We start from the raw sequence: 121,960 nt of genomic DNA, 5'->3' as shown, positions 1-121,960 counted from the left end.
CTAAGGCCAGATGCTGCTTGTTTGAGAGATTTTAGGAAAGTCTGAAGTGTGAGCCAGGAAAAGACACTAGAAACAGCTTGGGTAGGTTAGCAAGTTTGGTGGGGGTGGGGTCTCAGGGGATAATCAAGATAGGGCAAACTGTGTGAACTGAGTTGATAAAGATTATATGTGACACTCGCCTGCCAGCTCTGTTGGGGGAGGGCTCATCAAATGAATGGTGGCCTGTGCCAGCACTTTTGTCTGGGAGAAAGCTGCCCCTGCCCCCAGTTCTCACCCTGATGCCAGACAATTCAGTTCCACCCCATATGTCCCTGGTGCCTTTCTAGCTGCTATCCCAGTGCTAGAGCTCAGGTGAAGTGAGTCAGAGTAAGTCTGTGTGGAAGCCCTTTAAGAGGACCTACCTGGGACTCAACAGCCCTGTCTCCCCCTCAGCCACAATCCCCACTGATTTTTACAGCCAGAAGTTGTTGGGATTCCTCTTCCCAGACTGGAACCCTGGGCTTGGGGGCCTGGTATGGAGACTGGGTCCCTTTGCTCCTCAGAGAGAACCTCTACAGCAGAGATACCCTCCTCAAAATCCACCACATGGGTGTGTAACCAACTTATTCTGCATCTCTGCCCCTCCTACCAATCTCAGTGTAGCTTCTTCTTTAAATCCATGAATGTAGGACTTCTGTTCAGCTACATTTCAGGTGGTTCTGAATGATGGTGGCTCTGTAGTTTAGTTGTAATTTTGATATATTTATGGGAGGATGTGAGTATCATGTTTACCTACACCTCCATCTTTACTAGAAGTCTCTATTTCATGGATTTTAAAGAAGTTTCACAGCTATCATATCTCTTTAATAGCTAATTTAATTATCTTTGTCTGCCATTTATTCTAATACCAAATCTTACTGTTAAGAATTTTATCTTAAATTCATACTGGAAAAGCCATTTCCATATATAATACCTTTAAATTTTAATAGTGGCTTGGTCAAATATATTTTTTACATCTGACCTTAGAATATTTTTAAGCAGTTCTGAACCAAACTAGATCAATTTTATGAGTATTAAGCAACCAACATCCCTCATTTTTAATTCAAATATCAATGTGACAAAATAACAAGAGTCAGAAATTAAAATGCGTGTTAAAGATTAGACACCTTCAATTCTTTGCTGCTTTCTGATTACATACCTGTATTGGTGCATCTCCTTGTTTTTTAATTTCCTAAATTTCTTGCTTCCAAGAACTTAAGTTAAAATAAAATGATCCTGAAATCATATGAACCCACCCAGAGTGTACATGTTAAAAATGTAATTAGAGATGGAAATCTAGGTAATGGAAGCTTTAAAGTGTTGTGATTTTTTCCCCCCTGAAACAAGCGTTTATGGCTTAGTCTTAGAAGGACACTCACATTAAAAGCGATTACCTTTTATATTTGGTAGGATGAAGCCATTTTTATTTAATACCAGTTTATAGAAGCAATATTTAGTGAAGTTACCAAATTGTTTAGTATTAACAATATGGCATACAAGTCATTTTTCTTTTCTCCAACCATTATTAATTTATGTACACAGTGACTCTAACTCTAGTCATTAATGTAAAATAACTTCAGGCAATTTAGTTGCTATTAGCTTATAATAACTTTTTTTTAAAGAAAACTACCACAGCCCTAACCGGTTTGGCTCAGTGGATAGAGCGTTGGCCTGCAGAGTGAAAGGTCCCAGGTTTGATTCCGGTCAAGGGCATGTACCTTGGTTGTGGGCACATCCCCAGTAGGAGGTGTGCAGGAGGCAGCTGATCGATGTTTCTCTTTCATCGATGTTTCTAACTCTCTATCACTCTCCCTTCCTCTGTAAAAAATCAATAAAATATATTTTTTAAAAATAACTAAAGAAAACTACCACATTTGATTTCTCAATTTCTCTTTTTTTTTTTTAATACAAAGAGTGACCAGTGCAATGCAGAAAATCATAATCAAGTGTGATATGTCTATAAAAATTAACTGAGTTGTGCATGTAACAGACACTAGCTTTAATGAATGGACATGAGAATGGTTTGTGATTTTATGTTGGTAACATTCTAGGAATATATACTTGGCATACAATCTTGATTCACAAACATCTATAAAAATGCTTACTACGGCAGTATCAAAGTATATCAACATTTTCTATGTATGCAATGGGCATCTTCATACTAGTGATCAAACAAATGACAATTGATAATAAATGCAATTCATTTTGGATGTCAGTGCACATTGTCAAGAAGATATGTAATTAAAATAAACATATACCTACTTATTCCTTTAACCATGAGTTTTGCACATCTGATGTTTAATTTTCACATACTGGATTTCACTGACCCACTGGCGGTTTGTAGACAGGTCATCAGAGTCACAGAAACTTGCTTGGCAATAATGGTTTTTGAGTAAATTGGCCAATTTTTCAAAATCAAATGTTACTAAAAAAAAAAAAATCAAATGTTACTGATTCTGAAAACTAAAATATGGTAAACTCATAATGCAGGACTCTAGGGCACCAACCCCCTGGTGTATCTGAAAATCCACATATAACTTTTGACTCCCCTCTCTATCACAGATGGGTTCCAGGACCCCCTATGAATGCCAAAATCCACAGATGCTCAATTGGGGTAGAACAATGCATACTGTTGGCTCTCCGTATTTGAGGATTCCCAACCACAATGGACAGTACTGGTTTTGATCCCCAGTTGGTCGAATATGAGGATGCAAAACCCAGGGACAGAGGGCATGGTTTATATATACTGGGGGGAGGGGGGGAATACATGTTTTTCAAGGGTCAACTGTAGTAGCTCATTTTGGAATTCTCAGAGTTTTATATTAGTTTTATATTAGAATAGAACTAGGAATAAATGAATTTGAAGTCTAGAAATTTTCAATAGGCAAAGAGAGGAGCTCCCTTCCCCAGAGTCTCATAACAGCTCCTCTGTTTAAGAATTGCTATTCCTGAAAAAAAATGTATCAAATAACTTAGCATGTTGAGATAAGAAAATGATTGAGGACCCATGGTCTAGATTAGAGCATTTTGTCCTTAATCTTATAGGGGTTGAATAATGCATGAAAACTTGAAGGATAATGGACCCTCAATCCAGAAAAAATGTTTAAATCCCCATGCACATTAAACTTTCCAATGAGATGCAATTAAACATTTCTAAAGTAAAGAAGGCTGACCCTGGCCAAGCAGCTCAGATGGTTAGGGTATCGACCTGATAGGCCAAGGTTGTGGGTTTGATCCCTGGTCATGTCACATACAAGAATCAACCAATGACTACATAAATAAGTAGAACAAAAAAATCAATGTTTCTCTCTAAAAAAAAAAAAAATTTTTTTTTTAAGCTGAACAATTGGTAATTCATTCCTAGTCATCGTATCCTGAGTTTGGGATTTTGCATTTTTTTTAAACCTCAGTTCCTAATAATTAAATAGGAAAGAAATTATAATCTTCCAGAGGTGAAGAAAGAATGTCTATTGATTGTAAGGTGAAAAAAATAGGGGGATATTGGGATAAACAGTGAGCTTTAATATGATAATAGAGCAATTTACCAGGAAGATAATAACTCTGAAACAACAGCCTCTAAATATATAAAGCTATTAACAGTTACAAGAGAAGTTTAGGTCCACAATGACAGTGATAACTGATAGTAGGCAATCCTATATAAAATCCTAATATGCAAATCGACCGAACAGTGGAACAACCGTTCGCTATGACACGCACTGGGGGGCAGACACTCAACACAGGAGCTGCCCCTGGTGGTCACTGCACTCCCACAGGGGAAGCACCACTCAGCCAGAAGCTGGGCTCATGGCTGCTGGGCTCACGGCTGTCAGGCTCACAGCTGGTGAGCGCAGCAGCGGTGCTGGAGCCTCTCCCGCCTCTGCTGCAGGCTAAGGACCCCTTGGGGATGTCCAACTGCTGGCTTAGGCCCACTGAGAGTGGGCCTAAACTGGCAGTCGGACATCCCCGAGGGATCTCAGACTGTGAGAGGGCACAGGCCGGGCTGAGGGACGACCCCCACCCCACCCCCCCATGCACGAATGTCATGCACCGGGCCTCTAGTAAATATATAAAAGAACTGAATATAATTTTTAAAGCTAGCTCTAATACAAAAACTATTTAGTTAGGTTAAACTTTTTAAAGTACACACAGAATATTTATAAAAACTGATATATCATAGACCACAAAGCAAAGCTCAATAAATACCAAATATTCATACAGATTTTTAGACAACAGTGCAATAAGATTAGATGTCACCTATCAAAGTAGCCCCAATGAAATTTCCTTATGCCCATATGCTTGAATTGACCAAATTAACTTGCAGAAATGTCAAATCATGCTAAAAATTAGAAAATTTGACTACCAGTGGAGTAATGTAAACTTAAATTGCAAATGCACACCCTTAAATCTCAATCCCTTTTAGATCTGCTTTTTTTCTCATTGCAATTCACAAGAATGCGCATAAGTGCTTAATAATCTACACTAATAAAAGAGAAAAATGGTAATTGGCGTACGAGCTACCCTTTTCATTGGCTAATCAGGGCTATATGCAAATTAACTGCCAACTAAGATTGGCAGTTAACTGCCAACAAGATGGCGGCTAATTTGCATATGTAGGCACAATGCAGGGAGGCGAAAGGGAAAGCAGGAAGAAGCCCCCTGCCACTGACAGTGATCGGAAACCCAGAGGGGTTTCCGTCTTTGCCCTGCCCCCCAGCCATGATCAGAGAATCAGGTGCCTTTTCCGCCCTGACCAGTGATAGCAGGAAGTAGGGGTGGAGCCAGCGATGGGAGCTGGGCATGGTCGAAGCTGGCAGTCCCAGGAGCTAGGGGTCCCTTGCCTGGGCCTAAAGCGAAGCCCACGATCGCGGGGCCGCTGCAGCTGCGGGTCCCCGCTGCCCGGGCCGGACGCCTCAGCCAGAGGCGTCAGGCCTGGGCAAGGGGCCGATCCTGCGATTGGAGGGTGATGGGGGTCAATGCCTGAGGGCTCCCAGTATGTGAGAGGGGGCAGGCTGGGATGAGGGGACACTCCCCCCCACACACACACACACACCCAGTGCACGAATTTCGTGCACCGGGCCCCTAGTCTTTAAATAAAAAGCTGATTATAAAACTTGGTAATGTGCAACTGAAGAACTATTTTAGAAGTTTATATACTTTAATACATACACTTAAAATGAAGGTTACAGATTAAATGACCTAATCACCCCAGTAAACAGAAAGACAACAGCAAAATAAACACAAAGAAATTGGAAGGACCCAGCCAGTGTGGCTCAGTGGTTGAGCACTGACCTATGAACCAGAAGGTTACTGTTCGATTCTTGGTCAGGGCATGTACCCAGGTTGTGGGCTCGATCCCGGGTAGGGGCATGCGGGAAGCAGCCGATCAGTGATTCTTATCATTGATGTTTTTACCTCTCTCCCTCTTCCCTCCTCTCTGAAATCAATAAAAATACATTTTAAAAAATGGAAGGAAGAAGAAAAAGCATAAATTAATAGCCAATGAAATAAAGAATAAACAAAATCAAACCCCTATCTGAAAATATTTTTCAAAATCAGATGCTTCTAGCCCTAGCCAGTTTGCCTCAGTGGATAGAGCATTGGCCTGGGGACTGAAGGGTCCAGGGTTGATTTCGATCAAGGGCATATGCGTGGATTGTGGGCTCGATCCCCAGTAGGGGGTGTGCAGGAGGTAGCTGATCAATGATTCTCATCACTGATGTTTCCATCTTTCCCTCTCCCTTCCTCTCTGAAATCAATAAAAATATTTTTTAAAAATCACCATATCCTCTAATATTAAAAACACACACATACAAAGATGCCTTTAAGTAGTTGATCAAGGAAAATAAATACATAAGCATTAAAGAAACTGATTTTGAGTTTTCAAATATCCATTAAAAATACAATTCCAGATAGTTTTTCATATATTCTAGGAATAAACTAAGTCCTTCCTAACTTTAATGTTTCGGATATTAGGGAAAAAAAGACATTTCCTAATGCCTTTTATAAAGCCCATTTCACAGTACACTTTTTTTGTTAATCCTCACCTGAGGATATGTTTTTATTGATTTTAGAGGAGAGAGAAACCTCGATTGGTTGTCTCCTGTGCATGCCCTGATGGGACTGAATCCTGAACCTATGTATGTGCCCTGACAGGGAATCAAATCAGCAACCTTTTGGTGTACGGGACAACTCTCCAACCACCTGAGCCACCAAGCCAGGGCCACAGCATATTCTTGATGCCATACCAGGGAAGAATATTATGAGGAATACAATTACTTTTTCAAACTCACTCATGAACATAAATGCAACAGATGACAAATTTTATAAAGTCCTAGCAAAATGAATTCTTAAATATATTAAAAATATACTACCAAATTAATTTTATCCAAAGGATGCAAGAGTGATTTAGTGTTAGAAAATGTCATTCCCCACATTAACAGATTAAGGGAGGAAAAAATACATGATTATCTTAACAGATGCTGAAAAACCATTTTCTCATGATTTTAAAAAAGTAATCTTGCCAGGCCGGTGTTGCTCAGTGGTTGAGCATTGTCTCATGAACCAAGAGGTCACCAGTTCGATTCCTGGGCAGGGTACATGCCCAGCTTGCAGGCTCGATCCCCAGTAGGGGCATGCAGGAGGCAGCCGATCAATGTTTCTCATCGATGTTTCTATCTCTCTATCCTTTCCCTTCTCTCTCTCTAAAATCAATAAAACATTTTAAGAAATAATAATCTTACACGACTCCTTAGTCCAAGCCACCATCATCTCTCACCTATTTTATTGCATTAGTGTATATATTAACTGGTCTTCCTAACATTTATACCCAACACAGGACTCAAATTGATCCTTTTAACAGTTGCATCAGACCTAGCCAGTTTGGCTCAGTGGATAGAGCATCGGCCCGTGGACCAAAGAGTCCCGGGTTTGATTCTAATCAAGGGCACATACTTCGGCTGCAGGCCCCAGTAAAGGAGGTAACCAATTGATGTGCTTTTCTCACATAGATGTTTCTCTGTCTGTGCCTCCCCCTTTCCTTCCCCACTCTCTAAAAATCAATAAAAACATATCCTTGGGTAAGATTAAAAAAGAGTTGCATTCCAAAACAGAAAGCACTAGGAGGACCAGATGGGTTCTCTGATGAACTCCACCAAATATTTAAGAAATTATACCAAATCTCTACAACTTTCTTCAGAAAACAGAAGCGGCCAGATGCAAGAGATGCATAAGGCAAGATATGAGGAAGGGTGTGCATCTTCCATGCCTCCTTCAGGCATTCCACTCTCCCCAAAGGTCACGTGTTCACCAACCCAGAAGCTCTCTGGACCCCATTCTTCTGGGGTTTTATGGAGACTTCATTACATAGGTATGATTCATTAAATCATTAGCCATTGTTAATGGATTCAACCTCCAACCCCTCTCCCCTCCCAGGAGCTCTGGGGGTAGGAGTAAAAGTTCCAACTTCTAATCACATGGCAATCAACCCCCATTCTTAGGTGTGTTCCAAAAGTATCCTTATAGACAGACACCTTCAAGCTAAGTGATGAGAACTTAGGATATTTAAATGATTTTGGGAGCTATAAGCCAGGAACTATGGATAAAGACCAAATATATATGAGAAATTTGTATATATTTTGGTCATCTAAATGATCAAATATATATTTCTTTTTCTTTTTTTATATATTTTTATTGATTTCAAAGAGGAAGGGAGAGGGAGAGATAGAAACATCAATGATGAGAGAGAATCATTGATCAGCTGCCTCCTGCACACCCCGAACTGGGGGTCAAGCCCACAACTGAGGCATGTGCCCTTGATCGGAATCGAACCCGGGACCTTTCAGTCCACAGACTGATGCTCTATTCACTGAGTCAAACCGGCTAGGGCCAAATATATATTTCTTATAAATTACAATAGCAAAGTTCAGCCCCTGGTCTTCAAACACAGATCCCCTACAGCAAAACAATCACATAAGTCAAAAGATACTGGCACATTAGTAGAATCTCGTTCATCTTTAATAACTATCCAGTTCATCTGATGGAAATTTCTCCCAGGACGACGCCTCTCAGTTTTGAAGGCCTTCTTTTGATCTTGTCGGGTTTCCAAAGTAGAAGTGACCTCAGCAATATGTGGCTTTCAGGCATTTAGTATAATTGAGCTAAGAAGCCTCTTTCGACGTGTTAATACTGGCTTTTCCTTATTACGTAACCCATGTTTTCATTTTCTTACCCTCAGCTACTATTCCCCTTCTCTCCAAACGTTTCCACCTTTGGAAGGGACGTTAGGTTTGGCCCCTGTGGTCGAGACTGCAGTCCATTCTTCATAGGGTAAGGTTACATAGATGCAGAACTAGTGGGCTATATGACTGACAATCTGCACACCTAATGTGAATGGAATAAAGGATAAATACTCCCCCCTCCACGATGACAGTGAATTATACGTATTTCTGGGAAGTCAATAGCAAAAGCGAATCTAATTGAAAGATTGGATTCTGGAACCAACTGCTCAAATATCATATAACCTTTCAGGAATGATTTCAGAAATGAAGGGGGAAAGTTGACTTTTCACTGAACAGATATTTTGGGGTTTTTGTTTGTTTACAGCTTGTAGGCAATGTTAGGTAAACACTGTTTAAAAACAGAGTATCTGCCCTGGATGGTGTGGCTCAGTTGGAGCCTTGTCCCACACATTGAAAGGAGGCGGGTTCGGTTCCCTGTCAAGGCACATACCCAAGTTGCGGATTTGATGCCCTGGCATGTACCTTGTTTTTCTCATACGGATTTATCGATCTCTCTCACCCTTCCTCTCGCTAAAATCAATTTTTTTTAAAAAAGTGGATCAGCCCACCTTTTGATCAATACATCATTACATGTGTAACAGCTCAAGTTCTTATACAAATGAATTATTACACTTAAGAGGAATTTACCAAAAGAATAGGGTTCATTTTCTTAAAGCACAGAACACATTCGTTACAGTTATGGAAAGTATGGAGTAAACACAGATATATAAAGGGCGTTTAAGCCAGGTAAGGTTCTTCCTCCCCAAGTGCTGTCCTGTCAAGTTTAGCCTCCTGCACACCACATACTGGGGATCGCACCATGACCTCCTGGTTCATAGGTCTATGCTCAACCACTGAGCCACGCCCACAGGGCAACATTTGTAACTTTTAAATAGTCTTAAAACCCTTACAGACTTGTAGTTTTCAGACCCTCAGGTGAGTAACGGACAGGTGGAAATGTCTCACAGGTCAGGCTAGCTTTCCCACGGGTCGTGGACGGTCTCCCCAGGGCAGGAGTGCCAACACCTCCCGCACCTGCGGCCTCCAGCCCAGCACTTCCGGCCCGAGGCCAGGAAACCCGGGCAGGCGGCCAGGGAAAGCCAATTACGCATGCGCGCCCGGGCGCAGCCTATCCGGAGCCTCCGCCTCGTGACGTCACCGCTAGCCTTGCCCGGACGTCAACCGGCGGGAGTTTTTCAAAATGGGAGCGCGGAGGCGCCGCCCAGGCCTCGGAAGGCGCCCTGGAGACCTTTCGGTGGCTGTGCTGTCGTCGCCAGGAGCGGCGGCCTAGAGAGCCGAGCCTGATGGGCGCCAAGAACTGCTGGTTGCTTGGAGCGTTGCCTCGAAGCGACCGCAAGAAGGGCGCTGATCCCGGGAGCCCAGGCCGTGGCCTGGAAATATGGCGACTTGCATCGGGGAGAAGATCGAGGTGAAAAGACTAGCGGTCCTCGGCGGGCGGGACCCGAGACCTCTGCAGGCAGGGGACCCGGCGAAGCTAACGGCTGCGGGGTGGGCGTCCAGATGCCTTGGGAGGGTCCCAACCGCCCCGGCCCTGCTGTTTGGGGGCGGAGCGGCCCGCCCCTCCGAGCCGGGGGTGGCGGCCCAGGTGCGTCGCTCGCGGCCCCGCCCTTCTCTCCCGGGACTCCGCGGCTTCGGGTCTGCGGTCCCGCCGGGGCTGCCGCGCTGGAACGGGCATCTCCAGGGGGATGGCGGTTACCTCTGGCGGGAGCCGCGGCGGGAGCCCTGGTCCCCCCGGCTTGGCTGGGGGTGGGAGAAGGGTGCGGAGGCCGCACTGAGGCTGAGGAACCAGAGCATCAGGCTACTCGACCCGGAGCCCAGCCCGAGAGCGCAGGGAGCCCCGCGAGGCGTCGACATGCTTTCCAGCCCAGACACCCGCTGCATCGAGGTGTAATACCTGCTCGAATTTTGAGTGCAAATTCCCCTCTGGACCCATTTTATCTCCTTTATCTAGCCCCTTCCTATATACTGCTGTGAGTCATCACACATATTCTTTCACTTTTAAGGATTTTAAAGTTGGAAATCTGCTTGGTAAAGGATCATTTGCTGGTGTCTACAGAGCTGAGTCCATTCACACTGGTTTGGAAGTTGCAATCAAAATGGTAAGATTATATTGATCAGCTTCTCACCTCTCCTAGAGAAGTGTAGTACTTGAGATGTCAGAAACTCCTTACCTGACAGTCTTTTCTTTGAGTGTGATGTAAAGAACGCACTTCTTAGGTAGAAGAAAATAGCCCACATCCAGCAGTTGAATTTAAGGATAACTTAGAAGGTCCTTGATCATGATTAAATAGTTGTTTTATCTTCATTAATGTCAGTAGACCTAGTATCTGTTCCAATTATACACACATGGAGTCATTGGTAGAATTCAAAGAACAAATAATGGTTTATTTTAATAAGAGTACACTTGTGCATAGTTCTGTATTACACTGACAACCTAAAATGCTCTTCTTGACTGTTAGAATGAGTAATACAAGCAATTAAGAATCCCTTATCTAAACCACTAGGGGAGTTTTGCTTTAAAGCTTGGCTAAATTGTTATTATAGATACGATAGTCGTGCTATTAAATTCTTTAAGTTGTGAGAAGGTATTAGACTGCACTGGGCAAACTTTTCTGAATGTTCACTCTGCTATGCAATCTGCTAAATGCAAGGGGAAGATAGACAACAGTAAATTGATCTCATAAAGAAGTGGGTAAAAGGAATTCAGAATATTTTAAAAGTGTTCGTTCTCTTTTCAAAGTTAACTTTAGACCACTTCATGTTTGAAAGTTTATCATCAATATCTATACCTCTCATGTTATTTTTAGATAGATAAGAAAGCCATGTACAAAGCTGGAATGGTACAGAGAGTCCAAAATGAGGTGAAAATACATTGCCAATTGAAACATCCTTCTATCTTGGAGGTAAAATACAATTTTATAAAATTCGCCATGGACATTGAATTTTTGTATATTATAATTTATTGTGCTCTTTTAAATTTCAGCTGTATAACTATTTTGAAGATAGCAATTATGTGTACCTGGTATTAGAAATGTGCCATAATGGAGAAATGAACAGGTATCTAAAGAACAGAAGGAAACCATTCTCAGAAAATGAAGGTAGGCTGCTGCTTTTTTTTTCTTTTTTAGTAGATATAAATTTTACTTTTTGTGGTTTTGAAGAATGTTGTATTACAAAATAGAACTGTTTTAATTGTTACTTTGGGCTACAAAAGGAGATTCCCCACCCCCAATTGTAAGAGCCATTAATTCCTATAAAATATCCAAGCATTACAGAAGGAAAGTAAATGGAGAAATTTGTTATTTTCCAAAACTTACACTTTAAATTAAATCTGTAGCAATTTAGTATATATCCTTTTAAATCTGTAAAAAGCTCTTTAGAGCCCTAGCCGGTTTGGCTCAGAGGATAGAGTGTCGGCCTGTAGACTGAAGGGTCCTAGGTTCAATTCTGGTTGAGGGCACATGCCTGGGTTGCAGACTCCATCCCCAGTAGGGGGCCTGCAGGAAGCAGCTGATCAATGATTCTCATCATTGATGTTTCTATCTATCTCTGCCTCTCCCTTTCTCTCTGAAATCAATAAAAATATATTTTAAAAAATAAACAAAAAGCTCTTTAGAATGCTGTTGATGACTATAAAATAACTTCTAAGTCAAGCACAAAATAACTACTGAAGCGACTTACATAGAAAATATCAAACATAAATAGAGAGAGTAGTATAATGAGCCCCCATGAAGTTAAACCATTCAACCTTTAAAACTATCAACTCGTGGTCAAATTGTTTCATTTGTATCCTTATTCCCCCAGGTTCCTAGAGTATTTGAAGCAAATTATAGACTTTAATACATATATATACATATACTAGAAGCCCGTTGCACGAAGATTTGCGCAATAGGCTTCCTTCCCCTGGCTGCCGGCACCTGTTTTCCTCCGGCACCGGTTTTCCTCCGGCACCCGGGACCCAGGCCTTTGGTCCGGCCACAGTGGAGAACCCAAGCCTCTTCAGTCTTCAGTCTTCGCTCCGCACCTGTGTATGCAAATTAAGCGCCATCTTTGTTGGGTTGTTTGCATACTCATCTGATTGGCTGGTGGGCATAGCGGAGTGACACCAATTTGCATGTTTCTCTTTTATTAGTGTGTGTATGTATGTGTAGGTATATACATATATATCTCTTTAAAAGATACAGACCTAAGAAAAATAACCACAAACTCATTATCATATCTAATAATTTCTTACTAACAAATACATAATCAGTTTCAACTTTCCCAGTTTCTTATAAATAACTTTTTACAGTTCAGTCCAGGCTCACATGTAAGGTCCATACATCATCTCACAAAACATGGTTTTCATATTATCTTGCCCTGCTAACACATTGCAGGTAAACTAAGAAAGGTGGTTGCTGATAGACTTTTTATGCGTTCAAATCTATATAACCTATTTGAAAAACAATTTGACCATATGTACTAGAAGTTAGAGAAATGTTCATATCCTTTGACTTAACCCTTTGTGGTCCAATGTTATTTTTGGAATTCAAACAGTCTGGTCCAAATTAATTGACGGGATTGAATGTTGAACTTTCTAATGTTCTTATTGCTTGATATTGGACCTGCTCCTAGTGCCTGGTCTGTCAAGTCAGCCTCAAGGTTGAACCGAAAAGGGTTAAAATAAGGACATAATTCAAATTGTAAATAAACCCATATAAATATTCATGGTGATTAATGTATTTTTCATAATACTATGTAATAAAAGGCCTTTTTATTTACTTATTTTTAAGATTGTTGTTGTTAATCCTCACCCAAGGATTTTTTTTCCATTGATTTTTAGATAGAGTAGAAGGGAGGGAGGAGGCAGTTAGAGAGAGAGAGAGAAAAACAGAAACATCAGTATGATAGAAACATACATCATATATCCTGATTGGGGCCAGGGATGAAATCTATTACCCAGGTATATACCCTTGACTGGGAATTGAACCTGAGAACCTTTGGTCCATGGGCCAATGCTCTAAACTGCTAAGCAACTGGCCAGGGCTAAAGATTTTTTTATTTCCAGAGGAAGAGAGAGAGAAACATCAATGTGAGAGCAAGATATCAATTGGCTGCCTCCTACACCAATTTCCTATAGGGAATCGAGCCGGCAACCCAGCCATGTGCCCGTCCTGTAAACAAACCAGCAACCTTTCAGTGCACGGGATGATGCCTAACCAACTGAGCCACAAGGGCCAGGGCAAGGCCTTTTTTAAATAAGACAAACCTGTAAAAACAATGAAGGAAAATAATTATTAATTTACTTAAAATTAAGAATGTGTATGGCAGAAGAGTCTGCTAACAAATTTAAATGACAAAGATTGGAAGAAAATATTTGTAAACTATATGCCTGTCAAATTAATACTAAAAATATAAGGCATGCCTAAAAAAAGGTAAATGGAGGATATAAGCAGACTGTCTACAGAAGAGAAAATACAAATGGCCATTAAATATGAAAAGATGCTCAGACTCAATGGCAATCATAATGTCAACTAAAAGAGTACCATTTTTTTTTTTACTCATTGGATTGAGACTACCTAATATTAACAGGGATATGCATAAAAATACAGCCCTTTAGAGCAGTTTGGCAAGGTATTATGATATGAAATTTAACCCTTCAGTACGGTGATTTTACTTTTTGATTTTACCATGGAGAAACACCCCATGATATGCACACAAAAAAAACAAGTATGTACAAGAATGTCTATTGGCCTATGTTTTGTAATCTTGCAATTATAGAAGTGACCCAAATTTTCATCAGTAGTTATTAAATAAAAATAAGATCTATGTGTACTGACAGAAATATCGCCAAGAAATATTGTGAAGTGGACGAGAAAGTAATGAAACTACATTTTTATACCATTTTTATATTTAAAAATCAATTATTACAGCATATTTCTGTGGATGTAAGCACAAGCATGAAAATATATACAAACTGTTCATGATGATTGCATTTTGGTAGGGTTTGGGGGACATCAGTGGACCTTTCTCTTTTTTTTTAAACAAGGATGTATTTATTGTTTGTTCATTATAAAATTTTTCTCTTAATTGCTAGAGACTTCTGGTTAACTTCCAAATGCTAATAGAATTAAGCTTCCCTTAACAGCATACAGAAAACTCATCAGTTAGAAAGGACAAAGATTAAATAAAAGGCGTACCTAATAGTCTTAAAGGGAATTAAAGAATATTATGAAATTATCAGAGTGTTATTTGTTTGGTAAAAATAAAACTAAGCTGCAAGCCAGTGTCCTAATTTTAATACTCTGGCATGTGTACTTGGATTTCATAATGTATTTTAAATACTTAAATGTTACAGTTTTTCTAAATCATAGGTTTTATGTTTTGCATAAACAGCCCGACACTTCATGCACCAGATCATCACAGGAATGTTGTATCTCCATTCTCATGGAATACTACACCGGGACCTCACACTTTCTAATCTCTTACTTACGCGTAATATGAACATCAAGATTGCCGATTTTGGGCTGGCAACTCAATTGAAAATGCCACATGAAAAGCACTATACGTTATGTGGAACTCCTAATTACATTTCACCAGAAATTGCAACTCGAAGTGCACATGGACTTGAATCTGACATTTGGTCATTGGGCTGTATGTTTTATACATTACTTATTGGGAGACCGCCTTTTGACACTGACACAGTCAAGAACACATTGAATAAAGTAGTATTGGCAGATTATGAAATGCCAACTTTTTTGTCAGGAGAGGCCAAGGACCTTATTCACCAGTTACTTCGTAGAAACCCAGCAGATCGTTTAAGTCTGTCTTCAGTATTAGACCATCCTTTTATGTCCCGAAATTCTTCAACAAAAAGTAAGGATTTAGGAACTTCAGAAGATTCAATTGATAGTGGACATGCCACAATTTCTACTGCAATGACAGCTTCCTCTAGTACCAGTATAAGTGGTAGTTTGTTTGACAGAAGAAGACTTTTGAGTAGCCAGCCTCTCCCAAATAAAATGACTGTATTTCCAAAGAATAAAAATTCAAGTGATTTTTCTTCAGAAGATGGAAGCAGTTTTTATACTCATTGGGGAAATCAAGAACAAGAAACCATTAATAGTGGAAGGGGAAGAGTAATCCATGATGCAGAAGAAAGGCCACATTCTCGATACCTTCGTAGAGCCCATTCCTCTGATAGATCTGGCACTTCTAATAGTCAATCTCGAGCAAACACATGTACAATGGAACGATGTCACTCTGTAGAAATGCTTTCAAAACCCAAAAGATCAGGAGGAGATGAAAATGAAGAAAGATACTCACCCACAAATAGCAATGTCAATATTTTTCACTTTAAGGAAAAGATATCCAATAGTTCTGGATCTTTGGAAAGACCTGCTAACAACCAAGCACTGTAAGAATAATTTAATCAAAAGCTTTTACTTTTTGAATAAACATTGTGTTAGTATTAATTTGCCATTAATGAAGCTGCCTCTAACTAAAGGGATTTACTTTTTCTAACATTGTCAGATATTCTTTGGGATCTTCTTAACTATGATTTCTATTTCTTATTAGGAAGAGAATCAGAATGATGATTTTGAATTGTAGTTAAGAATCTCTTTTAATATGAATATATGTGCTCATGAATGTGTTTGTAGAGTATATTTAATACTTGGGAATTTTTAGTTTTGTTTATATGAAGCTGGTCTAGTGCAAAAGTATATATTAAACATGTTTAGTCTCTAAAGTACTTTATTAGTAACTGTAAATACACACACAGAGAAGCTGAGTCTAAGTGATGAGTAATCATATTGTTGACTGCTTCTCACATGAAGACTAGATTTTTAGTCACTCCAGTGTTTACTTTTTTATTTTTATGATCTTTGATTTTTATGCTTATATTACAATAAGGCAATAGCCATATAGAAACATAGTTACAGTGCCATGGGGATTTTGGCATGGGAGTTTAGCTTAGAGACAATTTAGTTATGCAGATATTAGTTTCTACAGTTATTCTAAAATCTTCAGTTATTCAAATAAGAGATCTCCCTTATCAAGTTGAAAACCTATTGCCTGATAATTTTGTATTAATTAATGGGAATATTTTTTTCTTTGTTTAGCTCAAATCATCTTTGTCCAGGAAAAACTCCTTTTCCATTTCCAGACCAGACATCTCAGCTTGAAGTGGTGCAACAGTGGTTTGGAAATCTGCAAAAAATTGGTGAGTTTTTAGTGGACTATTTAATAAAAAATTGACAAGTGGACACTTAGCAAGCATTGCCATTTCTTTTTGGGTTTTCTTTATAAAATCATTTTCAATAAACTATAATAATAAAAGCATAATATGCTAATTAGACTGGACAGCTGAACAGCCTTCCAGACATCATTCCGGATGTCCTTCCTGACGAAGTCATCCCGGGACTTTGGCAGAGGCAATTAGGGGCAATCAGGTAGGCAGGCAGGCAAGCAATTAGGGGCAATCAAGCAGGCAGGCAAATGGTTAGGGGTGATCAGGCAGGCAGGCTAGTGGTTAGGGGCAGTGAGGCAGGCAGGCAGAAGTGGTTAGGGGAGATCAGGCAGGCAGTTAGGGGCGATCAGGCAGACAGGCAAAGGCAGTTAGGGGTGATTAGGCAGGCGGGTGGTTAGGGGTGAGAAGGCAGGCAGGCAGGTGAGTGGTTAGGAGCCATCTATCCTGGGTTGTGAGAGGGATGTCTGACTGCCAGTTTTGGGCCTAAACCAGCAGTTGGGCATCCCCTGAGGGGTCCCAGATTGCAAGGGGGTGCAGGCCAGGCTAAGGGACACCGCCCCCCCCCCCATGCACGAATTTCATGCACCGGGCCTCATAGTAATAACTGTTAACTATTGATTTTGAGTTTTTATGTCAGCCACTATTCTTAATGTTTATTATATATTATTAACTTCTCATAAAAAAACACAAGGATGGTACTATAGCCTTGTCTTAGGAAGAATGAGGAATTTGTGGTGCACAGGGCATAATGTGCCAATCTACCCTGCCCAAAGAAGAGATTCCCACCCAAGCACTCTGGCTCAGAGAGTTGACAACCTCTCTGTTCTTACAGCCTCTCTATAATTAGCACCACTATCAGTGCCTATAAAATATTCAAGAGGATTTACCTTATTTTTAAGTAGAAGCTGATGTGGACATCATGGTGTACTAGTGGGACCTCACATACACTAAATTACACAGCTACTAAAAACATAAACTTTTTTTTAAAGCTTATTTATTGATTTTAGAGGGAGAGGAAGAGAGAGAGAAACATGAATTTGTTGTTCCACTTATGTATGCATTAATTGGTTGCTTCTTTTTTTTTTTTTTTTTTTTTTTTGACTGAAAAGGTGCCCAATTTATTTTATGTTTTAAAGATGCAAAGGAAAACAGAACACTATTTTACAGGCCACAACTGCCAAAAACCACACAAGTTGAAAATTGGTTGCTTCTTGTATGTGTCCTGACCGGGAATCAAACCTGCAACCTTGGAGTATTGGGACAACATTCTAACTAACTGAACTACCCGGCCAGGGCCAAACCTAAACATTTTTAAAACAGCTGGGTTTGAAAGTTAAACATTTCTCTTTAATGAAATTGACAGAGTCACAGATGGTAGATTGGAAAATAATGATGTAAATAAGACAGAATAAAAAAGAAACATACGGAGAGGAGGGGATTATTTTTTCCTAAGTATTATGTTACCTCACACAAAGAGTGCATAATATGGCTGTAATTTTAAGCAGAGAATTGTTGTGTCACCTCAAGACTATTTTTTTTTCTTTTTCTTTTTTTATTTTTTCTTTTTAAAATATGTTATTTTCAAGAGCCCAAGAGAGTTAACTTTCTCATGTGTATTTGTTGAAGATGATAATTGAAATTTATATTTTTTAAACTATAAAAGTGCTGTGTACTTAATCTTGTAGTTAACCTTCTATTGCACTTATAAATACTTTTATTTAGTAGCATGGACATATCTGAGATGATATATCTGAGATTATTATTACATTTATAATCTAGTAGGCCTGCTACAATTTTAAAGTACAATATTGGATATAAAATATTTCTGTCATAATAGGAGTAGAGGGGGAAAGCACTAAAACATAATTAGGGGAAAAGTTGCGATACAGATTTTTAGAGTTTAGCATTTAAAAAATTGTCTTACTGCATTTTATATTATCTAATTTTCAGGGCTTTAAAAAGTAATGTTCTTATTTGAATACTAAAACCATGCGAAATATAAATGTGTAAAGCTCAATAACTTTTTTTAAAATGTGGATGCAAATACATTTGTAATAAAAATATTAAAGCTATGTCATATATTGCAGTTTTTTACTTCTAGTTTCATATTTTGTAGGTAAAAATGGACTAGAGACGATGGCTTCAAGAGAATAAATTTGCATATTAGATGGAATGATAACCTGGGAAATTCTCTCATTTCTGTATTTGTTGCAGTATTGGCAGTTGCTTGTTTTAGAATTAGTAGGTGACTCTAGGTGCTTAGTTTTTGCTTTGATTGAAAACTTAATTTCACATTAATCATATTAATCTTTTTAGTATTAAGAATACTAAAGGTATTCCTTTGCAATATGGCTTTAAATGTTCTTTAAAGTCACTATTTTATTATGTCACATCTTATTTGTTAGAAAAATAATGAACATTTTTGTTGCAGGATTTCTTTTGTTCCTCAAAAAAATAACATCTAGCCTGGCTGGTATGGCCCAGTGGTTGAGGGTCAACCTATGAACCAGTCAGGACACATGCCCAAGTTGCAGGCTCAATCCCCAGTAAGGGGGCGTGCAGGAGACAGCCGATCAATGATTCTTTCTCATTATTGATGTTTCTATCTCTCTCTGAAAAGCAGTACAAACATAAAAAAACAATAACAACAAACATCTGTTATAAGCAGCATGACTTGTTATGTAAGCTTGGTGTGTTTGGTTTTTTTAAATTATTTCACTCAATTGCTTTAATCTGTGTATATTACAGCTCATTTAAGAGAAACTACTGAGCACAAAAGCCTTAGCTCAAACAGAGATTTCCAGGACCATTCAGATTTGCAAGACATGTCAAGAAATGCCTGGACCGATTTAAGAGGCAAAAAGAGCCCTGGGGTTTCTGATAATGCGCATTCTGCAAAACAGCTGAACACCATGAAACATATAACTGCATTTCCTAATAAACCTGAGATAATTCCACAAGAATCTATTTTTGGCTTAGAACCTGTTTCTGAACAAAGCAAGACGAAGGATATGGAGCCACCATTGGGTTATCAGAAACGTACATTACGAAGCATTACATCTCCTTTGACAGCTTACAGATTAAAACCAATCAGACAGAAAACCAAAAAGGCTGTGGTATGTCTATAATTTTTTAAATTTATCATGTAATATTTCCTTATGTAAATTGGTTTTTGGTATCAAATATGATGGGGTTTTTTAGTTTTCTATAAAGTTCCTGTACTTCTGATAAGTGAATAATAAGCTGATTTAAAAGAAAAGAGTTGAGGTGTTTATGGAAAAAATGGCTTTTGTTTCTTCTGGCTACTTTAAAAATGGTGAATTGATACTGATACATTTTGAATTTTAAATTATTGATAATGAGAAACATTTCAAAATAATACTGGCTAGTTATTATGTTACATATTCATTCACAATTCCAACCACTAAATATTTAATAGATTACCTTTTGCTTTTGTTTTTGCATATAATCCAGACTCAAAAAGGTAAACTAAAAAATATAACTTTTTTTTAACATCTCAAACTATTTAAAAGAAAAGGAAAATGCACAAATTAAGTTTAAGAGTTTTAAAAAATATCAAGTGTGATTTGGAAATGATTTTTATTTTTTAATTACATCTTCATCCTGTTTTCCCGTTTTCTGTTGCCTTTGTTTGCCATACTATTGTCTTTTCAAAGTCCTCAGTCTCCACCCTACCTTCTGCTTTCTTTCTTTCTGCTCACTGGCTGTCGTTTCACACTTCATCATACCGTCTTACCCTTGCTCCTTATGTTTCAGCTGTGCTCAGATACACTTCCAGTCCAGACTGTTGCAGTGAAGCAGTTATTTTATCTTCACTTTGATTTGTTTTTCTGCCATGGTTAAGTACTTCTCTCTTAAGTATTATATATGTCAGTGCTGTTCTAGTAAACAAGGTAGTTCTTACTGATTTTGGTTTTGTTTTTAGGTGAGCATACTTGATTCGGAGGAGGTATGTGTGGAGCTTCTAAAGGAGCATTCATGTCAGGAATATGTGAAAGAAGTTCTTCATGTATCTAGTGATGGAAATATGGTAATGTGGATCTACTTTATTATCTTGCAGCTTTCTCACTTAAGTATTTAGCCTTCTAATCCATTGTATAATGATGTCTTTAAAAAATGTTTTTAAATTAGTTTTCCTGATAGGGATAGTGTCTCTGGAATTTAAGAACTAGAATAGCATACTACATATGTTTAAATAAATTAGTGTGGATTTAAAAATAATTATAACTAATGTCCTGGCCACTGTGGTTCAGTTGGTTGAGCGTTGTCCGGTACACAAAAGTTCTTGGGCTTGATTCCCAGTGAGGGGTGTGCATGGGGCAGCCAATCTGTGTTTTTTCCTCTCTTTCTCTCTCTCTCTCTCTCTCCCACCATCTTCCTCTCTCTCTCTCAAATCAATGAAAACATTTAAAAATAATAGTTATTATAACTAGTAACAAAATCTAAACTTTAGGCCTAAGGTTAAAAAGCAAAAAAAAACTTACTTTAGAGCATATTTAGCATCCTCTCTAATAAAGAGTTAATATGCTAATTGGCTGGCCTGCCCTCAAAGATGGCGGTACCCAGTCCCCTCAGCCCCGCCAGGGTGGCAGGCGGGCCCAGCCGCTCCACATACCTGCCTCCAGAGACCCCCAGTCCCCTCAGCCCCAGGGCTGGCCCGAGGCACAGGCAAGCCTCAGGTGTAGGCTGCCCAGCTGCCCAGGGCTGCCCAAAGGCTCAGGTAACCAAGGCTGGCCAAGGCTTGCACTGCTGGCAGTGGCAGCAGCAGAGGTGTGATGGGGGTGTCGCCTTCCCCTGATCACCAGGTCATCTCCTGCCCCTGAGGGCTCCCGGACTGTGAGAGGGGGCAAGCTGGGCTGAGGGACCCCACCCTCTAGTACATGAATTTTCATGCACCAGGCCTCTAGTTTTCAATAAAATATTTAACTAGAGGCCTGATGCACGAAGATCATGCATGGGTAGGGTCCCAAGGCCTGGCCAGCGATCAGGGCCAATTTGTGGGGCCACCCACTGGCACCCGCCTTGGCCGGCCTGGCACTGCTTGCTCGCTGGCCCCATCCACCACCACCACCGCTGCTGGTCACCTCCCTCTGCAGGGCAACCAGCGGCCTATTGGATGGAGGGAGGGCCCTCTTCACCTGCCTTGGCTTGCCTGGGGCCTGCGGGCTGGAGGCAGTTCCTGGTCAGTGCGCATCATAGGGACTGGTCGTTCCACCATTCGGTTGATTTGCATATTAAGCTGTTATTATATAGGATATTACATGTGAGCTCTTTTCATAATTTTTAAATATAGTGCTCTAACTTAATGGCAAACAATTAGAATTCTTAAAAAATATTTTGGCAGATCACTATTTATTATCCAAATGATGGAAGAGGTTTCCCTCTTGCTGATAAACCGCCTTCACCTACTGGTAATATCAGTAGGTACAGCTTTGACAATTTACCAGGTATGTAAATTTATCAGGGAACAAATCTAGATAATGGAGTTTTATATGTATAGACTCTATACATGATTATCATAGAGTTTAATATTTGGTTGTAATATTTGGTGAGATAGGATGTACCTTATTACTCCAATGTTTATTCCTGTTCTGTGTAATAATGGTAACTAACTCTGGGATATTTGTGTTGAATCATGTTAAAAGTTCAACATGAAGTATATAGTTTTTTGCTTTTGAAATAATGACTGCACTACATAAATGTTCATTTATAATTGTGGTTGAAAAAGTTTTACTCCCAGTTCAGCTCCTACACATGGATTGGGGAATAACGTACTGAGTAGTAAGACTTCACTGAGATGACAATTAGAAACAAACAAGAAAATCTGTGAAACTTAACTCTTATTAGAAATCAAAGTAGGTATACTAATATACCAATAAATACTATAAATAACCATAGCTACAGGAAGCTGTAAAAATGTACTTGTGTAAGGTAAGGACCATAAAACTGCTCTAAGAACACAAAAAGAGCTATATTTCTTTCTGAAAAACATTTGATTCTGATATCTCAGAAGTCTTTTCATTTCACTTACAAAAATTTTCTAGAATTATTGCCTTATTTATAAAAAGGAGGTGATTCAAAGAAAGCATTTTAAGATCATCATAATACCAGTCATCAGATTTTATGTATTTCTTGGGCGTTTTACTGAACTATCTTTAGTTTTTATTGAAATAATAGATGTATATCTCTAAAAATATTTTTATTTTGGTACTGGGATTACTAACCTATCAACTTGAATTTTTGAGGTAGAGTAGAAATAAATATTAAATGTTTATGTAATTTACATGTCAAGTCAAAATTTTATTCTCTTATGATAGATCATTTTTTTCTCTTTTGCTCCCTAGAGAAGTACTGGCGAAAATATCAATATGCTTCCAGATTTGTACAGCTTGTAAGATCTAAATCTCCAAAAATCACTTATTTTACAAAATATGCTAAATGCATCTTAATGGAGAATTCTCCTTGTGCTGATTTTGAGGTTTGGTTTTATGATGGTGAGTACCATTTAAAAATGGTAACTTTGGCCGAAACCGGTTTGGCTCAGTGGATTGAGCGTCGGCCTGCGGACTGAAGGGTCCCAGGTTCGATTCCGGTCAAGGGCATGTACCTGGGTTACAGGCACATCCCCAGTGGGAGATGTGCAGGAGGCAGCTGATGGATGTTTCTCCCTCATCGATGTTTCTAACTCTCTATCTCTCTCCCTTCCTCTCTGTCAAAGATCAATAAAATATATTTTTTAAAAAAAATGGTAACTTTGGCCCTCACTGGTTTGGCTCAGTGGATAGAGTGCTGGCCTGCAGACTGAAGGGTCCCAGGTTCGATTCCAATCAAGGTCATGTACCCCGATTGCAAGCTCATCCCCAGTAGGGTGTTTGCAGGAAACAGCTGGTTGATGTCTTTCTCTCATTGATGTTTCTAACTCTCTATCCCTCTCCCTTCCTCTCTGTAAAAAAATCAATACAATATATTTTTTAAAAATAAAAATAAAAATGGTAACTTTGGGGGCCATTTTCTCAATCCATTGAGATTTTGTTTCCCAGCAGTTGTCAATAGTTTGGCTTAAGTAAACTCACAAAAATTCTCAAATAAATAAATTAATTAAAATGATAATTTTTCCCCTTTTAGTTGTGGTTGGTTTTTTTTTTTTTAAATATATTTTATTGATTCTTTACAGAGAGGAAGGGAGAGAGATAGAGAGTTAGAAACATCGATGAGAGAGAAACATCGATCAGCTGCCTCCTGCACATCTCCTACTGGGGATGTGCCCGCAACCCAGGTACATGCCCCTGACCGGAATCGAACCCGGGACCTTTCAGTCCGCAGGCCAACGCTCTATCCACTGAGCCAAACCGTTTTCGGCTGTGGTTGTTTTTAATTCAACACAGTAATCTTTTAAGATTATATGTATGGCACATACATATATACATATGTGTATATATATGAATTAAGACACTCAGGTGAACACATACAAAATTATCCTATATAATAAAAAGGTAATATGCAAATTAACCCTCATGCCCTTACAATATGGCTGCCTTTGACCAGGCCGGTAGGGGAGTTAGTGAGTGACTACCAAATGACTGAACAAGCAGGCTGCGTAGGGCGACCAGGCCAGCAGGGGGGTTAGTAAGGGATGACCAAACGACTGAACAGCAGGCTGCATGGGGCAACCAGGCTGCCAGGAGGGGGTAGTTGGGGATGACCAGGCTGGCGAGGCGGGGGGGGGATTAGAGGCGACCAGGCCAGCAGGGCGGGGGTGCAGTTGGGGGCAACCAGGCTGGCCGGGGGGGCAGTTGGAGACAATTAGGCTGGCAGGGGGGGCAGTGAGGGGTGACTAGGCCAGTGGGGGGTGCAGTTAGGGGCGACCAGGCCGGCAGAGGGGGGCAGTGAGGGGTGACCAGGCTGGCAGAGGGGGTAGTAAGGGGTGACCGGGCCAGCGGGGGGGCAGTTAGGAGCGACCAGGCTGGCAGGGAGGGGACAGTTAAGGGCAATCAGGCTGGCAGGGGGTGATCAGATCAGCACGCAGAGACAGTGAGGGGCAATCAGGCCAGCTGGGGCGGGGTGGGGCAGTTAGGGGTGACCAGGCAGGCAGGCAGGTGAGCAATTAGGAGCCAGCGATCCAGGATTGTGAGAGGGATATCTCACTGCTGGTTTAGGCCTGATCTCAGACCGTCAGTCGGACATCCCCCAAGGGGTCCCGTATTAGAGAGGGTGCAGGCTGGGCTGAGGGGAACCCCCCCCCCCCAATGAACGAATTTTATGCACCAGGCCTCTAGTCTATAATAATAAAAGCATACCATGCTAATTAGAACATATGACCTTCCAGACGAAGCCAGGGCTGCGAGGGAAGCCCAGGTCCTGGGTGCCAGAGGGAAGCCAATGCCAGCAGCTGGGGGAAGGAAGGTGTACTCTTGCACGAATTTCGTGCATTGGGCCTCTAATGAGAATTATAAATGTGCAAAAGAATAAAACAGAATTAGAGAATCTTATGTTCCAAATCTATTCTATAATGATGATTTACTGTTTAATCTGTAAAGATCCCTACTTTAAGGGACACTAAGCACATACACTTACACAGTACACATATAATGATAGCTGCCTTTCAATTGTGTTTTTATATGAAAGTAGTGATTTTTTTTTTACAATATCCTGTGTTTCATACTTAAGCCAGGTATGTGTAGAAAAGAAAAATGGATAACCTATATTTACTTTGAGAGCCTCATTTATTAATGATCAGTGAATGAATATAAATGATACTGTGATCTAGGAGCCATTATGTATTGGTATAATATAAATCTAGGAATATTTAAAGATATGGTAAAAGGTAGTTTTCTTATTTTTTAAGGAACAAAGATACATAAAACAGAAGATTTAATTCATGTGATTGAAAAGACTGGAAAATCTTACACCTTAAAAGGTGAAAGTGAAGTTAATAGCTTGAAAGAGAAAATAAAAGTATATATGGACCATGCTAATGAGGTATGTACCTACTTACAGGTTTTTCATACCTATTAACTGATCACAAATGACGAAGTAATGACGAAAGCACTCTTCTTTTGAAATAGGGCCATCGTATTTGTTTAGCACTGGAATCCATAATTTCAGAAGAGGAAAAGAAAAGTGGAAGTGCTCCCTTTTTCCCAATAATTGTAGGAAGGTAAATGTTTGAAAATTTAAAAAGTATGGCTAAAATGTATAGGAAATGTTATTTTAAAAGTTTGGTGATTACATTATGAACATTCTTTACCTTTCTATAAATTGTAAACTTTAAGGGACTATGCTTGGTCATTTCTTTCTCCTTCAGAAAACCTAGTAGTACTAGCTCACCTCAGGGCTTGTCACCTCCTCCTCCTATGGATCCAAACTACCTGATGAGTAAAATGATCGTAAATAGTGCTGCTTCTCCGGTACAGGCACCAGCACTTAATCCTTCTGTGAGTATGTATATGTCACTTTTGTATCTAAAGTCCTTCAATGATTGCCTGATGCCCTTGATGTAAAATTAAAGCTGCTTATTATCACCTTCTGTACACACTTTACGTATATTAATACCTACCTACTTTTCTAGCCTCACACCGAGCTACTTTACCCGAGACTTGCTCGGCCTGAGCCTCAGAAGCCTTCTTTTAGTTCTGAATAAGTCAAACTCTCAGGGCTTTTTCACATGCTGTTCACGTGACCGGGAAATCTTTTCCCCGACCCCTCAAAGGGTAGTTCTTTCTCACCCATCAGTTCTCAGCTTAAATCTTACCTCAAATAGGCCTAACCTTCTGAGAAAATATATTAAATTAGAGATTGTTGTTTTATTTGTACCTGTAAAGTCCCATTAACTACTTTTATATCCACGATAGGCTTATCGTTAAATAAGCTTACTGTATTTTTACTCAATGAACTATTATGCCAATGAAGACTAGACAACAATGTAGTATAAAATACAACAGTGGAGAAATACATGTTTATATACATACATGTATGTACGCACACACATATATATATACATACTATGATTGCAATTGTGAAAAATATCTTAGGATAAAAGAAAAGATATCTACTAAAATGAAAACAGCAATCGTGTGATTTTTTTTCTGAGTTTTCTAATTTTTCATAATGTGGTTATTCTTTAATTTTTAGTTTTTGTTCTTAAGAAAACTTACTCTAAGCTGATGAAAAAAACAATCATTTTCTACTTTTACTGAAGTTGGCTTATAAAAATGGGAAGGCATAATATCCTTCTGTCTTGTACTGTTTATAGATGGTTACAGATGAAGGACTTGGCGGTACTGTCGCAGCTTCTGGAACAAACATCCCTTCTAGTAGTCTAAAAGATTGTTTTCCTAAATCAGCACAGCCTTTGAAAACTGTTTTTGTGAAAAATGTTGGTTGGGCTACACAGGTGAGAAATTTTAGAAAAATGAATTTTCTTAGTATGTTTGGTTTCCATAGTGATTAGATAATTATCCCCAAATATAAATTATTTTAAAGGTTTCTCTTTGCAAGAAAGTTTTTACACCTTATTTTGCATTGGTTGAATCATTTTTTTAAAAAAAATTTTTTTTACTTGTGTACAGTTGGAAAATTAGACATTGTTAGTAACAAATTGCTTACTAGGACATGGGTGGCCTATTTTTGCCCTTGTTTTTTAAAGTACAGGTCATGATAATGGCTAATTGTTAGGAGTTTAGAATGATGTCCAGGGCATTTTAAATTTTAGAAACTTTGTAATCTGTATTACTACAGTAACATTTATTTGGCCACAATGGACTTTTTAAAAAAATATATTTTATTGATTTTTACAGAGAGGAAGGGAGAGGGATAAAGAGTTAGAAACATTGATGAGAGAGAAACATTGATCAGCTGCCTCCTGCACACCTGCTACTGGGAATGTGCCCACAACCAAGGTACATGCCCTTGACCAGAATCAAACCTGGGACCTTTCAGTCCGCAGGCTGACACTCTATCCACTGAGCCAAACTAGTCAGGGCCACAAGGGATTTTTGCATTTGAAAGTTAAATCCACATAGTGTTTCAAGTTTATAGAATTTTATGTAGGTGTGAAAGTATATGTGTGTATCATCTGAAAGCTTGAAGCTTGGAGACTTTTGAGGATAGCACATGTAATTTTCACTTAACCGTAAAGTAAAATGCAGCCTAGGCCTTTATGGGGGTAGGAAATTAAAGAAAGGGGATTCAATATTTGTTGAGTACCTGAGATGTGGTACCATGTTTTTCACATATATTGTCTCATTTCTCCCAATAAAACCTAACATTGTTGTTATCTCCTTAAGTGTGGCTTATAATTGTTGATTGGCTTGCACTGTCCTACTTAGTTGGCAGTCTGTATTTACACCCAGTTCTCTGATTCCAGAGTCCATGCCACTCTATTAGGAGTGGTACATCATAAATATCAGTGGCTAAAGGGAAAGGTTTCAAACTTAAGATATTAGGTTCTCGGGCTGAAGAGAAATTCATGTGGCCTACAGACAAAGAATAGAAAGAAATCCTCATTTTAAAAAGTGCTGCTTTTGTTATTTCCTAAATCTATACTTGGTTAAAAATACTACTTAAAAAATACTATTGGAAAACAACAATAAAAACTACTCTGATGTACTACTGGAAACAGGATTCATTTACAATAATTTTAATATTTTAATACCCTAACTATTAAAGGAATAGTCTGAAAAAGACATGCATTTTCTCAATGCTATTATTATCACAGCTCCTAAGAGGTTTGTTGTTTTTTTAACTATGTAAAACCTGATAAACATGAGTACCTTTTAAGAACCTCAGACCCTCTACTCTTATAGTAATTTACAACACTTCATTATTTTTTCTAGTTAACTAGTGGAGCTGTGTGGGTTCAGTTTAATGATGGGTCCCAGCTGGTCGTGCAGGCAGGAGTATCTTCTATCAGTTACACATCACCGAACGGTCAGACAACTAGGTAAGTTCTTAAAACACTGGTTGAGATTCAGTTCTTTGCTATAAATTTTCCCTATACATTGAAATAAGTGATTTAGTAAAGTTACTGTTTTTATTTTGACAATGTTTCTATTATTTAAACTATTAATTATTAGGAGTTCATATAGTCTTTTGTTTGTTTGTTTTTATTTCAGAGAGGAAGGGAGAGAGAGGGAAACATCAATGATGAGAATCATTGATTGGCTGCCTCCTCCTGCACACCCCGCAACCTAAGCATGTGCCCTGACCATGACTTCCTGGTTCAAGGTCTATGTTCAACCACTGAGCACACCAGCCAGGTCCTATAGTCTTTTTAATGCATATTTTATGATTCTCTGCATGATTGTAGGGTAAATGGTATGGATAATCCACTGCAAGTGATTAGATTTTTTGTAGTCTTAATCCATAGCCTAACTAGGTTGGCCCTTTTCAGAAATAATAGACTTCTAAGTGTAAGTAATATACCTAAACAGTTTACGTCACAAAACATAGAAACTAGGCTCTAGCTGGTTTGGCTCAGTGGTTAGAGTGTCGGTCTGTAGACTGAAGGGTCCAGGGTTCAATTCCAGTCAAGGGCACATGCCCTAGTTGCCAGCTCGCTCCCCAGTATGGGGCATGCAGGAGGCAGCTGATCAATGATTCTCTCTCATCATTGATGTTTCTATTTCCCCCTCTCTTTCTCTCTAAAATCATTAAAAATATTTTTTAAAAAAACAAAACATAGAAGCTAAAAATATTTTTTAAGAGTTCACCAGATTTTTTTCTCAAATGAAAGGCTATATTGTCTTATCTAATGTAAAGTAATTAATGATTGGAACACGTTTTGAATTTATATGTTCATTCTGTATGAAAATGTATGGCAGACACCATGCTAAAAATAGGGATCTTGCAATAGCAAGAGTAAGCAATATTTTGGTTTCCATATTTCAAACCATAAGTTACTAAAAAGAGGTAGGGTTGATGATGATGCCAATACCAACATGATACTTTATGAGAAGTGTTTATTGTAAAGGAATTACTTGAGACAAATATAGTTTGTAGATATCTATCAATTGCTTTTTTAAAAAATGTGTACATGTGCAGTGCCGTCATTTAAAAAACTACACATGGCCCTAACCGGTTTGGCTCAGTGGATAGAGTGTCGGCCTGTGGACTGAAGTGTCCCAGGTTCAATTCCGGTCAAGGGCATGTACCTTGGTTGCGGACATATCCCCAGTAAGGTGTGTGCAGGAGGCAGCTGATTGATGTTTCTCTCCCATCGATGTTTCTAACTCTCTATCCCTCTCCCCTCCTCTCTGTAAAAAATCAATAAAATATATTAAAAAAAAAAAAAAAAAAAAAGAACTACACACGAAGTTAGAGGCTTAGTTTAACAAGTTCTTTCAGTTGCTCCAGAAAGTGGATGGATGCAGATATAAAATGGGTAGAATCCATGTTTCAGATGATAAAATTTCAGATTATTTGATATAGTCATTTGGAAATTGTTAACATTTAAATAGAAATGTAGTCATACGTGTTTAGCTTAGTATTTTCCTTTGATTAGGACCTGCAATCTAATAAGGAATCCAGATCTTCAGGTTGCTTTAGAAATTATAAAGCCAATTGAAGTGTTTTGGTCTAATTTTATTTTTATTTAAATACATTTTGAGATCGGCCTATTTAGAAAGGAAGTAAATTTGGTATGCTTAACTTGATTAGGTATCTACTTTAATAAATAATTTTGTATAATTTTTCTGAGATACCTCTGTCAATTGAAGAATCACTGAAAAATATAAATTTTGGTACTCTCATATGAACCAAGTAATTAAGTAATATTTTTGTCTTTTTTTTTTTTTCACTTAGATATGGAGAAAATGAAAAATTACCAGAATACATCAAACAGAAATTACAGTGTCTTTCTTCCATCCTTTTGATGTTCTCTAATCCAACTCATAGTTTTCACTGATTAAAGCTCCTTTTAGATATATAAGCTTAATAAATAATGTTTTTGTTGGCTTTCAAGGAAAGTGACTTTCTCTTATTTAAAATAACCTTCAGAAAGCCTTTCTATAGAGGAGAATTTTAATCTATACCATAATGGATGTATCCTAATGAGAGAACAAAACAGAATGCAACTTAAATCATTTATAAAATATAGTGGTCATAGATTAAAATAGGACACCTAACAATCTCTTAAAAGCAAAAATATAAATGGTGTGTGGTATGTTTGTGCTCTTGTTGTTTTCCCTACTTCTCAGACATAATGAATCATGGAAAAAACATGCTGGAGTTTTTAAATTTTTGAACATGTAAATATGTATTTATGTTATAAGGAACATATGTAAACATGTATATTTGTTTTATATTTATTTTTGTAGCACCAGTTTCTGATGAAGCATTTCAACCAATGCATTTTATATTAAAAACAAAACGAATAAATACAGTGATAAGTTACTTTATTCTTTGATTTATTTAACTGAATACTTATTATAAAATGAAGCTACTAGTAAACTTGTTTTTAAGTTTTGGTGCCTGTTTGTTTAGGAGGAGCCAATTAAATTTTTAAAACTACTTTTGCAAATGGTAAACACATTGTTTCCCTACACTTATTTGAAAATATGTGTATATTGTAATGATAAACAGTTTGACACTGAAGAACTTAATGCAGTTAACATGATGGAATGGAATGCCTAATAGTGGGACAATCATCCCTAATGAAATACTTAAAAAAGAATAGAATGAAACTACTTAAATATGATATAGACTGTTTAACCTAATGTTTTCTGCTGAATTTTATACTCAGAGATATACTGGAGCCAATTCCTTTAAGTAGACAGGAATGCCCAATGAAACAATTATTCAACAATGTTTTTAAGGGTTTTGTCTCAAAAGATACGAACAAATGATTCACAATGGAAAAGGATATATGCTCAGCCACATTTAGAGTTAGAGAAATGCAAATATGTCCTTTTATCAGAGATTGGTGAAAAATAGTAAATGAGCAGTGCATTCTCAGATGTTGATTAGAGTATAAATGATAATCTAATATATATTTGGCAGTATCTATTAAAATTAACACATTTTAATACATTGGTAATCCAACTTTGAGGAAGAAAATAATGTAAGGAAAACATACCAGAAATAGAAGAATTTCCCTCTTAAAAATGGAAATAATTAAAAGAATTCCTAGCTAAGTTTTGCTTTGACAAAATTTAATTAGGTATACTTTTTATAATCTCTTTTGGTCTTAATGTGTCTTTATGTTTCAGGTATTTCTCTTTTACTAGTATATAACACTAGAGGCCCAGTGCACGAATTAGTACACCAGTGGATCCCTTGGCCTGGCCTGCGGAGATCAGGCTGCAACCAGCTCTCTGACATCCCCCAAGAGGTCCCGGATTGCAAGAGGGCAGTCCTCGAGTTACGCACCCCGGAAGCAGGCTCCCTCCTCTCTGGTTCCAGGTGCATCACCTGAGAACCACAGCTGCCAAGTCACCTCAGCTTGGCAGCTCCTGCGTTGAGTGTCTGCCCCCGGTTGGTCAGTGTGCATCATAGCTACCAGACAGTCACTTGGGCTTTTTTATATATATATAGACTAGAGGCCCGGTGCATGAAATTTGTGTACTGGGGGATGGTGTCCCTCAGCCCAGCCTGACCCTTTTCAATCTGGGACCCCTTAGGGGATGTCCAACTGCAGGTCCCACTGTGGGATTGGGCCTAAACCGGCAGTCTGACATCCCTCTCACAATCTGGCACTGCTGGTTCCCAAACGCTCACCTGCCTGCCTGCCTGATTGCCCCTAACTTCGTCTGCCTGCCTGCATGATCACCCCCTAGCCACTCCCCTGCCAGCTTGATTGATGCCTAACTGCTCCCTTACTGGCCCGATCACCCCCAACTGCCCTACCCTGCCGGCTCAGTTGCCCCCAACTGCCTCCCCTGCTGGCCCGGTTGCCCCCAACGCCCTCCCCTGCAGGCCTGGTCACCCCCAGCTGGCCTCCCCTGCTGGCTTGATCTCCCACAACTGCCCTCCCCTGCCAGCCATCTTGTGGTCGCCATCTTGCGATCACATGGAAGCGGCCATCTTTGATCACATGTGTGGCCATCTTGTGTGAGGGCATGATGGTCAATTTGCATATTACCTTTTTATTATATAGGATATACTTGAATTTTGTTTCAAATATTGAATTAGAATTCAATCTAATAACCTCTAGTTTGTTTACCTTTTTTTTTGTCATTTCTGATTTATTTTACTGTCATTACAGTTCTATTACATTGATGTCTGTTGTTATTTCGCCTCTTTCACTTTGATTTTGTTTATTTGGGTCCTCTCTCTTTGCTTCTTTGTGAGCCTGGCTAGAGGTACATCAATCTTGTTTATCCTTTCAAAGAACCAGCTCTTGGCTTCATTGATCTTTTATATTTTTGTTGTTGTTGTTGTTGTCTCTATGTCATTTATTTCTGTTCTGATCTTTATTATCTCCTTCCTTCTCCTCACTCTGGGCATTTCTTACTGCTCTCTTTCTGATTCTTTAAGTTGTAGAGTTAGATAATTTATTACCATTTTTTCTTATTTTTTGAGGTAGGCCTGTAGAGCTATAAACTTCCCTCTCGGGACTGCTTTCACTTTGGATTGTTGTGTTTTCATTGTTGTTCACTTCCAGGATGTTTTTAATTTCTTTGGTCACTTTGGTAACCCAATCATTGTTTAATAGCATGCTATTCAGCTTCCAAGTGTTTGAATTTTTTTGTTTTTATGGTAGTTTATTTCTAATATTATGCCATTGTGGTCTGAGAAGATGCTTGATATGATTTCAATCTTCTTTAATTTGGAGAGACTTTGCCTGTGACCCAGTATGTGGTCTATCTTTGAAAATGTTCCATGTGCACTTGAGAATAATGTATATTCTGTGGCTTTGGGGTGAAATGTTTTGAAGATGTCAATTAAGTCCATCTGATCTAGTGAGTCATTTAGGATTGCTGTTTCTTTGCTGATTTTTTGTCTAGAGGATTTATCCAGTGATCTCAGTGGGATATTAAAGTCCCCTACTATGATTGTATTGTTGTTGATCTCTCCCTTGATATCTTCCAGGAGTTTATGTATCTGGGTGCTCCTGCATTGGGTGCATATGTTTACCAGGGTTATATCCTCTTGTACCAATCCCTTTAGTATTATGAAGTGGCCTTATCTCTTGTTATGGTCTTCACTTTGAGGTCTATTTTGTCATATATAAGTATTGCTACCCCAGCTTTTTTTTTTTTTCATTTGCCTGAAAGATATTTTTCCATTCCATCATTTTCTGTCTGTGTGAGACCCTTGTTCCAAGGTGGGTTTCTTATAGACAGCATATATATGGGTCATGTTTTCTTATCCATTCAGCCACTTGATGTCTTTTGACTGGAGCATTTAGTCCATTTACATTTATAGTTACCATTGATAGGTACTTGTTTGTAGCCATTTTTATTTTTTGTGCCTGTGTTCCTACTTCCCTTTTTATTTATTCTTTTTACGCCAGTCCCTCTAGCATTTCTTGCATTGCTGGCTTGGTAGTAATAAACTCCCTTAGCCTTTTTTATCTGTGAAGCTCCTTATTTACCCTTGAATTTTGAATGATAGTCTTGCTGGATAGAGTATTCTTGGATTCAGTCCCTTACTTTGCATGACTTTGTAAACTTCCTTCTATCCCTTTCTGGCCTGATGTGTTTCTGTTTAGAAAATCATTTGATAATCTAATGGGAGATCCCTTGTACTATCTTTCTGCCTGTCTCTTGCAGCCTGTAAGATTCTCTGTTTGTCCGGTACATTTGCCATTGTAATTACGATGTGTTTTGGTATGGGTATTTTTGGGTTATCTTGTTTGGGACTCTCTGTGCTTCCTCATTCATTTTCACCTTGAAGTTGTAGCATTCATTGATGATTGTTGCCCAAAGCTATTATTTCACTAGAGGTTGCTTAATGAAAATTTGTCTAATTCTGTTATTCCATTTGTATTTATTAGCTTGGATTATTCTACAGAAAAAAACTTTACCTCATCATTATTTGATTACCTGATGAAGTTTGGAAATAGGAAAGGCAGAATAGATTCTTACTGATTTCAAAGAGGAAGGGAGGAGAGATAGAAACATTAATGGTGAGAGTGAATCATTGGTCAGCTACCTCCTGCACCCCTCCTACTGGGGATTGAGCCTGCAACCTGGGCATGTGCCCTTACCAGGAAACAAACGGCAACCTCCTGGTTCATGGGTTGACATTCAACCACTGAGCACCACTGACCAGGCTACTTTAGTTTTCAGATTAAAAACAAAAGCCATAGTAACCTCCAAAGGTGACCTATGAATTTATTTTGGGGGTCATTAAGAACTCAGGTTTTCACTTATTTAATATGTTTAAATCCATGGCAGATATTATTTTCAATATATCAATTTTTGGCAAGCAGGAGTCCCTTTATCTGATCCTTGTATCCTTTTGGTGAGCTCTAGGCTTTGATAGCTCCCTTGCTTTCTGGCACTTGCTATCTCAGGCTCATCTTGTTTCACACCTGGGATCAGCCATTTCTACAAGGAGCCCAGATTTCTTAGAGACCATGTTACCTTAAGTGCCTTCCCATTTCTCTTAAACTCCAAAATACTTAACATAATATTGATATATTACAAATGGATTATCTTCCTAAGTGAGAAACTGATCCCTTCAGTGCTCCAAGTTATTAGTAGGGCCTGTATTGCCTGAAGAAGCTGGATACAAACAGCTTTGTCTGTTTTCTTTGATAGTGCATATGATACTTTCTAGGATTACAGTGATATGAAAACAATTGAGAGGTATAGGTATAGTGCAGGAGTCCTCAAACTTTTTAAACGGGGGGCCAGTTCACTGTCCCTCAGACCGTTGGAGGGCTGGACTATAGTTTAAAAAAAAAACTATGAACAAATTCCTATGCACACTGCACATATCTTATTTGAAGTGAAAAAACAAAACGGGAACAAATACAATACTTGTATTTGCATGTGGCCCGCGGGCCGTAGTTTGAGAACCCCTGGTATAGTGAATAAATACGTTTATTTCAGCTCAGCAAACCTTTCTTTGGTGGAACTCTTCTCCATCCAGTTATCTCTTTTAAAAAATATATTTTTATTGCCGTAACCCAGTGGTTGGCAAACTGCGGCTCGCGAGCCACATGCGGCTCTTTGTCCCCTTGAGTGTGGCTCTTCCACAAAATACCAGCTTCTGCGCATGGGCCATGAAGTTTCAATTGCACTGTACATGCGCACCCGCATGTGGTATTTTGTGGAAGAGCCACACTCAAGGGGACAAAGAGCCACATGTGGCTCGCGAGCTGCAGTTTGCCGACCACTGCCCTAATCGGTTTGGCTCAGTGGATAGAGCATCGGCCTGTGGACTGAAGGGTCCCAGGTTCGATTCCAGTCAAGGGCATGTACCTTGGTTGCGGGCACATTCCCAGTAGGGAGCGTGCAGGAGTCAGCTAATCGATGTTTCTCTCTTGCCAATGTTTCTAACTCTCTATCCCTCTCCCTTCCTCTCTGTAAAAAATCAATAAAATATATTTTAAAAAATAAATATATTTTTATTGGCTTCAGAGAGGAAGGGAAGAGACAGAAACACTAACAATGACAGAGAATCATTGATCTGATGTCTCCTGCATGCTCCCTACTGGGGATTGAACCCATAATCTGGGTATGTGCCCTTGACTGGAATCAAACCGGGATCCTTCAGTCTGCGGGCCAAGCTCTAACCAATGAGCAAAACCAGCTAGGGCCCCAGTAATAAATCTTTAGTCCATGTAATTGAGATGGTCCTCACAGGGTTCTTCCCCCCTCCCTTCTCCACACAATTACATTCCCCAGAATGAATGCATAACCAAGACCTGGGTTAGTAGAGGATTCCACCTCTGCCCATTTGGTCATTTCAGCGATGGGTATATAAGCTAAACTTGGCTACTTGGAGCCTTTTCTGATCCTTCTATCTGAGCCATTTTCCTCTGAAATCGTGAGCTACAGAGATACATTCACTGACTTTCCTGTTCAGGTCAGATACCCTATTCTTCACCCCTATAGTTCCATATACTTCTCTTTCATTGTCCTTCCCTCAAGCATAATTATCTGTGTAATCATTTTACCTATGTCAGGCTCTCCTTACTAGGGGCTTATATTTTGTTTACTGCTCTATTTCCGACAATGCAATGGTGATTAAGTAGGTATTTAAAGTATGAATAAGTAATGTTTTAAGGCTTAAGGAGCATAATATTTTTATTAGAAAATGTACATTCACAATGTAAAATGCATTAAATTACAAATAAGTCTATAATAGTAAAAAATGGTACCCAAAATATCCTTTCAAAATAACAATCTATTAAATAGGTGCAGATAAGTAGTCTATCCTCTTCAAAACAACAAGGTACATACAGATTTATTTCACTTATGCAAAAGAAAAGTTTCATATGAACTGGAGTTTATTTTAAATGTAGACAAGCTTAGGAAGGTAGCATGAAGCTTTGTGAAGTTATAAATCCCTACAAAATATGACAATCACTCTTTCTTAACAAGTTTAGGTTTTTCAAAACATCTTTTCTTAAATACTGGGTGTGTCCCCAAAAATACATATACACACTTTATCAGCTGATAACTCAATTTTAAAAATGAAATGTATTGTAATGAACACTGCTTTTATAATTATTCAAAATGTGGTATACATTTTTTGGGACACCTAAATATACTACTTTTAGGAACTTTTCATTTTTTAGTGTCTCATGATCTTTTTCAATTTATACTCAACTTGTCCCACTCAAAACCTCAACTATGTGATTTTTTTCCTCAAACTTTACCTACCTGCTCTCTCCTCAACCCCATGTCACTTCCTCATCTTCTTTTATGCCAAAGTGTGCACTGGTATAATACCCCAGAGAAGAAAGTGCTCTCAATAAAAAGGTAGTAGTCATTTTTGCAAGGTTATAGTTTATCTGAATTTTATTCAATGTTATAAGTCTTTAGAAGTTGGAAAACTTTTGGGTTATATTCTTGCATAGAACCAAACAGGTTAACCATTAATATAAAAGCTGTTAATGGGTGTCAAATTATATTTGTCAAATATTTCTGCTAATAAGAGACACTTATAGGTAACTTAATTTACCCTACAATTAGCAATTAATTGCCTGCTACTGCAAACTGGGCTATGTTCCTTGCTATAAAAAGTACTAGCCCTACCCGGTTTGGCTCAGTGGATAGAACGTTGGCCTGCAGACTGAAAGGTCCCAGGTTTGATTCCGGTCAAGGGCATGTACCTTGGATGCAGGCACATCCCCAGTAGGGGGTGTGCAGGAGGCAGCTGATCGATGTTTCTCTCTCATCCCTCTCCCTTCCTCTCTGTAAAATATCAAAATATATAAAAAAAAGTACTAGAAGCCTGGTGCACAAAATTCGTGCACTTGGGGGGGGGGTTGTCCCTCAGCCTGGCCTCCACCCTCTCCAATCTGGGACCCCTCAGGGAAGTCCGATCCCTATGGGATCGGGCCTAAACCAGCAGTCGGACATCCCTCTCACAATCTGAGACTGCTGGCTCCTAACTGCTCGCCTGCCTGCCAGTCTGATCACTCCCTAACCACTCCCCTGCCAGCCTGATTGACACCTAACTGCTCCTCTGCCAGCCCAGTCGCCCCTAACTGCCCTCCCCTGCTGACCTTGTCACCCCTAACTGCCCTCCCCTACAGGCCCAGTCGCCCCTAACTGCCCTCCCCTGCTGACCTTGTCACCCCTAACTGCCCTCCCCTGCTGACCTTGTCACCCCTAACTGCCCTCCTCTGCAGGCCCGGTTGCCCCTGACCTCCCCTACAAGCTTGGTCACCCCCAGCTGCCCTCCCCTGCTGGCCTGATCACCCACAACTGCCCTCCCCTGCCAGCCATCTTGTGGCAGCCATCTTGTGACCACATGGGGGTGGCCATCTTGTGTGAGGGCAGGATTCACAATTTGCATATTACCTCTTTATTAGATAGGATAGTGGTTAGTTAAGAATGTGGACTCTGTGGCCAGACTGTTACTTAGACAAGTACTTTAACTTCTCAGTACCTCTTCACCTGTATGAGGGGAATCATAATAGTGCCTATAATATGGTACTGTAAAACTGATAATTAAACTGTACATTACACATTACCTGGGATGTGAATTCTATAAATGTTCACTATTATAGTTTTCATCATTACTATTATTGATGTTATTTCTGTCATGCACGGTACTTAAACCAAGGGTGAAGTTTACTCTGTAGGATTAGCGTGCCCCCAAAAATGTAAGACAGAAGAAGGAGTTGTGAACATTAGGGAAGAGGGATCCCAGGACGTGACCAAACAGCCAGAAAATTGGTTCTAATAAATCTAATTGAAGCACAGTCTTGCTATGGGAGGTGGAGAAGAGTGAAAACAATCTTAAAATGTAATCACAGGATGATTTCTGTCAGATTAAGCCTTCTATTACAGCCAAAGAAGTTGGATTTAAGAATACAACAAACCTCAGTAGCAAAAAACACAGAACAATCCAATTTAAAAATGGGCTGAAGATCTGAAAAGACATTTGTCCAAGGAAGACATACAAATGGCCAACAGGTATGTTAAAAGGTGCTCCACATCACTAATCCTCATGGAAATGCAAATCAAAGCCACAGTGGAGTATCACCTCACACCTCTTTGTGTGTGTGTGTGTGTGTGTGTGTGTGTGTGTGCATAATATTATTCAGCTATAAGAAAGGAGATCCTGCCATTCATGATGACAGGGATGGACTCTGAGGGCATTATGCTAGCTTGGTATGATATGAATTTTATGTGGAATCTAAAGAGGTGAACTATTAGAGGGAGAAAGTGGTATGATAGTTTCCAGGGTGTTGGGATGGAGGAAACATAGAGATGTTGGTTAAAGAGTACAAACTTCCTGTTACAAAATGATTAAGTTCTGGGGATCTGCAGTACTACATTGTGATTATAGCTAATAATACTGTATTATATACTTAAATGTTGCTACGAGAGATCTTAAATGGTTTCACCACCAAAAGGAAATGGTAATTATGTGATGTGATAGAGCAGTGGTTCTCAACCTTGGCTGCACATTAGAATCACTTGGGAATCTTTTTAAAATCCTGATTTCTGGGCCTCATCCTCCGGATATTCTGTTTCTTTGTTATGGGGTGGGGCCACAACATTAGTAACAACAAAGAAACAGAATTTCTGGAGGATGAGGCCCAGAAATCAGGATTTTAAAAAGATTCCCAGATGATTCTAAATCAGGATTTTAAAAAGATTCCCAGGTGATTCTAATGTGCAGCCAAGGTTGAGAACCACTGTGATAGAGATATCAATTAATGCTATGGTAGTTAATTTTACAATATATAAGTGTATCAAATCAACATGTTGTATACATTAAACTTACACAATGCTATATGTCATATCTCAATAAAGCTGGAAACAAACAAAAGACATAGGAAGAATACATCCATCTACAAGTCAAGGAGAGAGGCCTAAGAAGAAACTAACCCTGCCAACACCTTGATCTTGGACATCTAACCTCTAGAACTGTGAGAAATAAATTTCTGTTGGTCAAGCCAAAAAATAAAACAAAACAAAAAACAGTACCACACACTTAGTATAAAGTGCAGATTATAGTCTTTACTCTCAATTTTGAAAATATTTATAGCGTAGGAAACATTTGTAAAAGTATTTTGAAATATCTTTACTTTTTTTGGTAATTCTGATTATCCACATACATATTTCTATAATAGTTCCTTATATCAGCATTCAGCTTAGGTAGAGGTAGAAATGTATACATAGAGACCATATACTCAAGTAAACTCAGTAAACTGTGTTAGGTTAAAGCCATTTGTTTCAAATATTATCCTGACTAGATTGGGGCTGTCATGGCTCATCCAAATGTAAAATAATGCAGATCTGAATAGCAGTGCAGACATAGACTGAAAACTGTTGTGTCTACCTTGTCACTAATAAGTGGTGGGAAAAGTAAAGTAATAGTTTTCCTCCAGAATTTAAGGGAGTTGAAAATACCAATAATTATAATAAACTGTTTGTTTCAGTATATGTATATAATAACACATACACAATAACACATACCTGGCTTATGTCTCCAAAGCAAATTACTTATTAGCACTTGGAAGAAAAAGTAGTTAACTCTACTAAAGGTATTAAAATTCATCCTGGTCTCTTAATCCTCTTTATTACTAAATATTAGCATTATCCATATTCATCTATTAATTTAGAGTTATTTAGTGAGATAAGACAGAACGTGTATTAAAAATAAATTAAAGAAGGTAGAATGGGAGGCATAGTAAGTGGAAAATTTAAGAGTCATATTTATTTCATAAGGGAACTTGATAGTAATAGAAAATGCATTTTAAATAAATAAAAGGTAGGTATCTTTGATTTGGTCAAGATATCTACTATTTAGGTAAACCGTTGCTATAATTTCATTCTGTTATACATAATTCTTCTAGAACTTTACTGTGGTTCCACTGCATAGATATCCTCTCATTGTTTTAAGTGATACCTCTGCAGTTCGGAGAGAAAAAATAGTTTCCCATTTATAGACCATTGCTCATTCACTCATGAATTCATGTAACCCCCAAAGGTGCTGAGTGAAGAATATTTCTTTTTTAAGATAAAGAAATTGACCCAGAATGTTTTTTCATACTATCTTACTATTCAGTTACTCATAGAATTCCATATTATTCAATATATTCTCTTGCTTTTCAAAATATATAATACCCGAAGCCTGACTTTTGGAAACTGACTCATAGCAACTGTCTGGCAGAGCCTTAGTAAAGGAAGTCCACGCAGCAAGTACTGTGCATCCCAGTGTTAGTTAGCTAGGTTCCTCTTGACTCCTTCCATGTCTTACAGAAAAAGCAACGAGTCTTCTGTAAACCACTCCCAGGAGTGTGATGGTGAGCACAACTATTCCACACACAAGGCTGAATGCCCATCGTGGGCCCCAGGAAGTGTACACTTGGCTGATGAACACGGGTCCAAGAATCCGTGCTGCACTTCCAGAAGCTGTTAACCAGCCCATGTACACACCCTGTGAGGTGGGGATGGGGAGAAGCAATTGATATTCAAGTTTAGTTATTTTAAAAATAAGAATGATGCTACTAGTACAAAACTATGGGAAACTCATAGGAATCACTTTCTCCATCTTTGATTTGTGAATTACATATAAAATGCATTTTTATAAATACAGCAAATAATGAACAGTAAACTTACTTGATAGAGTCAGCTTAGGAAAAACAAAAGTAGTAGAAAAGAACAAATTAAATATCTGCTGAGGCCCTGGGAACAATAGAATTTATTCATTTACTTTTTTAGACTAACATTTATTTTCTACTTGTTATCTTCCACACACTGTGTTAGGTGCTTTACATATATTTGCCAATGTTCACAAATGTTTATTACTGGTGTCCCTACAAATGTGGAAGCTGAAGCTCAGAAATTCAAGTAACTAACAAGATCTCTGAAGCCATGTGTGCCTAACTCCACTGTACCACCTTCCCACTATACCACATGTCACCCCTCCAATTACTGTGCAGTGCAGCATTACCTTTAATAGTCTCACACTGAAAACCTAACTGTCCACATATCTCACTCATATGTGGGATATAAATGATCAACATAATTTGATGAACAAAAATAGATACAGAGACAAATGGCGGGGGGGGGGGGTAGAGAGCAACCAAAGGACTTGTACGCATGCATATTAGCATAACCAATGACACAGACACTGGGGCAGTGGGAGCTTACCCAGGGTGGGAATGGCTGGGGGCAGGGGGTGTCAATCGGGGAAAATAAGACATATGTAAAACTTTAGACAATTTAAAAAAAAAGAAAACCTAACTATCCATCAGTGGTGGATTAAGTAAATAATGGTATATTTAATTAATGGAATGCTAAACAGTTGCTAAAAAGATTGCAATTGTTTCTTTGATATTTTTCACCATTTTGCTTCTATATTTTAATTTTTGTATCATGAATATGGAAATTCCTATAATAAAAACATTTTAAAATATACATAGCTGCTGTACTTTTTTTTTTCTTTATTAAGGTATTACATATGTGTCCTTATCCTCCTCTTGCCCACCCCCCGTCCCTGCTCATGCCCTCATTCCCCTGTTTTCTGTGTCCATTGGTTATGCTTATATGCATGCATACAAGTCCTTTGGTTGATCTCTCCCCCTTACACTGACCCTCCCCTACCTTCCCTCTGAGGTTTGACGGCCTGATCGATGTTTCTCTGTCTCTGGATCTGTTTTTGTTCATCAGTTTATGTTGTTCATTATATTCCACAAATGAGTGAGATCATGTGATATTTATCTTTCTCTGACTGTACACTTTTAAGGCTATTGTGTTTTCATCTTTTAGTAATCGTACCTAGGGCCAAATGAAATTAAGCCTAGAGTCAAATTTGCCTATCAATTTTCGTTTCCCAACTGTTGCCTAGTTTAAGAATGAGTTTCAGAACTTTATGCTTCAGATACTTTTTTCTATGAAAATGATTTTGAGCTCATAACCTCTGGGTTCAAGAGAGCTTTGAGTTTTTAGAGTGCTTTTTGTTCAGTTTCAACACACAAGTCCTATAAGCACTTTTAAAAAATTGTCAGTTTTTTTTAATAAATTCAAAATGCTGAATATGATAAAAATCCCCTGTACCAGCTCATGTGAAAATAGAGAATGGTAGCACAGAATGTCAGTGAAGCATATTTCACATAATTGCAATGCCAGGGTAATTGACTCACCTGAGGTTTTGGTCCCAAAATTTTTGAATATAATGTATATGACATAACATTGCAGGATGGATAGCCTATGCCAATTAGCACAACTGATGTGAGGAACTGGGCTAGATGGATCATGGGGGTGTAGAGGCACCAGGCTTGTTCAATTGGGCAACCAGTTGGTCCTTCACTCCGATCTTCTCTTGGAGACCGCCAAAGAGTAATAATAATTTCCCCAAATGTGGTATTAGGAATTGAATGGTTATGTAAATCTGTAAAAACAAAATTAGTATAGTGCATGACTTATTACTAGATGAATAACAGATGCAATGTAACATTATAGAATTATGTATGCATATACCTTCCCACTGTATCTTGGGAAATTGATTTCCCCAAGGTAACAAGATAAAGAAGCCAATCCATATGATAACAAGTCCTCCCAGTAGAATAGCACGCTCGCCAATCCTGTTAGAGAACAGAAACATTATAACAGTTTCATTACTTTTATCATTTCAAAAACTATAAATAAAATATTTTGATACTTTTAGTGATATATCAATTAAATGAATGCTAAATATAATTTCCCACTAAGAACCAGGACTTCTCTAAAAACTGGCTTATTTCAGGTCTGGTACAGAAAAATGTATAAACTGAGCCTGGACATTTACTAGATGTATCGGTTAATAATACAGATTTTGTAATGAAAGAAGACACGATAACTTCAAAGAGAAACATCAAAAGTGCTTTATTCAGCCCTGACTGGTTTGGCTCAGTGGATAGAGCGTCGGCCTGCGGACGGAAAGGTCCCAGGTTCGATTCTGGTCAAGGGCATGTACCTTGGTTGTGGGCACATTCCCAGTAGGGGGTGTGCAGAAGGCAGCTGATCAATATTTCTCTCTCATCGATGTTTCTGACTCTCTCTCTCTCTCCCCCTTCCTCTCTGTAAGAAATCAATAAAATATATATATATATATTTTTTAAAGTGCTTTATTCAAAGTAATGTCCATCGCTAGCTACACATTTCCCCCATCTTTCAGGTAATCTGTGGATATTGTCCCAATAGAACTTTTCTTTTTTTAAGGCAAACCATTCAGAGACCCAATTTTCCACTTCTTCATACAATCTGAAGTGCTGCTCAGAAAGTGTGTGTGCCATCGATTGGAACAAGTGGTAATCTGAAGGAGCAAGGTCTGGTGAATACGGCGGGTGGGTTAATACTTCCCAGGCAAGATCTTTTAATGTGTCTTTAACTGGTTTTAAAGTGTGTGATAAGTGCATCATCATGAAGTAAAATTACTTTGCCATGTCTTCTGGCCCATTCTGGTTGTTTCACAATCAAAGCGTGGTTCAAATTGATTATTTGTTGTTGGTAGCGATCAGTATTAACGGTTTCACCTGGTTTTAGAAGCTCATAATACACCACACCTTCCTGATCCCACCAAATGCAGAGCATTGTCTTCTTTCTGAAGCATTTGGCCTTGCAGTCGATGTTGATGGTTGACCTGGATCAATCATGATTTTGTGCGTTTGAGATTCTCAAAATAAATCCACTTTTCATCGCCAGTCACAATTCGATGCAAAAAATACTTTCTTTCATGCCATTGAAGCAAAATTTTACTGATGGCTTTTCGGTTTTCCATTTGTCTTTGTTCAGTTGATGTGGCACCCATTTCCCTTCCTTTAAAATCTTTCCCGTTGCTTGTAAGCGATCGGAAATTGTTTGCTGAGCAACGTTTAATCTTTCTGCAAGTTGTTTTTGAGTTTGACAAGCATCTTCATCCAATAATGCTTGTAATTGTTGGTCTTCAAACTTTTTCGGTTGACCTGGACGTTCTTTGTCCTTCACATCGAAATCATCAGTTTTAAAGCGTTTAAACCAGCGTTCACATGTATCTTGAGATGGAGCATGTTCACCATAAGCTTCCTGAAGTATTCAGCAGCACTTTTCTTCAAAATAAAGTAATGAATTAAAACTTCCCGCAAATGCTCTTTTTTTGGCACAAAATTCGACATTTTTAAGTGTAAAAATATCTATTATGTTAACACCTTCAGCAAAATTGACATACAAAGTTTTGAAGCTTGTTGTCAATACAACAAAATAGCATACATATCAAATCGCATATATATCAATATGTGTGTAACTCGATCTATTGAAAAAAAATTCACAATATTAGCCGGTACACCTAGTAGTCATACCAGAGTGCAGAAAAGCTACCAGTGACTACTAGGTCATGATAAAAATTGGAAGAAGCATGACTATGTGAACACCAAAAAGAATAGTAATGACAATCGACTGAAACACATAAAAATGTTATAATCTATGAATTCATATTATATTAAAATACTCTTGGTCATTTTTAAGAGGATATTAGCAAACCAATTCTTTATTTTAAAAGCCAGTTAATAAAATAAAAGGAAAGAATCACCCTGTCTTTCCTATACTGACTATACCTCAGAATAACCAAATAGCTGGAAGTTTCTCTTTATCAAAAATACTACAGCAAATAAATAAAGAAATGATAAAATTAAAATAGCATTTTGCAATGATCTATGAATTAATGGATCTAGGGAATGTCAATGACCACTTACATAATAAAGAGATAAACAAAACATTACATTTCTCCAGATGTAAGTTTATAACACCACCTATAAATTATCCTTGTCAAAAAAATTAAACTCGAGGAAAACCAAGATGGCGGCATAAGGTATAGACCTGTGCGTGCTGCCTCCCACAACAACATTGAAACTACCAACTATAAGACAAAACAGCTATCATCCAGAACCATGGGAAAGCTGGCCCAGTGGAAGTTCTACAACTGGAAGAAAAGAAAGAAGCGCATTGAGACTGAGTAGGAGGTGCAGAGGCACCAAGAACAGAGGTACAGAGTCACGCGCCAGGCAGGCTGCAACTGGATGCGTGGTTTTTTTCAATCGGAAGGGGATACAAGCTCTCAAATCCACTGAGCTTGTTTGGGGCTGGATTCTGAGGTCCCAGACCCCTACGGGGAGAGGCAGGACTGCCTTGCAGCGGGTCGGAGAGTGAGGGTGGCTTTCTCGTGGAGCTGCTCGCCGGCACTCGGGGATGCAGAGACGCGGAGAGGCGAGGAGTCGCAGAGACGCTGACGACAACTATTGCTGTTTGCTCCGCCCTGGTGATTCTCTCAGACCCCACCCTACTCAATTTACATCCCCACCCAAGCTGTGCCAGTGGCACAACAGGAACCACCTGCACTTTTGCAGCCTAACCCAACAAACTGCAGATTTCAACTCCTCGCATCCATAAGGGACACACTCGAAGCAGAATCAGGTTCAAAGGAACCCAGAGCTGGAGCCAGACCCGGCTGGGCCAGCAACATGGAACCGCTGTACCAGCAAACGCACAAGCAGGTCCACCAGATCCAGTCTCACATGGGACACCGGGAGACGGCAGACAAGCAGTCTGTGCACTTAGTAGAAAACGAAATCCAACAAGCATACCAGATATTCAGCCAGCTAGAACGCTTGGACATTTTGTCCAGCAAGGAGCCTCCCAACAAAAGACAGAATGCCAAACTTTGTGTTGACCAGTTAAAGTATGATGGCCAGCACCTGCCAACTGCTCTCAGAAACTTCCAGCATCAGCGATACGCAAGGGAGCAGCAGGAGAGACAGCGAGAGGAGCTTCTGTCTCGCACCTTCACCCCCAACATGGGATGCGGCACCCCCTGTGAGGCTGCGACGGCCCCTGTGAGGCTGTGATGGCCCCTGGGAAGCCGGCGGAACCGCGCGAGCCGCCCAGACGGCTTCATCGACAGCCCGCGAACCAGCTCGCAGCCCTATGCACAACTATCACCCAAAGTGCGAGAGGAGCGAGAGCAGCTGTAGTGTTGCTTTCTCCTCACTTCTGGTAGCGAAATCCTCATTTTAAACATAAGAGGATACATTATTTTAAAAAGCCGTTATGTGGCTCCGTACCCTTTCTGAGTAGAGCGTGAACAAGTCATGAGAGACCTTTCCGAACACAGGGACATGTTGCGGATGGAAATAGCTACATTTTCCATGTGTATGACCTTTGACCTGGCGACAAAAAGCGTACACCTATGGATGAGGACAGTAGGGGGGGATAAGGGCAGAGGGTGGAGTGGGAACTGGGTGGAGGGGTGCTATGGGGGGGGGAGGGGAACAACTGTAATAATCTGAACAATAAAGATTTATTTAAAAAAAATTAAACTCAAATCTCATTAAACTTCCAGATCTAAGTAAGTATCAATTTTTTTTTTATTTAGGAAAGGTCATAATTAGTTTTGTTTTTCAATGAAATGCGTAGACAACTAGTAAGTTCAGCGCAGCAAAAAATTTCTCGCTGCCTTTCTAAGTATCAATTTTTGAAAAATAGAGACAGGAAATTTTTTTTTAATTAAAAAAAAAACACCATAGGGATTCAATCAGTGAGATACAAAATATGGGAAACTATAGGGCAAATGGTTTCTTTTTTTTTAATAATTCTTCATTGTTGACAGTATTACATATGTCCTCTCCTTCCCCCATTGACCCCACTCCAGCCCACCCTCATCCCCCACCCCAGGCCCTCACCACCCCACTATCCGTATCCAAGGGCAAATAGTTTGTTCAATTTGTAAAGGAAAAAGAGAGAGTGAAGTGGAAAAGATAAGATTAAAAGAGAAGACACTTGAAAGCCTCAATCAAGTGATTAATCCATGGAACAAAACAAAGAACAAACAGAATGGAAACGGTAGAGAAAATGTGAATACTGCCTGGATATTTTATTTTATTTTATTGAGAAATCACTTAACTTTTATAGATGTGATAATGTCAGCATTAACTTTTAGAGATACATACTGAAATATTTATGGCAGACATGAAATAATGTCTGGGATTGACTTCAAAAGAATCCAGGTGTAGGGGGTAGGGAATGTGGAGGTACAGATGAATCAAAAGTATGCAAGTGTTTATCATTGTTGAAGCTGGGTAATGCATATTAGAGATTCAGTGCATGATGCTCTCTGCACCTTTGTATATGTTAGAAATTCTCCACAATAAAAAGTGAAATATACAAACAAAACCAAAGGCTTCTTAAAACAAACCCAAACTCTTCCCATCTCTCTTAGAATACCACCAAGGATTCACATTTTTCCAACCTGATCTACCTTATTCCTCTCACTCTGCTCTGGCCAAACTGGCCTTCCTGCTTGTTCCTTAAACATGCAAAGCTCAGTCTAATGTGGGAGTAGAGTTCCAAGCCACTCCAAGGCTGCTCTGTGACTTCACTCAGGTCTCTGCTTGGATGTGACCTCCTCAAGCATGCCTTCCTTAAGCACTCTATCAAAACAGCACTTCCCCTCTCTCCCTACCCCCTCCTACCACTCTATTCTCTTCCTCTGTTCTGCTCTTCTTCATAGTACTTTATCATAACCTGACCTCACCTTTGCATTCATTGGCTTTCTCTCCAATAGAATTCACCTTTGCATTGGCTTTCTCCCCAATAGAATGCAAGCTCTTTGAAGGTATAGAATTGGACAATCAGTATGAATGCCTATTAGCAGGACAGCTCTACTTCTGTAGCAAGATATAATACATTTACTATTAATTAACTTTGAATATGAATTTGTCATCTATATCTACATCTTGGCCCTCTACTGGGCTCTTCAATGGTATACCCATAACACCCAACCTTACATACTGACTCAATATTTATTCATTGATTTTAGAACTTTACTTGAGTTGTATATTATTAACGTATTTTAGGAATAATTGTTTGATCTGTATAACTTCATCTACTAATATCCCATCCCAGACTATATGAATGAATTTAATTTTATACCAGCATTTGCCCCAAAGTGTGTTCTTTACAGGTGTCCTCATACAAAATGCTTTTTTTTTAGAAAGTGTTATGTGGTCAAAGTTACAAATAACTTTCAGAAATGCTGCATGCTGTATTTGTCATGATGGTGATATAGTATGTATATACTGAAGATTTAGAGTAAAGAAGTTTGGTAATTTTAACCAGAATTTTCCAGATTTAACCACTGAATCTTTTTTGTTGTGTAACATATATCACCATGCAGCAGAACAATGTTCTATGAAATACGCTTTTAGAAATACTTTAAAATATAATAAATAGATGCTACATTAGAAGGCAATTATTCACTTTGTAAATATATTGCTTTACTAAAGATGCCATATGGTTTAGAAATATGCTCCCTTAATAAGCTTTACATCTATTTTCAAATGTTCAAAGACTAAAACTACCACATAAAAAGAGAAAAGCTTTCAATTGTTTTACTAACACATTCATTTAAATTGTTAACTGTTACATGTTTAACTTTTTTTTTTTTTAATATATTTCACTGATTTTCTACAGAGAGGAAGGGAGAGGGATAGAGAGTTAGATACATCGACCAGCTGCCTCCTGCACACCCCCCACTAGGGATGTGCCCGCAACCAAGGCACACGCCCTTGACTGGAATCGAACCCGGGACCCCTGAGTCCGCAGGCCAACGCTCTATCCACTGTGCCAAACCGGTCAGGGCTGCATGTTTCACTTTTATAATACAGATTGGAAACAAAACCAAAGACATATAACTTACTTTTTGGCAAGTGATTTAATTCCCATGAAAATAATAACAGCCTCAATTCCAAGAGCAGCAAGTATTATTCCATCATATAATACAGCTTGTTCTCGAGTCCAGGCATACATATCCATTGTTAATGGAGTAAGGATGCTGAGGAAAGCAAAAAAGAGAGTATTCTCATTTTATTTAAATCATCATCATTGTTAAAGCTGATATAGAAACTTTAATAATGCTCTTGACATGTTTAAGAATTTGTATCCCTTTTAACAATAACACCAGATCTAAATAAACAAAAATTTTAAAACATTTTTAGCACTTTTTTTATTCATTGATTGTAGAGGGAAGGAGGGAGGGGGGGGGGGAGAGAGAGAGAGCGCGAGAGAGAGAGAGAGAGAGCGCGAGCATGAATTTGTTGTTCCACTTATGTATGCATTCATTGGTTGATTCTTGTATGTGCCCTGACCGGAGATCCAACTTTGCAGTATCTGGACAATGCTCTAACCAACTGAGCTACCCAGCCAGTGCATTTTCAGCACATTTCGATGTTACATGCACAAGCTACTAAGTTTGAGTGTCTGTGTTCTTATTTTTTAACATTTTATTATAAAGTAGTATATCCACATTGTTGAAAGTTTAAAAAACAGGAAAATAAAACAAAGAAACCAAAACTCCTACCACTCTAATATAACTAAATAATCATGGTTATATTTTGGGTTAAATAAGTCTCTTTTCAATTAAATAATGTTACCATTATTAGATTATTAGAATCTTCTGGAATTTCTTTTCTCTTCCTCAGTCTCTTTCATCCTTATCATTGAAGTATGTATGTTTCACCCTACCTCTCTGAATGTCTCTCTTCCCTTATATGACTATCTCCTTCCTTGCCAATCTTCTTTTCCTATTTTCTTCTTTTTTTAAATATATTTTATTGATTTTTTACAGAGAGGAAGGGAGAAGGATAGAGAGTCAGAAACATCAATGAGAGAGAAACATCCATCAGCTGCCTCCTGCACACCCCTCACTGGGGATGTGCCCGCAACCAAGACACATGCCCTTGACTGGAATCGAACCCGGGACCCTTCAGTCAGCAGGCCGACGCTCTATCCACCGAGCCAAACCAGTCAGGGCTTTTCCTATTTTCTATCTCTTTTTGTTAACTAGCTACAAAATGGAACTGAAATATATTTAAAATATTCATTCTTTTGCCCTGGCCAGTTTGATTCAGTGGATAGAGCATTGGCCTGCGGACTGAAGGGTCCCGGGTTAGAGTCTGGTCAAGGGCACATGCCAGGGTTGTGGGCTCAATCCCCAGTAGAGGGCATGCAGGAGGCAGCCAATCAATTATTCTCTCTCATCATTGATGTTTCTATCTCTCCCTCTTCCTTTCTCTCTGAAATCAATAAAAGAAATTGTTTTAAAAGTTCGTTCTTTTTTTTTAAACAACATATAAAAAACTAAAAAACAAAATTAAAAATAAAACATTACCATTTTTTAAATTTTAAAATCAGATGAGTTGATGTGAAATATAGTTTGATGGATCTCAATGAGTTAAACACATTTACCATATGATCTAGTGGTTCCACTTCTGGATATATACCCAAAAGAATTGAAAGCAGGGACTCAAATAGATACTTGTACACCAGTGTTCATCACAGCATTATTCACAAGAGCCAAAAGGTGGAAATAATACAAATGACCATAGATAGATGAGTAAACAAAATTGGTATACATATAATGGAATATTATTCAACCATAAAAAGGTATGAAATTCTGACACATGCTAAAACATGAACTTTGAAAACATCATGCTAAATGAAATAAGACACTAAAAGACAAATGTATAATTCTACTTATATGAAGTACCTAGAATAGGCAAATTTAAGGAGAAAGTAGAATAAAGGTTACCAAGGGCTGGGTGATAAGGAGTGCACACATTGTTTAATGGGTGCAGAGATTCTGTTTGGAATCATGAAAAGGTTCGGGAAATGGAGAGTACATTCACACAACACTGTGAATGGACTTAATGTCACTGAACTGTACAATTAAAAATAGTTAAGCCCAGCTGGTGTGGCTCAGTGATTGAGTATCGACCCATGAACTAGGAAGTCATGGTTCGATTCCTAGCAGGGCACATACCCGGGTTGCAGGCTCGCAGGCTCGATCCCCATTAGGGGGTGTGAAGGAGGCAGCCAATCAATGATTCTCTCCCATTATTGATGTTTTTCTCTTTCTTTCTCTCTCTCTCTCTCTCTCTCTCTCTCTCTCTCTCTCTCTCTCTCTCCCCACCTCTGAAAATAATAAAAACATATTTATAAAAATAGTTAAAATGGTAATTTTTAAAAATCCTCACCCAAGGATATGTTGTTTTTTTAACTGATTTTAGGGTCTACCTGGTAATGCTCAGGGGATAGAGCATTGGCCTGCGGACTGAAGGGTCCCAGTTCAATTACGGCCAAGGGTACATACTTTTTTGTAGGCTCCAGCCCCGGTCAGAGCACATGCAGGAGGCAACCATTCAATGTGTTTCTCTCACATCAATGTTTCTCTCTGTGTGTCTCTCCCTCTCCCTTCCACTCTCCCTAAAAATCAATGGAAAAATATCCTTGGGTGAGGATTAACCAAAAAAAAAATTATTTTAGGAAGTGGGGAGAGAGAGAGAGAGAGAGAGAGAGAGAGAGAGAGAGAGAGAGAGAGAGAGAGGTGGGGAGTAAGATTACAGACAAAATTAACTACATTTAAATTAAATATCAAACACTTTTTACATCATGACAAGGAAAATGTCTTACATAAAGTTGAGAACAACTATATGCCTGATTAATATTGCATTAAATATAAATTGTTAACATAATCTGATGTAGATGAAGACAAAACTTACGTTTCAAAAAGGGCAAAGATAAATAGGACCACGAAAAACAGAACATTGGTAGTCACTACAGCCACTTGATCAATACTTCTCTGGGGAATCTGAATTTCATCTGTACTTGCTGTGATGAACAGGAGAAAAATTATATTACTTACAGGTGTCATTTTGTCATCAAACAATGTAGAAATATATGTAGCAAATTCTATGACTAAACATTTAAAATCATTTATAGGCTTCAAAATAATTTAAAATTAACAATGTATATGAGAGCAATAACTTTTAAATGATATTTAAAAGTAAAGTAACTTTTCTTCCCAGGAAATACACTTCAAATTCTGTTATCTACAGGAGATACTCTGTCTATTGGTGTCTCTCAGTCCAGAAGAGGCATGTATTTTACAGAATTCTTTGAAATGATCTTATACTAAATACAGGTGCTTTAAATTTCAGTTGCAGAGTTTTTTTCCTATATTACCTTAATCTTAAATTACGAGGATTTCATGAAGACCTGAAATAGTTTATAAAATCAGTTCTCATTTCTGTGATTCACTTCAATGAATATATATTTTATTTTGAATTTCAATCATATGTGAAATTAGTTAGTAAATATCCTCATGTTATTACCATAAAAGTCCTAATGTTATTTATATTTTTGCAAAGTAATACTTTAGGAGGGCAAAGTGAGTGTACTGCCTTATCTTGAACCAGTGGAGTTAAGCTATATACTAAGTACAAACTATTCCTGATATAATTGAGAAGTGTGAATCCATATAGATCTTAGATACATCTGTCATGCTATTTTATTCAGAATAAACCAGGTAAGTAATACAAGAATGTGTTCATTTATGCTGTATAAGTGTATATGTAGCAGCAGCAGGGGGCAGGCAGTGACTTTCTATAAGTTTCTATAATTTTTCCATAATGGTAACTGCCTTTTTATCTCAGGATTTCTGAGGAGTTCCTTCACTAATTTCAAATGAGATTTGGAAATAGTCTGCTATACTTGGGTACAATTAAGAAAGCACCTTGGGCCCTAACTGGTTTGGCTCAATGGATAGAGCATCAGCCTGCGGACTAAAGGGTCCCAGGTTCGATTCCAGTCAAGGGCATGTACCTTGGTTGTGGGCACATACCCAGTAGGGAGTGTGCAGGAGGCAGCTGATCAATGTTTCTCTCTCACTCTCATCGATGTTTCTAACTCTCTATCCTTCTCCCTTCCTCTATGTAAAAAATCAATAAAATATATATATTTTTAAAAAAGCACCTTGTATACTCAACATAGGGTCATGACCTCCCTTTCTAAACACATAAAACTGTAGGATTGGCTCTCTGAAACCAAGACTAAGTGATTTTTAGCAATGGTTTTAACCTCACCAAACATGAACACCAAATAACTGATATTCGTATGTCTTTTCTTTTTAAACAACTTAGGTAACTCTCAACTTTGAAGATCTTTCCTAAGTCACCCCTTTTATTGTCCTCAGAAGCAAAATCCAAGTAAATACCAATGGATCATTAGAAACACTTTGTTAATTTTATAGTAATTTAGTTAAACAGCTTAATAGTACCTTCTTCAAAATTAATACTTTTACACTGTCGTCCTGAGTCATCCACACGATGCTCTCTTAAAAAGAAAAACATAAATATTGTATCCATGAAAGGCTTAGTATAATAGACAAATGGGCTAAATTTATTACTAGCCTTCTATTTTTTCACATTCTGATATAACTTTTTATATTGGCCTCTGAGTTATGAAAGTATTAGCAATGAGATATAACAAATTTTAAAAGATACAAGTGATGATTCTTATTATACTATATAAAATGGAAAAAAGAACAACCAAATTCATCCAAAAGCATATGTGATCTACCTTAATCAGTATTTGAAGTTCAACAGTGATTTTTAAACATTAGTTGTAAATGTTTTTGGACCCTTGGTTAAAGTACTCCAAAGAAATATGAACTAACCAAATTTTTATAGCTTTATAAAATTTCTTCTAATATATAAAAGATAAAAGATACATTTGAAGTAACTTTTGTATTTAAGGTTGATACTAATCACTAATCTACTTAAAATGTTGCTTTCATGCCATTTTCCTACTTAGAAAACTAGAATTAGTAAATCAAGACCAAACCTTAACTTTTCAAAGACCTTATAATCTGTTCTCATTTATCAAATTGTCTATTATTTTAGTTACAAGTAAGTACATTAGCTAATCAGAAAATATGAACACAATTATAGACATGAAATAACAAATTAAGACTTCTTAGGAATAATTATCCTCCATCAATGATAGTGCTTATTTAATTTCACAGTCTATAAAAGTAGTTTTATCATTTCTGTCTAATTACCTTAATATAAAAATGATCAGAATAATATTTAAAACTCCAAGGAAGGCGCCAAGTAAAACTGGTGCTGTATACATGTTTATCTGAAGCTGTATAGTCTCCCATGTCACGCCCTTTTCTCCAATGAGTGCAAAACAGGTCTGAAAAACTTATTAAAGTAAAACGACACAGTGAATTATTTTATGGAGACACAGATTTTTAAAAATGTGAAAGACGTTTACCACGAAATTAGAAGTAACATGGAATCATTCATCTACATCAGTGGTCGGCAAACTGAGGCTCTCGAGCCACATGCGGCTCTTTGCCCCCTTGAATGTGGCTCTTCCACAAAATACCGACTTCTGCGCATGGGCCACGAAGTTTCAATCGCACTGTACGTGCACGCCTGCACGTGGTATTTTGTGGAAGAGCCACACTCAAGGGGCCAAAGAGCCGGATGTGGCTTGTGAGCTGCAGTTTGCCAACCACTGATCTACATCATGCATCTGAACAGAGAGAAAAAAACTGGTTCTGGGTGAGGAGGACAGAAAAAGTCACTCTTTCTATATAAAGCACAGATACAGGACATAAACAATATACAGTATGTCTGTGGTATTAAAATTTCATGGGATGGAGTGTTTAGGAAAAATTGTCTAAAAAAACTCCTTAGGGGGTCAATAATGAAAAAAAAATTGAGAAACACTGATGTGCATGAATTTACAAAGGATTAGATCTCAAGTAGTTACTTCAGTAATTTCATTTTTTTAAACATCTCCATAAGAAATATAAATTATACAATTTCTTCCCATAAATGAATTATACATTTAATCAACTTGTCACATTTCAACTAAATATTTTAAAATATTACTATGTATATAATATTTAAGCTACATATATTTAATATTTTAAATCTAATTTTATGGCACAAATCAGACTGGGAGAATACTGATTTGTTCTCCTGATTTAGATTCTGTATCTGGCTCTTCCAAAAATGTACATGTAGTTTTGTGGTGAGGATTAAGTAAGATACTGCAGAACTTAAAACAGTATCTAGCACATACTCAGTAAATGTTAGTGCTTATTGATGTAGTTATTATTAGGGAAGTTATCTGAACTTTTAAGGCCTACATTTACTCATCTATACAGAATGTTTAAATGAGATAGTCTTTAAAATATGCTTTAAGTGATCAAAATATTTACTGAGAACCTGTGTATACCAGATATTATGCTAGACACTGAGGGTAAAGTAAGACCCAGAGTTAGTACATATGGAAAATAATATATATAATAAATAATATAAGAATAAACTTTCACAGACAACTGTAAACCTACTTTTGCCCCATCCTCTAAGAGTCTAGCTCTAGCCTCACTGCTGCATCCAAAAATATTAGTTTTCCTTCAACTATGAGGTTTTCTATTTGGATTTCATTTAACATTTGAACTTAGAAGTTCTTCCCAATTCAAGTTAAGTAGTTACAAGTGAAAAACACCTACCTGGACCTAGAATAAAACCTAATGCTTGACATGCACTTGTATTTGCCATGGAACTTGTTCTTTCCTGAAGGGAAGTAGCACCAGCAATATATGATCTAATAACTGCCACATTTCCTAAGAAAAGACACAATTAAAAAAAATATCCTTCAGTTTATAAAATTTCAACTTAAGTTGGCTTTATGCAGAGGAAATATTAATCCCTAGTATAGCCACTGTTTCCTCTTTATGATCATACAAAGCATGTTTATTGAGAAAATGCACCAATTAATAGAAAATATTATTTTTAGTAATATGAAAACACAGTTAAATATTTGAATGAATAAAAAATGGCATTAGCCTAGCCAGTTTGGTTCAGTGGATAGAGCATCGATCTGCAGACTGAACTGTCCCAGGTTCGATTCTGGTCAAGGGCACATGCCTAGGCTGCGGGCTCAATCTCCAGTAGGGGGCACGCAGGAGGCAGGCGATCAATGATTCTCTCTCATCATTGACATTTCTATCTCTCCCTTTTCCTTCCTCTCTGTAATCAATAAAAACATGTATTTTAAAAACTGGCATTATAGGAATGTTAAACTATTTTTTCATCATTAAATACTGAGAAAGCACTGAGTAAATGGCATATTACTCATTGCTATAACTACTTTTAAAAGCAAGATGTCAAAAACTGCATGCTTAGACTTATAATAAAAGAAACAGAAAATAAAATCCACTAACAATTTAATTCAAAAATGTATTGAGCAATTACTGTGTACAAGAGACTTAGCTAGGGACCAGGCCACAAAATATGTTTTTTAGTCAAATTGTCTGTATGGTTGGTGATATAAGATAAAAACAACGCAAAACAGTATATAAGAAAGGAGCAAGGCCGAAACCGGTTTGGCTCAGTGGATAGAGCGTCGGCCTGCGGACTGAAAGGTCCCAGGTTCGATTCCAGTCAAGGGCATGTACCTTGGTTGTGGGCATATCCCCAGTGGGAGATAAGCAGGAGTCAGCTGATCAATGTTTCTCTCTCATCGATGTTTCTAGCTCTCTATCTCTGTCCCTTCCTCTCTGTAAAAAATCAATAAAATATATTTTTAAAAATTTTAAAAAAACAACAAAAAAGAAAGGAGCAGGGCCCTAGCTGGTTTGGCTCAATGGGTAGAGCATCAGCCTGTGGACTGAAGCGTCCCAGGTTTGATTCTGGTCAAGAGCACATGCCTGGATTGCAGGCTCGATCCCCAGTAGAGGGCATGCAGGAGGCAGCAGATCAATGATTCTCTCTCATCATTGATATCTCTATCTCCCGCTCCCTTCCTCTCTGAAATCAATAAAAATATATTTTAAAAAGACAAAAGAAAGGGACAGGGTAGCCTAAGACAATTCATGGAAAATGTGAAACTTGAATTAAATCTTAAAGTATGAAGAATGATGGGAACAGAAGAGAGAAATGATGAGTAATGGGAACATCATGAGCAGAAGCTAAATGATAGGAAGATATCTATGTTTGCAATCACACATCTATATGTTGAACACTGGATATGAGATTAAGAAAGGGTGACACCAAGTGAGATTGGGCCATAAATTTGTGAATCTGACACAACAGAACATACATATATATATATATACATGCATATTACCTGCTCCAAATCCCACCAATCCACGAGCAACCAACATGTAGTATTTATTATGAGAAGCTGGGACGTGCACATACGCATAGAGGCAGTTGGCTGCCACCGAAATGAAGATGGAGACAATGAGAGGTTCTTTTCTTGGTCTATAATTAGACCACAAACCAAATATAGGTGAAGCTACCATTTGGCCAAGACTAAATGAAGCAATAACCCAGCCCAAAAAACTTGTATCAGCTGTCCTGTCAATCTGCAGAAAAAAAGTACAATGCTTTAAGAATTATTATCCAAGAAAAGTCAAATTTAAAACATAAATACATTTTTTCTGACATGAAATATATATTTTTAATATATTTTTACTGATTTCAGAGAGAAAAGGAGAGGGAGAGATAGAAACATCAATGATGAGAGAAAATCATTGACTGGCTGCCTCCTGCACACTTCCTACTGGGGATTGAGCCTGCAACCTGGGCATGTGCCCTTGACAGGAATCAAACCGGGTATCCTTCAGTCCACAGGCCAATGCTCTATCCACTGAGCCAAACCAGCTAGGGCTAATATTTCTTATGTAAAAAAATAAAAACAATTCTAACTAATATAAGTTTTATAATACCATTATTTATAGTAAGTGATTCAGATTTCTGACATTATAATGAAATGTACTGAATTCACTATACACAAGGAAATGCTTGAGAAGCTTCATATTTTGGAATGATTATAAAAACAGTTGCATCAGCCTGGCTGGCTTGAATCAGTGGTTGAGTGTGGACCTATGAGCCAGGAGGTCATGGTTTGAATCCCCGGTCAGGGCACAGGCCCGGGTTGCAGGCTCGATCCCCAGCAGGGGGTGTGCAGGAGGCAGCCGATCAATTATTCTCATCAATGTTTCTCTCTCTATCCCTCTCCCTTCCTCTCTGAAATCAAAAATATATTTTTAAAAAATGTTGGTTCAGCCCTAGCCGGTTTGGCTCAGTGGATACAGCTACCTAACTTCTCTAAGTCTCTTCATCTGTCAAACAGGAGTGATAATATCCACATCACAGGGTCGTTATGAAGAGCAAAAAATGATGTAGGTGAAAGATTTAGTACTGTGCCTGGTGCATATGAACTCTCAATATTATGATGAAATAACTTGAAAAAATTAAGTTTTTTGATGAAACTGTTACATTTGTATTGCTAAAGAACCAATTATAAGTTCATGTAATCAAAACATTTACCTTTGAAGAGCTTTCAAATATCTGGGGGAAGGTGTGAACCTTTTCAAAATTCAACATATTGGACTGAGTAGACCTAATTATTGCAAATACCTTCTCTTGAGAATTCTAAGGTTAATTAGAATAGTACAGGGACCATACAAATCAACAGTTGTGATGCACGGAAATATACTTTTAGCAAAGATGTTGCTGCAGAATTGTTAAATATTGTTTCAATTCCAATAACTCCGCCAGTATGGAAAGAATTTTTACTGTCATGGGTATAATTTTAAATTTTTTATTTACTGATTTGAGAGAGAAAGAGAGATATCGATTTGTTGTTCCACTTATCTATGCACTTATTGGTTGATTCTTGTAGATGCCCTAACTGGGCATTGAACCCCCAACCTTGGTGTATTGGGATGACGCTCTAACCAATTGAGCCACCCTGCCAGGGCTCATGGGCAATAATTTCATGTAATATAATTTTAAAATTAATTTTCAAAATAGCAATGCAAATGTGGCACTAAATCTAGTTTACTTTTGTTTTGTTTTTATTAGAGAGGTGGTTTTGATAGGATGCAAAAGTGGCTAATAAGTAGGTGACCAAACCTGTGCATTTGCCTAGGACTGATCAGGTATAATCCTATTTTCCTGGCATAGCACTCCTTTCAACTTTATTCTGGTTTGCACAATAAAGCATATGCTCACATTACTTATAATCTTCTATTGAAGAATTATTATCTTGAGTTTTTCTAGTAAAGATTAAATCATAGCACTAGCCGGTTTGGCTCAGTGGGTAGAGTGTCAGCCTGCAGACTGAAGGGTACCAGTTTTGATTCTGGTCAAGGGCACATGCCCAAATTGCTGGCTCGATCCCCAGTAGGGGGCCAGCCAATCAACGATTCTCTCTCATCATTGATGTTTCTTTCTCTCTCTCCCTCTCCCTTTCTGAAATCAATAAAAATATACTTTAAAAAAAAAGATTGGGGAAAAAGATTAAATCATAGAATATCAAAGAAACTCTAGAAAACTCTTAACTACATAAAAAGTTAATACTACTAAAGCTACTTAAGAGAAGAATAAAGTGTACAAACCTTTTGGAGATAGGGCCATATTGACATTATCACAATAGAAAATCCTGTAAAGAGGTAAACTCTGTTATTTATATTTACAATAATTCCATCATTATAAATACAATTTTTAAAATTCTAGCATGGATTTTAAAATTCTGAATTTACAAATTTATGCCCTAAAATGTCTACTTTATCAAACAATGTGGTTTTAGGCTTGAAAGAATACATAAGTACAGTCTTTGACCATAATTAATATAATAAAAGTCAATTACCTATTTTCCCTTACAAGCCTTCACTATAAATGATAATTACTAAAAGCTTTGTTAGTGTTTATAGCAGAAATGGAGGAAAGGCCACTTTGTTATAGAGTAAGGGCTAGACTCCTAATCTGTGTTGTTTGGGAGAGATAATTAACTATAGGGATGTCTAGGAATAAATGAAAGAAGGCAGTAGTTATAAAGAACCAGGACACTGCCCTGGCTGGTGTGACTCAGTTGGTTGGGAATTGTCCTCATACACCAAAAGGTTGTTGGTTTGGATTCCAGATCAAGGAGGTTTCAGGATCAATCTCCCGTAGGGGGTATGCATGAGGCAGTCCATCAGTGTTTCTCTCTTTCCCTTTTCCCTTTCTCTCTCTCTCTCTCTCTTTCTTTCTTTCTTCTCTCTCTCTCTCTCTCTCTCTCTCTCTCTCTCTCTCTCTCTCTCTCTCTCTCTCTCTCTCTCTCTCTTGTTAATCCTCACCTGAGAATATTTTTCCATTGGTTTTTAGAAAGAGTGGAAGGGAGGGGGAGAGACAGAGAGGGAAACACCAATATGAGAGACACATTGATTGGTTGCCTCACACATGAGCCCACCTGCAACAGAGGTATGTGCCCTTGACGGGAATCAAACCTGGGACCCTTCACTCTGCAGGCCAACACTCTATGCACTGAGCCAAACTGGCTAGAGCTCCCTTCCTCTCTCTTTAAAAATTAATTTAAAAATCTTTTAAAGTCATTACTTCTGTTAGGCTTTAATGATTGAGAACTGTAATGATAAACTCCATTGCTATTTGTCAATTTTAAATGTTAGGCACATGCAATCAAAATTCTATAAAGTTTTTTTTAAAAGAAGTTTTATTAAGATATAATTCACATATCATACAAATTACACATTTAAAAAACACAATTCAGTGGTTTTTGGTATAATCGCAAATATGTGAAACCATCACCAAAGTCAATTTTCGAACATTTTAATGACTTAAAAAAAGAAACCCTGAACCCTTTAGCCATATTTTGCTACACTCTAGAATAGTCACATTCATAGAAACTGAAAGTAGAATGGTGGTCCCTAGAGGTTGGGAGGATGTGGTAATGAGGAGTTGTTAATTGGGTAAAGAGTTTCAGTTTTGCAAGGTGAAAAACTAAATATTCGTTATACAGCCATGTAGATATACTTAACACCTCTGATCAAGATGGTAAATTTGAAGTTACGCAGTTTTACCACAATAAAAATAACTTTTTTAAAATTAAATATTAAAATATATTATACGAATTTCTAAAATTATGTAATTTCTAGTACTTACCTACACTGCTGAGAAACATAGTAAGATACAGAATCCTAATAGATCTCCATCGGCTCTTATAATGCTCCTCAGTTTCTATAATATCCCATTCTCTAGGTGTAAAGAGGAAAGAAGTAGTACTAAGTTATCTCATTATATGCAAATCTTTCTGTGGCACACCTTTATTTTCTTTTTTTTTTTCCACACCTTTATTTTCTATGGTCTAAAATCATAGAAATGATAAGAGAGGTATAATTTACTAATACTGGTTTTCCTGTATTAATTCATCTATGAATAAGCACTATTTCTTTGGATTTCCATGGGTTGTATTTATGCATCATTATACAATTTTATTATTCCAAAGCGCTGAAACTTGTAAAACTGACAAAATGAATAAAGTTTATCAAAATAAATAAACTGGCTCCAATAATTAAATCTCCCACAGGTGGGATATACAACTATTAAATATTTTAAGATAATTACTGTCATCATTATGACATGCTCTACTTGATGACAGCAAATTAACTTCACTGCAGGAAGCTATTCTGGGTCAAATTAATGTAGAAGTGACACCAGGAAAGTTTGATGTGACCTAACACATTCCTAGCCTGAGGCCTCCTGGAACACTTGCCTTTGCTCTAACACGTGGACTAGAGAGACTGGATTGGTCGTTCATACAGGCTTGTGATTTGGACTAAAGGCCAAGTATATTAATCAGACATCCTACCTCTGTCAGGTGATATACATGAGTGTATATAGCCATTACATTTTCATATATGCATAAAGAAAGAGTTAAATTTACTTTAATATGAGAATTATGTTTTCAAATAATTAAGACAAGCAAAACAGACAAAATAATTTCTGATGTTCCAAGATTATTTTCTTTTTTTTTTAAACATATTTTATTGATTTTTTACAGAGAGGAAGGGAGAGAGATAGAGAGTCAGAAACATCGATAAGCCGCCTCCTGCACATCCCCCACTGGGGATGTGCCCCGCAACCCAGGTACATGCCCTTGACCGGAATCGAACCTGGGACCTTTCAGTCCACAGGCCGACGCTCTATCCACTGAGCCAAACCGGTTTCGGCCCAAGATTATTTTCTAAAATAGATTTCAGACTCACATTAGTCTTGAAAAAAGAAACTTTATTTTTCAATTGTGATGTGACTGGGAGTGGTAGAAAGGGAGGGAAAAGAGAGATAATAGATCTACTATGCCAGGTATGTTAAATCAGTTCCTGATACAACATTTACATAGGTATGAAGTGCTTAACACCACACATACCATTGCATAAATAAATCTTTAGGCCTTAATCAAACTTCTATATTCTAACTACGCACAATTCTATTGAGCTTATATATGGTTTTCGAACCAGCACCAAAGTAGAAGTCCCAAAATAAAGTTGGCGCAGAAGAGAAGTTGCTGACAGCAACAAAAACAGGTTTGCCAACAGATAACAAAAACATGATGAGGGATAGTCTGCCAAGAACAGATTAGGCAAAACACTAAAAAAGACATGAAACTTTAAAAGTATAGTGGTGTGTAATAAAACAGAATAGAAGCAAATAGACCAAAATGTCTCAATAGGCCAAGAACATCACTCTATTACAACATTTCAGCATTCATATGAACTGTGATCTCAAGATAAAATTACATTACATATATTGTGGAGTAAATCAGAGACCAGAGAAATACATTTTCCAAAGTTTCCGAGTGGTAAAATAAGGTTTGGTGCTTAAGAAACACAAATGAGCAAAAATTAATGTACAGAGCTTTAATTTAATAGTGTATTAATTTACTTGATTTTAATTATTATTTCAAATAAAATGATACTTAATTCCGTTTTCCTAAAGGCAAAAATACATATTTAATTGCACAGTAAGAGATAATCTAACAATTCTAAATTACTGTCCACAAAGTAGAAGCAAAATAACCTTATAATTAAGGGTCAAAGTACACTTCATCTCCTAAATAAAAAAGTAGTCTTTGTATATTTGGCACAGGACAACGGCGAACCCATTTCGGACGGGCTCACTTGCTAACAAAGAATCCAGCAATTAGCCCTGACCGGTTCGCTCAGTGGATGGAGCAACGGCCTGCGGACTGAAGGGTCCCGGGTTCATTCCGATCAAGGCCATGTAGGTTGGTTGCGGGCACATCCCCAGTGGGAGGTGTGCAGGAGGCGGCTGATGGATGTTTCTAGCTCTCTATCCCTCTCCCTTTCTCTCTGTAAAAAATCAGTAAAATATTTATTTTTTAAAAGAATCCAGCAATTAGGTCAATACTAAGAGCTGTGTGTTCAAGTAACAATTAAAACCACCATCTCGGAATTTTTGTGAAATGTGTGAAGGGCTCAGCTCTGTAGAAGACCAAGTGCCGAATGACTTGGAGGCTGCACCTGCCGAGTGAACGTGCTGAGGCCGTTTGACTTTCTGTGACACCTCCACCTGGACCTGAGGGCTCGGACTCCCCCTTCTCTGCGGTGGGTGACCAACTTCCGGTCACGCGTCGCCCGCCGCCCTGGTCCCCCCTCCCGCTTCCGCACGGTATGGCTGGCACCCGTGAAGGGGCCAGTCCCATTAGCGCAGGAAGCTTAGGGTGCCTTCCCCCACATCCGCTCACCTGCTTCCGGGTGTGCGGTCGCCTAAGAGCGGCTCCTGCTCAGCCTGGACCCCCAGGCCCGCCATAGTTACCGCGCTCGCTAGGAGGTGAGGACCTAACTATCGCGACACCTCCGGCCCTTCACATCCCTACACTAAGGCTGTCAAACCAATCCAGGGAGTGCGCGTGCGCGCCCGAAGGCCAACAGTTGGCGGAGCGCCCCAGGTCAGCTGGAATCGCGCGGGACTCGGGGCGGGGCGAGAGGAGCCAGGGGCGGGGCCCTGCGTCCCAGTCCTCCCCGGTGGGTCAGCGCCTCTCGGGCTCCGCCACTGCGTGGAGGCCTGCCGAGGAGAGTGCTGGGCGTGTCCAAACGGCCACCCCGCCCAGGTCCTCGGGTTTCCCGGGGCTCCGGTCCCTAGCCGAGCTCCTGAGTTCCTGGAAAGGCTGCTGGCGCTGCGGTCGGAGCTCGGACGCGAGGCGAGTCCCGGGAGACGGGAAGCGGCGGTGTTGGGAGACTCGTCGACTGGACGGCAGGCGCCCGCTGAGCGGCCAGTAAGTCGCCGGTCCCGGCCACGCTCCCGAGCCTCTCGACGCGCGGCGGACGTGCCAGGAGTCAGGGACTGGCTGGAGACCCCGGAGTCGGCGCAGGGCTAGGCCGGGGTCCGGGGCGCAGGGCGAGGGGGGTTATGCGTAGAGGCGGATTAGCTCTTCACCACCGTGGAAGTTGGAAGAGCGCGCCCTGGTTAGGGTGTAGATGGGGTCCGGAGGATGGGGTCCAGCCCCTGCACCCCACTGGGGTCTTCGGCAGAGCCTGCTGCTGTAACCTGGGGGTTAGAAAAAGCACAGCAGCACCTATGACCAGCTCTTCATCACAAGGAAAATCGTACTGTTTCATTAGCACTAATACATTCTCATGTCCGATGACACATTTCTATTTTACACAGACCTAAGGTCCAGAGAAGTTAATAACTTACCCAGAGTCACTCGGTGTGGTAGTGGCAGGCAGAGTTGGAGCAAATTCAGTTCTTTTCAACCAATAGTTATGAACGCTTATCCTACGCCAGACGCTGTGTTGTTACAGGTTGCATGGTATATGCTATTCTGATCTTTGTCTTGTCTGTGACCTTTGGGTATCCTGTCAGACACATGCCACTGGTGAACAGCGAAACTTGAAATGTGTTTTCTATTAGTTCGGAATTATCTTCTTTGAATCCAGAACTGACATTTTGTACTTGGATTCAGTCTTGCAGATTTGTTTAACAGCCCACCAAGACATATCAGATTCCTATGATTGGCTCCAAGAAAGCACATATGTAAAATAATTAGTGGGTTTTTTCTTTTTCTTTTTCCTGTAATATTATTTTACGTATCATCAGCTTCTTGTTTAATCCCTGGAGTCTAGTACACTGTATGGCCTCTGCGTGTGTGTGTTTTACAAAGGGATTTTTAACCAGTATTAAACCAAGCAGAATGGTTGCTAGTTGAATGAATGCTTATAGAATTACCTCATTTCGCTCCTACAATCCTCCCAGGTGGGATTGTCTCAAGCATGCAAGGAACTGGAAAGCATGGAGATTAAGTAATTTGCCTAGGGAGCTAATAAGCAAGAGAGCTAGGATCTAAGAAATACAGGACTCCTGATTGTAAAGCCTGTGCTTTTCACTGCCAGCCTTCTTGGGGGGGCGGGGGGGATGTGAGGAAGAATCTTTTCCAATATCTCTTAAAATATATCAGAACAAGTAGTCAGTTTTTATATAAATGAAATAATTTGCTATTATGGATTAGGCCAGGTATTATTCCCTTTTATAGGCTAAGGTGGCTTACTCAAGGTCACATAGCTAGTGGAAGAACTAGCTCTGATATTTTCCATCGCTGCCTCCAAGCGATGACTTGAGACCACAAAAGTACATGGAATGGAGTGCATGTAAGCCTTGTGAAATCTAAATAAACTGTGTATTGTACCAATTTAAACAAAAACAAAAAAAGGAAGAAAAAATTACTTCTTAGGAATACACACAGCACCCAAACAAAGTAAATATTTGTAAAAGCCCATGGAAAAGAGGAGCTAGGTGTGAAAAACCATTAGATTATTTGCTGAATGTTTCTCATTGGATGAGACCATCCACCTGATGAGTTTCCTTAGATGACTGCTTAAAATAGATGCTTACCCCTCTAAACGAACAAATAAGTTTCTAATTTACCTGCTCTATCTAAACACAGTTTTTGTTACTTAAACGTGTATTGAAAATACGTGATTTAAAAGTAAAGTTACAAGATAAAAATTAGGTCTGCATTTTTGTGGAGTAAAGTTGTACATTGTGGTATTTTTTTTAATTCATTTATGCCTTTGAGATATGTATCAACTATATGAGGATAAAAGTGCAGAAAAAATTAGGATTGCATTGTTTAAATATCAGAGTGATAGGAGATAAAAATACTAGATGGCAAAAGAGATGTTGAGTACCACTTCAGCAATAGTGCTAATTTTTAGGAAAGACTTTTCATTCCTTGGCACTGTACAAGAATTTCTATTTTTGTTTCACTTTGTTTTTTCCTGTCTCCCTGGTTATTTAAAAGTATAGAAGGCAATTATGTCAGTTTGGCTTGATACAGACTTCAACACTGGGTCCTATTTCTGCAGAAGCTGGCTGGTGTAACACTCTGATGTGGTGGCATTAAGTATCTGGTATGGCTCCAGATGGTACCTCCATTTGATAAATTGGAGTTATCTTTACCCTGGCCTTGGATTATTATCTCTTCATGGTGGCACTGGATAGCAGTAAGCCATACCTAGAGTGTCCCAGAAAACCTGATCTTTTTACATTGTTCTTGGGACTGAAATGGGACTTAAAAAGATCTGTGAGACCCTGAACTCCAGAACCAAACTATAGTAAATTATGTGTGTTTGATTTATTTTCTGTTCCTCATTAGTCAGGTGTTTACAGCAAGGGATATACTGGCTCTAGATTTGGAGTGCTAACTCTTTTTTTTTTTTTATCTTTATTGTTGAAAGTATTACAGATGTCCCCTTTCCCCACATTGACCTCCTTCACCCCACCTACCCCCAGGCCTTCACCACACTATGGTCTGTGTCTTTGGGTTATGCATATAGGCATATTAGTTCTTTGCTTAATCTCTCCACCCTGTCAACCCTCCACCCCACCCCACCTCGGCCTTACCTCTGGAGTGCTCTTATGGCCTATATTACATGGAGTTAAAGTGATTTGGAAGGCTGGCTTTTCTAGTATAGGGTTGAAAATTAGAAATAACTACACAATTTTATAGTAGTGTACAAAATATTTGAAGAGTTCAGTGCACTCGGGTTTTCCCATTTCCCTTGCAACTTTCTACTTTTACTATATATATATATATATATATATATATATATATATATATATATATATTTGGCCTTTCTGCCGGAACCGCCATATTCCAGTAATTTGCCAAAATGACTAACACAAAAGGAAAGAAGAGAGGCATCCACTATATGTTCTCTAGGCCTTTTAGAAAACATGGAGTTGTTCCTTTGTCCACATACATGCAAATCTACAAGGTGATATTGTGGACATCAAGGGAATGGGCACCATTCAAAAAGGAATGCCCCACAAATGCCACCCAACATGCACTGGGCATTGTTGTGAACAAGAGAGTTAAGGGCAAGATCTTGCCAAAAGAATTTATGTACATATTGAGCATAGTAAGCACTCTAAGAACCAAGATAGCTTCCTGAAACGTGTGAAGGAATATTATCAGAAAAAGAAGGAAGCCAAAGAGAAAGGTACCTGGGTTCAACTGAAGCATCAGCCTGCTCCACCCACAGAAGCACACTTTGTGAGAACCAAAGGAACAGAGCCTGAGTTGCTGGAGCCCATTCCCTATGAATTCATGGCATGATAAGTGGAGGGGGGAAAATAAAAAGACTTCTGTGCCAATAAAAATGTTTCTTTTAATTGAGTAGAAATGTGGCATCCCTTCCTCCCAAAAAATAATTAAAGAAAACTTTGTGAACTAGAAAAAATATATAGATAAGTAGCTAGATATAGATATAGATTTCAGAGAGGAAGGGAGAGGGAGAAAGAGATAGAAACATCAATGATGAGAGAGTAATCAGCTGCCTCCTGCTGGCCTACACTGGGGATCCAGCCGGCATCCTGGGCATGTGCTCTGACTGGGAATCAACTGGGACCTTCTGGTTCAAAGGTCAATGCGCAACCACTGAGCCACACCGGCCAGGCACAGCTTTCTAGTAGTACTTTTTAAAAAAAAAAAGAATTTGGGTGCTTTTTTCTTTTTTAAATCCTCACCTGAGGATATTTTTCCATTGATTTTTAGAGAGAATAGAAGAGCAGGAAAGACAGAGAAAAATATCGATGTGAGAGAAACACATTGATTGGTTGCCTCCTGCAGGCATCCCAACCAGGGCCCGGACCAGGGAGGAGCCTGCAACCGAGGTACATGCCCTTGATTGAAATCAAACCCAGGAACCTCTGGTTCACAGTCATATGCTTTGTCCACTGAGCCAAACCGGCTAGGGCAAACTTTCTATTTTTATATGTTTGTCTTGTTTTTATTTATTACCAACCTAGAAGAATAGTGCCAAGGAAAATAGGATTGTCTCATGACCAGTTTAGCACTTCTTACTGTGAAATGTGAGTGCTGGAATTTGGGGTTCCAACACTAACATGGGATCTGCTTATTGCCGTTGATGCCATAGATGTTACAGAGGAAGACATTGACCCCTTCCTTTTCCTGCCACTGTAGAGAAAATAAGTGTCCTGTAATACTCCCAAAAGACAATGAAGTCCTGTGTTACGACATTCACTGTTCTACTGCAATTTAATAAATATACACAAAGTGCTATTTTTTTAATCCCAGAATGACCCAAGGAGTGAAATAATTAAAAGCATCATTCATCTCTTAGAATTCTCTTTCCTTATGCTCTAGAAACTCCCTGAATAGAGTTATATATCTAAATATATTAAAAGAGTTGACTTCCTATTTGGAAAATGGAGCACTAATTCAGAATTTTGGTAATTGGTTAAAGAGTAAACTGTTCCATTTTCACCCCAGCAGAATATACTTCAATCCAACTCTGACATCAATCTCTCACAGATTAAAATCACAGGAGTTAGTGCAATTCCTACAGGTTAAGGGCTCAGTCCTCCAGATGCCATTACTTCTGATGCCAGCCACACTCAAAACTGATTTAGCTAAAAATTTGGAGGTTTCTGTGACTCCTGTGGATTGATAATTTGCTAGAACATTCAAAGAAACTCAGGAAACCACTGTACTTATTCTAGTGGGCAGCGGGAATGGCACTAGGTGTTAGACCAGTGGGGTTAGACTGGACCTGGGTTCAGCAAACTTGGTACTTGAGTTCTGTGTGGGAAATAATTCAGAGCCAAGACTCAAACCTTAAGAGAAAATCCTATATTATAAAAGCCTAAAACACTAAATGTCTGGTCATCCGGTTAGCCATTCAACCAATCAAAGCGTAATATGCTAATGATATGCTAAGGCCGCTCAACTGTTTGCTATGATGTGCACTGACCACCAGGGGGCAGACGATCCGACCGGTAAGTTAGCTTGCTGCTGGGGTCTGGCTGACTGGGACTGAGCAAGATGGGCCAGGATGAGCAAGATACGCCCTGGAGACCTCCCGTGGTCCCTCCCCGGCTGGCCGACCTCCCATGTCCCTCCCTGGCCCCAATTGTGCACTGGTGGGGTCCCTCGGCCTGGCCTGCACCCTCTCACAATCTGGCCAGAGGGATACCCCCCACCCTAGTGCACAAATTTCATGCACTGGGCCTCTAGTTTATTTATAAAATGACAGTGGTAGAAGAATAATTCATAGAAGAAATGGATTTAAGAAACAAGTTATAGAAGCAAAGGAGGAAGGGCCCTAGGAGCCTAGTGAGGAAGGTCTAGGTGACAGGCCTGAGGGGATGGGGAAGGGAAAGGCGCAGGTGAACTCTGAGGAGGGAGAGTGCATCGGATCCTTATGGGGATTCTAATCAGAGTACCATTGATGATCAAGGCCAATTTGCCATACACATGCGTGGAGGCAAGGACATAGTAGTATTATTAGGTGAAAGGCCTCTTTGCCCTATGCAAGTATGAGGGCAATGACTCAGTAGCAATATACATACTACATAAGCACACCCTTATGTAACCTGTTTATGTTTATACTAGAGGCCCAGTGCATGAAATTTGTGCACTGGGTTGGGGGGGGTGTTATCCCTAAGGCCGGATTGTGCGAGGGCACACGCCAGGCCGAGGGACCCCACCAGTGCACAATTGGGGCCAGGGAGGGACATGGGAGGTTGGCCAACCGGGGAGGGACCACGGGAGGTCTCCAGGGCATGTCCAGCCCATCCTGGCCCATCTCACTCAGTCCCAGTCGGCCAGGCCCCAGCAGCAAGCTAACCTACCGGTCAGATCGTCTGCCCCCTGGTGGTCAGTGCACATCATAGCAAACAGTTGAGCGGCCTTAGCATATCATTAGCATATTATGCTTTGATTGGTTGAGTTGTTAACTGGATGACCAGACATTTAACGTTTTAGGCTTTTATTATATAGGACTAGAGGCCCGGTGCACAAAAATTTGTGCACTCGGGGGGGAAAGGGGGTCCCTCAGCCCAGCCTGTGCCCTCTCCCCATCTGGAACCCCTCGGGATGACCACCTGCTGGCTTAGGCCTGCTCCCCGGGGGATTGGGCCTAAGATGGCAATCAGACATCCCTCTGGCAGCCCGGCAGCCCTCAGGGGATGCCCACTTGCCAGCAGGGAGCAGACCCAAGCTGCAGTCGGACATCCTTAGTGCTGCTGAGGAGGCGGGAGAGGCTCCCACCACCACCACTGTACTGGCAGCCATCAGCCTGGCTTGTGGCTGAACAGAGCTCCTCCCATGTGAGAGCTCCCTGACCACCAGGGGGCAGCTCCTGCATTTAGCGTCTGTCCCCCGGTGGTCAGTGTGTGTCATAGTGACCAGTCATTCCCAGTCCTTCTGCTGTTAGGGTCAGTTTTCATATTACCCTTTTACTATATAGGATAGAGGCCTGGTGCACGGGTGGGGGCCAGCTAGTTTGCTCTGAAGGGTGTCCCGGATCAGGGTGGGGGTCCCGCTTGGGTACCTGGCCAGCCTGGATGAGGGGCTGATGACTGTTTGCAGCTGGTCACACCCCCTTCAGGGTGGGCGTCCCCACTGGGGTGCCTGGCCAGCCTGGATGAGGGCATGATGGCTGTTTGCAGCTGGTCACACCCCCTTCGTGGTGGGGGTCCGCACTGGGGTGCCTGGCCAGTCTGGGTGAGGGGCTGAGGGCCGTTTTCAGGCTGGCGGGTGACTGAAGCTCCCAACCTCTCCTTTTTTCTTTTTTTTTTTTATTCTGGGATTTATTTACCTTCTATGGCTGTCACTGGAGCTGAGAGCCGGCTTTAGCCCTAAGGCTCGGCTCCAGCTCTGAGACCTCGGCTGCTGAAAGCAGGTATCTGGGTTTGTTTGGGTTCTATAATTATAACACTGTTGTGGTCCTGCTAGCTCCAGCTCTGACAGCTGAAAGCAGGTTTCTGGGGATGGTTTAGCTTCTATAATTGCAACCTTGTTTCTTAGACTGCAGCTCTGAGGCCGGCAGCGGCAGGTGGGGAACGTTGGCTTCCTCCATCACTGGAGCAAGCAAGCCTCCTGTTCACTTCAGCTGCCTGGCTGCCGGCCGCCATCTTGGTTGGCAGTTAATTTGCATATCTCCCTGATTAGCCAATGGGAAGGGTAGTGAAGTTATGGTTAATTACCATGTTTCTCTATTATTAGATAGGATAGCACAAGTGTCACAGATTGGCATGAGGCCTCTTCTGTCTGAGTGTGTATCAATAATTGGCACAAGGCCTCTTTTGTTTGAGTGTGTATATAAGTTGTCACTGACTAGCTGGTGCTGGGACGCTTTGTGGGGCTGCTTTTGTAGGGCTACTTTGAAGAATGACTTTGTCTGATGGCCCCTGTAGTAGCAATGGCTATTTGGTCTACAATAAAGTCTCTCCTATATATGCCTACAACTTCTCATGTCTTCATCTAATGAAGGGCATCCAAGGAGCTGTTCACCCAACAGTCCTCCTTCCCAAAAGCTTTTTGTTTGTTTGTTAATCCTCACCCCAGGATATTTTTCCCATTGGTTTTTAGAGACAGTGAAAGGGAGGGGAAAGACAGAGAGAGAGGGAGAAACATCGATGTTAGACACATGGATTGGTTGCCTCCTGCACAGATCAAGCCTGCAACCGAGGTATATACCCTTGACCAGAATTGAACCTACAACCCATCAGTCCGCAGGCCAGTGCTCTATCCACTGAGCCAAACCAGCTAGGGCCCAAAAGATTTTAAGGGTGGAAATCTTAGGTGATATCCCATGTAAGGATCTCTAAAGATTATTCCTTTCAGGGTTGGGGTCTCCACTGATTGATTGGTGGGTGCTAGGGCAGGGGGTCATTATTCAATGCAGCTGGTCCTGAGGTCAGTATTGGTATCACTTACCTGGTTTTGCTGCTTTTCTGGGCCTGGAACTTAAATACAACAGAAGCCTAGATGTTATCTCTGGGGGAGAAAGGTGAGGGGGTCTAAAATGAGCAGAGATGAAAGAGCAAGGCATCCAAAGCACATACCCAGCAATATGCCAGGGGAAGAAAGGTCACTCTGGGAATGAAGTCCTGCCCGATAATTGTTCCTTGCTAGGCACCTGGGACTTTCCACGCTGGTGACCTGTACCTGGCCCATCCTTCTTGCTCTACTCATGTCTTTCTAACTGTCTACCACATCATGATTACAGCTTTATTGTAAAAGATTACAACTTAGAAACAGCAAAATGAAAAGGTGAATGAGGCAAGGTATAGGAGTGAATATGGAGCTTCCATGCCCTCTCTCACACATGTTCAGTAACCAAGAAACTCTACCAAGCCCCAGTGTCCAGATTTCTTATTGAGTGTTCATGATTTTTATCTCATTGGTCATGTGATTAAACTTCACCCAGCTCCCTTTCCCTCCAGGAGGTCAGGCTGGCCCAAAATCAATCCTCCAATCAAATGATTGTTTTTTTCTGGTAATTAGCCAGAAACTATCCTGAGACTTTTTAGGGACCCTCCAGGAGTCTCCTCATTAGCATAACAAAGGTACTCTATCAGAAAATTCCAAGGGTTTTAGGAACTCCAAGCCAAGAATTGGGATTAAAAAACAGATACATCCTTTATTATATAACACTCACATTTACCCTCCAAGAAAAGCATAGTCAAGCAATTTGAACATATGCTACATATAATTTATTGATTTTAATGATTGCACTAAAGTACAAATGTGTATAATGAGGACAGCATTTCAGAAAACAGTTTGCCTTTTAACATTTGTTTAATGAATAAGAAACAAAATATTAAGAGGCAATGGTTTCTGTTTTTTTGTTTTTTGTGGCTACGTGAATGGAAAAATATACACAAATATATATAGACAAACTTTCAAAGCTCATTTGCTTATAAGCAAATTTATTCAGGTTTATAGAATTTATTTTCTTTGTTTTCCTATTAGTAGGAAAATGTTAAGAAGCTAATTGTCATCTCTGGTATTAAAAGCACTGAGCGGGTTAGACTAGATATTCTATTCAAATGCTAAGAAGTACAGTTGGTTTCTCCTCGTGTGTAAGACAATCTCTGATGTGGCCCTCCTGATCCCATCCCTTGATATTCAAGCCTCTGTAATTTCTTCCCTTTGAGTGTGGGCAGTACCTGTGATTTGCCTTCTAAACTATAGAATATGGCAACAGCGATTGGATGTCACTCCCATTGAAACCAGGCAACCAATTGGTCTGGGCTGCCTGTCACTACTTGAGCCAATTAAGCATAGACAGGGTTGAATCATATAGGAGCATCCTATATAATAAAAGAGAAACATGTAAATTGACTGACCCTCTGCTACACTCACCAGCCAATCAGGAGTGGGTATGCAAAATAACCTGCCCCAAAAAGTGGGTTAATTTGCATATACAGGCGCTGGGCAGAGAGCAGAGCTGGAGAGCCGATAGCTTGAGGGGACGTGACTCCCTCGGTCGCTCCCCCAAGCCGCCGGGCGGAGAGCAGAGCAGGAGAGCTGGCGGAGAGTGGAGTAGCTTGGGGAACTTGGCTCCCCAAGCCACCAGAGGGAGAGCAGAGAGGGAGAGCTGTCGGCTTGGAGGACTTGGCAGAGTGGGAGGCCAGGAAGGAGACAGAGCAGGAAAGGAAAACTAAGAGCGCGGGGAGCACCAGGAATTCTGGGAATAGTAGTTCTGGTGGCAGCCCCAGGATCAGAAGCGGAAGCCCAGAGCACGGGAGCACCAGAAATGCTGGGAATCGTAGTTCTGGTGGCAGATGGATCTCCTAGACCAGTGATGGTGAGTCTATGACACACGTGTCAGAGGTGACATGCGAACTCATTTTTTTGGTTGATTTTTCTTTGTTAAATGGCATTTAAATATATAAAATAAATATCAAAAATATAAGTCTTTGTTTTACTATGGTTGCAAATATCAAAAAATTTCTATATGTGACACGGCACCAGAGTTAAGTTAGGGTTTTTTGTTTTTTTGTTTTTGTGTGTGTGTTTTTTTTATGCTTGTCTCCAAGACCTGACACTGAGAGCCACCATCAGGCAGTCAGTGTGCTGGCAGTGGGGCTGCTGTAGCATTGGAATGGAACCCATTAACCACAGCACTTAAGTTAGGGATTTTCAAAATGCTGACACGCCAAGCTCAAAAGGTTCGCCATCACTGTTCACTAGAGCAGTGGTTCTCAGCCTTCTGGCCCTTTAAATACAGTTCCTCATGTTGTGGTGACCCCCAACCATAAAATTATTTTCGTTGCTACTTCATAACTGTAATTTTGCTACTGCTATGAATCATAATATAAATATCTGATATGCAGGATCATAATGTAAATATCTGATGTGCAGGATGGTCTTAGGTGACCCCTGTGAAAGGGTTGTTCGACCCCCCAAGGGGTCGCGACCCACAGGTTGAGAAGCGCTGCTAGAGCAAAGTGAGCCTGGAGTAAGTTACTGTTGCAGTGGGGGATGGAGGGAAAGCAAAGGTGAGAGACATAAGTAAAATCAGAGTGTCTAAGAAAAATTAAAGGGATGATATCCTAAAACTTCCAGGAAATGTCCACCAATGAAGCAAAGAAAAAAAATGCCTCTATTATTCTGTGAGCAACAAACCAAACTGGATTGGGGGGTCTCAGACAATTCGCTCATTTGATTGCAAAGACAGACAGAAACTCCTGGATTGGAGAGGGCTCCCCTGAGGGCTCCCAGATTAGAGAGGGTGCAGGTCAGGATGAGGGACCCCCAAGTCCCCCCAGGGCATGAATGTCATGCACCGGGCCTCTAGTTTATTTCAATAATGCCAGCAGTACGGGAGAGCAGCAGGTCATCCATGAAAATCTGCTCTGCACCTTCCCCTCATAAGCCAATTTATTTGGGGTAGGACAAAGATTACAAGGGGATGTAGGGAAAAGAATAAGAATGGGTATAGCCGAGACCGGTTTGGCTCAGTGGATAGAGTGTTGGCCTGCAGACTGAAGGGTCCTAGGTTCAATTCCGGTCGGGGGCATGTGCCTGGGTTGCGGGCACATCCCCAGTGGGAGATGTGCAGGAGGCGGCTGATCGATGTTTCTCTCTCATCGATGTTTCTGGCTCTCTATCTCTCTCCCTTCCTCTCTGTAAAAAATCAATAAAATATATTAAAAAAAAAAAGAATGGGTATAATAATTACAGGCAGTGTGGGTGGGACTCCCTTATCTTTCCATGATAATGGCCTAAATTCCAAGGATGACTCCGAGATCCCTTGGGCATACAACTCCCAGCCAGGTTAGAATGTGCTGTCTTTCATCAGAACAAGCAAGCACAGTTAACAGAGCATGATTATTATTTCTTGTAACTATAACTAGTCCCCAATATTCTATTTCTGCCCCTAACACCATAACCGGGTTATGTTACATGGTAAAGTTGATGGAATTGTTATGCCCAGATTTCAGGATCCCCAAAAGACCATCAGGGAGCCGAGTCTGATGCAAAAGCAAAAGAGCCTTTATTCGAGCTAGCTCGAGCTCCCCGTCCACCACACTCGCCGACGCAGAGGCAGGAGGCAGAGAGAGAGAGAGAGAGAGAGAGAGAGAGAGAGAGAGAGAGAGAGAGAGAGAGAGAGCTCTGTGGGGTGAGGGGTTTTATAGGGGGGTTGGAGTAAGGGGAGGAGAGAGGACTGTGGGCCCTGCCGATTGGCCAGGCGCAAGTCGGGGTCTTGTTACACAGGATGTGGTTGTGTCTATGGCACGCACTTCCCTTGATTATCATTGGTTAGTTTAAAGAAATCCTAGGTGTGGCTAGCAGAGGCTTGGGCTTCCGGGAAGAAGCTCCTTGCTGAGCACATGGCTGCTGCCCAAAAATGGAGGATCCGGGGCAAGATGGAGGGCGTAGCCCTCGCCCTTTCAGAATGACACTCGCTTAGTTACATTAAGTTATGTAAGACTTGCTAGCCACTAGCTTTCATTCTCCTGTTGGCCTTAAAGAAGAAAGCTGCCATATTGTGAACTTCCTGTGAAGAGAGTCATGTGGTAGGGAACTACGGAAAGCTCCTGGGAGCTGAGACTAGCAACTTTCCTATGCAGGTATTGTGTGGATATAAGTTTTCAACTTATGTGGGTAAATACTTAGGAGCATGATTGCTAGATTGTATCATGACTATGTTTAGTTTTGTAAGAGAAACTGCCAACTGTTTTCCAAAGTGGCTGTGTCATTTTGCATTCCTACTAATAACAAGTGAGACTTCTTGTTTATCCAAGGCCTTTCCAGCATTTGATATTGTAAATTTTTTGGATTTTGGCCATTCTAATGATTGAGTAGTAGTAACTTATTGTTTTAATAATGACATGTAATGTGGGACATCTTTTCATATGCTTACAGGGTGGGACAAAGGTAGGTTTATAATTATTCTTATGGAAAATAATGCAATAATTAATAAATAAAAATGCAAGAATGAACTCTGTTTTGCATACTCACAGCTGTATACTTTTGCTGCACCCTGTATTTTCCATCTGTACACCTTCTTTGGTGTGGTGTTTTTTCAGTTCTTTTGCCCAGTTTTTTAAATGGGTATTTTTTTTTTCCTTATTGCTGAGTTTTAATAGTTCCTTGTATATTTTGGATACAAGTCCTTTATCAGATAGGTGTTTTTCAAGTATTTTCTCACAGTCTTTGGCTTGTCTTTTCATTTCTTAATGGAGTTTATTTTTAATAAATGTTCATTGAATGAACCAATTTCTTTAAATATGTAGAATATCAGCTATATTTTCTGATTATACTATTACAGGAATTCTTCTGAGTGTTAATAGTTTTGCTTTTTACACTTAGCTCTCTAATCCTGATCCACGTACGTGGAATTTTTTTGTGTACTAAGTGTGAGGTGTTGGGAGGTTTACATGAGAACATGTGCATTTATGTGTGTAGTTTTCTGAATGGTTCCTGGCAAATAATGCAAAACTGTATAAGTTTTAGCCACTACTGTTGTTACCCAACAAATACTGATTTTTTTCTCTGAGTCACTGTGCTGAGAATGGGAAGAAAGACCCTACACTCAATAATTCACAGTTTAGTGAAGCTCAGGGCTCTACTTCATCTTTTCTACTTTTATCTCAGTTCTATTTTTGTTTTTCAGTATCTTAATTTTTCTTCAGTTTCACTGAGATGATTGGTGTATAACACTGTGTTAAACTGTATAAAAATAATGATCTGATATATGTATATATTGTGAAATGATTACCAATAAGTTTAGTTAACTAAACTTGTAAGTTTTTCTTGTGATGAGTGTTTTTAGGATAAGATAAATAATTGCAACATGGTAACTACAGTAATACATACTGTATTATATATTTGAAAGTTACTAAGAGTGGATCTATTTTTAAGTTTTACCTGGTATTTAAAGTGATGGTCAGAAAACTGACCTGCTGCCTAAAACAAAATATTTTAAAGTCATTTAAAATTTTGTTTCATAGATGTTGGTTACTACTGATGGGTGTGAGTAAGTTAGATGTTCTATACCGGAGACTTCTCCTTACAAAACTTTTTATCAGAGGATGGGGAAGGCCAGAGGATCTTAAAAGGTAAAATTTTTTCTGAATGCTTGTTCTGACTTTGTTTTATTAAACATTTAAAATTTTATTTCACTTTTAAAGTTCTTTGCTATAAATATAAAGTGATTGGAAAATTAAGTATCAAACAATATAAAAAAATGAAATTATTTCCTTTTCTCTTTTCTCCCTTTAATTACTTCTCTTGTTTTAACCCACATAATCATAAATTGAATTAGTTTAAAAGTCATTCAGTTGTGAAAATAAAGAGCTCTCAGAAATACAAGTTAGATTATTAACTTTAATAATTTTTTAATTGATTTAGAGTTTCCAGAGACTGAGCATTCCTGGGTAAATTGAAATTGTAATGACTATGAAACTGGGATATACTGTAGCTCATGTGAACATATGGACTTAAAATAAATTTTCAAGATTTGTGCTTTTAATTTTGAGTCTTATATATGTTAATTACTTTCTGAACAATGATATTTCTCACATTTTTCTGAGATAAAATGTCCAGCTTGCAAAAGACCAACAACCTACTCTTTTTCTTTGTTGACTAAAATTAAATTTTAGCATGTTTTATGACCTGGACTTAGTAATTTTTACTCACTATTCATCAGTCTCAACATATGGCTATACTAATTTTTTTTTTCCTTTTGTTCCCCTTTACCATAACAGACTCTTCGAATTCAGAAAGATAATTGGAAATCGAGAAAGATGTCAGAATCTGGTTTCAAGTGATTATCCAGTATACATCGATAAGGTAGTAAAATGAAATAAATGTATTTATAGAAATTCTGTTTTAACATAAATATGTGACAAGAATAGGTGGAGGGGCAGGAGCTAGAAGAGATTCACCTAAGAGCTTATATGCATATATGCATAACCTGTGGCAAAGGAAGGCAGGGGCAGAATGGAGGAGGTCATTGGGGGGAAAAAGAAGACATCTGTAATATTTTCAACACTAAAGATAAATTTTTTAAAAAAATAGGTTGAATGTTAAGAGTATAACAGTAAACACTAGAACATGAGTACACAGTATAGGTTTTTCATTTAATATTTTTAAAATGCTATGTGTTTCCTAACTGGATGCTTATAATAATTAAATTCATTTATGCTTAGGAGCATATACTTGCCTAAATATAAGAAAACTAGAGGCCCGGTGCATGGATTCATGTACTAATGGGGTTCTCTCTCCCTGGCCTGTAGGGATTGGCTAACATCCAACATCCTCTGAGGGATCCTGGATTGCAAAAGGGCACAGGCCAGGTCAAGGGACCCCATCAGTGCACAGTTGGGGCTGGGGAGGGACCGCAGGAGGTCTCCAGGTTGTGTCCGGCCTGTCTCACCTAGTCCCGATCAAGCTAACCTACCAGTTGGAGCATCTGCCCCCTGGTGGTCAGTGCATGTCATAGCGACTGGTTGAAGGGTCGAATGAATGGTTGGACACTTAGCATATTTGGCTTATATTATATAGGATATTAAGGACTGGATCTTTTTGAACCTCATTTTTTATCTTTAGGCTTATGGGAGTTAAAGTAAATTATTCAGCATTTCAAAAAAATTGGCAGTAACACAGGGAAGTACTCTACTTGGAGAATCACTACGTGAGAAGTTATTAGCAAAAATAACTCTTAAATAACATCAGGGAAATGGTATGGGATATAGTTAATTGCTGAGAAAAATGATAGAAAGAAGATGCTGTAATATTAGAGAAGTTGAAATATACAGCTTGTCCTTGAATAATGTCGTTTTGTTATAATGTTAATGAGATGTTGCAGAAACTTAACTCTTATTTATATCAATTAGCCGATGGTAAAATTGGTTTCCTTATAAAGTCACAGAATCTAAACTTTTGAACAATAATAGATACAGAGGCAGAGCTGCCTCAAACAGATTGTCAAACTGCAGCGGGAAGGCCGGGGAGGGTTGGGGGGCAGGAGGTAGGGGGGTAAGAGATCAACTAAAGGACTTGTATGCAGGCATATAAGCATAACCAATGGACATAAGACACTGGGGGATAGGGGAGGCTAGGGGACTGTCTAGGGCGGGGGGATAAAATGGATACATATGTAATACCCTTTGTAATACTTTAAGCAATAAAATAAATAAATAAATAAATAAATAATAAATAAATAAATAAAGTCACAGAATCTATCAAAGATGTTAAGTGAGGAACTACTGTATTTGAAATAGTTTTGTTTTTAAGCAACCACATGATTTTCTGGAAAATATTTCTAGGTTTATGAACTTGGATACTATTGGGAGGGGTTACAAATGGGTGAGCTTCACATTTCTCATTGCCATCAACCAAAGTAACTCTACTTTCATCTCTTTATATAGGATAACTTTAGAAGATTTCATTTTTCAAAAGTGTTCCATAGCTAAAGACAAAATTTTAATTGGCAATTCCTCCTATACACCATCTAACTGTTCCTTCTGAATTTAGAACATTTCTCCCTCAATTTTCACTAAGTATATCTGTTTTCTTTATTTTTCCTATTAAAAATCATAGGCTTGAAATAAATTTAAAGTATGCCAAGTAAAAATCAAAATTCTAATTCCTAAATCGATTTCCCTCCCAAGGAAGAGATTTTGGAATGCATACTTCCAGATTTTCTTCCTCTCTACACCACCTCTCTCTCACCCTCTCTCTGTTTTTAAGAAGCCAGATATAATTCATTATACCATAAAATTCACACTTCAAAAGTGTACAAATTCAGTGCTGTTTTTTATTACATTCCCAAGATGGACAACCATTACCTCTATCATTGTCTCATTCTAGAACATTTTTATTGCTCCAAAGAGAAACCCTTTGCCTAATAGCTGTCATTTCTCATTTCCCCAGACTCTTACCTGCTGGCAATCACTAACCTACTTTTTCTATGGATTCACCTATTCTGTACATGTATATATATATAAAATCTAAGCAACTGGTAGCTATGACGTGCACTGACCACCAGGGGGCAGACGCTCAATGCAGGAACTGCCCCCTGGTGGTCAGTGCGCTCCCATGGGAGTGCCACTCAGCTGACAGATGGGCACCAGACACCAGGCTAGCAGGAGCAGCAACCAGCCCCGGCTTGGGCTCCTCCCTGCCCACCTGCCGCTTCGCACACTACTTTGTGCTGTGCGGGATCCATTCAGACAGTGGGCTGGATCCTAATGAGCTGGCCGGTAAGGCTGGGCTGCTGCAGTGCAGAGGTCCACTGATCCCCGCAGGCCGGGCTGAGGGACCTCATCTCCAGTTTCATATAAATGGAATCATATAATATGGGGCCCTGTGTGTTTGGCTTATTTCACTTAGGAAGGTTTTATGATTCATCCATGTTGAGTGATGGCTGAATCATATGAATGTGTGATATTTGTCCATTTATCAGTTAATAGGCAGTTGTGTTATTTCTGTTTCTTACTATTATGAATAATAGTGCTACGAACATTCATGTACAAATGTTTTTGTGGATATATGTTTTAAATTCTTTGGGTATATATTGAACAGTGAAATTGTTGGCTGATATGATAACTCTATCTTTAACTTTTTAACAAACTGCATTTTTTCCAAAGTGCACCATTTTACATTCCTACAAGCAATGTATATTATTTCTAATTTCTTCATATTCTCATGCTATATGTGCTTTTTCTAACCATCTTAGTGTGTATGAAGTGTATTTTATTGTGATTTCTAAAACATTTATCTTTATTGTTGAAAGTATTATAGATATCTCCTTTTTTTTCCCATTGACCCCCACCACTCCGTACCTGCTCCACCCAAGCCTTCATCACACTATTGTCTATGTCCATGAGCTATGCATATATAGTACCTATAAATTCCCCAGTTCATCTCCCACCCACCCCCGCCTCCTCTCTGAGATTCATACTTCTGTTCCATGTTTCCATGTCTCTGGATCTATCTTGTTCATCAATTTATTTTGTTCATTAAATTCACATATGAGAGAGAAACCAAGATGATGGCATAGGTAAACACCGGAAATTGCTGCCTCCCACAAAAAATTCAAAAATACAGCTAAAATAAATAAAGGACATCATCCAGAACCACAGGAAGGCTGGCTGAGTGGAAACTCTACAACTAGAAGGAAAGAGAAAAGCACACTGAGACTCAGAGGAGATATGGAAGTGCAGAGGTACGGAGGCGCATGCGGCAAGGGCTGGCAACTGAGGACGCAGCTGTCTTTTTGAATCGGGAAGGAGTCACAAGCCCCTGACTGCTCTGAACTCCAGTTCCGGGTGAGTCTCTGGGGACCCAGACTCATACAGGGAGAAACTGGACTGTCATGCAGCGGACAGAACTCGGAACTCGAGGGTGGCTTTCTCTCAAAGGTGCTTGCAGCGATTAGGGGGACACTGAGACACGGGGCCCCTTAGGGCAGGGCTGAGGATCAGCCATAGCTGCTTGCTCCTCCCTGTTGATTCCCTGAGACCCTGCCCCACCCAAGCTGTGGCAGAGGCTTTTGCATATGAATGCCCTGGCCCTTTGCAATCTGAAAATTACCTAACAAACTGCAACTGGGCCAGACAGACCCAGAACTTCCAAGAGAAGGCCTAAGGCCCCACAGCAGCTTGCATTGCTTCCCAGCTGGGCCTCATTTGGGCACCTCCAAACCCCAAACAAGGAAGGGAAATCTGCAGATCTCTTCGTAGCTCCTGCTGGGTAGCCTCAGGCAGAGGCTAAATTAGCACCTCCTTAGATCCAAGAGCCGGTGTACCCAGTGGTCAGAGTGGGACCATCCAGATTACAACTCCTCAGATCCAGAAGGGACACACTCAGGGGGCAGACTCAGTGAGCACCAAAGCCCTACTGAAGTAAGTCTTGCCTCATAAGGGTGTCTTCAGCACAGAAGTTCTCCCACCGTAGACACAGCTGACACTCACAGCCAAATGGCCTGGAGGTCAATTCCTCCCAGTGATACCTACAACAAGCAAGGCTTAACTACAACAAGACTGTGCACAAAGCCCACAAAGGGGTGCACCAAGAGTGTCCAACCTCAGGTAATTGGGGAGGCTGAGCCACTGGGCCCTATAGGACACCTAGCACACAAAGCCATTCTACCAACACAGGGAAGCCGCCAAAATGTGGAGACAAAGAAACAGGTCACAAATGACAGAAATGGAGGATATAGAGTTCAAAACCACACTTTTAAGGTCTCTCAAGAACTGTCTAGAAGCGGCCGATAAATTTAGTAAGGCCCTCGAAAAGACTGGTGAGACCGCCGATAAATTTAGTAAGGCCCTCGAAAAGACTGGTGAGACCGCCGATAAATATAGTGAGATCCTCAAGAAATCTAATGTGACCCTCGATGTTGTGATAAAGAACCAACTAGAAATTAAGCATACACTGACTGAAATAAAGAATACTATACAGACTCCCAACAGCAGACCAGAGGAGCGCAAGAATCAAGTCAATGATTTGAAATGCGAAGAAGCAAAAAACACCCAACCGGAAAAGCAAAATGAAAAAAGAATCCGAAAATATGAAATAGTGTAAGGAGCCTCTGGGACAGCTTCAAGCGTACCAACATCCGAATTATAGGGGTGCCAGAAGATGAGAGAGAGCAAGATATTGAAAACTTATCTGAAGAAATAATTACAGAAAACTTCCCCCACCTGGTGAAAGAAATAGACTTACAAGTCCAGGAAGCGCAGAGAACCCCAAACAAAAGGAATCCAAAGAGGACCACACCAAGACACACCATAATTAAAATGCCAAGAGCAAAAGACAAAGAGAGAATCTTAAAAGCAGCAAGAGAAAGAAACTTAGTTACCTACAAGGGAATACCCATACGACTGTCAGCTGATTTCTCAACAGAAACTTTGCAGGCCAGAAGGGAGTGGCAAGAAATATTCAAAGTGATGAATAGCAAGAACCTACAACCAAGATTACTTTATCCAGCACAGCTATCATTCAGAATTGAAGGTCAGATAAAGAGCTTCACAGATAAGGAAAAGCTAAAGGAGTTCATCACCACCAAACCAGTATTATATGAAATGCTGAAAGGTATCCTTTCAGAAGAGGAAGAAGAAAAAGGTAAAGATACAAATTATGAACAACAAATATGCATCTATCAACAAGTGAATCTAAGAATCAAGTGAATAAATAATCTGATGAACAGAATAAACTGATTATAATAAAAAAAATTCACATATGAGTGAGAGAATGTGATACTTATCTTTCTCTAACTGGTTTATTTCGCTTTACATAATACTCTCAAGGTCCCTCCAGGATGTCTCAAAGGGTAAGAGATCCTTCATTTTTATAGCTGCATAGTATTCCATGGTGTGACTGTACTACAGCTTTTTTACCCACTCTTCTACTAACAGGCCCCTGGGCTGTTTCCAGATCTTAGCTATTGTAAATTGTGCTACTATGATAGGGGTGCATATATTCTTTCTGATTGGTGTTTAGGATTTCTTAGGATAAATTTCCAGAAATGGGATCACTGGGTCAAATGGCAATTCCATTTTTAATTTTTTGAGGAAACTCCATACTGTTTTCCATAGTGGCTGCACCAGTCCACATACATTCCCACCAGCAGTGTAGTAGGGTTCCGTTTTCTCTACAACCTAGCCAACACTTGTCCTTTGCTGATTTGTTGTTGATTTTGGTATGCCTTTCCCTAATGACTATGATGTTGTGCATTTGTATGTGCTTATTGGCCATTTGAGTGTCTTCTTTGGAGAAATATTTATGAAATACTTGCCTTTTTGTTTTGTTTTTTTCATGTCACTAGCCTGGTGACTAACTATTCCATAGTAGGGCCACAGTCAGTTTATAAGGTCAAGAGTTGCTCTTCAAGGACTCTAGCACAATAAGGCAATAGCTAATACCCAAGCATGACTCTAGAGCAGGGGTGGGCAAACTTTTTGACTCAAGGGCCACAATGTGTTCTTAAACTGGACCGGAGGGCCGGAACAAAAGCATGGATGGAGTGTTTGTGTGAACTAATATAAATTCAAAGTAAACATCAAACATCATTACATAAAAGGGTATGGTCTTTTTTTATTTTTTAGTTTTATTCATTTCAAACAGGCTGGATCCGGCCCGCAGGCCATAATTTGCCCACGGCTGCTCTAGAGACTGCCTGTTTTTAATTTGGCTATTCATCTTATTGTTGAGTTGTAGCTTGCTTAATTTTTAAACCAATATTATGTTTGGCTCTAAAATTGGTTTTTATCTTACCAAATTCCCAATTATCCTAACACTATTTATTGAATTATTATTTCCTTCACATTAGTTTGTACTGTCTTCTTTATCAAATAGTTTGTTTTTCAAAAATACATACGAAAAAAAACTTTAAAACTATATTTGCAGGAAAAAAGATGAATAAAATGTAAAGACTTCTTGATTTAAAAATTTCACATTATCCACATTAGGTTTTCTTACCATTTTTTAAAAAATGCAGTACAATCCTGATTAAAACATTCAATTTAGAACTTAGATCCATAAAAGGCTCCTAAAATAATTTTTGTAAGAACCATGAGAGTACAATCAGATCAGGAATACCGGAACAGGAAAATTGATAAGTAACAACTGTTTTAGTAATATATCAGTGGGTATTGTAAAGTTGCAGCATGATCAACCGAGCATGCTATTGGTTCAGAAATAAAAGATAGGCTAATAAGACCTAATGAAGGATTGAAAATAATGTGCCATAATTTATGTAAATTTATTTCATAGTAAAGCAGCTTTGTTGTTGTTGTTAATCTTCACCCAAGGATATTTTTTCCATTGATTCTTTTAGAGATAGTGGAAGGGAGGAGGGGAGAGAGACAGAAAGAAACATCAGTGTGAAAGAGACACATTGATGGTTTGCCTCCAGCACACAAGGCCAACCCAGGTACATGCTCTTGACTGGGAATCAAACTCGAGACCCTTCAGTCCCTTGGCAGATGCTCTAGCCACTGAGCAAAACCACCGAGGGCTAGTATTTGTGTTTTTTGGTTTTTTTTAATATATTTTTTTATTGACTTCAGAGAGGAAGGGAAAGGGAGAGAGAGAGATAGAAACATCAATGATGAGAGAGAATCGGAAAGGCTACCTCCTGCACGCTTCCCACTGGGGATCCAGCCTGCAACCCAGCATGTGCTCTTGACCGGAATCAAACCCAGGATCCTTCAGTGCGGAGGCTCTATCCACTGAGCCAAACCAGCTAGGGTGAATTTGTGTTTTAAATAAAGCTAGACAAGGTATGTTTTTTGTTTGTTTGTTTGTTTCTGATTTTAATGGAAATATGTGGTGCTTTAATGCTAATTTGAATTTTACTACTGACTTGATAAAAAAAAGAAAAACTCATTAAGAAAAACACAACTATTTGCCCTAGTCAGTTTGGCTCAGTGGATAGAGCATCGTCCTGTGGCCTGAAATGTCTTGGATTCAATTCCAGTCAAGGCCACATACCTCAGTTGCAGGTTCCTCACCAACCAGGACCCTGGTCAGGGCATGAAGGAGGCAACCAATCGATGCCTCTCTCTCACCTCTACATTTCTTTCTTTCCCTCTCTCTTTCACTTTCTCTAAAACTCAATGGAAAAATACCCTTGGGTGAGGATTAAAAAAAAACAAAAACAAAAAAAACAACTATTTGAGGGAGGAAAAGTTTAGATATTATATATTAGCACATTCCTTTGACATATGTAAATGCTATATTTCTCCTTATGTGATATGTTGACGTGACTTATTACATCAGTAGATTGCCTAAAAATTAGCCATTCTAACATATTTTATATCAGCCCTTATTTGATTGTAGTAAATTATTGTTACAATTTGTAAATTGTTCATATGTTTACTTTTATATTGTCAAATTATTCTAACTGGTATTTTATTTGGCGTTATTGTATATCATTGTGTAAATGAAGTTTATTATAGTTTACTTTTCCAACTAGACTGTAGTAAAAGATATTGAAGGAAAAGAAATGTGTGTGAATCAGAGCCAGGTCCTTAGAAAGCAGTATGTGGCAAAAACGATAGATAGTAGGCACTGGAGAAAGGGTTTTACTGAATGGAAATTTTTTATAAAAAGCACCAATATGCCCTGCCTAGTTTGGCCCAATGGATAGAGCGTCAGCCTGAGGACTGAAGGGTCCAGGTTCTATTCCGGCCAAGGGCACATGTCTGGGTTGCAGGTTCAACCCCCAGTAGGGGGCATGCAGGAAGCAGCCAATCAGTGATTCTCTCTCATCATTGATGTTTCTATCTTTCTCTCCCTGTCCCTTTCTCTCTACAATCAATAACATATATATTTTTTTAAAAGGCATCTACACTAATAAAGGAGAAAAATGGTAATTGGCGTACAACGCTACCCTTTTCATTGGCTAATCAGGGCTATATGCAAATTAACTGCCAACTAAGATTGGCAGTTAACTGCCAACAAGATGGTAGTTAATTTGCATATGTAGGCACAATGCAGGGAGGCGAAAGGGAAAGCAGGAAGAAGCCCCCTGCCACTGACAGTGATTGGAAACCCAGGGGGGAGCTAAGAGCTGGGGCCGCCTTTGCCCTGCCCCCCAGCCATGATCAGAGAATCAGGTGCCTTTTCCACCCTGGCCAGTGATAGCAGGAAGTAGGGGTGGAGCCAGTGATGGGAGCTGGGCACGGTCGAAGCTGGCAGTCCCAGGAGCTAGGGGTCCCTTGCCTGGGCCTAAAGCGGAGCCCGCGATTGTGGGGCCGCTGCAGCTGCGGGTCCCTGCTGCCCGGGCCGGACGCCTAGGCCAGAGGCGTTAGGCCTGGGCAGGGGCGGAGCCTGCAACCACGGGGAGCTGGGGGTCCCCTGCCCAGGCCTGACACCTCTGCCGGAGGCCTCAGGCCTAGTCAAGGGGCTGACCCGGTGATTGGTGATCGGAGGGTGATGAGGATCAACTCCTCTGGCTGAGGCATCAGGCCTGGGTGGGGGGCAGGGCCGGGGATTTGGGGGATATGATGGTCCCCTTGCCTAGGCCTGAAGCCTGGGTCAGAGGCGTCAGGCTTGGGCAGGGGGTGGAGCAAGCAATCAGAGGGAGATGGGGGTCCCCTGCCCAGGCATGATTCCTGGGCCAGAGGCCTCATGCCTGGGCGGGGGTCAGAGCCAGTGATCGGGGGGAGATGGGGGGTCCCCTGTCCAAGCCTGACACCTCTGGCGGAGGCGTCAGGCCTGGGCAAGGGGCCGATCAGGCGATCGGAGGGTGATGGGGGTCTACGCCTCTGGCCGAGGCATCAGGCCTGGGCAAGGGGCAGAGCCAGCAATTGGAGGGGTCTGGGGGTCCCCTGCCCAGACCTGACGCCTGGGCCAGAGGCATCAGGCCTGGGCTGGGGGCAGAACCAGTGATGGGGGGAAATGAGGGTCCCCTGCCCAGGCCTGACGCCTCTGTTAGAGGCGTCAGGCCTGGGCAAGGGGCCAATCCTGCGATTGGAGGGTGATGGGGGTCAACGCCTGAGGGCCCCCAGTATGTGAGAGGGGGCAGGCTGGGCTGAGGGACACTCCCCCCCCCCCCACACACACACACCCAGTGCACGAATTTCGTGCACCGGGCCCCTAGTCTATACTAATAAAAGGGTATATGCTAATTATACCGGACTTCCTTCTGGACAAAGCCACAGTGGCTGCGAGAGCTGGAGAGGGCCGGCAGCTGTGGCATGCCGGAAGTTCCACCTTTGTGCATGAGCTGCACAGGAAACACCTTTTCTGACCGCTCATTGGCTAAATTCGCAGTAAGCCACTCGCAGCATTCTTGGTAACTTGGGTAATAAGAATCCAAGAAGGTGATCTAGGGTTTTTCCACCTCACTTCTGGAGGAAAACCGAAGGTCTGCTGCTGGAGGGGCTAAGAAATGTCATATCCTGCCCTAGTCGGTTTGGCTCAGTGGATAGAGCCTTGGCCTGCAGACCACAGGGTCCCAGTTCGATCCCAGTCAAGTCACGTACCTAGGTTGCAGGCTCCTCCCTGGCCCAGGCCCAGGTCAGGGTTCATGCAGGAGGCAACCAATCGATGTGTTCCTCTCACATTGATGTTTCTCTCTGTCTTTCCCTCTCTCTTCCACACTCTCTAAAGATTAATGGAAAAAATCCTCAGGTCAGGATAAAAAAAGAGAAAGAAATGTCATATCCTATCTCTAAAAATTAATGGAAAAATATCCTCAGGTGAGGATAAAAAAAAAGAAAGAAATGTCATATCCTATGAAAGAGACATCTTGAAAATGCCTAAAGAAAGTTGTCATTTTTTTGTGATGAAGGGAGAGGAGGCCCTGTTGATGAAAACACCACAGCGGTTGCGAGGGCCGAGGGCCGGCAGCTGCGGTGGCTGGCATTGGCAGCAGCAGCAGGGTGATATGGGTGGCACCTTCCCCTGATCAGCCTGGTCGCCTCCCCCAAGGAGGCCCCTCATCAATCGGACATCTTTTGAGGGCTTCCAGACTGTGAGGGGGGTAGGCCGGGCACGAATTTTCGTGCACCGGACCTCTAGTATATCTATAATAGACCAAGATATCTTTGTTTACATGTATAAATCTTAGTTTTGTTTTTGTTTTTTTAGATTGAAGAGCAGTCAGACTGTAAGATCCTAGATGGACACTTTGTTTCTCCTATGGCACACTATGTACCTGATATCATGCCAGTTGAATCTATTATTGCAAGGTAAGAATTTTTATTACTAAATAAAAATTTAAAGTACTAAGTTATTTATGTTAATTTAAGTTATAACAATATCAATGCCATCTTATTTGAAATTACTTAGCATTAATTATAATTATGTGACATTATTCCCATTACACATGGGGTGAGGGGAGAGTGAAATTATAGAGCTTTATTATTTTGACATATTTAGTATGCATTTGAACTTAGGCTGTTATCCACTGAAAATATCCTATATAATAAAAGCCTGATATGTTAAGTATGTCCAGTCGACCGGTCAGCCGTTCAACCAATCAAAGTGTGATATGCTAAGGCTGCTCAACTGCTCACTATGATGTGCACTGACCACCAGAGGGCAGATGCTCCAACCGGTAGGTTAGCTTGCGGCTGGGATCTGACTGATTGGGACTGAGCGAGATGGGCAGGACACGCCCTGGAGCCCTCCCAGGCTGGCCAACCTCCCGCGTCCCTTTCTGACCCTGATTGTGCACTGGTGGGGTCCCTCAGCCTGGCCTGCGCCCTCTTGCAATCTGGGACCCCTCAAGGGATGTCAGAGACCTGGTTTTGGCTAGATCCTGCAGGCCAGGCCGAGGGACCCCATTGGTGCATGAATTCGTGCACTGGGTCTCTAGTACTGTTATAAATGTGTTTTGTATAAGTCTCATGGTAATCACAGAACTAAAATCTATAATGTCTGAACAAAAGAGAAGAGAAAAAAGTATAATTATATCACTACAGAAAGTCATCCTATCTAATAAAAGAGAAACATGGTAATTGGCGTACGACTACTACCCTTCCCATTGGCTAATCAGGGTGATATGCAAATTAACTGCCAGCCAAGATGGCGGCCGGCAGCCAGGCAGCTTGAAACTAACATGAGGCTTGCTTGCTTCAGTGATGGAGGACTCCAACATTCCCCGCCTGCCTTGCCAGCCTCTGAGCCTGCAGTTTAAGAAACATTGTAACAAATATAGAAGCTAAACAAAACTCCAGAAACCAGCTTTCAGCGAGCTGGGATCTCAGAGCTGGAATTGATACAGAGTTTCGATTGTAGAACCGAAACAAACCAGATACCTACTTTCAGCAGCTGAGGCCTCAGAGCTGGAGCCAGGTTAAAGCTGGCCAAGAATAAAAAGAAAAAAAGGAGCAGTTGGGAGCTTCAGTCCCAGCCTGAACACAGCCCTCAGCCCCTCACCCACACTGGCCAGGCACCCCAGTGGGGACCCCCACCCTGAAGGGGGTGTTACCAGCTGCAAACAGCCATCATCCCCTCACCCAGGCTGGCCAGGCACCCCAGTGGGGACCCCCACCCTGACCCAGGACACCCTTCAGGGCAAACCAGCCAGCCCCACCCATGCACCAGGCCTCTATTCTATATAGTAAAAGGGTAATATGCCTCCCAGCACCGGGATCAGCGGAGCTGAGAGGCCTCCCGGCACCGGGATCAGCGTGACAGGGGGCAGTGCCAATCCACCTGATTGCCCTGCGGCTCTGTGTGTGACCGGGGGTGGGGCCACAACCTCCCTATCTGCCCTGTTCTGTTCGTGACAGGGGAAGGCGCCCCAACCCCCTGATTGCCCTGCTCTGTGCCTGATAGCGGGGAGCTCCCCAACCCCCTGCTCTGCCCTGCTCTGTGTGTGACAGGGGGCGGTGCCCCAACTCCCCTATCAGCCCTACTCTGTGAGTGACAAGGGGGAGCTCCTCAACCCCCTGATGGGCCCTGCTCTGTGCGTGACAGGGGGCAGCGCCCCAACCCACCTGATGAGCCCTGCTCTGTGCATGACGGGGTGGCGCAGCAACCTCCCTATCGACCCTGCCTTGAGTGTGACAGGATGCGGTGCCCCAACCCCCCAATCGGCCCTACCCTGAGCGTGACTGAGGGTGGCATCGCAACCTCCCAATCTGCCCTGCTCTGTGCATGACAGGGGAAGGCGCCCCAACTCCCCAATCGGCCCTGCTCTGAGCCCGACCAGGGGCTGCACCTAGGGATTGGGCCTGCCCTCTGCCACCCGGGAGCAGGCCTAAGCCAGCAGGTCGTTATCTCCCGAGGGGTCCCAGACTGCAAGAGGGCACAGGCTGGGCTGAGGGACCCCCCCCTTCCCCTGAGTGCACAAATTTTTGTGCACCGGGCCTCTAGTCAAATTATAAAAGAAGAGAAAAAAGATAAAGAAGAAACAAAACACTCGTGAAACAGGCAGAAACAATGAACAAAATGGCTATAGTAAGTCCATACCTATCAATAATCAGTTTAAATGTAAATGAAATAAGTTCTCCAATCAAAAGACATGGAATGGTTGAATGGATAAAGAAACAAGACCCAGCCCAGCCAGCATGGCTCAATGGTTGAGCATTGACCTAGGAACCAGGAGGTCATGGTTCTATTCCCAGTCAGGGCACATGCCCAGGTTACAGGTTCGATCCCCAATCCCCAGTGTGGGATGTGCAGGAGGCAGCCAATCAATGATTCTACATTATCATTGATGTTTCTATCTCTCTTTCCCTCCTCCCACTGCGAATGGAGCCTACAACTTGAGCATGTGCTCTGACTGGGAATGTTTTTGGTGCATGGGGCGATGCTCAGCCAAGCCACGCTGGCCAGGGCAGAAAAGCAGTTCTTGTTGCCTGAGAATGCAGCCACAGCCTAAAGACTTAATCATATATATTAATGTCTCAGCATAAGAAAATTTTATTATGCATTTATAAAGTTGTGGTATTGAACAAGATAAAAAATGATTACAATAAATTCTGTGTCTGTATGGTAATTGAATATTTTACTATCCTAACATAAAACAAATTTACAATATCTTTGTTGCCTTTAAGCAAATATTAAATACTCAATTACAATTTTTTTTTCTTCTTTTTTTTTTAATTAAATCTTTATTGTTCAGATTATTACATTTGTTCCTCTTTTTTCCCCCCCATAACTCCACTCCTCCCAGTTCCCGCCCCACCCTCCGCCCTCACTCCCCACCCACTGTCCTCATCCATAGGTGCACTATTTTTGTCCAGTCTCTTCCCGCATCTCCCACACCCCTTTCCCCCCCAAGAATAGTCAGTCCATTCCCTGTCTATGTCCCTGATTCTATTATGATCACCAGTTCATTCTGTTCATCAGATTATTTATTCACTTGATTCTTAGATTCACTTGTTGATAGATGCATATTTGTTGTTCATAATTTGTATCTTTACCTTTTTCTTCCTCTTCCTCTTCTGAAAGGATACCTTTCAGCATTTCATATAATACTGGTTTGGTGGTGATGAACTCCTTTAGCTTTTCCTTATCTGTGAAGCTCTTTATCTGACCTTCAATTCTGAATGATAGCTGTGCTGGATAAAGTAATCTTGGTTGTAGGTTCTTGCTATTCATCACTTTGAATATTTCTTGCCACTCCCTTCTGGCCTGCAAAGTTTCTGTTGAGAAATCAGCTGACAGTCGTATGGGTATTCCCTTGTAGGTAACTGAGTTTCTTTCTCTTGCTGCTTTTAAGATTCTCTCTTTATCTTTTGCTCTTGGCATTTTAATTATGATGTGTCTTGGTGTGGTCCTCTTTGGATTCCTTTTGTTTGGGGTTCTCCGTGCTTCTTGGACCTGTAAGTCCATTTCTTTCACCAGGTGGGGGAAGTTTTCTGTCATTATTTCTTCAAATAGGTTTTCAATATCTTGCTCTCTCTCATCTTCTGGCACCCCTATAATTCTGATGTTGGTACACTTGAAGCTGTCCCAGAGGCTCCTTACACTATCCTCGCATTTTTGGATTCGTTTTTCATTCCGCCCCTCCGGTTGGGTGTTTTTTGCTTCCTCGCATTTCAAATCATTGACTTGATTCTTGAGCTCCTCTGGTCTGCTGTCGGGAGTCTGTATAATATTCGTTATTTCAGTCCATGTATGCTTAATTTCTAGTTGGTTCCCCAACATAACATCGAGGGTCTCATTAGTTTTCTTGTAGATCTCATTAAGTTTATCGGTGGCTTCTAAACAGTTCTTGAGAGACCTTAAAAGTGTGGTTCTGAACTCTATATCTTCCATTGACAATTTTGTCCTGTTTCTTTGTCTCCGCATTTTGTTATGCTTTCTTGGTGCACCCCCTAGTGGTCTTTGTGCGCAATCTTGTAGTTAAGCCTTGATTGTTGTAGCTAATACCAGGGAGGGTTTGACCTCCAGGCCAAGTGGCTATGAGAATCAGCTGGGTCAGCAGTGAGAGAACTTCTGTACACTAGGGAAGTGCTAATCTAGCCTTTGCCTGAGGCTATCTGGCAAATGCCTTTGTGCAGGGCTTGGGCGGGGCGGGTGGGTCTCACGGGATCAACAGGGCAGGCCAGAGAGAGCAGTTATGGCGGCTCTCAGTCCTGTCCCCAGGGGCTCTGCCTCTCTGAGTCCCAGCGACCGCTGCAAACCTCGGAGAGAAAGCTGCACTCGCTCTGACCAAAGCCAGACAGTCCCGCTTCTCCTGTTTGAGTCTGGGTCCCTAAAGACTCGCCCGTATCTGGAGCTCAGAGTCTGCAACTCCCTCCCGATTGAAAACGCCAACCGCGCCCTCCGCCGCCAGCCCGCTCTGCGCACTCCGCACCTCAGAATTTGACTTCAGCACTGCGCCTCCTCTGAGTGTCCGTATGGGTTTCTCTTTCCTCCTAGTTGTAGGACTTCCACTCAGCCAGCGTTCCTGTGGTTCTGGGTGATGTCTGTTCCGTCTTTTAGTTTGACTTTTGAAGTAGTTGTTCAAGGCAGCAAACTCCGGCCTTAACCTATGCCGCCATCTTGGTTCTCCTCAATTACAATTTTAATGTCAGAATTCTGGAGACTTTTTTCCAAAATAATTTAATTATGAAACTTTCAAGCATTGAGAGTTTGTATTAAAAGCCTTTAAGCCCTGACTGGTTTGGCTCAGTGAATAGAGCATCGGCCTGTGGACTGAAAGGTCCCAGGTTCGATTCCAGTCAAAGGGCATGTACCTTGGTTGTGGGCACATCCTCAGTAGGAGGTGTGCAGGAGACAGCTGATCGATGTTTCTCTCTCACTGATGTTTCTAATTCTCTATCCCCCTCCCTTCCTCTCTGTAAAATATCAATAAAATATATATTTTTTTAAAGCCTTTAAAAGATAATTAATTGAGGTGCTTTATTTTAAATAGGTTCCAATTTATTGTGCCTAAAGAATGGAATAGCAAATATAAACCCGTATGCATTCATCTTGCTGGAACAGGAGATCATGTAAGACTTTATTATGATATCTAATCCCTAATTTGTCAACATACTCTCCTTAACAGATGTGATTATTATATTCTTTAAATGTGTCCTCTTTTCTTTCCTTAGCATTACTGGAGACGACGAACACTAATGGCTCGTCCTATGATTAAAGAAGCCGGAATGGCTTCTTTGTTGTTAGAAAACCCTTATTATATCCTTTTGTGATACCTAGAAATCTTTTCTCTTATGTATTTATAGATTTAGTCAGCCAAAGGAATGATAGTAGCCTATTTTTCTAAAGCAGTTAAATTTAGTCATCAGTTCAAAAAATACTTAAGAATGAAGTGAAAAATTACTTTTTAGATTGAAGAGCAGTCAGACTTTTAAAAAGCCTTCATGCCTTTTAAAAACTAAAATAAGGATTGTGCTTCTGTTGTATAATAAAGATAAATGGTACTTCTGTTTCCTGTGAGACTTATTTTATGCTGCATTTTAATATTAAGTCAAATGTTTGCTATTAAGGAAACCCTCATGTTTTAAGTGCTTTACAGTTAAGTATCAGTTGAGGTTTAGAACAGTTCTTAACTTAATTTTCAAGATGACGTCAGACTATGTCCAGAAGAAGAAACGAAACTGGCCCTAGCTGGTTTGACTCAGTGGATAGAGGGTCGGCCTGTGGACTGAAGGGTCCCGGGTTCGATTCCAGTCAAGGACACATGCCCAGGTTGCAGGCTTGATATCCCCAGTGGGGGCGTGCAGGAGGCAGCCAATCAATTACTCTTTCTCATCATTGATGTTTCTATCTCTTTCTCCCTCTTCCTTCCTCTCTTAAATCAATAAAAATATATTTAAAGAAAAAGAAACTAAACTGATGCACAAATATAACAAAATGCTCAACATTGCTGATAATAAGAGAAATGTAAAGTTAAAGCAACACTAACAAGTATTTTAAAAACAAAACATAATACTCATGAGCCTATTGTGAAATGGGCACACTCACTACTGATTACTGAATATCAGCTCAACCCCTTGGGAAAGCATTTTTACCACATTGCATCAAGAGCCTTAAAAAGCTTCACATCCCTTGACAGGATGATTCTCTTTCTGGGAAATTTAATCTAAGGATAAAATACTAAGAAAAGAGAAAGTAATAGAAAAGAGAAAAGATAGCTATATAACTTGATGTACAATAGTAAAACATTAGAAATAGCTTGAATGTCCAACAATAGCAACATGGTTGAGAAAACTGGTTCATAATATTATAATATGCAATTGGTTCTATAATGTTTATTGTTCTACCATTTACTGCCTGTATGACCATGGACTTGTTAACATAATATTTTAGTACATCAATATTTTTGTTGGCAATGGGAATAGTCTCTTAGGTTATTCAGAGTATTATAGAGTTAAAAGAACATTGCCTGGTAAATAATGTGTTCAGTAAATTTTAACAGTTATTATTTTAAAAGTTTATAGCAATGTATGTAAGTATTTATAGTGTAAAAAATGGGATATATAACTCTATGGTATGATATAGGTATACAAAAAAACCTAAAAACAAAACCCATTTAAAATACTGTGGAAAAAATATTAGGAAAAATACACCGAAATATTAACATAGTTGTCTGTAGATAAACTAAATTTTTTCTAATCCTCTCTGTATTTTCTAAAAAAATTTAAATTGATTTTGGAGAGGTGGGGAAGGGACAGAAAGAGAGAGAAACATCAATTTGTTGTTCCACTTATTTATGCATTCATTGCTTGCTTGCTTGTATGGAACCTGGAGATGGAACACTCAACCTTGGTGTATAGGGGTGATGCTCTAACCAACTAAGCAACCCAGTTTTTAGGTTTTCTAAAATAATATAAATGAAAAAATCCAATAAACTGAAGTTGAAGACTGCACAACCCAATAAATAAACTAAAAACATTGAATTGTACACTTCAGATAAATTTTTTAGCCCTGGCCAGTGTGGCTCAGTTGGTTGGAGCATCATCCTGTGTACCAGAGCGATCAGGGCATATACCTTGATTGCAGGTTCCATCCCCAGGGCGCATACAGGAGGCCACCAATGGATGTATCTCTCTCACATTAATGTGTATGTGCCTCTCCCTCTTTCCCTCCCTCTCTAAAATCAATAAAAATTCTTTAAAATAAATTGTTAGTCCCAAAAAGAGAAAAAGAAAAAAAAATTATTATCCCTGTCCTGTGTCTTCAGTGGTTAGAGCATCTGCCTTCAAACCATAAGGCAGTGGTTCTCAACCTTCCTAATGCCGCGACCCTTTAATACAGTTCCTCATGTTGTGGTAACCCCCAACCATAAAATTATTTTCTTTTTCTTTTTTTTTCATAAAATTATTTTCGTTGCTATTTCATCACTGTAATTTTGCTACTATTATGAATCATAATGTAAATATCTGATATGCAGTATGTATTTTCATTGTTACAAATTGAATATAAAGCATAGTGATTAATCACAAAAACAATATGTAATTATATATGTGTTTTCCAATGGTCTTAGGCGACCCCTGTGAAAGGGTCGTTCGACCCCCAAAGGGGTCGCGACCCACAGGTTGAGAACCGCTGCCATAAGGTTTAATTCCTAGTCAAGGGCATGTACCTGGGATGCAGGTTCTATCCTGTGTGCAGGAGTCAACCAATCAATGTGTCTCTTTCACGTGGATGTTTCTTTCTCTTTTTCCAACTTCCTCCCTTCCACTCTCTAAAAATCAATAGAAAAAATATCTTGATGTGTGGATTAATCAAAATAATACTAATACTAATAAATCGTTTAAAAAATAAAGATCTATAAAAGAAAACCATTTGAAAAACCTGAGAACTTCTAAACAGCATATTTCAACTATAAAATAGTTATTTCAGTATTAAATTGTCTTTAACTTTAACTAATTTAAGTTAATGTGTTTTGATACCAGAGAATATTTGTTTTAAAACTTTCTCTTTGACCACATTCTTAAATGGCTGCAGGAAACCCAAGGACCAAATGTAAGTATATATCACCTTCATTTTTGCAGTCTTTATATTGAATTTTCAGCAACATTAAAGTTTTTGGTAGTCTTTGGTTAACCATTTCTAAGTTTAATCTCCAAGTGTTATTGTGGGGAAATTCTGTTATAAAACCATAGTAGGAATGTTGACTTTAATTTTTACTTTAAGCTTTTTGCATTTTAAATGTATGATAAAGAGATAAATTTTTAATAGGTTGACTGAAGATATATTTTATTTGTAAAATTTTAACTGAAGAAAGTATAAAACATGTCCCTTTTTAAAAGGAAAAGTACATTTACTTTGTGAAATTAAACACTATTATTTTTTATTCTTGCAATGCATAATATAGGTAAACTTTCTCTTCCTGGTCTTTTAAAATGATCAACTTTAAGGCAGTGCTTTTTGCATTTTCATAATCTATGTTATATTTAGTTTTGATTCATTCAAGAAATATTTGATCCTAGACACTGGGAAGACAGTAACAAAAAGACAAGGTCCTTACTTTCATAGAGCTCATATTCTAGTATGGGAGAGAGATAAGAATCAATAAAGTAATTTCATATACTTATCAATACCATAAAGAAATAAAGCAAGGGAATGGGATAAAGAGTAATAGAGTGTGGGTGTAGGGATGGAGCAGTATTAGATATGAGGACATGACGTAACGAGAAGGAGCCACCAGGGTGACAACCTGGAGGAAGATCAGCCTCAGAGAAGGAAGAGTAAATGAAAAGCACAATGTGAGCACTGGGTTGGAGAGTAGTGCAAGATGAGATCAGAAAGGTAGGCAATGGTCAGGTTAGGAAGAACCATGATTAGAATTTTACTGTAAGTGCAGTGGGAAACCTCTAGAGTACTTTAAGCAGAAATTAAAATAAGACCTACTGATAAATTCATTTTTGTGGGTAAGAAATCAAAAGTTCTGACTTGGACATATTGGTGATATCTGTTGGACCTGCAAGTAGAGAAGTCAAATAGGGAGTTGCAAAGTGGTGGAAAGATCAGTTTAAAAGTCACTTGTCTATGTGATCATAGCATAAAAGAGGTCATGAAAATGGGGTGTGGTAGAAGCAAACCTTATAAAGTGGGAAAACTGTATAAATTTCCTAGTGCAGACTTGTTGCGAGAATTACAATGTTTATAAAATATCCTGTTACACTTATGTACCCAGAAAATATAATAATGCTCCAATGTATTTAATCATCATAAGAAAGAAATGTCTTGCAATTTAAATAATAATAAACAATTCTCTCTCTTTTAAAATATCTTAACCCTGTTTTCATCAACAGTGGTTAAATAATTTGAGACTGGGTTTATTGTTATATATAGCCATTATCTCAAAACCTCACATCGGTAACTTCTGTTAAAGAGCAAACTGAGGTGGATCTGAGAATTCAAACTTCCATACCAGATGAAAATAATCAGGGAAATTCTGTAATCATAAATAGCAAATTAGAATGAGGATAGGAAACAAATATAAGGATAAATGAGTTCTTTTATGATGAAGCATGAGTATGATCTGTTTTGACATACGATAACATCCTAATATATAAAAACCCTGGGTCCCTCACGACCTAGGTTCCACCAACCAGAAGTCAGTCCTGCAGTCAGCACTGGGTTGCCGTGCAACCCAGCACTGACTGCTGCGGCTGTAGGCGTCATGACCCAGCACTGACTGCTGAGGGGACTGCAAATCAGGCCCGGACAGAGGCCTGAAGAGAGAAGCAGGGTTTGATCTGTAGCCCCTGTGGCAGCTGTTGATCAGCACTTGCCCCTCTATTTCTCTCCAGCAGCCAAACCTCCATTTCTCTCCAGGCCTCCACCGGGGCTGCTGATCAGCCCCACCTTGCTGATCAGGCCCCCTTAATAGGCCCAGAGACGCTGACTGGCATAGAAACCGACCAATCAGAACCAAATCTGGGTGAAGTGTGAGGAGCCAATGGCTGCCTAGGAGGCGGAGCTTTTGACACTAACTGGCATAGCAACTGACCAATCAAAACCAAATCTGGGTCAACTGTGAGGAACCAATGGCTGCCTGGGAGGTGGAGCTTTTGACACTGACTGGCATAGGAACTGACCAATTAGAACCAAATCTGGGTCAACTGTGAGGAGCCAATGGCTGCCTAGGAGGCAGAGCTTTTGACGCTGACTGGCATAGAAACCAACCAATCAGAACCAAATTGGCCAACAGAGGAGGGCAGTTGGGGGCGAGATCAGGCCTGCAGGGGAAGGCAGTTGGGGGCAAGATCAGGCCAGCAGGGGAGGGTCATTGGGGGCGAGATCAGGCCAGCAGGGGAGGGCAGTTGGGGACCATCAGACTGGCAAGGGTGGGCATTTTTTTTGGGGGGGGGGGGACAGGTTTCCAGGGGAGGGCAGTTGGGGCAACCAGGCCAGCAGGGGAGGGCAGTTGGGGGCGATCGGGCTGGCAGGAGAGGAGTTAGGTGTTAATCAGGCTGGTAGGAGAGCGGTTAGGGGGTGATCAGGCTGGCAGGCAGAAGCGGTTAGGGGCAATCAGGCAGGCAGGCGAGCAGTTGTGAGCCAGCAGTCCTGGATTGTGAGGGGATGTCCCCCAAGAGGTCCCAGATTGGAGAAGGTGCAGGCTGGGTGAGGGACACACACATACACACACACACACACACACCACCACCACCACCACCACCACCACCACCACCACCCCCAGTGCAAGAATTTCATGCACCAGGCCTCTAGTGCTATATAATAAAAGGCTAATATGCAAATTGTCCCCTCCACAGGGAGTTTGATAAGGGAGCAGGGCCAGCCAGCCAACCTCCCATGTTCCCTTCCCCAGGCCAGCGCAGGCGGATGGGACCCCACCTGTGCACGGATTCTTGCACCAGGCCTCTAGTAGTTTCCATATAGAGAAGCCCTGCCTTATGAATATGGAGCCCTTAGAGGATGTGGGAGGACACTGGGCATAATTCTGTTTTTAACAACTTCGCATTCCTGTGGCATCTGGTTCTTTGCATATAATTATTCTATGTAGGCATATAGTGAATGACCATTGATAAAATGAATTTTTGTACACTTTGACAAGGTTTCATCCAGTAGCCAACTATGTGCATTTGTCTTCATAAATTGTGTGTTTAAGATTTCGGTAATACATGAAACTAGTATTAGGTTAAACTCTTAACATTGCTTTTTTAAAAATGTTATGCTTTTAAGTTCTATTGTAATAAGTTCTTTCTAAGGGGGGACAACTATAAATTTGTTTTCCCTTATACAATCATGGTAATTTAACAAAATTGGCAGAATAAGAAATATTATTTTCCCATAAGTATTTTAAGTTTTTATAAAGTGCCATCAAATAAGATTCTTTTCTGAACTTGAAAATAGTAAAATAGTTGAAATTCAACAAAGATTATATGCTAGAGAGCATGTATAACTTAAAAAAAATAAGTTATAGGTGATTAATATGTAGAACTGTATTAGCAGCACTCTAATTATATCAACTCAGTCCATTGTTTTACTCAACTACTATTCCCTTTAAAAGAATAAAGATAAACCTTGACTGCCTGTTGTAAATTTTCACATATAAAAATGTAAATACATTAAAAAATAATTTTCTTTTTTGTTTTGTGATGCTAGAAGGTCCAGCTTAAAAAACGTGTCTGACCTATTTGTGATGGGAGGAGCTCTTGTTTTGGAATCTGCAGCTCTCTTGCATTGGCTAGAGAGGGAGGGTTATGGACCTCTAGGAATGACCGGAATATCCATGGGAGGACATGTAAGCCTTTCATTTCAAATGATATTTACTTATGATTGTGTTTATAAGATCTAGGGAATCTAGTTACTTTTAAAATTCATTTTATGTATAGAATTAATTTTGGTTTTGGTGAAAGAAGAAACATTCTAAACTTTCATTCCAGTTATAAAATAATGATGTTATTTTTTGGTATGATTTATGTAGACACTGATTACTTACTCTACAGCTATATCTCAGCTTTTGGATTTGGTATTTTATTAAAAGTTGATTATGAAACTTTACTCAAGTTTCAAGTATAAAATGTCTTATATTGGTGAAAGTAGCTAATTTGGAAAATACTTTTTATATATTTATATATTTTTTATTGATTTCAGAGAGGAAGGGAAAGGGAGAGAGAGAAACATCAACAGTGAGAGAGAATCATTGATCAGCTGCTTCCTGCACACCCCCTACTGGGGATTGAGCCTACAACCTGGGCATATGCCCTTGACCAAAATCCAACCAGGGGCCCTTCAATCCACAGGCCGATGCTCTATCCACTGAGCCAAACTGGCTAGGGCTAGAAAATACTTTTCATTTATCTCTTATCTTTATACCTGATACCACCAACTTATTTTACCTTTGTCTTGTAGAGTGTACTAAAATGGCCTCCTACTTGGTTTGCTTGTCATGTATTCTTTTCTCTTGAACTTTTTCTTAACAGTTTTTCTTCAAACCTTAGTGATCTTCCCCAATCTGATTTCTGCTCTGTTCTGCCTAAAACCTACCAAAGACTTGCTCTTGCACTGGCTGTAACTATGCCAAGTGCTGGTACCCTTCTGGTGCCCCTGCATGCCCTTCCACCTAGCTGAATAACAGCTTGCTCTTCTGGTTCCAATTTGGAGCTTACTTCATATGACAAACTCTCCTGACTCCCAGCCTTACTCCAGACTATACTTCATCTCTCATTAGTACTTATTTCACTGTATTTATTTAGCTATCAGTTTGCTCCATGAAGCAGTACATTCACTGAGGGCCAGGAATATGCTCTGGTTCATTATGTGGACTGATTAGTCATTCAGCACATTAAAAAATATATTTGCTGTAAGTTATTTGACTTATAAAATTAAGTTCAAAAACTTACTCAAATTCAAAGAGGTTACCAAAGAGGTGAAGCTAATAAAATCACTTCAAGAATTTACTCAAATTCAAAACAGCAACTACAAGATAGTAAACCTGAAGGCTGAAAAAGGATTTCTTTTCCTACCCAGTAGTGTTTCCATTTTTAGAACCTAGGTTGGGGCCTTATAATTTCATCTTGACTACTGCCTCTTAACTGGTTTTCCTACCTGAAATCTGATCCTCTCTAATCAGCCCTATAAACCACTATCATGTTAGCTTCCTTGAATCACTCCTTTGACAATGCCACTCCTTTGCCCAGGTCTCTTGACTAATTCCCCATTATCTACAAGACAAAGGAACTTCTAATCTGATCCTGATCAATCTTTCCAGCCCTATTTATCTCCTGAACCCACTGACCACATGTGCACAATTGACCAACTGAGCTGAAGTACAGGGTATGTCAGAAGTAGTTTTACATTTGTGAGTATGCAAAACAGAGTTTACTCTTGTAGTATTATTTATTAACTGTTATATTATTTTCCATACAAACAACTATAAACCTACTTTTGCTCCACCCTGTATTTTGGATGTTCCCCACAACAAAGACTTTGTGCTTTCTCACTATCTTGCCTTTAATCCTGTTGTGTTCTTAAATGGAAGCCATGACCCCATCAATCATTTTCCCTAAGTGACAGCCATTTCCTGAAGCCTACCCCAATTCCTCTAGCCCAAAACAACTCTTCCCCTCTCTAAGCATACATATTACATTATTTTAAAGTAGTTATATGTTGTGTTTTGTAGTTTACCAAATTCTTGGCATCTTTTAGTCAACTTCAGGGGTCTGAGGGGTTTTTTTATTTTATTATTTTTTAGGGTCTGAGATTTTATAGTTGTGATTTTGCTGTACCTGAGCAAGTCACTTAGGTAATGAGTGTATCTACATCTCAGCATGTGTGCTCTGTATTTACCCAGTAGAAAGTAGCTCTCTATGAAAAGTCTTGAGATTACTTAAAATTTTCTAATGTATTTTACTAGAGGCCTGGTGCACATATTCGTGCATGAGTGGGGTCCCTTGGCCTGGCTGGCGATCGGGCAATCGGGGCGTCTCACCCAGTCCAGATCGGGGCGGGGCAGGCTAGCCCCAGAGAGGAAAGACAGAAGTTTGGCTGTGAGAGTGCACTGACCACCAGGGGACAGGTCCTGCATTGAGCATCTGCCCCTGGTGGTTAGTGCACATCATAGCAACCAGTCATTTGCTCAACCAGTCATAAAGGTCACTTAGGCTTTTATATATAGATTGCTTTCAAAGGGAGAAGTTATATGTTGTAGTTGAATTTATGACTTTTGGAAGTTGGAAAAGGTTGCTTGCTAGTCATTCTCATGAGTGTTTAGAGCAGTGGTTCTCAACCTTCCTAATGCCGCGACCCTTTAATACAGTTCCTCATGTTGTGGTGACCCCCAACCATAAAATTATTTTCGTTGCTACTTCATAACTGTAATTTTGCTACTGTTATGAATCGTAATGTAAATATCTGATATGCAGGATGTATTTAGGCGACCCCTGTGAAAGGGTCATTTGACCCCCAAAAGGGTCGTGACCACAGGTTGAGAACCCCTGGTTTAGAGGCTTTTTGTGTCTTATCAACTACTACACAAAGTGCTTGTTAATATTAAATACTTTTTATTTTAATGAGTAGAAAATTTAAACAGAAGCTCTCTAACTGACTGTGTTAACATATTACAGATGGCTTCCTTAGCGGTATCCAACTGGCCTAAGCCCATGCCATTGATTCCATGTCTGTCTTGGTCTACAGCATCTGGGGTCTTCACTACGGTAATTTAATTGCAATTAATATTTAGATAGTTATATATGCTTATAGGTAATTGTTTGGGGGGATCCCCAAACCACCCCCAGGTTTGGTGATTCACTAGAAGAAATCACAGGACTCAGCATGTACTCATGACTAAGACTCATTAGAGCAAAAGGGTACAATACAGAATCAGCAAAGGGAAAAGATACAGGGGGCAAAGTCCAGAGGACACCAGGCACAAGCTTTCAGTGGAGACCTCACATTCTGTGTTGGCTTCCTCCAGCAGTGTGACAAATTTGCCAAGTTGTATCCATTAGTGCAATTCACTTGAGCACAGAAGTCCAGGGTTTTTCTCATGGCTCAGTCATTTAGGTTCCCTCTGCGTGGCATGTACCAAAATTCCAGAAGGAAAGCAGGTGTTCAGCAGGAACTGCATTGTTTGTACAACAAGTTCAGGCACAGAGACCCCACTTTATCATTTAGGAAGTTTTGTTTTGTTTTTTTAATTTCTTTATTGATTAAAATATTACATATGTGTCCTTATTCCCCCATTGCCCCCTCACCCCCCCACTCATGCCCTCACCCCCCTGTTGTCTGTGTCCTTGTTTAGGCTTATATGCATGCATACAAGTCCTTTGGTTGACACCCCCACCCCCACCTCCACCCTCCCCTACCTTCCCTCTGAGGTTTGATGGTCTGATGGATCCTTCTCTGTCTCTGGATCTATTTTTGTTCATCAGTTCATGTTTTTCATCATTTAGGAAGTTTTCATCAGGGTAAAGAACTGTTTATTAGTCAAGTTCTCAAACTCTAGTCGAGGGCCAACCTTATAAGCGGGCCTTTCTAAAGATAGGAAATCTCAAGCCTGCTATGTTAACTCTTCTGCACAGTAACAATACAATTTTTGGACAAGATGTTTTATGATGTGATTTGATCTTACTTCAGTTTGTTATTTCAGGGTGTGCTGAGTAAATCAATTAATTGGAGGGAGTTGGAAAAGCAGTATTATGCACAGACCGTTTATGAGGAAGAAATTATTCACATGCTTGAATATTGTGGAGTAAGTATTTGTAATTTCAATATAATATTAGGGGAAGGGTTGATTGTGTTTAATGATTCAAATTTTTAAAAAGAATTGCAAATTTTGGGCCCTGACTGGGTAGCTTAGTTGATTAGAGCATCTCCTCATATGCCAAGGTTTCAGATTGGATCCCCAGTCAGAATCAACCAATGGGGGGGGAAAAAAAAGAATCAACCAATGAAATGCATGAATAAGTGGAACAACAAATCCATGTTCTTCTCTCTCTCTCTCTCTATCTCTTTGTCTCCCTTCCTTCCTTCCTCTCTCTAAAGTCAATTTTTATTTTTTAAAGTCAATTTTTTAAAAAGAATAGCAAATTTTTTAAAGCAATATTTTTCTAAATTCTTTAAAAGAAAATACAAATAAGTAAAATAACAGATATAGATAATCATTCAAAGCAAGTATGGTTTAATACATTATTAAATAGAAACACATTTGTAATAGGTCAAGAGTATAGCTTGACCACCCAGCTCAAAACTTGACCACCCAACCCTGAAACCACCTCCGTTTGTCCTAATCAAAGGCCTTTCTTCCCTACTATTATCATCCTGATTTTTATAGTAACTGCTTCCTTCTTTCTTTAAAATAATTTTATTATCCAAGTGTACATCTTTAGATACTACAGCTCTTTTGTTTTTTTATTTTATAATTTATTTATTTTCTTTGGTGACAATGTGAGTGATGGAGAGCTAGATGAAGATCGACAGGGGGAAAGGGATAGATACTACAGTTCTTTTAAGTGTCTTAATCTATATTTTCCCTTCCATCCCTTTCTGTTTCCCTTAAAATTTTTCTTGCCTCGCCAGTGTGGCTCAGTGGTTAAGGGTCTACCTATGAATTAAGAGGTCAAGGATTCGATTCCCGGAAAGGGCACATGCCTGGGTTGCAGTCTCGATCCCCAGTGTGGGGCCTGCAGGAAGCAGCCAATCAATAATTCTCTCTCATCATAGATGTTTCTATCTGTTTCTCCCTCTCCCTTCCTCTCTGAAATCAATAAAAATAGATTCTTTTAAATTAAAAATAAAAATACTGCCGAAACCGGTTTGGCTCAGTGGATAGAGTATAGGCCTGCGGACTGAAGGGTCCCAGGTTCGATTCTGGTCAAGGGCATGTACCTGGGTTGCGGGCACATCCCCAGTAGGAGATGTGCAGGAGGCAGTTGATCGATGTTTCTCTCTCATCGATGTTTCTAACTCTCTATCCCTCTACCTTCCTCTCCGTAAAAAATCAATAAAAGATATATTTAAAAAAAAAATACTAAGTGTTCAGAGGAGATAGTTTCTGAATGAACATAGTTAAGGGTAAATACAAGACCAATTTCTGTTTTATTTTCTATGACCTTATATGCATACCCTTTGCTTATTTCTTTTTATTGTAATTTTGGGCTTTCTCTTCACTCTATTGCTCTTATTAAAGCAATAAGCTCTTTGTCATATAAGTTGCAAATATATTTTCCCAGGCTATCATTTTTATGTTTTGACTTTGCTTTTAGTATTTGACAAAGTTTATTTTTATTTAAATGATGTTGTATTTACAGGTCTTTAAGCTGAGTTCATACTTTAAAATTTTTCATAGGTAATATTCCTTGATCATTTTAAATTATTATTAGTTCATCCTGAGAAAGAGATTTGGAGTGGCTATTGTATTACTGCCAGGATACACTCATTTGACTTTTGGAAGTTCTAGCAGATCTGGATTTCCATACTTTGGCAATAAAAGCATGAGATAGACTAAATTACACTTTTTAATTGCTGTTCAGTAGGAAACATTTAGCAGTAAAATATAACTCTGTCTTAGTCCTAAGTTAAATTTTGACATCTTTTTTCTTTTTTTTTTAAATTGTGGTAAAATATATACAACATGAAATGTACCATTTTAACCATTTCTAAATGTACCATTCAATGGTATTAAGTACATTCACATTGTTTTGCCACCATTACCTCCGACGACACCATCCAGTTGCAGAACTTTCCATCTTCCTAAACTGAAATTCTGAACCTGTTAAACAATAACTCTCCATTTCCACCTCCTCTTCATCTGGCAACCACCATTCTACTTTCTCTCTCTATGAATTTGATTACTCTAGGTTCCTCATAAAAAATGTAATCATACAGTATTTGTCCTTTTGTGCCTGTTTTATTCATTTAGTATAATGTCTTCAAAGTTCACCCATGTTTTAGCATGTATCAGAAGTTCATTAATGATCCATTGTAAATATACAACATTTTGTTTTTCCTTTTATTCGTTGATGAACATTTGTGGTTTTGTTTGAACAAAGTTGTTAAATAAAATCCTATTTTTTATTAAATGATGTTTTCTTTTCTTTTATATATTCAGACAGATTCTTTCAAAATGGGACAAGAGTTCGTGAAATGCTTCCCTAGCAGTGCAGACAAGCTCACTAACCTTAATCTGGTTTCTAGAACTTTAAATTTAGATATGACAGACCAGGTTGTGTCCTCGAAACATAATGAGTGTCATAAATCTAGTAAAACATCTTTCAGTGCTACATCAGAAGGACTCTTGTTGAAAGATACTTCTAAGATGGAGTGCTTCAATCAAACACTTTCAACCAACAAAAGTAGTTATACAAGTTCCAATCCTCAGTCATACCACCTACTCAGTAAAGAACAAAGAAGAAAGAATCTTCAGAAAGAATCTTTGCTGTTTATGAAAGGAGTCATGGATGAATGTACTCATGTAGCAAATTTCTCAGGTATTTTTATATGAAATTGAGATATTTTATGATTTTTAAATTTGTGAAATATTTTTAAGGATGCTTTATAAGTTAATTTTGTATTTTCCAGAGTATATTTATTGTTGGCCCCAGAATGTGTCTAGCAAGATAAGCTGGTTATTTAAATGTATCATATTTTATCCATGAAAATCTAAGACCTTCTTATAGTTCATTAAAAACATTGGCTTTTGTACCTTATTTAGAATGTTGATCTCACTGTATTAGAAATGAATATTACATTATGGTATAGAATAGTTGATTTTTTACTCAATCAAGAGAGTTCTAGTTTGATATTTCACTGACTGCATTGTATGATGCATTTTATTTTCTAACTAGAGGCCTGGTGCACAAAAATTTGTGCACTCGCGGGGGGGGCGGTCCCTCAGCCCAGCCTGTGCCCTCTCCCAGTCTGGGACCCCTCAGGGGATGACTACCTGCTGGCTTAGGCCCGCTCCCCGGGGGAATTGGGCCTAAGCTGGCAGTCAGACATCCCTCTGGCAGCCCGGGAGCCCTCGGGGGATGTCCACTTGCCAGTGGGGAGCAGACCTAAGCTGCAGTCGGACATCCTTAGCACTGCTAAGGAGGCGGGAGAGGCTCCCACCACCACCACTGTACTGGCAGCCATCAGCCTGGCTTGTGGCTGAGCAGAGCTCCCCCTGTGGGAGCACACTGACCACCAGGGGGCAGCTCCTGCATTGAGCATCTGTCCCCTGGTGGTCAGTGTGTGTCATAGTGACCAGTCATTCCCAGTCGCTCTGCTGTTAGGGTCAATTTGCATATTACCCTTTTACTATATAGGATAGAGGCCTGGTGCACGGGTGGGGGCCCGCTGCTTGCCCTGAAGGGTGTCCTGGATCAGGGTGGGGGTCCCCACTGGGGTGCCTGGCCAGTCTGGGTGAGGGGCTGAGGGCCGTTTTCAGGCTGGCTAAGTCCCCCCCACCCCCCCTTGGCGACAGAAGCTCCCAGCCTCTCCTTTTTTTTTTATTCTGGGATTTATTTACCTTCTATAATTGAAACTTTGTAGCCTGGAGTGGAGCTCAGAGCTAGCCAGGGAGGGCGGGAGGGAAGCCTCCTGCTCGCACCAGCTCCGTGGCCACGGCCGGCTGAGAGTAGGTATCTGGGGTTTATTTATCTTCTATAATTGAAACTTTGTTGCTTTGAGTGGAGCTCAGAGCTGGGGCCACGGCAGGTGGGAAGCTTGGCTTCCTCCATCATTGGGGCAACCAAGCCTCCTGCTTGTTCCAGCTCCATGGCTGCCGGCCGCCATCTTGGTTGGGTTAATTTGCATATAGTTGCTCTGATTTGGCTGGTGGGCATGGCTTAAGATGTAGCAAAGGTACAGTCAATTTGCATGTTTGTCTTTTGTTAGTGTAGATACAATTTAATAGGCTGTATAAAAATCTTAGCGATTTTGTTGCATTTTTTTTAAATCTTGTACCTAGTTCCAGTAGACCCAAGCCTCATTATAGTGGTTCAAGCCAAAGAAGATGCATATATTCCACGAACTGGAGTTCGAAGTCTGCAAGAAATTTGGCCTGGTTGTGAAATCCGGTATCTAGAAGGGGGTCATATTAGTGCTTATCTGTTCAAACAAGGAGTCTTCAGGTAAGATGGTTGGTGTAAACAGGCGTCTGTTTATTGTTTCTTTTTAAATTTTTTTTGACATACAATAATGGGTATTTTTATTGTATCCTTTAGGTCCTCTTGTTTCTTCCTTGTTTCCTCAATTCTCACACTGTGGTACTCTTTTCTTTCTTGTCCTCTTATTTTCTTTTTCTTCTTGAGAACTAGGAAGTAGCATATGATAGGCATGCTTTATTGTCTGATTTTACCCTCTTTAGATGTCAGTGGCCAGGTATTTTAGAGAATATGGAGGGACACCAGGGTTTGTAAAACTTACCTAGGTTTTTCACTCCACACTGGTGTCCTTCTCTCAGAATGACTGAGCATCTGTGGAATAATCTAGCAATGGTTTTTAGTAGCAAGTGAAACTTGAACCTTAAAATGAGAAGACAAGTATTGGTTTCAATATTAGTAACGTTTTTGTTTTTAAATGCTTCTGATGATTTTTTTTTTCTTTTTAATATATTTTTGTTGATTTCGGAGTGGAAGGGAGAGAGAGATAGAAACATCAATGATGAGAATCATTGATCAGCTGCCTCCTGCATGCACCCTACTGGGGATTGATCCTGCAACCCAGGCATGTGCCCTTGACCGGAATTGAACCCAGGACCCTTCAGTCCACAGGTCGACACTCTATCCACTGAGCCAAACCAGCTAGGGTGATTTTTCTTCTAGACAGAGGAAGGGAAAAGGATAGAGAGAAACATCATTGAGAAACACCATCAATTGGCTACCTCATGCACGCCCCCTACTGGGGATCGAGCCCACAACCCAGGCATGTGCCCTGACCCAGAATTGAATCAGTGACTTCTTGGTTCATGAGTTGACACTCAACCACTGAGCCACACCGGCCAGGCAATATTAGTAATTTTATGACGCCAGTATTTGTTAGAACTTATAAAAACTTGTATGCTGTAACTTGTTTTTTGGTATCCTGCTTTATTTCAACTTTCATTCAAATTTTATGATAAAAGGTGTCATTGGAATTTATCATTAGTGGTTGAATAAATTAGTCCACATAAGGTGCTTAGGTCAGTGCCCTGTGGGTAATAAGTGTCCCAAAATTTTCAGCTGGATAGCTATATAATAGAAAAATTGAGAGTGGTATATGTTTGATTTTATTTTTTCTATCACTGTTTATCCTCTCTATGCCCTCTTACACCTCCATCCACTACCCCTGCAAGCACCACATTGTTGTCTGTGTCTATGAGGTCTTTTTTTTTTCCTTTTTGCTCAGTCCCTCCACCATCCACCCTCGATGTCCCCTCCCCCCAGAGCTGTCTGCCTGCTCTCTATCTATGAGTCTGTCTCTATTTTGCTTGGTAGTTCAGTTTGTTCATTAAATTTCACATATGCATGAAATCATATGGTACTTTTTTTTCTGTTTTTGACATTTTAAATTATTATTTTAAATATATTTTATTGATTTTTTACAGAGAGGAAGGAAGAGGGATAGAGTTAGAAACATCGATGAGAGAGAAACATCAATCAGCTGCCTCCTGCACACCCCCCACTGGGGATGCACCCTCAGCCAAGACCAGACTTGAACCTGAGACCCTTCAGTCTGCAGGCTGATGCTCTATCCACTGAGCCAAACCTGTTAGGGCCAGACTAATTCTTTAAGTTTGTAATATACTGAAGCATATAATAAACCTTTCTTTTTATTGTATGATTTCTTAAAAAATATATTCAGCATTTGGGATTTGAGTCCCTGTTAGTTGGTAGGTGAGTACACTACTGACCCAATGTGACTTTCTGGCACAGCAAAAGTAAGACGAAAAACAAACAAACAAAAATTGTGAGTACCTAGGGTTGCTCAGGTTGCTCAAGTGGAGTCTAAAGTTCTGTTATATTTGTGAATCAGAGAACCCGCATGATTGCTTTAGTAAATCGGTGTCAAATTTATGTTTGTCTTTTATGAATCTAAGTGGGAGGGTGGCTGAGAGGCATTAGGAAGAAGAATCATAGTCAGCTGTGAAAACTCAGAAGTGCTCATTGAAAAGCTTCATTTGAGAAAGAGAAATTAGCTGTTACCATGTGCCAAGTACTAGAGCAGTTGCTTCATATGTTATTAACATTGCGTATCGCATAGAAATCTCTAAGACATACGCCAGAAACTGCATGTTTTTGGGAAAACTGCACATTATTTAAATCATCATAATGCACTTTAGGTGTTGTTTTTCAATAATTATAACAGTTTTAATATATATATATTTTATTGATTTTTCACAGAGAGGAAAGGAGAGGGATAGAGAGCCAGAAACATCGATGAGAGAGAAACATTGATCAGCTGCCTCCTGCACACCCCCTACTGGGGATGTGCCCACAACCAAGGTACATGCCCTTGACCGGAATCGAACCTGGGACCCTTCAGTCCGCAGGCTGACGCTCTATCCACTGAGCCAAACCGGCTACGGCTATAACATTTTTATTTACAAAAACCATTAAAAAATTAAAGTTCCTAGTACTTTTTTAACGTATGCTACTGCATAAAACATTTTCCTCTATGAAGAAGAACCAAACAAAATTTACATAAGTATCTAGATTCGCTCCTTTTTCCATGGGTGTGAAAAACGAGAACAATCATGAGTGGTCCTTAACAGATGGCGCGCAAAATACGAGAAAACTCCCGAGCAGTACGAAATGTGTTAACTCCTTTATACAGAAACTAGGGGCCCGGTGCACGAAATTCGTGCACTGGGTGTGTGTGGGGGGGGAGTGTCCCTCAGCCCAGCCTGCCCCCTCTCACATACTGGGAGCCCTCAGGCGTTGACCCCCATCACCCTCCAATCGCAGGATCGGCCCCTTGCCCAGGCCTGACGCCTCTGACAGAGGTGTCAGGCCTGGGCAGGAGACCCTCATTTCCCCCCATCACTGGTTCTGCCCCCAGCCCAGGCCTGATGCCTCTGGCCCAGGCATCAGGCCTGGGCAGGGGACCCCCCAGACCCCTCCAATTGCTGGCTCTGCCCCTTGCCCAGGCCTGATGCCTCAGCCAGAGGCGTAGACCCCCATCACCCTCCGATCGCCTGATCGGCCCCTTGCCCAGGCCTGACGCCTCGGCCAGAGGTGTCAGGCTTGGACAGGGGACCCCCATCTCCCCCCGATCACTGGCTCTGGCCCCCGCCCAGGCCTGAGGCCTCTAGCCCAGAAATCATGCCTGGGCAGGGGACCCCCATCTCCCTCTGATCGCTTGCTCCACCCCCTGCCCAAGCCTGATGCCTCTGACCCAGGCTTCAGGCATGGGCAAGGGGACCATCATATCCCCCCAATCCCCGGCTCAGCCCCCCGCCCAGGCCTGATGCCTCGGCCAGAGGAGTTGACCCTCATCACCCTCCAATCACCAATCACCGATCAGCCCCTTGACCAGGCCTGAGGCCTCCGGCAGAGGTGTCAGGCCTGGGCAGGGGACCCCCAGCTCCCCGCGGTTGCAGGCTCCGCCCCTGCCCAGGCCTAACGCCTCTGGCCTAGGCGTCCGGCCCGGGCAGCGGGGACCCGCAGCTGCAGCAGCCCCGCGATCGTGGGCTCCGCTTTAGGCCCAGGCAAGGGACCCCTAGCTCCTGGGACTGCCAGCTTCAACCGTGCCCAGCTCCCATCACTGGCTCCACCCCTACTTCCTGCTATCACTGGCCAGGGCGGCAAAGGTGCCTGATTCTCCGATCATGGCTGGGGGGCAGGGCCGCCTTTGCCCTGCCCCCCAGCTCTTAGCTCCCCCCTGGGTTTCCAATCACTGTCGGTGGCAGGGGGCTTCTTCCTGCTTTCCCTTTCGCCTCCCTGCATTGTGCCTACATATGCAAATTAACCGCCATCTTGTTGGCAGTTAACTGCCAATCTTAGTTGGCAGTTAATTTGCATATAGTCCTGATTAGCCAATGTAAAGGGTATCATCGTACGCCAATTACCATTTTTCTCTTTTATTAGTGTATATAGGGGGAGGGGAGTGAATAAATTGCTTAGGTGGAGTCACTAGCTATTTGTTCTCCCTAAAGCACTCACCCTCCCACTCCTACCCCCAGTCACTTCAAAACCTAACAAAGTTTGGATGTCATTGGAGTAGAATCTTAAAAAAAATTCATTCTTTTCAGTCACCAGATGTAACACAAGCCTCCTTTATGTGCTCTTTTATTTTATGTTGATATTTATAATTGATTAATAACACAAGTGAATAAGAGACTCTTCAGCCCTAATCGGTTTGTCTCAGTGGATAGAGCGTCAGCCTTAGGACTGAAAGGTACCAGGTTCGATTCCAGTCAAGGGCATGTACCTTGGTTGCAGGCACATCCCCAGTGGGAGGTGTGCAGGAGGCAGCTGATCGATGTTTCTCTCTCATCGATGTTTCTAACTCTATCCCTCTCCCTTCCTCTCTGTAAAACATCAATAAAATATATTTTTTGTAAAAAAAGAGAGACTCTTCAAATTATTAAATAGGCATATGCATACCTTTCTTCCTCATACCATGTACCCAAGCCCAGATTGCAACTTTAGGCATCAGGAAGTAAAAAAAATTCATTGTCGCCCTAGCCGGTTTGGCTCAATGGACTGAAAGGTCCCGGGTTCCATTCCAGTCAAGGGCACATGCCTGGATTTAGGGGGCATGCAGGAGGCAGCCAGTCAATGATTCTCATCATTGATGTTTCCATCTCTCCCTCTCCCTTCCTCTCTGAAATCAATAAAAATATATTTAAAAAAAGATTCATTGTAGTAGAGCAAGTATCCAGGACTAACTCTCAGGGGGAAATTCTCTCTCACCTGCAGTCAACAAAAATCACTTTATGTGCTTACACCAATGTGCAAATGTTCATCATTAGTTTGTTTCCCTTATCATTGTTTGTTACATTTTACAAAAGACAAATATCTGAGACAAATACAAGTGTGATAAAAAGCTATGTCTTCCCAACATACTGGAAGTCATAATCTATTAGTAGGCTCCCAGTTTCAGTTTTAAAGATAATCTTACTATCTTTTTTAAGGATATGGAAAAATGCTTTGTCCAAGTAGGATACAGAATTAATATATTCTCATAGTTATTATTTAAACTGGGTGGAAATATAAATGTATGGATTTAAACAAAACAAGCCTCACCCGAACCTGTTTGGCTCAATGGATAGAATGTTGGCCCAAGGACTGAAGAGTCTAGGGTTCAATTCTGGTCAAGGGCACATACCTCAGTTGCAGGCTCCCTCCCCCACCCAGGTCAGGGTACATGCAGGAGGCAACCAATCAATGTATCTATCTCACATGGATGTTTCTCTCTGTCTGTCCTTTTCCCTTGACAAAAAAACAACAAAAAACCCACTAGCTTGTCGGAAAAATATGATAGCATTACAGTAGATACTTTAGAGCAGTGGTTCTCAACCTTCCTAATGCCTTGACCCTTTTAATACAGTTCCTCATGTTGTGGTGACCCCCAACCATCAAATTATGTTCGTTGCTACTTCATAACTGTAATTTTGCTACTGTTATGAATCGTAATGTAAATATCTAATATGCAGGATGTATTTAGGCAACCCCTGTGAAAGGGTCATTCGACCCCCAAAGGGGTCGCGACCCACAGGTTGAGAACCGCTGCTTTAGAGTGATGGGATTATGACTTTTTCCCCTTTTTGTTTTTGGATTTTTTGAATATTGTACTCGAAAAATGTTGGCCAGTGTGGTACAGTGGTTGAGCATCAACCCATGAAACAAGAGGTCACTGGTTCAATTCCTAGTCAGAACACATGCCTGGGTAGTGGGGGCTCAATCCCCAGTAGAAGGTATACAGGAAGCAGCTCTTCGATGTTTATCTCTTATTGATGTTTCTATCTCTCTCTCTCTCTCACCCTCTAAAATCAATAAAACATTTTTTAAATTTTAAAATAAATAAATAAAAATGTAGGCTCTCACAATGTGAAAAAAATTAATAAGCGTTGAAAACAGTGTCTTTTAATGGGCAGTGAATTTGACTCTTCTTTTCCACACAAAGTACCTAGTAAAATTAATATGGAAAATGAAGGCTTTTGATTTTAAGTTCAGTTGCTAGGAACATGTTTTAATAAAGAAAAGGTACTATATCATAATCTATGAAATAGATTTAATACTATATTTTTAAAGTTATGTCGCCAGTTGATGTTCAACAAGTGACAAAATAAAAAGAAACCAGTTTCCTTATCCTTTTATCATTTTACTAGAGGCCCGGTGCACAAAAATTTGTGCACTCGGGGGGAGTGGGGGTTCGCTCAGCCCGGCATGTGCCCTCTCACAGTCTGGGACCCCTCAGGAGATAACAACCTGCTGGCTTAGGCCTGCTCCCGGGTGGCAGAGGGCAGGTCCAATCCCTAGGTGCAGCCCCTGGTCGGGCTCAGAGCAGGGCCGATTGGGGAGTTGGGGCGCTGCCCCTTGTCATGCACAGAGCAGGGCGGATTGGGATGTTGTGATGCCACCCTCAGTCACGCTCAGGGTAGGGCTGATTGGGGGGTTGGGGCACCGCCCCCTGTCACACTCAAGGCAAGGTCGATGGGGAGGTTGCGGCGCCACCCCCTGTCACGCACAGAGCAGGGCCAATCAGGGGGTTGGGGCGCTGCACCGTCACACTCAGGGCTGGGCCGATGGGGAGGTTATGGCTCTACCCCGTCACACACAGAGCAGGGCCCGTGGTGGGGGGGTTGGGGCACCGCCCTCTATCACCCACAGAGCAGGGCCGATCAGGGGGTTGGGGCACCACCACTGTCACACTCAGGGCAGGGCCGATGGGGAGGTTATGGCTCTACCCCGTCACACACAGAGCAGGGCCCATGGTGGGGGGTTGGGGTGCCGCCCTCTATCACCCACAGAACAGGGCCGATCGGGGTTGAGGCGCCGCCACTGTCACACTCAGGGCAGGGCTGCTGGGGAGGTTATGGCTCTACCCCATCACACACAGAGCAGGGCCTGGGGGGGTGGGGGGGTTGGGGCGTTGCACCCTGTCACACACACAGCAGGGCTGATCAGGGGGTTGGGGCGCCGCACCCTGTCACACACAGAGTGGCAGGGCGATCAGGGGGTTGGAGAGCTCCCCCCATCAGGCACAGAGCAGGGCTGATCAGGAGGTTGGGGCGCCTTCCCCTGTCCCGAACAGAGCAGGGAAGATAGGGAGGTTGTGGCCTCGCCCCCTGTCATACACAGAGCCGCAGGGCAATCAGGGGGTTTGGGCACTGCCCCCTGTCACGCTGATCCCGGTGCCGGGAGGCCTCTCGGCTCCGCTGATCCCGGTGCTGGGAGGCATATTACCCTTTTACTATATAGGATAGAGGCCTGGTGCACGGGTGGGGGCCGGCTGGTTTGCCCTGAAGGGTGTCCTGGATCAGGGTGGGGGTCCCCACTGGGGTGCCTGGCCAGCCTGGGTGAGGGGATGATGGCTGTTTGCAGCTGGTCACACACCCTTCAGGTTGGGGGTCCCCACTGGGGTGCCTGGCCAGTCTGGGTGAGGGGCTGAGGGTTGTTTTCAGGCTGGGACTGAAGCTCCCAACTGCTCCTTTTTTTCTTTTTCTTTTATTCTGGGCCAGCTTTAGCTCTGGCTCCAGCTCTGAGGCCTCTGCTGCTGAAAGCAGGTATCTGGTTTGTTTGGGTTCTATAATCGAAACACTGAATCAACTCCAGCTCTGAGATCCCTGGCAGGCTGAAAGCAGGTTTCTGGGGTTTTGTTTAGCTTCTATATTTGTAACAATGTTTCAAACTGCAAGCTCAGAGGCCGGCAAGGCAGGCGGGGAACGTTGGTTTCCTCCGTCACTGAAGCAAGCAAGCCTCATGTTAGCTTCAAGCTGCCTGGCTGCCACCCACCATCTTGGCTGGCAGTTAATTTGCATATCTCGCTGATTAGCCAATGGGAAGTGTAGCGGACATACGCTAATTACCATGTTTCTCTTTTATTAGATAGGATGTATTATACATATATGAATACATATATATTATATAAACCCTAAGGCACAAAAAAAGTTGCTTCACAATAAAAACGGTGCTGAACACTTCATCAGTTGGAAATACATTTGAAGTTTTCCAGTACTGGTGAAATTAATGGATCCTAACACCCACCTTTCAGGTACTTGCCTCTTTCACAGCTCTTTAGAGAGGAGGTCAGGTTGCAAGCCAAAGGTAATTTTGGAAATAAAGTAAAAGCAATGTATGTTCCCCCTTTTTTTGCTAATTACTTGTAGTTTTTCATTTTTTCTTTTAGACGAGCCATCTATGATGCATTTGAACGCTTTCTGCACAAATATGCTAACTGATTGGATCACTGTATGTAACCAATGTGGCCATCATGTTTCTCACAAAAGGAGTTTCATCCTTTGACGACGTGAAATTAGTAAGGCAGCACTATACACTGAGTGGCCATATTATTATGACCACCTGACGTTTGTAGGCAAATTAGCTATAATTTCGTGCTGAAGTTGCTAGAGGGCCAGATCATTATAAACGTCTGAATAGTACAACATACCTAAGTATCGTTGCTGATCAAGTTCATCCTATCATGTTGATGGCGTATCCCAATGGAGATGGCTTCTTCCAACAAGACAATGCGCCATGCCACGGTGCTCGTATTGTGCAGGAGTGTTTTCAAGAACATGAGGGAAAAAAAAAAAAAAGAACATGAGGGAGACTTTACCTTGCTTAGGTGGCCCCCACAATCACCAGATCTCAATCCAATTGAGCATTTGTGGGACAAAGTTAAAAGAGCCATCAGGCAGCTGGTTCCACAACCATCAGATCTCTCAGAACTGGACAGTGCTATTCATCAGGCATGGTGTCAGATTCCTCGCATCACCTTTCAGCATCTCGTGGAGTCAATGCCAAGAAGAATCGCCTCAGTATTGAAGGCAAAAGGTGGCCCAACGAAGTACTGATGGGGCGGTCATAATAATCTGGCCACTCAGTGTATAATTCATTGCTATCTATTTAGTCTGGAATTCAGTGTTACAGGTCAGTCAACTATAGTCTTTGAATGCATTTGAATAACTTTAAACCAATGTTTGGATGAAATAATGTTGAAGTATTTTGTTATTGTTTGTGGGACTCCCAAATATTCAATATTTCTACGTATGAAAACTTTACATTTTTAATTATGAATAGTTAATACATTAAAATAAATGTATTCACAGAAACTGTATTGATTTATACAGAGCTGCTAAGTCAAAGATTGTAATACATCAGCTTGTATTGTATACTTTTATATGATATTTCTACTGACTTGCTTTGAGAAACATGTTTATTTCTTTTGTGGATCCATAGCGCATTTATAATCTTATTTTCCTCTTTAATTTTCTGCCATGGAAATACTTATGATGTATGAAATCCCTGTTAACTTTGAATTCTAAAAATTCCTGATTGTTTTGTATATAAGTGCTTTTAGTAATTAAAATGAATGTGGGAATGCAGACATGATGCAAAAGACTTGGCTAAACTTTATAAATGCCTAATATTGGGTTAGGGAAAAAAAGCCAAGTGTATTTCTATTTAACAACTTTGAATTCATGATCAATGGAAATAACTATTGCATTAATTGAGACATCGTGTCTTAACATTTTCTTATATCTACTCTGGGTTTGCAAACCCTGATATATCTAAATTCACTATTTAGGCCAAGAATGTAACCATTTTGACCATTTCAAAAATTAATGGCCATAATGAAATCAATCCATCCTAAATAAACTTTACAGAAAAGATATAACTAATAACTTTTTTTAATTGAAAAATTACATGGCTAGATTTGGTGCTTTCTTTTTATTATAGACTACTGAAGCTGAGAGCTAATATACTCTCAAAAGTAGGAAATATTTTTGGGTATTGTGTCAAGGCTTAGAACGTACTTGAGTTTTATTTATCTGAAATTTGTATTATCTATAGATTGTATTTAAATGTGTATTCCTAGTCTAGTAAGGATATTTGAATTATAATGTGCCTTTGTAGTCTTTTTAACCCTTTGAGTGCCAACCAATATCCTAGGAACTATGCTAAAATTGCCAAGGCATTTTTGCTGATTTTACAGCAGTTTAGAAAAAAATTATGAATCGCAAGTAAATGAAGTTACATATTCAAAAACTTAAGGAAACCTTTACTACATTGACATATTTAGCAATATAATCATCACTAATAAAAGCACACTTAGAACTGGACGCCATTTCGAAGCTTTGATAGCACTCCCGGCACTTTTGGCGAAAGATAGGAGGAGCGCGATCACGCTCCCTGGCACTGTAGGGGTTAAAGGAGATTGGTCACTCTAATGCCTACATCATTTTAATTTTTAAAAACTTTTAAAATTACTAAAGTCATTGATGGCATAGTAGTAAATATTTCTTACTAAGCAATAATATACTATGTTGTGTGACTTGCTATTGGTAAAAGAATGAAATTTTAATATTTCATTTAAGTTAACTCTTGGGCATAACTAATTTTTCCCAAATAAATGTGAAAGAAGATATTTTAAAGATTTCATCTCCTAACCAAATGTTTTAAGAATATATCTCTGGGGGAACACTTGAGATCTTGTTTCCCAGTATGTCATCCATTGGCTCAAATAAACTTAAATTCTCAAAAAAATAACATACCATAGCAGTTACCTAAACTGATTAATTATTCAAAGTCAAAATACCTTTTTTTACATTTTTTATCTACTTCCCCAAAATATATATGCGCATATATAAGTACATACACAAACACACAGAAAGCAGTGCTGTCTGCCATTTTGAGCATTGGTACATAAACTGCTAGAAATTCATTTAGGCCACGTTGCAAACTGGTAGTTAATACAGGCCAGCTTAGTCCAAAGTTGCTTTATCCAGTATGCATAATATTTCAAAATTTGAAATGTGTTCAGATTGGCATGCATTCCTGTTTGCCACAATCTACTGGACTCCCTCATGTTAGACCATATCACTACTTTGTGTTTCCTACTTAACTCTAAAGACATCTGAGTTTGAGATTCCTGATTTAGATGTGTGGTTAGAAAAATTTTCTGAATTTCATGATCTCCTAATGTTCTAATTATTATTAAATAATTTTATGCATTTTAAATTATTTCTTATGAAGGTAATTTTTTAATGTGGTGCTTTCTCTTGTAAAGAATATTGAATTGTTAACATTGTAACTGAAATTTTTAAAATCATTTCCAAATATTTTATACTTCACAATAAAAGCTTATTTAAAAAGTTACTTATGTTTAAGAATATTATTTTAAATATAGAAAACAGCCGAAACCGGTTTGGCTCAGTGGATAGAGCGTCGGCCTGCGGACTGAAGGGTCCCTGGTTCGATTCCGGCTGAGGGCATGTGCCTGGGTTGCGGGCACATCCCCAGTGGGAGATGTGCAGGAGGCAGCTGATCGATGTTTCTCTCTCATTGATGTTTCTAACTCTCTATCTCTCTCCCTTCCTCTCTGTGAAAAATCAATAAAATATA

General features: G+C 40.2%; 3 protein-coding genes and 1 non-coding gene across 8 annotated transcripts; 2 read left to right on the top strand and 2 right to left on the bottom strand.

The window, feature by feature from the left end:
- The first annotated feature begins 9,452 nt into the window (after positions 1-9,452).
- PLK4 (polo like kinase 4) lies at positions 9,453-30,530 on the top strand. Of its 2 annotated transcripts, none has more exons than XM_059698076.1 (16): positions 9,453-9,723; positions 10,319-10,414; positions 11,123-11,218; positions 11,299-11,413; positions 14,691-15,711; positions 16,418-16,518; positions 19,294-19,661; positions 20,492-20,596; positions 21,911-22,013; positions 22,911-23,060; positions 25,412-25,545; positions 25,632-25,723; positions 25,871-26,000; positions 26,819-26,959; positions 28,401-28,507; positions 30,367-30,530. In XM_059698076.1, the coding sequence occupies exons 1-16, from the start codon at positions 9,694-9,696 to the stop codon at positions 30,467-30,469; spliced, it is 2,892 nt and encodes a 963-aa protein (XP_059554059.1). In that variant the 5' UTR covers positions 9,453-9,693; the 3' UTR covers positions 30,470-30,530. The 2 variants fall into 2 exon arrangements, with proteins under 2 accessions (XP_059554059.1, XP_059554058.1); XM_059698075.1 differs by lacking the exon at positions 9,453-9,723 and adding an exon at positions 9,977-10,200.
- Positions 30,531-38,941: 8,411 nt separating this feature from the next.
- Positions 38,942-64,710, bottom strand: MFSD8 (major facilitator superfamily domain containing 8). Of its 3 annotated transcripts, XM_059698069.1 has the most exons (12): positions 64,569-64,710; positions 61,967-62,058; positions 60,424-60,467; positions 58,143-58,383; positions 56,524-56,637; positions 55,054-55,198; positions 54,271-54,326; positions 52,715-52,823; positions 49,855-49,989; positions 43,629-43,732; positions 43,292-43,539; positions 38,942-41,583 (listed from the first exon to the last, which is right to left on the bottom strand). In XM_059698069.1, exons 1-12 carry the CDS (start codon positions 64,631-64,633, stop codon positions 41,368-41,370), a joined length of 1,569 nt encoding a protein of 522 aa, XP_059554052.1. In that variant the 5' UTR covers positions 64,634-64,710; the 3' UTR covers positions 38,942-41,367. The 3 variants fall into 3 exon arrangements, with proteins under 3 accessions (XP_059554052.1, XP_059554053.1, XP_059554054.1); XM_059698070.1 differs by lacking the exon at positions 61,967-62,058 and having other exon boundaries at positions 64,569-64,696; XM_059698071.1 differs by lacking the exons at positions 58,143-58,383; positions 60,424-60,467.
- ABHD18 (abhydrolase domain containing 18) lies at positions 64,643-121,714 on the top strand. Of its 2 annotated transcripts, none has more exons than XM_059698073.1 (13): positions 64,643-64,772; positions 78,596-78,703; positions 79,352-79,436; positions 90,192-90,292; positions 95,419-95,497; positions 95,600-95,686; positions 98,452-98,477; positions 102,087-102,225; positions 105,050-105,139; positions 106,075-106,176; positions 108,535-108,913; positions 110,377-110,539; positions 118,743-121,714. In XM_059698073.1, exons 2-13 carry the CDS (start codon positions 78,612-78,614, stop codon positions 118,792-118,794), a joined length of 1,395 nt encoding a protein of 464 aa, XP_059554056.1. In that variant the 5' UTR covers positions 64,643-64,772; positions 78,596-78,611; the 3' UTR covers positions 118,795-121,714. The 2 variants fall into 2 exon arrangements, with proteins under 2 accessions (XP_059554056.1, XP_059554055.1); XM_059698072.1 differs by lacking the exon at positions 64,643-64,772 and adding an exon at positions 64,966-65,099.
- Positions 85,408-85,534, bottom strand: LOC132236302 (small nucleolar RNA SNORA3/SNORA45 family). The gene has a single exon (XR_009453248.1). It is a non-coding gene; the product is annotated as a small nucleolar RNA SNORA3/SNORA45 family (small nucleolar RNA).
- Positions 121,715-121,960: the final 246 nt, after the last annotated feature.

Source organism: Myotis daubentonii, chromosome 5, assembly GCF_963259705.1.
Source record: "Myotis daubentonii chromosome 5, mMyoDau2.1, whole genome shotgun sequence".
In the NCBI taxonomy this organism is placed as follows: domain Eukaryota; kingdom Metazoa; phylum Chordata; class Mammalia; order Chiroptera; family Vespertilionidae; genus Myotis; species Myotis daubentonii.
The sequence above is the reverse complement of the archived record's forward strand: the minus strand, read 5'-3'. Positions and strand labels throughout refer to the sequence as shown.

Excerpts from the sequence above, each read along its gene's own strand:
- PLK4 (XM_059698075.1), top strand. The coding sequence starts at position 10,168 with ATGCTTTCCAGCCCAGACACCCGCTGCATCGAG. Across the intron at positions 10,201-10,318 it reads CAGACACCCGCTGCATCGAG|GATTTTAAAGTTGGAAATCT; the intron begins GTGTAATACCTG and ends TTCACTTTTAAG. Across the intron at positions 15,712-16,417 it reads CCTGCTAACAACCAAGCACT|CTCAAATCATCTTTGTCCAG; the intron begins GTAAGAATAATT and ends TTCTTTGTTTAG.
- MFSD8 (XM_059698069.1), bottom strand. The coding sequence starts at position 64,633 with ATGGCGGGCCTGGGGGTCCAGGCTGAGCAGGAGCCGCTCTTAGGCGAC. Across the intron at positions 55,199-56,523 it reads AGGTTTTATTCTAGGTCCAG|TTTTTCAGACCTGTTTTGCA; the intron begins GTAGGTGTTTTT and ends TACTTTAATAAG. Across the intron at positions 52,824-54,270 it reads AAGTATTAATTTTGAAGAAG|CAAGTACAGATGAAATTCAG; the intron begins GTACTATTAAGC and ends TGTTCATCACAG.
- ABHD18 (XM_059698073.1), top strand. The coding sequence starts at position 78,612 with ATGGGTGTGAGTAAGTTAGATGTTCTATACCGGAGACTTCTCCTTACA. Across the intron at positions 90,293-95,418 it reads GTTGAATCTATTATTGCAAG|GTTCCAATTTATTGTGCCTA; the intron begins GTAAGAATTTTT and ends TATTTTAAATAG. Across the intron at positions 105,140-106,074 it reads CATCTGGGGTCTTCACTACG|GGTGTGCTGAGTAAATCAAT; the intron begins GTAATTTAATTG and ends TTGTTATTTCAG.